Genomic DNA, 120,040 nt, shown 5'->3' with positions numbered 1-120,040 from the left:
GTTCCACGATTTTATTTTTGACTTTGTTCAGTTCCATAATGAAAAAAGTCGATCCATCCTATAAGGAACGCGAGCCACCCTATCAAAACGTTTAATCAATAACCATTAAAGCATCTCCAAGAGTTAGGCAAATTTTATTTACCAAATCTGGTGTTTAACTTGGTAAGTCTCTAAATAATATAACAAAGAAAATTGTACTCTTCAATAGTTTGCTATATTTCAGTTGGCAAAACTAAAATTGGACCCACAATTTATTATTTTCAATTTAAAGGTTAAAACTCTCGTCCACGCTGATCCATGTCCGACCCTGCCGCATGTTCGCCCCCGCCGCCTCGCCCCGGCCTCCCCGCAACGCGCGCCACCGTGCCTCCTGCCTCACGCCACCGCCACGCTCGCCGCGGAGTGACGACGCGCGGCAGCTGGGAGCGATGACCCGCAACGGCGGCTCCCGGAGGCGGCGACGCACAGCACGGCAGTGGCGCACGCAGGAGACGGAGTCGGCGTGTGCGAGTTCCGTGCGCACGCGGGAAATAAGTGTGACATACTTTTTCTGTGGATGACAAACCAAACTTGAACTCCTAAATATAGACGCAAACGAGAAGATATGATAAATTGCTAAATTTGAGAAATTCATATGGCAAACCATTGGAGGGTATTTTTCTAAATTGCCAAAAAAATAGGTATGTGGAGTAGGGATAGCAAACTATTGAAGATGCGGTTAGATCACTCAATCCAATGTCCTAGCAAGGAGCCGCCACCGTTGCTCATGAGGATATATGCCTCCTCTACCCCAACGTCGTTTCCAATGCCATAACCATTGGCTTTTGACCATTTAACTTATTTAAAAAATTAATGTGAATATAAAAAATATACAAGTCACTATTACAGTTCCTTTAAAAGTAATACAAGTTACGACAAAATAAACTTATACTTTTATAAAACCTTTTTAGTAAAACAAATAGTCAAAGGTACTCCCTCCGTATTTTCCGTATTTTAATAGACGGTGCCTTTAACTTTTGGTACACGTTTAACCATTCTTCTTATTTAAAACACAACCATTTATATTGTTCTGATTGAATTTATTGCTAAATATATTTAAACATATCTTAATTTTTACATATTTGCATAAATAAAATTATTAAATAACACATAAACAAGATCACTCCCCGACATATTGGCACAAAAAGAAAATCACAAAAACGAACGTTACTGCAACCATTTAGTATACTAGATAGATGCCCCACGTATTGCTGCGGAAGATCTATGTGACAGTATAGTAGATATAAATTCTAAAAAAAATTCTTACGTACTATATGATTTTTTTCATGTGTTTATATATTTTTATGCATTTATTAATTATTCATATATTATAAATGGTTAGGTTGTATGGTGTGTCTTTTGGAGGAAGCCGAGAAGAGATGCAATTTATACTCTTGATGAATCATCCAAAGGCTAAAAACAATTGAGATGATATAAAGATATGCAATTTACACCTTAATGTATCATTCTAAGGCTAAAAACAATTAAGGTGATGTGCTTTTATGACAGAAGAGAGAATTAACATTAACTATCCTTAGTGAGGATGGACTTTATAGATGAGATGCAATTTACACCCTTGATGTATTATCCTAAGGCTAAAAACAATTGAGGTAATGTAGCTTTATGAGAGAATAAAAAATTAGCATTAAATACTTAGTGTATATTAACTTTATAGAAGAAGGGATATGTTTGGTTTTACAGTACACAAAGCTAGTTGGGTGTAATGACAAATAACTAGGAGACTAATTGGGTGTATGTGCATTATAAGGTGTGACCTAAGAACTTGAAGTACACTAGCCAAAAATGCGTTGTTCTTCGCATGGAAGAGCACATAGTATAGGTATTCCTGCCGATAGCTTCATCCACCTGGAGGAAAAAAGTTGATAGCGTTAGTTTTCATGTGATGTAAAAATGCATGAGTACAACTTCAAAATATGTGTTGCTGCAAATATGGCTAGATGTTACTACAAAGTATGAAGCAGTTTATGCAAAACTTCGAATGTGTGTCACTACAAAATATGACTAATTGTTACTACATAGTATGAAGCAGTTACTGAAAAAAAAGTAATGTGTTACTGCACATTTAGAGTTGTGTTACTGTACATTTAGAATTGTGTTAATGCACATTTAGAGTTGTGTTACTGCACAAACAAGACATGTTGAAAATTAATATGCATGTTATTTTAAATGACAAAAAATCAAATAACAAAATCAACATCAGAAAGAGGGGAAGAAATAGAGGGAATCACCTCAAACTGTTGCCATCGCCGGCCACTGCTGCCAACAACCACAAAACCCTAGATCCCCCAGCCTCGGTGTTGAGGAAAGATGGAAGCAACGCCGCCCCTAGGCGCCCCTGTCGCCTGAAGCCGCCATGGACCGGAACCGCATGGCGCTGCCGCCGCCTGAATCCGTCGTGGACAGCAACCGCACGGTGCCACCGCAGTCCGATGCCGCCTGGCGTGGCCTTCGCCCGTCTCCACCACCGCCGCCCGACGCTGCCTGAAGTAGCCTGGCACCGCCGCACACCTCCGCCGTCGGAAGCAGCCCGGCTCCGCCACACGCCTCCCTCGATCTGAAGTCTTTTGCCACTATGCCATTAAAAAAAAAAAGATGGTTACTTGTATGAAAAAAAAAATTATAGACACATGTATGCTATTGTATGTCATTACATAATCTTTCTTTTATCTGCGTTTCATTTGCGTAAAAAGACTGTTTTGCCTTTGTTAGTAAATAAATGATAGAAATAAATTGAAAACAGTAAATAAATATGAAAAATCAGTAAAAAAAATTTAGAAAATGATAGAATTAATTTTAAATCAGGAAATAAGTAAGAAAATTCGTAATTAAATTATAAAATTTCTAGAAATTTACGAAAATTCATGAAAATTGGCTCATAAATCCAGAAAATAAAGAAAAGTAAAATTCGTAAATAAATCCAAAAAATTCATAAAGAATATGATAATTCAGGAAAAATCAGAAAAAAATATGAGATTAAATCAGAAAAGTATGGGAATACAGTAGATAAAATACATGACATTAGTACTAAATTACTTGGGTCATATCATCAACATTCAAGCAGGTGCATGACCATTGCATATCAACAAATAACTACATATCACATTGAAAAAACAAGGGGATGACCATTGCATCCATAGCAACAAGTTCATATGAGCAACATTTAAAGTAGTTCATCAGCACACTAAGTTCACACATAATAAAAAGATCATCAACATTTAAAGTAGTAGTTCACCCACACTAAATCAACACATAAAATAAAAGTAGTTGTTCACTAGTTTTCATCACACCAAACCATACATATCTTAAATTACAGTAAAAGTAGTAGTCCCTCCACATAATTTATTCAAGCTGAAGTTTCTTTTTGCTTCTGGTATTAGAAGCCAGACCGGATGGGTTGGCCACTTCAAATGAAGCCCTCCTTGGTGTACACTTCTTCATGACACCTTGCGTTCAGGTCCATCAGCACAATATCCACAGAAGCTCAAGAGGTTTTTCTGCCAAACTCTTCCCAAAATCTCAACATCTGAAGCAAATCCTGTTTCTGTCCCATTTTTTGCACACTTCAACTTCTTCACAGCAGTCTGCATTTAAAAATCATTAGCATTTGAACTAATTAAGAAACATTGTTCTAGAAGGAGAAGCATCTTTGCACAGCCAAAGTACTGCAAAATTGTGTTTGGTTGCGGTTTACAGTCATTCTTTTAAAATAGATCCGACATAGTTGCATGCATGACAGGGAATGTGGAACCTTTTTTATCTGTACAAGATGCGGATGTGCAAACTTGTAGCCAGTCCATCTTCAAAATTTTGTCTAAGTTGACCTGCCTATGACAACATATTCTACCTACCTAATGATAATGCAATCAAAGATCAATGTCCTTCTCCAATCTTGTTGTCATAATTGAAGCTATCCGTTGCTGACCGAAGCTCCCTCAATGTAAACACCCACCTAAGCGATCCGCTCCCCTCATCACTCCTGTTGAATCAAAGCCGTGAAATAGATTACGAGATATTACCAGTCTATCACGTTTTAACACCTCTTGGTTAGATAAAGAAACAATTAAAGCTATTTCCCCTTGAACTAATACCCACTCAAATTTATCTGACACGTCCCGATGGTGCATAAAAACCAAACTACCATGCCAAATTCCCAGAACATTAAATCCTACAGTACTGTTTGAGTATATTTGATTTCCATTCAGTTAGGAACTCGACATTGCACAGAAAGAAACGAAAACAACATATGTGAGCTTCAAAAAGACTGGAAAATTATCATACATTTTGACAGTCTAGAACTGGAAATTATCTCTACCCTTTGTCAGAAATTCCACCACTTCCACCACTAAAACAAATACCTTTACAGACTGGCTGCAAAACTAAACTAAGATTCATCATTTTCTCATCAAATTTAGTACTAAACAGGCAGCTTTCAGTATCCAAAAAACAATTACTTGCCCCAAACAACAAGAGCAACTACACCGCACGACATCTCTAGGTTTCATCATGTCTCATCCAACCAAACCCAAGAACCAACAAACCAACGCACAGAATCAGGAGGCCGAACCCAACAAGTCCCCCAAGAGAACCAAGCAAAAACCAGCAAAGATCCTTACAAATCCTCCCCAGAGGCCTTCCTGCCGCAGCAGAGCACCCTGTGCGCGAACCGCGAGAGCCTCGGGTGCATCGCCGCCGCCCCCTCCCCGACAAGCCGGCAAATTTGAAGGCGAGGCGGCTTGGGGGCTCACCCGTGGGCGTGGGCGCCGGCTGGCCGCACGGCCGCGCCGGCTAGCCGCACGGCCGCGCCGCCCCGCTGGCTGGCGCACGGTAGGAGGAGGGTTCGGGAGAGGTGGCCGGGCTAGGCTGCGGGTAGGCCTGGACATAAAAAGACCTAGAAAGATTGAGACCGAGACATCGAACCAAATAGACCGAGACCGAATAGACCGAGATCAAGAAATTCGGTCCCGGTCTCCGGTGGAGGAGGTGAAAGACCGATAAATTCGATCCGGTCTTCGGGTACAGAGCTCGGGTAACCGAAATGTCCTATCGAAATACCCAAAAAGGCCGCCTCCCCTCCGCCTGCCTCCTCGCCTCCTCCCCTCCACCTCCTCCCACCGCCGCCTCCCCTCTGCCTCCTCCCGCCAGAAGCCGTCTCCCTTCCGCCTTCTCCCCCTCGGATTTCATGTGATTTTTGAACTTCACATAAATTTTGGGCACTTCAGTCAGGACCGAGACTAAACAAGATCGAGACCGAATTTCTCGGTCTTGCGTTTTTTCCAAGACCGATCGGGCCCGAGTTATGAAAGACCAAATTTTCTCTGGAGACCGAAGACCGAGACCGAGACTGAACCGAAGACCGAACGCCTGCCGGGTGGCCGTACGTGCACACCGACCTAGACGCCGGGTGGCCGCGCGGGAGCGCCGGCCCGCCGAGTGGCGCATGGGAAGGAGGAGGATTCGGCAGAGGTCAGCCGGATCTTGTCGGTCCGGCGGCGGCGATCCGTCGGCGGCTAGGGTTTCAGGGGAGGCGGCGCACGGGAGGGAGTACGAATACGGACCCCGAATACGGGAGGAGAAGGAGAGGACGGAGGAGTAGCGGGCAGTGGTAGTAATTTTCCTAGGTGGGTCCCACATGTCCTCACGTGTCATAGGTTATTTTCTAATAGAAGGTGGCCGGAATGGCATGTAGGTAAAAGAAAGTTTGTGTCATGGCATAGAGGTGTCTATAAATTTTTTTATGGCACACAGGGAAACATCAACTTTCTTTAATGGCATAGAGGTAAAAGACTCCGATCTGAACGGGTGGGACGAGAGTGGGCGTTTTCTTTTTTTTGGTGTGTGTTTCTCGTTTTTTTCCTTTTTACCGAGGGTAATGGGTCGCGGGTGGTGGCCTGGTGGGATGGGCTGGGGGAGGGTTACAGAATAACTATTTGGGGGCGTAGAATAGTTTTGTTATATATATATATATATAGGGTCAAGTTCATTTTAATGTGTAAATTAAAATAAATTTTGAAAATTAGTTTGGAAAAAAATTATGCGCAACAGTAAATTATGATCAACATACAGTTGATTTGAGAAACATACATTACATCAGGAAGCTTATAATCGAGAATAATTAATTATGCTCAATATCATAAATTAATTAAATAAGATAGGTGGTTTTTTGACAACGAAGAAACACAGAGGCACACTATATCCTATTATGTCATTTTTAACCAAGTTCTTTTAAGTCATACTTCCTTTGATTTTTTTTTTAATTTTTGTTGTTAGTTATATTTCTACTTGGACTTTATATTTAAAAAAATGTGTTCTCACTTGACTGATATTACTGACCTCTATTATTCCACCACATAACCAACCAAAGGATAAGTAGTGATAAATTTGTGCTGAACCTGGTTCTGTTTCAGGTGTACACTTGGTAATCTGGTGAAGCATCTCTTCCCAGTCACATACCAACAAAGGATCAGTCTTCATCACATCTCCCAATGCATTATGTAAACCAGATGTATGTTTCAGAAGATGATGGACCTTTAGTACAGAATTGCACATCAGAGTCTGTCAATCCCAGGAAAGTGTTTCATAAAACAACAAAGAAAAAAGAAGTTCTGGTACCTTTGTTAGTTCTTTTCTGTTAGTTCCAAAATTTGGCCATATATTGGCAACAGTCTCCCCATACTTCAACTTCCTGAAAGGTAACAGCATTGCTGTCAGCCTGTCACTAATGGACTGCAAGCCCAAGGTAGCAGGGAAAAGATGCTCAATGGCCAAATATTATTGTGATACACTAGTAAGTTAATATGAAGACAAGCTTGTGCAGAAATTTGCATTTAACACAAGAAATCTACTTTCTAAGATCCAAATGTAAGCCATTTTAGCCTTTTTAAATCTTCCCAAAATGAACGTCATTTTGGAACTTTTCCATCTTTACTTCCATGCTTGCCCTTGGCAATAAATGCTACTTCTCTTGCAAATAAATGATTCATCTTTCCTGATGTAGTACAAATGAAGGGTAATATAGTCATTTTAGTTGTTTCCTTAATTAGTGTGCATAAGGCTAGTCTCAGTGAAAGTTTCATGGACAATAAATAGAGTGTCATGTGGATATTTTTTTATGGTGTGACAACGTATTAATGAAGAGAGAGATGAAACCATGTATACATAGTTACCTAAACAGTTTGTGTCTTCCATATAACCTAGGAAACAATAATAGATGAAACTATACATTGAGAGAGGGGTGTTTTATTTTAGTTTCAAACATTTTTAGATGGTATGTCACTTTAGATAATTGTGTTCATGAAACTTACATTAAGAATGGTCTAAGGCTAAACCAACTTATATTTGGAATCGGAGTATAATATACTTCAATATGGTGGCCTGAAAACATATTTACGTTAGCATGTTAAGGAGAAAAGAACTTCGTGTTGTGATTAACCACTCACCCTTTGTCAACAAGCCAATGCACCATTCCAGCAGTGATGCCCTTTGTCACTTAAGAAACGGGAAAGAGAGAATCAGGTTGAACAGGATGTGGATCGTACTTCCCTAACATACCAGCAGCAGTATCAATTATGACCTTTCCATCTCTATAAGCACAAACCTAGTATGTACTAGTTCTGTTTCTTTCGGTTTGGAATTATTATAATTCAGCTTATTGAGTTGATATTAGATTATTAAGCTAGATTATTATAACCTAGAGAAGAATAAGTTGTGAGCTGTTTCTTTCTCTAGATTATGGAAAAGCTGGACTATTGAGTTTCTAGAATATCCTCAACTATTTTTGGATGCGCGGTGGCTGGTTAGGTAATTACTTAGAAGTAATTAAGAGCAGTGGGTCTTTTGCCATCTAATAATAAAAAAAGCTCCCCTTGTGAGCTAATTGGATTATAATAATCCATCATCTGGATTATAATATGCTATAAAAATAATCCACTTATTTATTTCAGCTTACTAATAATAAGCAAGATTATAATAATCATAATAGGAAAAAAACAGAGCCATAGCCATAATAGACTTAAAACCAAATTATTATCTTATGCCGATCTTCTCGGTGGAAGAAGAGAAAGTGGAGTGGAAAGGGGATCTCGCACTGGTCTTCTCGTTGGAAGGGGAAAAGGATACAGTGCGATAAAAAAAAAGGTTAACTAAGCGGTACGCGCGGGAAGGCCAGATAATTAATTAGAAATAATCAAGGCTAGTGGGTTTTTTGCTATTTAATAATTAAAAAAAGCTCCCACCTTGGTGAGCTAATTGGATTATCATAATCCATTGTTCAGATTATAATAAGCTATAAAAATAATCTACCTGTTTATAAGCTATATTATAATAATCATAATAATAATCATAAGTTAAAAGAAACAGAGCCATAATAGTCTTAAAACCAAATTATTATCTCATGCCGATCTTCTCGGTGGAAGAAGAGGAAGTTTAGTGCAAAGGGGATCTCGCACTGGTCTTCTCGTTGGAAGGGGAAAATGATACGGTGCGATCAAAAAAAAAAAAAAGGTTAACGAAGCGGTGCCCGCTGGCAGGTTAGGTAATAATTAAAAGTAATTACGGGTAGTTGGTCTTTTGCTATCTAATAATATAAAAAAGCTATTATTGGTGAGCTTATTGGATTATAATAATTCATCATCTAGATTATAATAAGCTATAAAAATAATCTATCAGTTTTTTCAGCTTAATAATAATAAGCTAGATTATAATAATTCTAAGATAAAACAAACATGACCCAAAAACAAAAAATAAATAAAATGACTTTGCTAAATTTGAACGTAGAATCTAGGATCAATGCCTTACCCATTGAGGTACAAATATTTTCTTTAATAAGGTCGAGTGTGATTCTTGTTGAAACAATGGTTTCGAGTAGACAACCGCTAAAAAGAAAAGAAATAGAGCATTTTACTGGTAGCTATGGAAATAATTACTTTAGCTACAATTTTGGATACTCCGGCCATTTCATTAAACATAAAATATGCTCCCAGCGAGGATCAAAAGCACTACCACAATGCTATATGCTGCAACCTACTCAAAGTACCTCTTGGGTAGGCGAACGGTCCGTAATGCGCGCGACGTGGGTAATGCAATGTGAGGGTGTATATGAAATAAATAGGAATCCCACAAGCACAACTGTCTAGGATTCAGTTGCGCACAGAAAAATATATAAAAGCACAAGCTTAGCAAAGTACTTACTTAGCAGCGGAAATATGGTACGTCGACCAAGCTTTTTGAAAAGACCAACCAAACAACAAGCTATTCTCAACATTTATCAAGTCCTCATTTTAATTATAAAACATTGATCATACCATGAGAATAGGAATAACCTTATGACGTATTTTCATTAACCAGGAGTACGACGTATTTGAATACTATATGACTCTGCAGCGTCTGCCCAGCTTTACCCATACGATATCTATAGTTTGCAAGGCTATAAATAACATAACGTAATACTACCCCAATCTCATCTAAGATTCAACTAGCGGGTTAAAAGATTTTATGGCTATTGGCCCCGTCCCAAAGGTGAAGGGGATGTGTCCCAACCCCGTCACAACTTCCACCACTATTGCGCGTCTCAGAGGAACACCAGCTCCTCCTGACCGCTTTGGGCCCACACAGTGCTCTCACTCATACAGTTCTCACAACACTCAGCGGCTAGTGCACACCTAAGGCTAATATTGCCATATACACATATATACTGCAGATCATCAACTCATTGGAGCAGCATACGCTAAGTTCGAATATCTCGATCATGCAGATGGGTAAAATTACATCACTTCACATGGCATAAGAAAGTAATTTTAAAACATCATCTTTACTCAGAGGTAACCTCCATATCACTCCAAATGAGTGATTCATATCAAAGTGTATTTTATATAGCCCGATAGTGTCATCTTGCGACGACGGGCAAAACAAGTATATGTGTATAGGGATTTAGCGGTATTATCCACTACAATATTATTTTGATGAAGTATGCAACTTAACATATACCTAGGTTATCATGGAACATGATATGATGGATTATAGCACCGGCAATAATAGTAAATTAAATACAGGGCAATAACTAATATAACAGGATTATTTGAAAGTAATAATGTGCCAAAATAATTTTACTAGTAAATAATGCATAAAATAACTAAGTGGTTCTCTACTTAGGTTCTCAAGTTGATCAAGGGTGGATTAATGGTTTGCCTTGTAATATGTGGTTTTCTGAGAGCTTCAACGTAGTCGTCTGGGTCCACAGTAGCTCCTGCGGCAACTTGATAGAATTTTCTTCCATACGGTCTTGCGCGCACTCACAAGAACAAACGATAATATAAACTGTAAAACTAAAAGCTATAAATAAACAATAAAATAACAACAAAAGTTAGAGCTAGATAGAGAATAGCTGAATAGGTGATTGAAGTGATTTGGAAGGCTTTTAGACTGATAAAGATCAGAATTGTATATCTAGACGGTGATAATCTAGAGTCAGAGTAGTGTATACTAGAGACTGGAAGTAAGAGCTATCAAGAAATTGCGATATGATTTTATGTGGCTTCGCATAATGCGAGATTGATTTGTGTACCACGTAAACTAGCAATATACCCATGCTAAAACTACGGTGTCATAATATTTTCATTCATACATTATTTGATTTCGTTAGTTAAAATAATTTTACCAAAATAGGTCTAATTGCAACTTAATTCAATTCAACTCATATATCAAACATACATGTGCTAAAGACGGCAACGAGTTGGAAGATAAGCGAGAGACAGAGGCAGCAAAGTGGAAGATGACGACTTAGAGCATCTACAAGAGAATGGCTAAATTTTGACTTTCCAAATCAAAATTTAGCCATTTATTTTAGTTTTAGCAATTCAAATTCTTAGAGCATCTCCAAGAGACTATCCATCCCCACTCTCTAAATTCTGACAAGGGGAGGATGACAAGAGGGTCCCACCCACGTGAGACCCATGGATAGCAGTATTGCTAGTGGGGGAATGAGTTGCTAGATTTGGCTATTAATGACTCAAGTTTAGCCACTCAAATGGTATGGCAAGTCAAATAGCTACTTTCTTGGAGGACATTTTTTTGTGCAAAATTACTAAATTTAAGTATGGCAAGTGAGATGACCATTCTCTTAGAGATGCTCTAAATGAACTCAACTTCAAGTCGGTTCGTCGGTGGCGAGGTTACGCGTTCGACGATTCGTCGACAGCCCCCCACCCGCCATTTTCTAGAATGGTGGACTGAATTTCGAATATTACTCTATTGATATATCACTTATACGATACAAAAATATAACCACAAGAAAATAATTTTGTATACGGATATTATAATATTAATTTTGTGTCATAAATATATGTCCTAACATGGTAATATTTGGTTAAACTTTTAGCCTAACGAAATAAAATACCTCTAATATTTTTAATAGATGGATTACAATTATTTTCTAATGACTAAAGTATCCCTGGGATGAAAACTTCCAAAATTTGGACAAAATTTTTTGAAACTATGTCTTCAACATAATATTTTGAAATTATTGAAACAGATGTGTCGTCTGCTACAACAATTTTTCTTTAAAATCATACTGTAGCTAAAATAAATGAATAGAAAAAAGGGATGTGTCGTCCGCTACAACAATTTTTCTTCAGAAACATACTGTAGCAGGAAAGGAAAAAAAAGAAAAAAAGATAGATGCCTCGGCTGGGAAAAAAAGGAAAGGAAAAAAAAGGAAAGAAAAAAAAAGAAAAAAAGAAAGATGCTGGAAAAAAGAAAGGAAAAAATGAAAAAAAAACAAATGTGTCGGCTGGAAAAAAAGATAGATGCTGGAAAAAAAAGGAAAGGAATAAAAAAAATAAAAAAAGATATATTTATAATAACCTTATATATGTATGTGCCGTACGGACGTGCCCTTTCGTACCTTCCTGCATCTGCATGCAGCTTCTTCGTCCTCATGCATGCTTTCTACGGTTGTCGTTGGTTTGAGTACGTGATGAGTGTGATCACTGATCACTCGTGTTTAGCTAGTTCGAGCAGCATTGCTAGCTGATCGCGATGGCGTGCATCGAGGGAGGGAGGGAGGAGGAGGGCGGCCGGCGCAGAAGGTTGGGAGGACCGGATGGAGAGGGAGACGAATGCAGCTGCTCCCCGGTGAGCCTCTCTCTTCGTGCTGTACTGCTGTGCGGCGACCGCTTCGAGGCCGCGCGGCTGTTCCGCTCCGGCGGCCTGTCGGTGTCTCCATGGCCTCCTGCGCCGTCGGCGACCATCGCCAGGGTCGACGCCTGGCCTCGTGGCGCCCTCGTCTTTGTCTTCGAGATACCCGGCTTCTTCGAGGCCTAATTAATTGCTTCGCTTTCTTCTTCGCCTCGATGCTTCCAGGCGAAGACGAAGCCGGCCGGCGACCATAGCCTTCGTGCCGTGCCTGGGCAAGCGTTCATGCTCTGGCGCTGAAGAGCGATCTTCGAGCGATCGGGCTCGCCCCTATCCGGCCAAGAACGAGCGTCTCATTAGGCCAATTAGGCCACTTACAATGAATATCTATAAGCTATTTATAAGATGTACTGTACAATTTTTTAAATTTTTTAATAGAAGAGAGATAAAAATTATCTCTTAATCAAAAGATAGTCTCTTACATATATTTTAATGTCAAGTGAAAATAACTTGTAGGGTCATATATACTATGAGTTATTTGTTAAGAGCTAGATCATTAGAAAAATTATTTTTTTAAATGCTTCAAGATAGTATGCTATCTTTATTGTTGGAGGTGGCCTTAGTATTTGCATATCTTGACTCCTGTAAAGATCACTAGTGGTGGTGGCCGGCGGCAGAAAAGCCACCGCCACCATCTTCACTCGCTGACATATGGGCCACCATTGTTAATCGTCTCTAGCTAACATGTGGGTCTGCTATTGTCGGTCGGATCACCCCCCGGCCGCTCCCTTTCCCGCTGCCATCACTTCTCCCCCGTCGCGTGCCCCAGCCGCCTCCCAACCGCCCACCGCTCCTTCCCCGCCGGCGGCGATGGCGATGGACATGGAGTGGCGGCTGGCGGAGCTGATCGAGCAGTTCTCGGTGCAAGCGGCCGCGCTCTCCTCGTCGGCGCCTTAGCTGGCAATGATTGTGCTCGAGGCAACATCCCACCCGGCGCTCTTCGCCTTCTCCAAGCTCCTCTCCCTCCCGACCCTCTCCAAGGTAAGGCGTGCCCGCTCCTCCCCCTTCCCCCACCGGCATGCGCCCGCATGCATTTACGGTTAGGGTTTGGGTTTGGACGTTTGCCACGTCACCTTTTCGCCCTCCTAGAGGGCGGCAGGAGGTTAGTTTTGTGATTTTTTAAAATATAAAATTAAATTTGTAAATTATTTAATAAATAAAATTCAAAATTCAAAAAATTCGGAGGAAGTATAGCATTTATTGGGCTTGGGCGATGGGCCTGTTTAAGGCCCATTCCGAACCCATATAGGAGAAGGAGATGGGGCCCTGCTATATATACGAGAGGAGCGTTCCCCTCGGTCGCCGACCTCGCGATTCCCAAATCCGGTCGCCATGTTCGTCCCCAGCACCCCACCCGCCGCCGCCGGCAACCATCAGCATCACGTGATGCCGCCGCCGCCACACGGCATCTACCCTCTCCGTGATTACTGGCTGCGGCCCTCACCCGGCGATTACACTGAATACTGGGTGCTGGGGTTCCAATCGGATCACAGCGCAGGATCTTCCACCCCCACCCGCACCGTTGGTGGATCGTCCCCTGGCGACGTCTCGGCGACCCCCGTTCTCGATCTCTCGGCAATCCCTCGTACGCGGGCCGGCGCTGACGCCTCAGCTGCCCGATACGGTCGCATGCACCGCCGCCGTGCCCGTGACGAGATTGGCGGCAGGCCCCACTTCCGCTCGCCCCCGCCGCTGCAGCCGTCACCCAAGCGGTCTCGCCGGTCGGAAGATGACCCCAAGGAGTCCCCGCCGCTGCAGCCGTCACCCGACAAGTCTTGCTGCGAGAGCCCTCTTCAAAGATTTGATAGCCCAATGTAGGTAACATCCTTTTTTAGGTTTAATTAAACTCCTATGCGTTTCTAACTTGACAAATTTCGACATAGGACACTGAAGAAATGAGAATGGTTTTAAATAAAACTAAAATTTCAATTCTTAAATAAAAGAATCCGGCGAGTCTTTCGAATAATAGTGAGAACCCCCACGTGTTGTTGTGGAACTTCTCTATGAGGGATCGATGTAGTGATTCATTTTTAGGTGATTGAGCTTGGTCATTGTAAAGGAAGAAGGTTAACATTCGTCACATCCATAGTCCCATGCTAATAAACTTAGCTCGGTTATATGCAAAGCATATAAACTAAATTAGTTAGAGAATTAATGAAAAAATCATAGCCGTACGAAGACTGATTAGGTTGGATGAATATATGGCATGTTGTTAGGAGGGGGAGGGGGGTTGACTAATCAGTGATTGATTTCAATGTATAAGCACTCTTTCTACTAGTGCAATCCAGTGATAAAAACTTGTTAATGAGGTGGCTTTGCACATATATCACTCTATAGGAGTTAATTCCCCTTAGTGGGTGTCAACTACATAGAAAGAATGGATATTCATATAATAGATTACTAGATTGAAATAGTAGTAGAATTCAATTTCCTTTTTTTCACCACCATTTGCAGTAGGACATCCTAAAAAGTGTTTTATGTATGCTACTTTTATTGCGTTTGTCAATCACTTTTTAGGTTTATACTGACACAAATTCTTGAAATAGGAAATTTTATGCTTCATATGAGATCAATGACTTGCCTAATTCAAATGTGGAACTGGATCCTTCATACAAGTCATTGGTCAATGATTTCATGGATGCGATGGAAAATAATTGCCATGAAAGTGAGGACTTGGAGGATGATCCAGCAAAGCGTCAAGAAATGTATCAAGAGCAAACGAAACGTTTTGCTGAATTGGCTCTGAGGCGTTACAACAGCAACAAGAACAATAAGGTTATTACTTTTCTTCTTTTCTTCATTTCAATAAGTTTATGATTTATGCATTTTAAATGAATTTTAAAATGAAAATAATATCAAATAAAGTACTCCCTCCATTCTTTTGTAAATGATGTTGGTAATGAACTAACTAGCGTCGTTTACAAGAAAACAAAGGTTGCAATAAACTACGGTGTTGAGCAAGCATTTGCTGTTATAAACTCATTATTAATAGCTTATCTTGACAAAAGGTTTTTATCACAAAGGTTTAATTAATTGAATAGTGGCGTATAGGTGGAATCAGTCCTTTCCTGTAGAGGAATGGATTTTCTATTAGAGAACATTAAATATTTAATAAATTTTCAGAGTTTTAGGAGTTTATTCTTAGTTTTAGGCATGATTGTTAAGTTGGTAAAGCTAATCAGCCCCACCTTATATCAAAATAGCCTAGGTTTAAGGCGAGGAAACTCCTTATGACCCAAATGGGTAATACCCTCTCCGTCCCACAACAAATCAATTTTTCAGTTTTTACATATAATATTTGACTTTCGTCTTATTAAAAAAATTACAATTAATATTTTTGTTTTTATTAGAAATTTTTAAAAATTACTCGAAATTTTTTTAAATAAGACGGATGTTCAAATACTCGACACAGAAACCGAAAGGTTGCCTTTCTTTAAGGACAGGGGAGTAGCGGTTAGAGAGGGACTCTAAAAAGTTGCCATCATAACGAAGAACAACCCACGAGACCAGCGTACCTGATAGCCCACAAAGCTCAATAGCTGCTAGGCTAGCGCATAGAGTCTTCATATTGGACGGATGGCATCTGCTAGGGGATCCTCTCCTCATGCTAAACACTGCCTCAACTCCCCCACTTGTCCTAGGACTTAGAATGGGTCCGGCATAGAGGAGGGGGAACATAGCAGAGTGCATAGAGAAGAAATGCAATAAGTTCTATTAAGGTTGCACTTTCGCATATACCAACTAATATTTTCTGATTTTTTCCAATTGTCTATTGTTTCTGCTAATTTTTTTTTTCAATATGATATTAGTATATGAGATTATTCTCATTTCTTACAATGTTCAGGTTAAATACTCTCTGGTGGAGGCCATCAAGTCAAATGGAATTTTTGAGGGCACTAAAATATATGCCCATGTCAATTTATCTGTCGTAGCTAAAAATGGCCCACAAAAAAATGGCCCAAAGGTACTTGCATTTGCAGAGCTGCAACTTGTTGGAGATCGTCCCAATGCGATGGCTCTCACTTCGTTTCATTTGCTTGACGAGAAGAAGCAACTAGGTAAGTATATTGTTTTATTCTTACCTGTTAGATCTTCTAATTGATAAATTACTCAGATGGTATCTAACCATTAGTTTCATAGCTGGCCATCGTCATCTGGCTCAAAACTCTTTTGGGACTGGAGATACGGACATGAATCATTGCTATGCCTGTACTGATGTGATCAAGCATCCTGATGGAGCACGGTATAAGGCAGGCCATTTTGTTGCCATGTCATATTACTATGAAGATTAGGTAATGATATAAAAATGCAATTATACCGTATCTTTTAATTAGTAAGCATATAATTTGAATATTGTTGCTCAAAGTATCCCTGTATGCAGGAGTGTGAAAACTTGAGAGGTTGAAGGCCGATAATCGTGCGTTCCAGGATGATGAATCTGATTACAGCCACCTCTGCCGACATGTTTTATTTGTTTGTTAGTTAGGTAGACTTGACAGTCCTCCATCAGTGTATTAATGTACTCCAATAAAATTTCCTTCGGCTCATTGTGTCATTCCTTATCTAAATTCACTAAGAAAATTTACTAAATTTTAGTGTTAACTAGCACTAGCACTAGATAGCCACAATTTTGATCATCATGAGTACGACAAACAGGATCAGATCAGAAGGCCTATTATGATGTCAATTTCAAAGCCAAGAAAGGAAGTTGGACCAGTCAGCCAGCCATTTTCTTTAAAGATAGAATGAACCTGATAGAGTAACCATCTGCAATGAGTTGTAAATACCCAGGTAATATTAGAATACTTAAAGGGTGGCGGGCTGGGCGTGTCCACGTCAGCGTTTTTCCTGTTCCTAGAACAGTGCCCCGTTAGTTACTGCTGTCACCCCGTTAGTTATCAACAGAGAGTACATGTACGTATATATTGGTTTCTCTAATTGAGTACCAGTTAGACATCTATCCCTGTTCATACTATGAACAGATTGGCTTGAATCTAGCTATGTTTTGGAAACCTCTATTTGCAATATGTGTGTCCGTACATTATTACTAATGCTTGAGTATTAAGCTGATAAAGTTCCTGACCAGAGCTTGCTGCGTTTCAAAAAGTCAGTTGTGATTTTCCGCTGTAGAAAGGAGGATCGTGACCTTGTTCAATCAGTTTTGGAGTCTGTACATAACGAATATACGGACAGAGCAAATGTATATCCTCCTAAAATAGGGCCTGTTTGGTTCACAGAATTCTTTTTTCAAAAATATCACATCAAATCATCTAACTAATTACACAGCTAGAGAGAAAATCATAGACGAATTTTTTAAGACCACACACGAACTAGACTTTCATCGGCTCTACGCTATAGATTAGTTGTGCCCAGGCCACTAGTATGTATAACACATGGAGGGGCAGTTCCGTGTATCTTCAAATTTAGTTAGAAAATATCCATATTACTATTCATGGTATCAATTAAATCGTAAATTACTTTTGGCTCATTTTACTCTATAAACTATTGAAAATAGTTCACTTTACTCCTTATTGATATATTTTTCTTACTCTCCGTACAGTTATATTTTGAGCTGAATTTTATTAAAACCAACACAATTATCGAGGTTCAATAATATTTTAATTTAAGATTGTTTACTTAAACTTTAAAATATTGATGTTTAAATCAACTCATGCCTACTAAAGTGGGGTAATAATGCGTGCAATATTACTTGCTTCCTCATGTTTGAAGAAGATTCTGAATGCAGGTAAGACAGATAACTGCGCTTTCTGCACAGGAATATTCCATCCACCAGACGATTTCGTCGGCTTCATGTCTCCTGATCATCCAGTCTAGAGGTGAGCAAGGCCTACTAAGACCAAGGATTTCCATGGAGCGCAATATTAATGAATGTTAGCAAATGATTTAAAAATGCAACTATACACATCTTTTGACTGGGGCAGGCGTGTTGAGGTTGAAGACATGATATCCTGTGTGTGAATGTACTCACAAGATGCATCTGATTACATCCATCTTTGGCTACACGCTATGTTTACCTGATATTTATGTATTTATGTTAATGGCATTGTTTGTTCATATACTAATGTACTCTAATGAACTAATAATCAAGTTCAACAATTAGATGTTTGCAATTTGGGACAAGTTTAATTCTGTAAAATAGTTCAAATTTCAGCCAAAAGTTGTTTAAATTTAATTTTTTTACAGGGTGGCCCAAGGATGCAAATTGCAAATGGACGAATGGTCAAACGATCTGTCGCGAAACTATTTGGCGCCCCACTCAGCGCGTTCTGCTTTTTACTGAAATTTTGACTGATTCGGTTACCGACGGATGGGCCATGTTGGATCAGGAAAGCTAATCCCCAACAAAGATACTCATCCTCCAATTAGGATGCAACAACTCATAAAAAAAATGTTTCACAGTGCACGTGGCTTTAACCGGTCTTACTATATTTTCATGTTAGCCCCTATGCATTTTATATTTCAGTCATCATATTTTTCTATTTTATAGAAGTCCAAATCCCTACTTAATGGTATTCTCTCTTCCCTCATGATGCCACGTTATCTCAATTGTTTTTAGCCTTAGAATGATACATCAAGTGTATAAATTAGGCCACATCATCTTAATTATTTTTAGCCTTAAGATGGTACATCAAGGGTATAAATTAAACCATATCATCTTAATTATTTTTAGCCTTAGGATGGTACATTAAGGGTGTAAATTGCATCTCTTCACATTATTTTTATTGTTTTTAGCCTTTGGATAATTCATCAAGAGTGTAAATTGCATTTCTTCTCTCAAAAGACACACCATACATCCTAACCATTTATAACCTATGGATAATTGATAAAGGCACAAAAATATATAAACATATGAAAAAAATCATATAGTAGGTAAGAATTTTTCTTATTAGAATTCATATATATATATATATATATTATATTATCCCACGGTTGTCTCGCAACAACATGCGGGGTATCTATCCATATCCATATCCATCTAGTATAGTATATCTATATCTATACTATTATAAAAAGCGGTAACGATCCTGCCTGAAATTTTCGTCCGTCGCTGCCTAGGGCGCGCGTGGGCCTCCAACAGCTCACGCACCGCAGCCCTCCCCGCCCGTTGCCTCGCACTAACCCACTCCCCACCCGCCGCCGTCACGAGCTCCCCTCCCCTCCGGTCGTCTCACACCGCACCACTCCCCGACCGTCGCCTCGGCCTTCTCAGCCACCTGTGCGCCAAGCCGAGCCGGCGAGCCTGCGTGGGTCTCGCTACAGGGCCGCCTCGGCTGTGCCGGGGCTCCCTTCGGATGAGGCGGTGGCTTGGGAGTTATTCAGCCCGCTCCACCGCGTGTTCCTGGTCGTGACTGTTGCGGCTGCCTCCTCCCGTTTTCTTTCTCCTCTGTTCTGTTCTTTCTTATGTTTTTTTTTCTCTTTTCCTTATTTTATTTTATTTTATTTGGTTTAGTTTAGTAAGCTATGTGAGGAAGAACTCTGATCGAGATTAGTTTAATATGGTCCCAAGAGAGTTCTGAATCAGCTTGTGTATACATACAGTAGCATCATTTAGAGCATAACAGGCAGGGTTGGGAGCGAGCGAGTGGGTCCTGGGAAGCCAGCAACCACTTTTGTAGTGTTAAACGCATCTGGAGAATTGGTTGATGCGGGTTCTATCAGTGTTAGATCTCAAGGTGTTGCCGAGCAGCAGCGAGTTTTAAAGTTTATGACTGATCAACAGCCTCATGTCGTATCTGTAGGATCATCTGTTGATTGATTTATCGATATTTAGGAAAGGATATAACCACCGTAATCCTATCCGTAATCCATCTCTAACTCTGAAATTCGTAACCCTTATGGGCCGTAACTGCGATCGGTGGTTACGGGTCAGAATCGGATTAAGAAAAGCCCCCGAGGCCCACCAGTGCTATATAAAAGAAGAGGAGCCCACGGGGACGCTTGTGTCGCTTATTGTCTAAACCAGAAATTCGAAATCAAGCTCTCCCGATCAGAGAAGCGCTGGAAGGGTCGGAGATTCAAATCAGATCACCGGCGACCTAATCTTGCTGGAGACGAAGGAAAGAAGACGGAATTGAAGAAAAGAAAAGAAGGGAATCAGATGGCTTCATCTGCAGGTTTATTTAGTTTTCCGCATTTGAATTAATCGGTGATCATGTGCTGATTAGGGTTTAAATTCGTAATCTATTGTTTATGATTGAATTGAATTATCTAACATCATCAAACTATAATTGTAGGCAACTCAAGGTAACATTTATGAGGTATTATTTTATTCTGTTCATTTTGCAATTTCTTTTTCCAAATCAGGTTATAAGTTTCTAATTAGGGCCCAGCAGAATGTGTTGTTTTAACCTTTTTATTTTAGTTGGTTGCTATGTCACTAGGAGCAACATTCATGGCCATCTGCAGAGAATTTTGTCAGCCTATGCTATAAATAGAACACCGCTTAAGCTCGCCTTAGTATTGAATGTTATCTCTTGAGTAGGTGTGAGCAGAAAAAAGCCGAACCGATAATACTGGGACCGAGACTCTGAAATTCAGTCATCAATTCGGTCTTAGATACTGAAGGACCGAATTTTGTTCAGTCATTTCGGTCATGTCTACATCTATCTTGATGTGTATTCTTTGATGCTTATCTAGCATCACCGTATGTGTGTGTTCTTTTGTTGCTCCCAATCTTAATTTACTAATTTTAATTGTGCTAATATTTTTAGTTATGGTGGTTGATTTCCACTGTACGTTCGTGATGAACTGATTAAGTACATAAATATATTAGAACGATGGAGCTCTAATTTTCACAACCCTATCCTACGCATGCAACCCAATATGAGTCTTTATTAGGGCGTGCAACTTTTTTTTTTTGATTTTTGTTCTACAAAATCGTTGAATATTTCTATGGTTTCTTTCCATATATGAAACCTCTCGCTGATTTTAATTCATGACCAGTACCGAACTTTTTGGGTCAAATTTTCTTAACAGTTTCTAATATATATATTATATCTATGAACCTAACCTTTTACATGGTAAGTCATATTGTATATATGGTGCATTATGTTTCAACGACCTATTTATTAACATGGATGGATTTTTGCGAGTGGGGTACGAGAGTATTATGGAGGTTTTTCCCGTTGCAACTCACGGGCCTGAGACTTTCCTTAAAAGAATAAGAGATTGGTACTAAATCTACCCCTTTCCTCTCTCCATCACTTTCCCTCTTTTCTTCGGCATAACCGACCAACCATTCCTGCCCCCTTTCCCTCCCGGATCAAATTGAGGCGTTGAGGGAGGGGGCCATCATGCAGCTCATGGGGTTTGTTAGCGATCGATCGTGAGAACTTGGGAGAGGCGATCGTAAGAAGACGATACAGAATTCTCAGGCCCGACAAGACCGCCGCCCTCTGCCAAGCTAGTTCCTTCTTTATATTGGTACGCACGCATGCACACGTAGCTCGGTATCATTCTGGTCCTTGTTGCTTCCTTGCTCCCGCTTCAGCTTGATGATTCTTCCCCTCTCCTTGAAAATTGGCTTGCTTGTCCCCAAGCCAATGCATACAGAAATCTGGCTTGAAAATCCCTCATGTCCTCCCAGGTGGCCGGCATCCTCCGCTGGGCAACCTGTCCATTGCATTAACAATTGCGTAACAGGGTGGTTACCTTTCTTTGTTAGTCATTGATCAAGTATATGTTGTGGAGATTGGAGGTGTCCTGCTGCTTGAGGTAGCTGGCTTTGGACAGAAGGATGGAAACCTCGAGCTGAGACACATGTATGACAGGATGAATTAATGGATAAAGAAGGAAGATCTAACAGGTAGGCCACTGAACCCACTTTACCAATGACTTGATAGGGACAAAAATATTTGAAGACCAGCTTGTGATTTGCACATTTTGCAACTGATGTCTGAATATAGGGCTGAAGTTTGAGATAAACCTAGTCTCCAACAGCAAACTCTCTAAAACTGCGATTCTTGTCAGCATAAGCTTTCATCTGCTGCTGAGCCCGATTATGATGTTGCTGGAGTAAACCCTGCATGAATTTCCTTTCTTGGAGCCATGTGGTTAAATCTAGTACAGCACAATCAACAGAACTGATACCAAAGTGAGTACGTGTATGCCCATATAGAACTTCAAATGGTGATTTGTTCAGGGCAGAATGATAGGAACAGCTGTACCAGAATTCTGCAAGGTATAGCCAAGCTGACCATTTGGAAGGAGTTGCATGAACAAAACATCGTAAGAAAATTTCCAAACATTGGTTGTCACGTTTGGTAAGATGAGCTCAGATGCAGTTTGGTACCAGCAGCTGAAAATAAGTGCTCCCAAAATTGACTGGTGAAAACTTTATCTCGATCAGAAATGATAATCTTTGGTAATCCATGAAGTTTGGATATGTGCTTCATAAAATTCCCCAGCTACCTTACTAGCGGTCTATGTATGGATGGGAAAGAGGTATGAAGTGGGCATATTTAGAAAATTTATCAACCACCACCATTACGCAATTGAAATGGCCAGAAGTTGGAAGCCCTTCGGTAAAGTCCATGGAAATCACCTGCCAAGTACCCTCTGGAATTGGTAAAGGTTGTAGCAAACCATGATATCTGGATCTATCAGGCTTGCCTTGTATGCAAACTTGGCATTCTTGGAGTTTGTTCTTGATTGTTTGCTTCATCCTCAGCCATGCGAAAAGAGCTTTGATCCTTTTATAAGTGACAGGAAGCCTTGAGTGTCCCCCTAATAGATTATGATGCATTTCAGTAATGATAGTATCTTGTAATACGGGATTGGAACCAATCCAGATCTTGTCCTTGTATTTGAGAAGACCATTACTAAGAGAAGTGGCGGACTCCGGTGCATTTTACTGTTAGTACAATTTAATCCATACCATTGATCTATTTTTATCTAACGACTGTGATTAAATTATACTACCAACAATATTAGGTGTAGTAGAAATTTGAAGGGGTAATATCGTCCTTTTTATTGTGATCTTTATTGCAAAAAAATAAAATTACAAAATACTGCTAATCAAATAATTAATAAAATATAAAAATACCCTTTTTCTACTGGTAGTATAATAATATAAGTAAAATGCACCGGAGAGTTGCTCCTAAGAGAAAAGGGTGGTGAGCTGTTTGGATGAATGGTTAGCACTGCCACCAACTTGGAAGCTTGGGAACCAGTCTGATACCCTTTTGTTACATCCTCTAGCCACAGGGGTAGAACGTCAGATATGGCTAAAAGTGTTCCAGTGGCTTCTTGGTTGTCACTTTCTGAATGATCTCTATGAGATAGTGCATCATCTGCAGCATTGGTGGATCCCTTTCTGTAGTAGATTTTATACTGGAGACCCAATAGCTTGGTGAATGCCTCCTGTTGCCGTGGTGTGTGGAGTCTCTGGTCTGAAAGATGTACCAGACTATGGTGATCAGTCAGAATGGTGAATTGTCCATGTTGGAGATAGGATCTCCAGTGATCCACAACCAGTAGTATTGCCAAGCACTCCTTCTCATAAGTGGATAAACCCCTGGTTCTAGGACCTAGAGCTTTGCTTACATATGCTACAAGGTGTTTTTCTTGTGTCAATACAGCTCCTATGCCCATCTCACTAGCATCAGTTTCCACTATGAATTCCTTTGAAAAATCTGGCAGGGCTAATACTGGGGCTGAAACTCCTGCGCCCTGACCATGAGTTGCTGAAGGATGACCAGCGAGCACCAGGAGCTGGTGTTGTCGCGGGTGTCACCGCGGGAGGAGCACGACCGTCCCCACCCAAACCATCACCCCCACCACCACTCTTCTCACTCCGGCGACGACGCCTGGAGCGTCCGTCCTAGCCCTTGAGCGGCAGGTAGCAGGTTGAGGTTGGGATGCCTCGCCTTCCCCAGGATGTGGACCTCGTGATCGAAGTCGTCGCGGGACTGGACTGTCGATCGATCGTGAGCTTCTTGATCGATGGCGACCACCCTGCCCTCCTCGCTCGCCCACGGACACCGTCCTGAGTGCGCGTGGATGCTCAGCAGTGCGTCGGCACCCCCGATTGATGAAGTCCTCGGATTCCCTGCCCCGAACGTCACCATCTTCCCGGTGGCGAGCTTCTTGGACTTGGGCCGCGTTCGGCGTTGCCTGTAAGTTAACTAAGCCTCCCTCGTTTTCCACGTGTACGCTTCTTGAACTGCTAAACGGTGTATTTTCTACAAAAAAATTCTGTAGGAAAGTTGTTTTAAAAAATCATATTAATTTACTTTATATTTTTTTAATAATTAATAATTAATTAATTATATACTAATCTTTTACAACATTTTTCGTGCCATCTTATAAGTTAACTATCCCCGTATCCGAACGGGGCCTTGGTCGAGCTGGACACGACACTCTCTAGCTCTTTCTCCGACAACACGTCACTCGACCTCCGCTGCACCGAAAATGTTGCCCCCAGCCTGCACTCCTTTTAACATGTGGGCCCACCATGCGCCATATAAGCAAAATAGGGTTCCAAGCTGCCTTGCACATCTATTTTGCATGGTTTTTAGTATATACTAGAAAAGGTCGAGCAGCCTTTGCCGCGCGTAATTATAAATGGACCAATTTAGGTTTGTTAAGATTGTAATCATAAATATATAATTAATGTTGCTATGGATTTTTTTAATGAAACCATTTTAAATTAAGCTTTATGTATTTTTAGAGTGTATGATTGTAACTATTGGGTGCATAAATAAAAATCTATGCCATCTATTTAGCTATTTATTGGAATCTGGGAAGTTGATGCACTAAAATTTAAATATATAGTAGTCAACAATAATGTTTGCAAGATTATTTCATAATTTGGTAGAAATATAGAGGTTGTCTTACCAAATAATCACATGTTTTGGCATGTCTAACGCGTTGGCAGGGTGCTTTATGGGCCGGCCCATTTATTTGGCGTCTATGCAATCTAATCAGACGACTGCCAACTTAGTTATTTAGTCATTACAACCACATGTGCTTTTTTAGTGCTTCAATCAATATATGCAATTTAACGTTGGATGTACTTGCGTGTGCACGATTTTTTTACGTGAATTAGTTTATAAATATTAAATTGTTTTAAAATTTAGAAACTCCATTTTCTAAAAAAAAATGAAACAAATGCTACCTTTGTGGGAAGAAAGATGACCCCATCCTTTCACCTCTTAGAAGCATAAGTGAAATTGTTTATTAGCAATTTAAAATAATTTATAGTTAAAAATTTTATATACGTGTTTTTAGCGATATAAAAGTAAAGGATAAGAAATAATCTACGATGAGAAACCCTAATTCAACTGTAAATTTAAGTTTAAATTTTAGCTTGTAAGTGAAATAATTTTGGTTGGGGGTAAGCTCTATAGGTATTCAAGCGCTGATTACCATGAAATCTATCATTTTAATGGTTACTAACTTACGGTTCTTAGGCTGCGTTCGGCACCCTGGATAATTTATGTAACTCCTCTCGTTTTTCGTGTGCATGCTTTCTGAATTGCTAACCGGTGTATGTTTTGCAAAAAAATTCTATAGAAAAGTTATTTAAAAATTCATATTAATCTATGTTATATTTTTTTAATAATTAATAATTAACTAATCAGGTACTAATCTATTACTACGTTTTTCGTGTTAGATAACTAACCCAATTGCCCTCCCAACCGAACGCGACCTTAGAAAGGGACTAAAATAAAATCTTTTGACCTAACTTAACTATTTACCAAACTACTTTTATAAATATTTTTATTTTGAGACGAATGAAGAACCTTAAAATCTATATTTTTCTTTGAATTACATGAAAATTAGAAATTTATCTACTATATTTTTTCTAAACTTTTTTTTTTGAAAAACAAGGGGGGGAGGGTCCCCACCTATATTTTTTGTCAACTAAAAATTGTAATCCGAAACTTTCATGATCCTGGTGTAAAAACGTGAGCTATAATTTAGGAGTGATGCTTGCCTAATTTTCGAGCATTATGACCGCAGGAGTTTTCTTCACAAAGATGTTTAATCGTCCAGCTCATCAAATCAAGACAGAAAAGTTAGAGAGACAATTGCTGCAGTTGATACTCAGATCGTTCATGTTAGCATCTATTCGATTTGCAGTAATGTCGGATTGCTGGATGTATCTTGTGTGCAAAAACATTTTTTTTCTTTTCCCTGATACGTTTGCAGTTGCTCTGCTTGTCAATTGGGGTATAAAATTTCACCAATCTACCAAAAAGGTGACGGCGCTAATTGAAACGTCACCAATATATGCCTGAAGAAATCATCTTTACTATTCAGTATCAGAAATAATACATATCATATCACATTACCAACGTCATGTTTAATGTGATTGTGAGATAATGAGATATCTCTTTAAGAAGAACAATTTTACGGTACTTAAATAGGTACCGATAGTTACGTACCACTTTTTTTATATAAATTTTGATACCTCTTGATGCCTTAGGTACTATATGGTATCAAAATTTATATAGAAAAAAGTGACACATCCTAGTACCTACTTAATGACCGTAAAATTACTCCTTAAGAATATACTCATCCATTTAGGTCTGGCATGCTGGCTACAGTGTTGAATGCTCTGAACTCAAATCATCGCTTTACCCATGCCACAATCTCATCCTCTGAGTAAGCGATGAAATATAATATCGTTGGTGTATCTAAAGTGTAGCTAGTGGCAGATCTAGGGATATGGATGGTCCAACTGATTTTTTTCTTAAGCACAGATAATCTAATGATGTTAATACATAGAATGCAAGTATATATATATATATATATATATATATATATATATATATATATATATATTTATTTATTTATTTAGGTCTTTGAAACCATCGTCTTTTATCATGTCATCAATATAATTCTTAAGTTGCATAGTCTTCATAATTCAGAACATGAAAAATCATTTGGGTAGAACTTGGCAATTCGGTGTACCTTGTGTGCATGAAAAGGAAATAAATGAGCCTAACACTTAGCTGGTGGTGGTGAGACATCTTCCTCGACATCTCGTTCTTGAGCGTGCTTCTCTACTGTCGGGGAAGAAGACACTGTCGGACAAATAAATCTCGGATTAAAAATTCTAAAATAATTGATATTAAGGGAAGAGTAATCTATAAATATAATTTAGGACTTAAAAATAAAGAAAAAATAAAATGAGTTCATGTGTTAAATACAATTTAGAAAATTTCAAATCACGACTAATTTTTTTAAAATAACTGATATTAAGGGAAGAATTTATCTATAAATACAATTCAGAAAGATCTAAAATTTAGGTTAAACATAGGAAAAGTTAAGAAAAAAAGACAATATATAAATACAATTTAAAAATATATAAATTATGAATAATAATTTATATATTTTGTAGAGAAGAGTTCATGTACAAGTACAGTCTAGAATACAGGTAAATGAGATTCCATGTAAAAATATAATTTAGAAAAATTTAAATTCAAATTAACTATTAAAACTAATTATTATCAAGATAAGACTCCACATATAGCTATAATCTATCTATTTTATATATAAAGTAATAGTACAAGAAGCCTTCACGCTCGCTCTCATGGATTAGAAAATCCTACATTAATCAAGAGAAAATAAGAAAAATAAAAAATTAGAAATACAGTAGGACTTGGAAACGATTTTTTTTTTTGGAAAAAGAATCAAAAGAAAATCAGGACTCTCCGACCGGAGATAGTCAGGTGCATGATTCACATTCCGCGGGTGGAGCCCACTTGCAGCCACAGCAAATCCCATATTAATTGAATTGGACTATGCAGTGGTGAAGATAGAAACCGCATGAAACAATGAAGGGTAGTCAATCGGAAACGATATCCACGTTAATAGGAATCGGACTGAAAAAAGAGAAAATAACTGGGGTTATTTTAATCGGACAAGGAAAATCAAAGGAAAATAAGAGAGAAAAAAGAAAAGATATTTTTAATCAGACAGATCAATTAAAAATAAGGAAAAATAATAAAAGAGTCTAGAAAAATCCAAATCTTGAATTAAAATTTTAAAATAATTGATATTGATGGAAGAGTTACAATTTAGAAAGATCTAAAATTTTGGTTAAAAATAGGAAAAACTATGAGAAAGAGTCAACATATAAATACAGTTTAGAAGTATCTAAAATTTAAATTACAAATTAAAAATTATGCATAAAAGAGTTGATGTACAAATACACTTTAGAATACAGATAAAAAGGGTTCCATGTAAAAATATAATTTAAAAAATTAATATTCGAATTAACAATTAAAAAGTAATTATTATCAAGATAAGTGACTCTATATCTATACCTGTACTATTATAAAAAACGGTAACGATTCTGCCAATTTTTTCGTCCGTCACCCCCATGGGCTGATTCTCATGCTCTTTTTTCTAGATCGATTTGTGCTAGCCTTTATACATATGAAATTTACATATTTGACTTCAATTCGAATCGAACTAGGATTTGACTTCCAATTTTAAATTCATATGTTTATTTATCTATATTAAAAATAAGCATATGTGCAAAGTTTATACATATAAAATTTATATACTTAAAGTTTATACATATTAGTTAAAGAAGGTGTTGACGAAAAAGAACATCCACATAAATATTCTTTAGATAGAAACATTGGAGTGATGTGTTGTGCTACAACTAATTACGGGGCTAGATACGAGTACCATCACTAATGCAAGCGGCTTTCAAAAATTGTATATCACGTTTATACTTACGTGAAGTGGAGAGAAAATGAGAGGGAATGAGTGAGCATACAACTGCCAATTGCTTATCTCCTATTACCAATCGCAGCGGACTCGGTGAACCGGTAGGACTGACTTCTGCTTGTAACTCCACTAACGCAGAAGTGAAAGTGAGTAGCTTCTACTTTATTTTGTGCTTGCAAGCATTACTCCTATTGACCAGTGTTGTCTGATCGCCCAACCTTTGACAACTTCTCCACTTGGGTTTCCTAGCTGCAGTGGTCGTTATGTCAAGAGTTAGTAGGTTTATATGTTATCGCAGAATATAAAATTCATGAGATATAACTTCAAAATAATAGTAGAAATCACTACTATATAAATTTGTTGGTAATATACATAAATTTTTTTTGTTTCAAGTATTTTATTATCTAACAATATTGCACATCGCTTATTCATTACCCGTTGTAACGTACGGGTATTTTTATAGTATAGATAAAATTTAGAACAATGCTAGACCACCATACTAGTTCGTATATGTAGAGATAGAGCCTCGCGGCTCAGTTGAGGGGCGTCACGTGTACTTATTCCCATGGATAAAAGGGAGGAAGTATAGCATTTATTGGGCTTGGGCGATGGGCCTGTTTAAGGCCCATTCCGAACCCATATAGGAGAAGGAGATGGGGCCCTGCTATATATATACGAGAGGAGCGTTCCCCTCGGTCGCCGACCTCGCGATTCCCAAATCCGGTCGCCATGTTCGTCCCCAGCACCCCACCCGCCGCCGCCGGCAACCCTCAGCATCACGTGATGCCGCCGCCGCCGCCACACGGCATCTACCCTCTCCGTGATTACTGGCTGCGGCCTTCACCCGGCGATTACACTGAATACTGGGTGCTGGGGTTCCAACCGGATCACAGCGCAGGATCTTCCACCCCCACCCCCACCGTTGGTGGATCGTCCCCTGGCGACGTCTCGGCGGCCCCCGTTCTCGATCTCTCGGCAATCCCTCGTACGCGGGCCGGCGCTGACGCCTCAGCTGCCCGATACGGTCGCATGCACCGCCGCCGTGCCCGCGACGAGATTGGCCGCAGGCCCCACTTCCGCTCGCCCCCGCCGCTGCAGCCGTCACCCAAGCGGTCTCGCCGGTCGGAAGATGACCCCAAGGAGTCTCCGCCGCTGCAGTCGTCACCCGACAAGTCTTGCTGCGAGAGCCCTCTTCAAAGATTTGATAGCCCAATGTAGGTAGCATCCTTTTTTAGGTTTAATTAAACTCCTATGCGTTTCTAACTTGACAAATTTCGACATAGGACACTGAAGAAATGAGAAAGGTTTTAAATAAAACTAAAATTTAAATTCTTAAATAAAAGAATCCGGCGAGTCTTTCAAATAATAGTGAGAACCCCCACGTGTTGTTGTGGAACTTCTCTATGAGGGATCGATGTAGTGATTCATTTTTAGGTGATTGAGTTTGGTCATTGTAAAGGAAGAAGGTTAACATTCGTCACATCCATAGTCCCATGCCAAAATTGTTGGTGAGGTGTTTTGTGCATGTCTTGCATCATAGGAATTAATGCCCCTTTGTGGGTACTTCCTTCGTCCCAAAATAAGTTCAGCTAAACTTATTTTGGGACGGAGTAAGTATCAATTCTTAGAATAGATTACTAGATAGAAATAATAATCTAACTCATTTTCCTTTTTTCACTACCATTTGCAGTAGGACATCTCAAAACATGTGTTTTCTATATGATACTTTTATTGCGTTTGATTGTTGGGAGTTTTAGAGTTTTGGTACAGCTACTGTTTTATTGTCAATCACTTCTTGGCTTTATAATGAGACAATTTCTTCAAACAGTAAATATGATGCTTCGTATGAGGTCAATGACCTTCCTGCTTCAAATGGGAAAATGGATCCTTCATACGAGTCATTGGTCAATGACTTCATGGATGGTGTGGAAAAGAATTGGCATGAAACTGACTCAGATGATGAGGTTGATCCAGCTGAGCGTGGGAAAATGTATCGAGAGCAAACAAAGCGTTTTGCTGAATTGGCTCTGAGGCATTACAACAAAAATAAGAACAACAAGGTACTCCCTCCGTTTCATAATGTAAGACGTTTTAGCTATGTTTAGATTCATCTATTAACCAATGTATATTGTTTATATATATGTCTAGATTCATTGATATCTATATGAATTTAGGATACGCTAGAAAATCAACGGAGGTAGTAATTACTTGTTTTTTGTTCATTTCAACAAGTATAGGGCATAACATGCATTTGTGACCCAAGCTAATACTCCCTCCGGTTCTAGAATACCGGGTGTCCTGGTAAAATGATTGATTTCAAAACTCAGTTCGTTTTCAGATTTTTAGTCTGTTTTGGACCTTTTTACCCTCATGCATGCATGGACGTTGTGATATTTCCAATGCGCTCTCCTCTTCCCATAAGCACTTTAAAAGAAAAGAATCATGGCATGCAAAATTCGCAAAGCATTGGAATCAAACCCATGACCCCAACAATTTAGCCATGCTGCGCTAGCCAGTCAAGTGAATAGAAGTTGTTGTATGGTAGTAGCTCCAAGGTATATTTAATATGGGTAAAGATGGAAAAATATGCTTAGATTAATGACTCCTTGGTATGCTAAACCTTGTCCTAGACACCCTATATTCCAAACCGAAGGGAGTACACTCCATGAGGATGAAGTCACTAGAGCATAGCGGTCCAGGTTGAGATTAGCACCTAATCATTGATTAGACGACATCTTGAGAACCATGGTTTTAGGTTTTTGTTAAAGATAACAATCTTGATTAAATTTTCTTACATCTATAGTAAATTAGTAACCAATATTTTCTGTTTACTTAATTGTGGGTATCAAAACATGTTTTATTATGGCACTAATCTCTGAATTATTTTCCTTTTTTAAAAATTTCAGGTTAAATATTCTCTTGTTGAGGCCATTGATGGAAATATAATTTTTGAGGGAACTACTTATTATGTCCATGTAAATTTATCTGTCATGGCCAAGAATGGTCCGAAGAAGAATGATCCCAAAGCACTCGTGTTTGCTGAGTTGCATCATGTTGGTGATCGACCAAATGCAATGGCCCTCACGTCCTTTCATCTTCTGGATGGGAAGAAACAATTACGTAAGTATTGTACACCTCATTATCTGTCTTCTTTTGTTTTGAAATGACGTATGTAATACTTATTCCTTAATCATATAGGTGGGTGCTATAATCAGTCTCAGAACTCTTTTAGTGACAAGGATATGGATAGACATCATTGTTATGCCTGTGATAGTGACATCAAGCATCCTGATGGCTCACGGTACAAGGCAGGTCATTTTATTGCTACATCATACTATCGTAATGACTAGGTATGATTTTAAAACCATTTATACTGCGTCTTTAATTAATAATCGCACAATTTATTTAGTTACTGAATCCAAACCTCCATGCAGGCAGTCCTTGAAGAAGAGAAGGCCTTAAAGACAGTCCAGTAGCAAATCTACTCGTTATTGTGTTACTTCCTCTACTAGATTACATGCAATCCCTGCCCAAGTGTTGTTTCCTCTTATGGATACCAGGTAGGTTCAGTTAGATGTGATCCATAAGAAACATATAATAGTTATATGTGCTTATGAGTTAACGTCTTTCAATATAACTGCTAGACAACCGAGAATAGCATAGATAAGACAAAGATGACTACTAGGCAACCGACAAACGAGCAGAATTAAACGACGTATATCCGGGCAACTCGCATCACACATGCTCAGTTCCTCTTAAATGGTTAGACTAGCACTACTGGAAAAAACATTATCGCAAGCGGCCGAAAATGGTCTTCGCAGGCGGGGCAGATGTTCGTATGTATACAAAGGACTGTGAAGATCTCCGATCTTCGCAGGCGGGGCGGCCGTCCGCCTGTGAAGATAATTTTCATAGGCGGGCTTTAGCTAGTCCGGTCTGCAGTGTAAAAAAAGAAATCCGCTTGCGAAGATAGGTAGAAATTTTTGAAATCTAATAATAGTTTGCCCATAAATTTAATAATAATTTACTCGTTAATAGAAATTCTTGCAAGTAGATTATTATGTACATATATTGGAAGATTATCAAGTATTTGATACGGAGAAATTTACATATATTGCATAACTCAAAAGTGTTGTTTTTGTACATTGTTACTTCAAGTACACCATCTTACTTTATGGCATAGCAGTGTTCCACTCCCGAAGATTCTTGAATTTGTACCCCTTACATTATGAAACAGAGGTACTACAAACTAATCAGTACAAACTAATTTGCTAAAAAATTAATAAGGTAAACATATCCTCCGCGTGTTATAATTTTTTTTACAAATTCACCTATCCTGCAAAAATTAAACATACCATCCCAATTTTATTCACAAATCACCTACATTCCCAAGTTAACATTTACATATTACCCACCCCACATTCTCATTCACACCCACGTGCACGCACATATAAAAAACAAACGCCCACATGCACACACGTCCGTGGACGACGACCAGCCGATCACGTCTTCGCGCGTTGAAGTGTGCGCGCGTTGGAGAGGCCGGCAGAGGCGATGGTCAAGGGGCCGGTGGCGGTGGAGGGCCGGCAGTGCAGTGGAGCTAGCAGCGGCGGTGGAGGCCGGGGCCGGTGTTGGAGGTCACGCACGTGCGCTTGCAGTGGCGGAGGATGAAACAAAAATGAGGTATGGTAGAAGGTTAAGTGTAAAACTAAGTGCACAATAATATTTTTCTTAGTTACATAATAATATGAAGCTATAATTATACCAAGTCTAACATTTATATTGAAAATGCATAAGGGAGCATTGAAATTGAATTGTACCTTGAGCAAATGATAGAGATATGACCATATGAATAATTTGTTATTGCCCTCTACAAAACAAAATTCAACGAAATATTAGTAAAATAACATAATAACAATATAACAGAATAGGCTGTCAACAAATTAATCTAAATACATCAATAATCACATTTAACAAATCACAACTTAACTATTATACCTCTTTGTGCTACTATGTTTTCTTTTCCTTTCGTATCCATCTTCTATTCTTCTAAAATCTGAATTCCACTTAGTGTTATTTGCGGTTTTGGACTTGTAAAAGACATTTAAAGTTCGTGGTCATGGATGGAGGCAATATGGCCTTTGCCTTCATATATGGGCCAAGCGGGCTATTAGGCCTCAAAATCCACAACAATTCTTATAGTTTTCAATTGCTGTTTTTCTTGTGTACGTACTTCATCGTTCATGTAGTCAAAATGCATTGAATTTTGCAGTCTCAAATTTCCTATACAGTATAAATTTCCCTACAATATATTTACACTGAAAATTTCAATAGTACCTACTATAGTCGTAAACACTAGACAAGATATAAGATATTAGGATAAAAACCGTTGATTATCTACTTGAAAGAGAAGATTAGAGATGCAAGTGACTGAAATCAGGAAAAAAAATTATGCCGTCATATTAAATATTGTAAACTATGGTCTAAAGTATGTAGTTTGGGTATATGAGATGGGTATTTGAGCCTTCACTTGACTGGAGCATGGCCTTGCGTTCCAGCGACAGCATCTTGGCGAAACGCTCCAGCTCCTCGTCGTTGGTTCCCCTCTTCATGTCGGGCACGTTCTTGCCGGTCTCCAGGTCGACCTTGCACACCTGCCTCTTGAGCAGCGCCCTGCCGACGCCGACGAGCTGCCGCAGGTTCTCCGGCGTGGCGACGTCGACGGACGCCGCTGAGCTCGTCGTCCTGGACGCGGAGGTACCGCCCCTCACAGCGCAGCGCCTGGAAGAGCACGGAGGCATGGATGTCGACGAGGTCGGCGCTGGCCTGCCTGAAGCTGTCGATCAGTGGCGTCGTGCCGCCCCTGTTGCGGAGCCACCCGAGGATGCCCCACCACGCGCTCTCCACGGCGTCGAACCTCTCCTCGACGGGCGGTGCATGGGCCGGCGGCAGTGGACGGCGGGAAGGTCGGCGCACGCGGAGCACGACGGTCGGAGGGCGATGGCGTAGGCATGCAGCGGTGAAAAATTTTGACAGCCTGACGGCGCCAAAATTGCAGGGTTTTCACCTGGACTTAAAAATTTTGGCGACGCTGGCGGAGCCTTATATAGGGAAACTATATTTGCAGGTGGGCGGTCCACCTACGAAGGTCATCTTCGCAGACGGACCGCCCGCCTGCAAAGACCTTTTTCACTATCTTTTCAAGCGGTCCGTCCGCTTGCGAAGATATAATCCCTACACGGTATAAATATCTTTGCAAATGTTCCGTCCGCCTACGAAGATTGTTACAGATATTAATATATTTATTTCAAAATTTTTTTAGTTTATTTTTGTAATTTGTTAAATGTCTACGTTAGTTGTAATAAAAAATATAAATTATACGTACAAATATACAAATCTTAATATTAATACTGTAAATTTTTTTAAAAAAATTCATACAATGGTAGGTGCACATGAAAATTTGGTACTAAATTTTGAAACCTCTTTTAAAAAACCTTTAAAATATAAAAAACAGTAAATTATACCTTACAAACAGTAATTGCATATAAAAATAGTACAAACTAATATGCAAAATGTTGAGTACATTTTTTTTTGTCAATTTGCAATATGAAGCTTTTCCTTTAAAATAGTACAAACTAATATGCAAAATGTTGAGAAAGTAAATTAAGAAACATGGAGCTTTTCCATCACAATTTTGCATGGATAAATCCATCACAAATTGAGGTCTAAAATCTTACAAATTGCATACCTAGTGTGGAAATGAGTAGATCTAAGCATCGTAGAAATATCCTCCGAAGATTTGAAGTTCAAAACCTCCCCCCTATATTTAAGTCACTTTGCGAAAGGGCATGTAGCCTAGTGGTTATATAAGGCCTTAGTAGCACTTGAGGTCCTGGGTTCGACTACTCTTTGGAGCGAATTAACTTTGTGCTTTCAATGGGAGACGACGTGCCCGTCCTCAGTGAGGTGCCCATGGTGACTTCGTTATTCTATAGATCTTGCCGACGGTCTTCGAAGGTGCTCATAGGGGTAGGGTTTGCGTGCGTGCGTTCTCAGGGGGAGTGTGCGTGCGCTATGAGCATCTGTGTTGTATTGTGTTCTCAAAAAAATATTTAAGTCACTTTAGGAGAGAGAAACTTCGGGAAGAATGAACCTGGCTCGGGGAGGAAGAAGACAATATAGGGGCATCTTTGCAGGCGGGCCATATAAGCCGCGCCTGCGAAGATCGATCTTCGCAGGCGCGGCTTATATGGCCCGCCTGCAAAGATCCATCTTCGCGGGCGGACCACCCCCTCCACCCTGGGTACATTTTTTGACGGCAGAGTTTTGGCTCTGAAGGACATGCCCGCCTGCGGAAATTGAACCCCTACGACGCTAAAAATGAGTTTTCTAGTAGTGTAGAGAGAGCTAACCATCCACGTTCATCTTACCCACGTTTATCTTCTAGAAGCTCGGCATTTCGGAAGCTTGAGCAAACCCTCATATAATAGGTTGGTACATTAGGTTTATGACCGTGAGCATAACTAATCAACTAGTTATAACTTCACGTGATGTGATAAAAGTATCGAAAGACTACACGTTCTAGTTGGTTCATTACCCATTGACATCTCCACACTCTACATGTTGAGTACGGATTAGAGGTCATAACATGGCTTTTACTCAACATCTGGTCTTGTACCAACACGTAATTGTTAATCCTCCACCATCTCTCAAACGGATCAGGATCAGCTGCAATTGCATCTCTGAATGCAACTTAACTAGTCCATCGATCCATTATCCAACCATTGAATAAGCAACCAATGGTTAGATAGAGAGCTGCTCTTTTCCCTCTGTTTTTTTTCCTTATAGCTATTGAGTAAACCTAAGTCAATTATATTATGAACTTCATCAATTAATTATTTTGTATCTAGGAGGTATAAATTTAGTTTGACTTGAGCAAGTGCAAAAAAATAATTTAGTATATAATTTATTACTACCTATATTATTTTTCTATTTGATACAGTTGACTTTTAATATTAAATCTATGTTTGATTGTTCGTTTTATTTAAAAATTATATAATTTTAATTATTTTTCTATAATTTGTTTAAACACTAAAGATAATTTAAACATGAATTATCTTTTTTACAGATGTATAGTTTCTGTAGTTAGCGTCGTTTTCAATGTGGTAGGCTTCTGGCGTAAGCTTAGATGGTAAGCTAGGCTAGGTTTTAGTTAAAAAGGGCAAGAATGGCACCTGTGTGTAGTATTATCTAATGAAAGGGCAAGGTCTAAGTAGTTTTCGATATGGTAAACATCTAAAATAGTTTTCGTGGGTTGGTTAGCGGAAATTTGGAATGAGTAGCCATGTTAGGGTCGTCGTTCCATGTGACTAGGAGGTGTTTTAGGGTTTAGTCTCTCCACGGACAGCCAATAGTACTTTGATTAGAACATCTTGAGAAGGACGAAGTGAGATTAGGTTGGGTCTAAATTTGGTGGAAGCCTGAATATGTTTAAATGAAAATTTTACTCTCTGATCTTTATTAGTCATAAAATTTTAGTTGACAACTTTTAATGCAAACGATGCTAAAAGAAACCCAAAATCCCTCCCGACATTACAACAAGCAAGAAATTTAAAAACAAACACAGAGAGCACACTTGGTTCATTAGAAATGCTATTTCTTAGTGACATAGAAAGATTTTAGAGTGAGTAGCTGGCTCTTCTATTGACCTTGCTCATATTCTTATAAGACATTATTATTTGTTGCATTGATAACTACTATCTCCGTTTTATAATGTAAAATATTTGACTTTTTTTAACGTTTGACCATTCGTCTTATTAAAAAATATAGTGCAAATATAAAAAAATGATAAGTCGTGTTTAAAATTCTTTTGATAATAAAGTAAGTCACAAACGAAATAAATGATATTTCTATAATTTTTTAAATAAGACAAATGATCAAATATTGTAAGAAAGAAAATCAAACACCTTATATTATAAAACGGAGGGAGTATAAAATTTTAATCTGACCATTGGTGGCAATCATGATGAACTGGGTAGATTGAAAAGTGAAGCGACTAATTAAAGCGCAATCGGACAAAGCAAGAGAAGGCATTTAGCAGGGTTCATCGGACCGAGATAAAAAAAACTGGATTGGTTAGGAATTGAAAGCCAAATCGAATAAAGCGTTAAAGTTGAATCGGACAAGGAGGTAGGAATCCGGTTAAGAGAATGCATCGACAAATGTTCCATTCGGAGATAAGGTATACAGTCCGTTTGTGAAAACGTACATAGTGTAGATTGGATTTGGTTTGTTACGAAAGCTAGAACTGTGTTCGTATATTTTTAGTTGGTTTTATGGGTATAAATATAGAGGTCTGATCTTTTATAAGGATCAGACTTAGACTTAGATCAATAGACACACTTTTGACACATCGCCATCGACTTTGACGGAGCGAGCTATCGGATCGAGATTAATCAACTTCGTGATATAAGTTTATATCTGTCAACCCATCGAGTGGATTAAATAGCACTGTCTCGGTTTAGTTTGATCACCTATTTGATCTATTTGATGGTTTTATCGAGTCTTGTGGTTGTTTTAATCTACTTGTCTTAGTTTAGGGTGATTGCAATTCCTAATTACGTTTTATGCATATTGTTAATCTAGTCCATACCCGTAATAGTGCTAGTATTGGGCGTAGTTCTGTCTCAGCTTAGTCCAATCAACTATGTTTAATGGCGACTATGGTTATAGATTAGACTGAAGTATGTGCACGGATTGTTTTACTAGAGTTTTTGTTTAGCCAGTAAGTTACCTAGTGGCCTATCGGCTAGATTGCTAAATTTACAAATCATTGGTTAAACCCTTGATTGTGATTATCTTAACTTTATACTGTGTCTCGGTGGTTCGATCTATTAAGGTTATTTTGAACTCAGTTTAGGAATACCATTATAATTGCTAAGTTTAGTAATTCAAGCCGACAAGTCACCATAGGTTATTAATTAAGAATCAATAATGTTTAGTATTGATCTGAGCTTGTCTTTGTTTATTTCTAAAAGTTGTCGGTTCAGTCCGATTCTCTAAGTTTATGATAAGTAATTATCAGCCTACTTAATATTACATGTAATTCGCTCTTAAGTTAATAAGTTAGGCCTTTTTATGCATAATTCCACAAATGAATCTTATCGGCTTATGCTCAATAATATATTCACTGATAAATCTATCAATTAATGGCTTCAATTTTGAACTGTCTCGTTAGGTCCGATCGCCTAAGATTGTTTCCGATAATCCATATGAAATATCAATTGTTATATTCTGTTCTGGCCAATAAAATATGTTTTACATTTTATATTCCTAAATTCCTATAAAAGCCGATTTGTGTCATCGGCTGGGTCCTACAACGCTCTCGGTCGATAAGCTAATATCAGCCGATAAGCCGATAGGATATTTTAGGTTAACTCTATTTTGTTCGTATCATATCTTGTTAGTTGTGGGGTCAAACTGACTAACATGCCTATTTTTAGTTAAAAGTCTAAGAATTTAGATCCTATGCTGAAATGACGCAAAGACTTCTAGATCTTTGTACATGACACAGCAAAGTCCAGTTTTGACGTCAACATGCATATATGAAGCAAGCCGTGTTCTTCCCTCCCCTTTACTAACCCAGATACCTCGTTTTTTGCGTGCATGCTTTCCGAATTGTTAAACAGTATTTTTTACGAAAAATTTCTATAATAAATTTGCTTAAAAAATCATATTAATCTATTTTATACTTTTTATATAACTAGTAATTAATTAATCATGTGCGTTTTTTCCATTGGATAAGTTCCCTTAAGCTGAACGTGGCCGCAGTCACCTTACATATTTTGCTGAAGTATATTATAATCCTATGTTAGCCTCTTTTGGGTTTTGCCCTTTTCTGAACATTTACGTATCTGTCATGATGCTCTTTGTTGCTTGGAACTATGTAGCACTTTCAGATAGCCAACTTCTCTGCAGCTTTGGACTTTATACCATACATGATTACATTCTCCTCTATGCACACCAAAATTACTGGGTTGTATACTCGAACAGTACGTAATACTACATTATTCATCACTTAAGTATCTGCTATCCGACTGATCTCATGGAGTTGATGCATACAGTATACTATTTAAAAGTAAGGGTTGCGAATTGGAGAACTATGCCAAATTCTTGACATGATGGCACTACACTTCTAATTTAATTTCAGTAGGATATAACTCAATTATACAATCACTTCTGCAGATTCCCATGATATTATACTATAGCATCCTTCTCTGTACTAGGCCTCTGCTCCCACAGCCCATGGTTCTAAATATGATTTTATACCTCCCTCCTTGTTTTGTCCCACACATTTCTATCGTATTTTGGGGTCATCTTTTCATTTTTGTTTCGAAGAAAAAACTCCAAATTTTATGGTTAAACAAATAAAACAACCAAAGATAAACAAACAAGGGAAAAACTCCAAATTTATACTTAAAATGGGTGACCTTATGCCCTTACAACCAAACATAAACAAATAAAATAACAGAAGACTAAACAACGGCATCCATATGCACTTGATGGCAGAGTAAACTAGAAACCAAAGCCTTCACTTCCTTCTTGTCCAACTTCTAGGGATTTTTGGGAGCAATGGTGAGTACAAACCACATTACTTAACAAATCAATAGAAAAATGATATAAATGCATAGGGGAACAAAGGAAAGGTATAATATGGTTTACATTTGCGTAAAGCTAAGTTTGCAATATTTTAATATTTTAAAGCCATTTATAAAACCAGTCCTATGTCTATGCAATTTTATCACAGCTGCGCTAAACCACGCATTGCCGGCCTTAAACCTCAGGTTATCCACCATTTCTAGGATAAACCACCTTATTGCAATACCAAGAATTTCATCCATTCATGTCATTTGGAGACAGAAATCTAACTTGGGTACATTTCTAGGCTTGCCCATAACCGCGGACGCGGCTATTCGAATAGTTTTTAACTCTGGTTAGAGGTGTACATCTTTATCCACAGGACAAAACATTCAACATGCATTGCCACGCACCAAACACCACCACGGTACCTGGATAGAAGTTTTGACAAGACCTTTCAAGCATATCCCAAAACAAAAGATTCGCTAAGGTTTCGCAATCCGCCGGTTTCTAACAATTTAACCATGGCCAGATTTCTCAAGACGAGACATGCCCCCTTTTGCCCGAGTCAGAATTAGTCGACCCTGGCCCTAGACTCATTGTACCAGTGGCCTATGTTTTGAGATGATCTATCCTTCTAGTCAAGCCTTACCCATTTTACATGTGGTTGTACTGCTATACTTTGTAACAGAGGCCCAAAGATCAGTCCTTATATCGGCCAAGTTGCTTCTAACACAACCATGCACCTCGTATCCCACCCAAAAACAATTTTCAGAATTTTGAACATGGGTCCATCAAGTCCTGGCTATACCAGCCATAATTCCATTATCTAAACCATATTTTTAGTTGTTACCACAGTTTAATTATAAATGAGTGATTCTATGTTAAATCTAAGCATGAATAAGCCCAACCTAAAGCAACTAGTAAGTCCATCATATAGGGAGTCAAACTAGTTATTTTACAATTTTACTAAGGTTTACAAGGATGGATAAGAAATATCAAACTGGCTATAATGCAAAGATCATAGGAATAATAACTAAATAAATCAGTTAACACCATATAATTTTATAAGCAATGCATAAGGATTAAAACAACATATACTGGGATTAATATGTTCAAGGGATGATTGACTTGCCTTGATCGCTCCAAAGCTCTTCCGCTTCCAATATTACAAAGAGAGGGTCTTTCGGAACAGTGGAATCTACACGACTAACGTCAAAAGGAAGCAAAAACAGTTAATACAACAATAAAATTAAGAACCAAACAATAAAAAATGGGTGCTTTAATTTGGTAGAGGGGATTAGTGATTTGAATAGATCCTAATCGGAGTTCAAACATCCAAGAAAATACTATTTGAATTTTATATGTTGTTCGAGTGAGCATTTTGCGAATTCATTATTACACTTTTCTTTTGAAGAAATATTTTTTAATGAGAGAAAGGCGAATGGAAGAAAGGAGAAATATTTTTTAATGAGAGAAAGGCGAATGGAAGGAAGGGATGGTCGCTGCAATAGTGACTAGAATGTGAGGTCAATCGTCAGCTTAGCACTGAAATGATGACGGTAGGTGTGGCTTGACGGGTCCCCAGGAAAAGTCGTGGTTCCAGTTAATAGAGGATTGGCCGGTCTTCTCCTCGGTGCTACGAACTCAACGCCCTCCGAAGCTGTTGAGAGCATCGGCAAAAGTCCGCCGAAGTTCGCCATAAGGTGGAGGGAGGAAAATGGTGGGGAGGGCAGAGGAGAGTTCGGACCGGGGCTAGAAAATGGAAGAGGAGGACGAGAGGTTCCATTTTGTAGGGTCCCAAGAGGTAGAGGGTCGCCGGGGAGGGAAATGGCCGCTGGTGGGTTGCTGCTCTGCCATCAATGGCTGGAGGTAGACAAGACGGTGAAAACCGATGTTTTACTTTGCAAATGAAAGAGATTTCATGGGGGAAATGATGAGGGAGATGTGGGGATTCCATTTTTCAAATTAATTTGGAGAGAAACCATCGGGAAGGAGGTGAATCTATGGGTTTTCTTTTTATAAAATTTTTTAATGGTTTTTGTTGCATTAAAATTAGCTAGTATGCTCTGGAAATTACAGAAAAAGTTAGAGGCATGGGGAATTTATTAAAAATCCTACAAGCCAATTTGAGTTCAATCTTGGTCAATTTTACTTGCTGAAGGCTCTTTTTATCTTTTAAAATTTGTCGAAATTTGGATTAAACAAATTAGGGTGATTTTAGGGCGGTACATTGCTGTGTTTCAATCGCTGCCAAACAACTGCCATCTCCAATCTTTGCATGAGTTACCCAGTCTGTCCAGTCATTTTCAAAGGGTAAAAGGAGTTATATGCAACTTTTCTTTTGTCCTATTGTCAAACTCCCACCATGTCGAATGCTACCTTGTTATGGATGATGAAGCCAGTTGGAGATTTCAGGGATTTTCTTTGTGAATGTGATGTTTTTAGGCATTAGAGCATCAACTTGCGTGTGAAGCAGAAGAAGAAAAGGATCCAGTCAATTTTTAGAAATATTTATCCATTTCTTGCAGCCTTATAGTGTACAATTTCATTTCTCTGGGGAGTCAAATGCACCTAATGAACCATGTAAGTTTATAGAATCCTTGGTTATGTCTTTGCCAGACATCTAGGGTGACTACCTACTAGCAAAAATACTCGTGCTTTACAGCGAAAAATCAATTTTAATGATTCTCCAATTACCGTCGCATCTGACGTAGCTAATCAAATGGACAACGAGGTTAGAATGTCCTTGATACAATATGGCCTGAAGATATCTTTATTAAATTGTCCATGTTTAATTATATTATCTGAAATTTTTTTAGATTTTTCAGAGCAAAAGAAATAATTTTAATAATGAAAAAAATATTTCAGCAATTATTTTAATTAAAGGTCCTTTGAAAATCCTCTCCTAAACTTCAGGACAAATATGAACGAACATATTTCTCATACTGCTGGCCCAACTACCGTGAGGTTGGTTTCTCTATCCTATCCTCGGCTCCTTGCTGGCTGCGGCCACGTAAAGTCTACTTCCAAGCCTCCGATTCAGCCCATCAATAGGTGCAGCCTAAAATAGTTCAAAAAATCAAAAATCAAAAACATTTTGCAATCATACTAGGGTGTTAATGGGTTTAATTTTTAGGGCTGGATAAAAAGAGAACTTTTGAGTTAAAAATATATAATGATTGAGTAGGGTTGTAAAATGACTTACGAGCCTTTGCCAATTATCACTCCTCAGGTATAACCTACAAGCCAACCATAAACACCTATGGAGGAGAGAGAAAATAATAAGATCAGAAGGGTATTGACTCTCATACGTGAACTTATTTGCCAAAATAAATTTTTAATCTTAAATTTAGAATGATTTCGATGTTTTTTATTGCAGTTTACTTTTTCAGCTTTGCTTTTAGATCGGTTTGAACACGCATATAAAAGTTTTATTTGAAATTTTTTTTTATTTACAAATATCTCAATTGTATTTTTCTTTAAATATGCCAAAAGATGACCTTGATATTCTAAAACATATATATTAAATATATATGTATGAGAAAAAGATATGAGAAAAATAGTGGAATTGTAATATATTATACTCCATCCGTTTTATACCGGTTTATCTCCTAATAAATATATTATCTATATATATCTCTAGATACGTTAGTGTCCTTATGGAAAAACTTATACTGTGTTATCTCAGAGTACAGTAGTAGCGGTTGGCTACCTGTTTATTTCCCAAAAACTTTTCATAAAAACATCACATCGAATTTTTGGATATCTAAATGAAACATTAAATATACATGAATATTAAAACTAATTATATAGTTATGGAGAAAATCGTGAGACAAATTTTTTAAGCCTAATTAGGACATGATCAGCCATAAGTGCTACAGTAACCAATATGTGCTAGTGATAGATTAATTAGTCTCAAAAGATTCGTCTCGTGGTTTCCAGGCGGAATCTAAAATTTATTTTGTAATTAGACTATGTTTAATATTTCAAATATGTATTGAAAGATTTGATGTGATGTTTTTTTAAAATTTTTTTGCAATTTTACGGGAGAAGGCGGACAGCCACAGGTGTTCCTCTGCATTTTCAACAAAGGGTGGGACCCACGTACTAGTGGCACTAAATTTAAATTTTTGGCTTTAAACTTGAAATTATTTTATAATCTTTTTATCAAAATTTATTTTTTAGCATGTATATATATATAATATTTTATTTATAAATTATTTTCAGTTTACGAATATATTTTAGAAGAACCACGGTCACCCCGACTAACAGATCGTGGGCCATAGCAGGGGTGAGTCTCCCCAAGGCCCAAGAGCTTCCGATCCTGCCGAATATTCCGGAGCGGAAGAAGAAGAAGTCTCTCGGCGGCGCCCGCGCCGCCGCCGCCACCGCCCTAGGAAACTTCGGCCGCTGCTCCGGCGCGGCGGAGGCGTCACTACTCCACTTCCGGTATGTCGCCAGATTTGAACATCTAAACAACTGGGGATGCAATGCTGCATGCGCTCGATTGATTAAGAAACACGCCGTCATCTCGCAGAGATTTCGATAGAGACGTCCTCGATCAGGGCTTAGGCTGCCACCGAGGGAAGACCAGGCGTCATTCTCACCCTAGTAAGTATTCAGAATCTAGAAAGCTTGAACCCAGATTTGTGAAAACTAATGCATCATCATCGTCATGCAGATTCCAGTCTGGAAGTCGCAGGATTTCATCCTGTTTTTTAGCTTCTGATGATGTGACTCCAGTTGGTGCTTATCATGTCGTCATCATAATCCGTTCAATATGTCCGATCCATATGGTAACGCCCTTTATTCTTTAATTACCTTGGTTCGATACACTGGAAATCGAACTTCTCTGCCGTTGAATTAATTGTCCCTTGGTAATGTGCTAGCTTGTCATCTCCCATGTCATAAGTGTTTAAACCCAGTGATTCCCTCCTTTTATCTATCACAGGGAGTTGATCGATCGTTTTTCATGACCTGTGTACCAATTTTGCGTGTTCTCCACTTGCACAAAGCTATTTGCATATATGTGCTACATTCTAGTTCCAATATAAAGCAGAATATCCATGTAAAACAAGCATCCAAAAAAAAAAAAAACTCCTGTTGTCTTGTTTCTTCATCTTTCAATATAATCTGGATCATTTGTCTTTTGTTCCAAAAAGAATTAGAGACCAGAAATAGAAATGAACAACCAGGTGATAGGAAAAAAGACTACATGTAGAGATCATCAAAACTCTTCTCATGGATCTATGTTGTGTTGTTTTACATGATATTCTGTCACAAGTTTCCAGAGTGGATCTCCCTTGAGTCTTGTACTCAGAATAACCAAGAACAATTATTTTAGAATTTGTTTATCATACCTTAATTATGCATGCTAGATATCTCAGCTGGATCCTTTGCTGTTCTAGTCCATTAATCAATGGCAAGTAATGCATACTTACATTTACAAGTTTGGTACCTTTGTATTACAAATTTTTAGTTAATTGTATGCATGGTTCTTAAAGTGTCTGAACACTGTTGGGAAACAAAGGGTTGCCAACACCTATCGTTCTTGTTGAATTTTGAACTTATTTTTATATTCCAATTGAAAATATAATTAGATCTCTAGTATGCCTATTGTGCTCATGTGTGTAAGGCATCACCTTACATCCACCTTAAACGCCTAGGCGATTGGACAGGGGTGGGTTACCTTGCCTCGCCTTTTCACCTTAACAATAGTGATTGCATGGTGTTCTATACTGTTATGGCTTTCAAGAGAACACAACCCCCCTCAACTCTCAAACCGTTTAATTTACATGATTTTAGGGGTTGTTTGGATCCAGAGACTCTTTTTTAGTTCTTGTCACACCGGATGTTTGGACGTTAATTAGGAGTATTAAATATAGACCGATAACAAAACTAGTTGCATAAATAAAAGCTATTTCATTAGACAAATTTTTTAAGCCTAATTAATCAACGATTAGCAAATGTTTACTGTAGCATCACATTCGCTAATCATGGACTAATTAGGCTCAATAGATTCGTCTCACGAAATAGTTTAGAGTATAGGGTGAGTTTTATTAATAGTCTATATTTAATACTACTAATTAGTGTCCAAACATTCGATATGACAGGGACTTAAAAAAAAAGTCCCTGAAAACAAATAGGGTCTTAGTCTATGTGGCACCGGCATGGTACTCTAATAGTAAAAAGACATTGAGGGTCCTATCTGTCATCCCCTTTCTCTTGCTCTCTAGTCTCTGTCCAACAAAGCGGATGCGACAAGCTGAAGTAAAGGCGGAGCTCATGGAAAAGGCAGTGGAGCTTGTGGAGCCGTGTGTATGAGAAGGAGCTCATGCTCCGTGGTGGCCACAGGGAAGGCCCATGTCATTTCTAGGCTCCTCCCTGAGGGATGCCTCCACAGTTCTGAACTGATGTTTTACAACTATGTATGGTTAAGAATATACATTTACAAATTAAATGTCTAATTTGTGCTAACTCTTTTAAACAATAGTTGCTATCTTGCTGTAAAAAATACTAACTATTCAAGCTCATACTTCATTTTATATATGTTTTTTTCAGAAGTCAGACCAGTTCGAAGATATGACAAATCGTACCGGCGATTCACATGGCACAACGAAGTTAGGAACAATTTATCAATCTTGTCAGTACGAAGATCAGCTCCAGATGGTGAGTTATGCATTTAGATTTAACATTCTTTAATATTATTTGATGTCAAATAATTTTTTTTTGCTAACTATTAAATGTTTATTTGCAGGAAAGTGCAGTTATTATTCAATAATAGCTGCACTGGAGGCAAACTTACGGATTCATCATGGTTTTGGACATAATCTTTCTATTAAGTACCTCCAGAGGAAAGATAAAAAAGTTAAGATAGAAAAATTGCTGAAGGATTTTGACAAAAAGAAAAGGAAGATTGGTCGGAATGTTAGAATTATGGATATACTGAGAAGAACGGGTGTCCCTACGGAGGAAGGTTATGATTTATTTTGCCAGGTATAATATATTTTCCCTTTTCATTAATCCTTACGATGCTAGCTCTAGTGTGATGATTACTGGATTTTAGTCTAAGAAAATTTATAGCCAAAATGAATATTTGTTTGTATGATTTTTAGGCTGGTCTACCCTGTGAGATGAAAAGGATACAATGCTATACCATGTATGATGTTAAGAAGCCTTCTCAGATTCGGCTGGCATTAGAGAGGCATCTTATCAAGGGACCTATGGTGGCAGTATTTTATATTAGTGGTAATTACGACAAGTGTATGAAATATGGCTCAGTTTATGTTTTCAATAAAAAACAAGTCTTGCGCTTCAAAAATGAAGCAATAAGTCATTCGGTGTGCGTCGTAAGCTTTGGACTTGAAGGACAGCTTCCGTTTTTGTTATTTAGAACTGAAAAAATAGACTGGCCGGCTTATGGTAGGGTTGAGATACAGTCTGTGAAAGAACTATATGGTATTGATGTATGAACCCTGTTTATGGTACTGAGTACAGTCCTGCTACGTAATCTCAATTTTAGATACCATATGGACTTTTTTAAAGAATGTTATGGATAGACCGTAAAGAAATTAATTGGTACTGTTGCATAATTTTTGTTATAATGTATTACCTATATTTTTTTTATTTGATGTCGTTGACTTTTAGATAACTATTTATCTTATTTAAAAAAATTACACAATTAATAATTATTTGTTATGAATTGTTCTACCATGACTTACAATTATGCATATTTGCAAAAAAAAAAGAAAGATGAATAGTTAAAGATAAATCTAAGTATATTATCAAATTAAAAAAATGGAGGGATTAGTTTTTATATCGGTCACTTAAATCTCTTGTGAATTTTAATGATGAATAGAGGATTGTACTGAACTCCCTCAAGTATGTGCTATCTAGATTCGTAATTTCTTTTAACTGTCCCACCCAAATTTGTACCGTATCTGTATCTATTTCTTTTCCACCCGTGCTAAATTTAACTTCTAATGTCAACTATCTAATTTTTATTTTCTTAAGTGTCAGCCTTATTCGGCATATTATTCACTTAAATAATAGAATTATGAAAATACTATGATAGGTTTATCACCAGAAGTGAGAGTTAAAAAAAAGGTAACAAGGATCATGACATGGAAATTTGTTGACATATCTATTACCAGTGGTGTGGTGGAAAATCCTAGTGCTAACGAATATTACATATACGGTGTGCTTTTAAATAAGTTCAGTCATGCTAAGGATTTACCATTGGTGGCCTTCTTTTCGAGCTTGTGTTAGCGGTAAACTCACGAGTATGTGTGCTATGTGTCTCTTGTGCAATAAATAAATAAAAATGACTCCATGACTGACGTTTCGTTGTACGATGCATGTTAGTGAGCACGGTGTCTATATCACATCGGATATTTAGACACTTATTATAAATATTAAACGTAGACTATTAATATCTAATGCAGCGTCAATTTATCACCGTGGCAAAGTGGGAAAAAATGTTAGAGATAAGTCCATATGTACCCCTCAACTATTCAGAAACACACCCTCAACTTTAAAAAGAGCCTTACATCCTTAAATCCATATCATTATAGTTTACATAGTTTTGAAATATATAATTACAATTTGTGATATTCAAGTCATGCGATTATAATTTTGTAGATATTTGAAATATAACATTGCCCATCCCTTTGATGCATACATCAAAACTTTTGGATCAAATTATGTCTGTCTTCTACGTTGTCTCGCTTCCGTATGTCCCATGGAGCGGGAAACTCCAAATATGGGACACGGCAGTAGAAGGGGATGCAGACATCCTGCGTCGCAAGAAGAACGAGATTGGGCATGAGAAGTTATTCAATTAATGCCCTTCCACCTAGATGTTGTACAAGTCTAAACTATCAACCACAATTAATGATTGGATTTTGTTTATTTTTCTCCTTCAAATATATATATATAAAGATCTTTCTATTGTAAGTTTATATTTATAATATTTTTTATAGATCACTAAAGTTTTTGTTAACTTTTCTCCTTCAAAATCGCCATTCCCCAAATGATGCGTTTTGCCAACTTGGTTTTGACCAAAATGTATCTTGCTTTCGTTGGTTTGGATGAAATTCGTAGCTAGCGCGTACTGAATGTTTGAATCCATCGATTGGTTGGTTGCTCAATTCTGACGAGTGATGTCCTGGAGTCTTGACCACAGCATATTGTTGGAGTGTTGTGCATCCTGAGGCATGCGTTTTTGCTCTGCCGATTCTGCCTGCATTGAGGGAACACGATCGTGGCAGCCTGCCAGAGCATCCAACAGTTCATTTATCACATTCTCGATCTTAAAAATAGAGGATGAAGACTACAAATTGAGCTCCAACAGAATAGTCATCTTGTTATCTATTTTTAGATATCATTCATATTAAGAGAGAAACTTCATATTTAGATTATCTTTCTCCATCCTCCAAAGAAATATAGATAATGTCATATATTAATGATCTAGTGAAGTAAAAAAGATATAAATAATAAATCTACTTTATATGATCATCCAAATGAAGATATGGATGACCAAATTTAAATGAACCGTTGAGCATACAGTTAAGAGGTATATTCCCCCATGACGCCTCATGGCATTGGCGGATGATCGTACTAATGTTCATCTTCTCGATTGCCTCCTACTGCCACATTCATTGCTTGAAAATGAGACGACACCAATGCAACTGAGTACTCTGGCCGGTCAAAAAAAAATAATCATTTAGAACAACGGTTGATCAAATTTTGACAATGAATAATTTCTTAATTGCTTAATTTAAATACAAAACAAATGATACACATAAATTTTCCTAAGAAAATAATGTCATCAACCTATTGATTTTTATAAATTTGTTCTAACATAAAACTGGTTATTGGAATTTGAACATAAATTTATATTCAACCCAAGGAAGTATTCTCTAAGAATCCCTCCGTAACTTTTATATGAGAATGTTCACCATAGATAGAGTTTAGGGGTGATTGTTTTGGTTTTTTCATATTAAAAGCCAAACAACATATTTATAGACAAAAAATAATTTATAATTAAAATTTTTATGTGTCCTTAACAATTGAAAAGCAAAGACTAAAAAATAAACTACGATGAAAACTCCAAATCAACTCTAAATTTAAAATTTAAAGTTTAAATTTTAGGCTTATAAATATAATGAAAAGATAACTACAATGAAAACCTCATAATCAACTCTAAATTTAAAGTTCAAATTTTAAGCTTATAAATATAAGTGAAAAGATAAGTACTTATAACTCTAGATTTAAGGCTCTATAAAGTTGTTTTGGAATCTGGTTTTACTAGTGTCCAGGCAAACATCATTATCCACTGTGCCGCCGCCGATACTGCAGTCCTGCAGCCTGATCGCTGCGCTGCTAATGCTGAAACTGGAATTTTTAATATATATATATATATATATATATTATTAATTAAAAGTTAACAAAAATATATTTTTTCTAAGAAATTAACAAAAATCTACTTTTTTTCTAAGAAAAATACGAAACTAAACTCTGCACTAGTCAATAGACGATTTGGCTGGACGATATATCCGACGTGACAAATATCCGCTGGCATCCGTTGGATGGACGCCTATCAATACTTGCCACATTTGTATGCAGGTCCCTTAACACCATTAGGTGGGTGCGAAGAGGACCGCCTGTAATGTTCAATTTTTTTTATTTTTTTAAACCTTTTAATAAATAATTTTATTACTAAACCCGTATGAACCTTGTGATCATGCCACAACATTAGCGTACGCTATTGTCAGTGGCATGGCAGCATTATGTTGCCACGCCACTGACAATGGTGTGGCAATGCTACACCGACCAGCCTGCGTGGTAGCGTTGTCTTGCCACGCCACCAACACTGATGTGGCCAAAAGGTTTAGTTTTGGAAAAAAATTTGTCCGATGAATTAGTAATAAAATTACTTGCTAAAAATATTTATTTAATAAAAAAAATTCAAAATATTCCTGCTTATGAGCGGGAAGAGGGGAGACGATTCTACATGTAATCCCTTAGCATCTTACTAGTAGATGTTTTATTCGGTCTTAAGGAGCCGCCTGCAAAAGCGATTGCCCTCTCTCTTAAGCGTTTATATCTTGACATGAACAGTTAGGACATCCATGGTTATTTGCCACGTCAGATATAGCACCCAATTAGTGAGCTTTGGGCATTGGAGTTCTAGTTTTATAATTTTTTCTAACAATTTATTTTTGTTAATTTTTAATAAAAATATATAATAAAAAATTCCTGAAACTGCTGCTACATTGCTGCCCACCAATTGCTGTTGCTTGCCAAGGCCAAGGCCCAAGGCCCAAGCCCAATGCCAATATATGCAGCCCACTGGTACTTCTTTCTCTCTTTCTTTCTTTTCTTTTCCTATCCTTTCCTTTCCTTCCTCGGTCATTCCCGGGCGTCACAGCAATTACTATGATATCTTTGTGCAAGCTTTAGAAAGTACAGCTGCTTCTGGCAATTTCTGTGCCTGTAAGAGATCTTCAGAGTGTTGATGAGATTCTTGAAAAAGTATGACTTGCTCTCAAAAACCCATTTTCCCTCCGCTTTCATAATTTTCTATGTTATTGTTGTATTCTCATGATAAGATAATCTGGCATGGATCAAGTTACTGGTTGCCTGCAATAGTCTGCCTTCTAGTATGATTCATGGGCAAACACCAAGTTTTCAGCAGTTCCGCAATATTGGTTAGTTTGAAAGGTATAATTAAGATCTCAGCAGAATGAGGAAGACTTCCAGTTGCAAAAATTCAACCAAGACCTGCATCTATCCATTTGATACATCAAAGTCGTCGTTTCCTTTCATTGGGAAAGAACGAGTTATCCATGCCTGACCTGCTATATTGTCTAAGCATATGTCAAATTATTCTATTTCTTTTACTGGACTAATTAAAAGAACAACAACTGTCTGAAAAGTAAAAATTATTGTCCATAAGTTCTGTTCACTTGATATGATAACCACTTTGACTTATATTTTCATCCTTTGACATTTTCATAGGTTGTCCCAGACCCGACACCTCACATAAAACGAGTGTCTATCAACAGATCGACATGCCATTCAAGGAGATGACTAGTCAATGCGAAGCCCTGACAGTGGAAGAATAGCGGAAAATGCCCACCTTCATGAGCTTTTGACAAAGAGTTGTGCCAGTGGTTGCCTTGCCAACCAGATGGAATTGGCTCAAGAAAACTAACAGACATCTGCCTCAGGTATAATGTACAGAACAGCTTCAATTCTCAAGGCCATTCTTTAACTTGTTCATAAACTGAGAAAAACATAGTGTATTTCAGATATACATTGACGTTAACAATCTGATTCTGAGCACTCTGGGTGCTGAAGATCACAAGCAATTTTTCGTATGTATGTACAAATGTCGCATGCTGCAAATTGCAGAGTGTATCACGAAAATGATGTGTTTATGAACCAAAAGAAAAAAAAAGGAGAAGAAACCCCCTCTTTCACAAGGATCAAATCATCAGAACATCGTACGACACAGTGATTCTCCTTCACAACTTTGTAATCATTCTGTAATCAGGGAGCATTATGATCATACTGTTCATGCAAGTAAATGGCATCTTTATCTCCCTTTCACCACCCAACCTGATCGACATACACTGGCAGCCATTCTTGAAATTGTGTAGACGGTATCATCTGAACGTGACCTGACACCGAAATTTTGCTATTGACTACTCGTGTATCTGGAATGCGACAGCTACTGCCAACTGATCAGTACACATTCTTTTTGCAGCCTCGGGTTTCAAGATGGATAGCAGATCAGCCTTGCATGATGATTTCTGCTGCTCTGCTTGCAGTTCATTCTAACCAAGTTTCTGAATTTTGGTCACACTATCAGTCGACAGAGCTAATATATATGCTCTGAAACTTTGCACAATCTCTGTTTGACTACTGCTAGCTATGCCTGTCGTCTCTTGGTGGCTTGAGCTAATGACATACTGCCAAAGCTTGCTTACCTAATCTAATCATGTTACTAGAAATCATGGACCGTTTCAATCTTCAGACAAATATTTTTCTGACCAGCTTTGGCTTGTCTCGCACCATCGTACGTACGGCCACCCAAAACGCAATTTGCACCTCTCCTTTTCTACTGACTTTTGATTTTTGTCACGTCAGTTTCTGGAGGCAGAATTATATTATAGTTTGTTTACATATATTTCTGACTGCCTAGCTAACGTAACCGACGAAATGGGTAGCCTTTTGTTTTGTCGCAAATTTGCAATTAAAAGGTCAAATATTCTTTTGGTAAATTTACAATAATCCCAGACAATATATAGGATCTCATGAAGTATATGCCTTCATGAAACAAATGCATATCAGAACAACAGGAAGGAATTATTCAGCATGATATACTATTAATTTGTTACTGGAGAAACTAAATCCAAACTACTTAAATATTAATTATTAATTTAACAGCTTGAAGATTCTGAACTAGCACGAGTGATCAACAGGCCAAGCTGAAAGAGATGCAGAAAAAAGATCAATCAATCATTCATGCATGCATTCACACAAATTAAAAGGCCATGTAGGTCTACCTAATTGCCGAAGAAGAAAAAGAAATTAATTAACTAGGAAGCTAATTGATGGAGAAAGGGTCGCTAATCTCAGCTCAAAGTCACGGGTCGTGTCTGCAGCTAATTAATCATTTGCGTGGACTTAATTTTCAATATAATTCCATTCAGTTATCTCTAATCTAGTTATTTAAAATTATTATGTCTACAAATATACCCATCTATAAAGTCACATCTGCACTTCATGATCAAGCTCAACCCTTCTTGTTGTTAGCCTTTTTTTCTCAATAAATCTTGTTGTTAGCTGACTAATTAAGCAGAAATCGTGTGAAACCTCACCGGCAGCACCGACGTACTCGCTCAGTCCGTGTATGGTAATTAATTGGTGGAAATAAATTATCTGTCATCACAATTGCTTTCTTTTATAATAGCACAGTATAAGTATTTTATAAGTATATATATTGAAACAGAGAAATTTTATTTTGGACATCCATTTTTCATCCCGATGAGTATTGATTGAAGAGAACTTACGAAACTGTATGTCTGAAGAAATGTACGTACAATTAACAGCTTAAACATAAAATTGTTATTCAGGGGCCGTGTGGAAAATGATGGATACGACGTCATTGTCGGACAAACTATACGGCCCGTGTATAGACTTGTACTTGTCCAGTCGCACTTCTCCAAAGGAGTGGACCCTCTTCGAACAATGATATATCACGGCTCATTTTATTTTATTTTATTTTGTGCAATTAAATTCGAGATGAACACATCTTGGGTACCATTGTTTTGTTTTTTGAAAAAAAAAAGGTGAAACTACGTTTTTCAAGTAAAACTATATTTCCATAACGACTTAAAAGCAAAAGTTATAAATTAATCCTGATAAAAAACCACAAAATTAAGTTCTAAATTTTAAATTTAGCTTATAAACCATGTACGCACATCATACTCGTACCTATGATAGTGCCCCTTTTATAACACGCTCAAGTAGACAAAGGCCAATAGTAAACTCTTTGTAAGCGCATGTAATATTCATTGGCAATTGAATTTAAATCTTGCCAAGTAAATTAAAGTCATGCTAGCACGACTTTACTATTTTAATTCTGATGTTTCTCTTAGTTTAAATTTGAGAAAAAAATTACAATACCTGAGAAAGTATATGAATGTAGCTAATATTTAGTGCGAGTACGTGGAGCTAACAAAGGGGTGATTATTTAGGTGTTTTATAAAAAAAACCAAACGACATATTTACAAATAAAAAATAATCTGGAAATAAAAATTTTATATATGTATTCTTAAAACTTCAAAATCAACTTCAGATTTATGGTTAAAAATTCAAAATTTGGCTTATAAGTATAAGCAAAAAGATGGGGTGAAAATTTTATACTAAACCGCTAGGTACTTTTGGTAAATTTGATCTTGATTCTTGCAATATATGCATCAAGTGTGAGTTTATCTTGACCATAGAAAATAGTTAAATACTACCTTATATATATGTATATATTGAGAGGAATTTCTTCGTCTTGTTATCAATCTATGCGTGTGCGTATTTCATACTCCCTCCATTCGAAGTATATATTAACTAGCATATTTTTTATCATCAAAATATTCAACCATGTTACATGTATGTATACACGCATCTAGGTAATCCAAACGAGAAGGTAGTTATAACTATTTCTTGTCTCTGGATTAGCAGTGGTTATGCCTTATATTATGGAACGGAGGAAGTATTAATCGAATTCTTGCTCGGAATCTGAACTGTTCAAAGAAGAACGCTGCTCATCGATCCAAATCAATTAATTAGTGCTAGCTAGCTCCACTGAATCCATTCAACCAATTTGACCAGAAGAACCCTTTGCATCGATCTGGAGCCATACAGTTCCATCAGTCGTACGGCGTGCAATCAACGTTCAAATCAATATGCATGCTAATTACGAAGGACGATGATGCTAATTAATTCGATCTGAAACCGTGCTAATTGCGTTGTGATAGCTTGTTCTTCCTTCAGTCTGCAGTACAGTATATTATCCAGCCAGTTGCGTTTAGTTGCTGTCATTTCACGGAAATTCAGACAATCAGATTAGAAAATTTTGGCTGGCTGGCTGGCAATCGTGCAGTTCACGCCGCGAGAGACGGGAGAGATGAGGAGATTAGAGACGAGATTAATTACAGTAATCAAAGGAGAGCAATTGATTATATTAGTAGTGATTAAGATATTTGCATAGATTAAGGGGGTGAAAGTGGCCGGCCAACTGTTCTTAGGCCGTACTCTAGTCATCGCCAATTTCGTACTCCTTGTCCTCTCGCTGTCCCAGCTGCATCCTCGACTTCTTTCTTACGTCCAAGTCCATCTACTTAGTTGAATTTACACAATTAATTAATTAATCAGACATATCTTTCTTTTATCCGTGACCCGTAGATCGTGTTGAGAGAAGTAATATGGGTTTTAATTTAAATAATTATGAAATTTGTAATTAATAAGTATACGATACCATATATATTATTAGATTTCAATATTAATTTAAAACGTTATCGATACGAGAACTAGGGTTTCATCACTAATAGCTCACAGTATCTCAAGACTTAGGTGCATTCTATTTAAGACGTGTTGGGTTGCATCAACCCGGCCCCTCCCTAGAAGAGCAAGTGACTGTCTGCTAGCATGATGTGTCCAGTGTGTCTCGACAAGGGGACCCACCTAGAGAGCTCCGTGAGACATAGGAGCATATCGCCGACGACAGTCATTTCTTAGTTAGACGTGGAAAATAGAGGGCCCCCCTATCAGATCGCTTCAATCCTACCATCATCACCACCCTGGCTCAAGATAACCAGTTGACTACCATCTCCTATATGTCTTCGCGGACCAGTAGGGGCCACTAGACAAAGGTCTAATGGTCTAGCCAGAGGGCTGCCAACTCCATCTCTATCTCTGATACGGAACGATTGGAGAGTTGACAAGCCTCCATAGGCCTCTCACGGGCCTTCGGTGCCAAATGTCTTGTCACACGTTATTTGTAGGAGAAGAGTGTGCATATTAAATGGCTTCCTAAAAAATAGAAGACGAAGTGAATGGATTCCAATAATAACTCCTCGACACTATAAGAGAATCATTAGGGCTACTGGGATGAGGGTATTAGATCCAATCTAGACTATAAATTAAAACTTGTTCGGCATGTATCCCACCTAAAACGTACATGATAGGGTGCTATGTCTTCCCCTGGCCTGAACCTGTATAATCGTTTTATATTGCTACTTTCTCCACACCTTCACAAAATCCAATGGTGATTTCTGACGTGCTTTCTAGGCCAAACATAAAAAGAGGGGTTCCATCGAACCCTTTTTTGAGAAGTTCACACTCTAAACATAATAATATTATAATAGCCCATGTAACGTAGAAGTTGATGACAATAAAATTAATAATTGATCTAGTTGTTAAGGACCTTTCGGTTTGGAAGAATCTCACGAGAAATTTAGAAAAACTCAACTGTTTGCCTTGACATTTTTGTAAAATTCATGTGTTACAAATGAGCCCTAATTAAGTTGACACCAAAGTACATACTTCCTCCAATTAATATTACTTGACATTTTAGACAATAAACTACACAAACTTACCAAATCACTTAATAATTGTACTTCTCATACACATCAGTATAACACTATGCGGTGACACGAGGTCGACATGTGTCAGATCATACATGCACTTTAGCTTGGAAAACGTAAAATAAGTCGATATCCACAACATCAAGTACACAAATACGTGTATGCACACCTATGGTTTATACTACACACGTAACCTAGGTGATACGTGTATTCGATGAATTATTGAATAAAGAAAAAAGTGGTCGGTATGTCCGTTTGTAGTTTATGCTAATGTTCCGGCTAGCTAGTTACTTGTTGAGTCAATGGGTCATTAATGCTACTGAACTCTACTTATTATAAACTTAATTACTCGGCCGTACATCGCTAATCTCACCGACACATTTGGCCACTTTATTCGACCCCTTCATGATCAGTCAACACAGCTAGCAATATACCATTTTAAAAGATGATGTTATTGACGGTTTGTTACATGTTTAAAAATAACTTATATACTTATTATTTATTTTTTCTGTTTGGATTTCTCACCAAATATATTTAATTATAACCTAAATTTTTATATATTTACATAAAATTTTAAATAAAACGAATGTTTAAACGTCTGACCAAAAGTTAACACATCATCTATCAAACATACGAAAGGGAGCACAATTTACGTACATGATTTGGTAAGTGGATATATTCAGGCACATCAGTTTGTCAAGTACTAATAATACGTCGAACGGTGGGTTAGTGATGAAAAACAATTCGTAGTTAAAACTTTTATATTTAACTTATGAAAACTATGATAATTAAGAAAAACCTTGAAACAATTCCAAGATTAAGTTGTATATATGGAATTCAAACTCTGAAATTGGCATATGGAGTACGTTCGAGTGAAAAAGATGCGAACTCACACTTCTTGATTAATAAAGTGTGCGCTGGTTTAAATTCTTCTCTATTTTATAATAAGGTTTACATCTCCTGCATGCTCCAGGGTGAAACCTTTTTAAATTACAATGCCGTGGCGTGCCGGCTGTGGACCGTGGATCAGGTATAGGGAATTTTTTTATTGATTATGTGTATGGATCAAACTAGTTTAATTTATACAAGTTCCACAAAAAAAGAATCAAGGATGGCAAGAAAATAATAATGCTTGTGGAAAATTGCTATAAAAATACCCGAGGTAAGTATTCGTGAATATTGATGGCAAGGATTAATTCCAATGGGTAAAAATCCGTGAATGTTGATTGCAAGCAAGTAATTAATGATGCAATTTGGCTAATGAAGAACTTAAAACGATCTATAAATTTTGATAATCCATCAATCCACAAATAATCTACGCATGTCTAAAAGAAATCACAAAGGCCAAGCAAAAGAATTAATAGATATTAACTATTTAATCATTGGAAAATTGCTATAAAAATAGCGCCATCATTTACGTACTCGTTATAGCTAGCCTCTCGCAACAAATGTTTTGTGTTCTCCAACCAATTTAATTAAGAGGATTTCATTCTTGTAACAGGCTTTGTAGCAGTCATAACTCTTATCTTCACATGCAATTAAAACCAGGCTAACAATTATATATATTTTTTGGACAAAATAATAAAGCTTACAAGTACTAGATCATTTGTGGATGTGGAGAAGGTAACTTATTTTTAGACACCTTTTTCTTTTCTATATATATGGAGATAATTAACCACTCATTAATTACTGATATGTGTTAGGAGAGGATTCATATGTCAATGAACATTGAATGACAAAATGCCATAATTAATTAAGATACCAATTTGTGAACTGATCGAGTGGCCTCAAGGGCCATTGCTGATCTCACTGATAAAATAAAAGTCCATGACTCCTTGGTATTATTTTTTTTCAAAGAATCAATTGAATTCACCACGTACACGGTCGACTCCAAATTTTACATCTCTCGTTAAAGTAAATCTACTGGCTTGAGTCAGAAAGAAAACTAAGGATATATACCTTTTGGACTTCTAAATAAAAATGAAACCATTTCTCAAAAAATTTAACTAGACTTGGACAATATATATGTTAATATGTAACTGCACAAAATCTTAGTCTAAGCTCAACCCACACGTTGAGATATAAAAAAACAACAACAAAAAAGACAAATTCAATATGAATAGTAGTGGTATTATTCGCACCTGAATTTGTCTTTCTTTTTCGTCAATACGTGTGGATCAAATTTGAACTCAATGTTACTATACACTATATCATTATTATCATTAAGAATTTTTCATAACTATTTTTATTGGATTTAAAAGAAGAATGCACATGAAAGTACATCCACCTCGGTGGATCTAACAGTCGAACGTTCGTGCGCGCAGACATATTTATATATACCAGAAAATTAATATATATAAATTATGTGTATGTGTAAAATTTTATCTTTATATATGGAAAAGCCGTGTACAAAAAATTTATACAAAGATACAATTTTGTATATAAAGTATTTTTTTAAAAAAACATCTACATGAAAAATATCATCTTAAAAACATGTAACGCAATAACTAAATACTAAAAAGCTATATATAGAAATTTTATATACGAAGTGTTTGCGCATCCACCTCGAGATTAGAATCCATATTTTTTTTATTTTATTACTCGAGGGTCTGCCGTAACGTTTCGTATCAACCGACTTTTAATTCGTATTTAAAGTTTAACGAAGCTAATTAACTAGTGGTTAAACTACCCTAGTTAGTTAGTTACAGCTATAAAACACCCAGCCCTAGCTTGCTTCCATTCTTCCTAAACACCGCAGAGTCGTTGAGACTTGAGACCACGGCGTCGGCGTCGCCGCCCACTACCACTTTGTGGCTGTGCTCCTCCACCACCAAAACCCAAGCTAGGCATCCAAGGGCCATCGATCGATCAAGCACCAGCCATGGCGCCCGCCACCAACTCATGATCGACCACTGCATATGCGCCACCGTACTGGCACTGCAATCTAGCCGCGCGCCGCCGGCGACCAAGAAAGTTGGGGTACGTTACGGCGGCCGAGAGCGCTCTGTGTGTATACACGACGAGCTGTGATCTTGCTGCCGGCCGGTGGCGATGATGGTGATGGGCTACTTGAAGAAAGGCGGGAGGAGGAGGAGGAAGGACTGCAAGGCCGGCGCGGCGGCGTACGAGGAGGAGGAGGATGGACTCCGGGAGACGCTGCTGGAGCCGCAGCAGCAGCAGCAGCCGGCGTCGTCGCCGCCGACCTCCGGCGGGTGCGGGGGCGGCGGCGTGCCCAAGGGGTACTTCGCGGTGTACGTCGGCGACGAGGCGCGGCGGTTCGTGGTGCCCACGGGGTATCTCCGCGAGCCGGCGTTCCGGGACCTCATGGAGCGCGCCGCCGACGAGTTCGGCTTCGCGCAGGCCGGTGGCCTCCGCGTGCCCTGCGACGAGGACGACTTCGAGGACCTCCTCCGCCGCCTCCGCCGCAAGAACGCCGGCGCCGGCGCCAAGGGCAAGAAAGCCATCAGCTAGCCACCGTACAAACGTACGGCCGCGTACGTATACACGTATACCGTACATATACGTACGTATTTACACTAATTTGGTGGATTATTTATTAACTAGAATACTAGATTACTTCATGTGCAAGTCCAAAAATATAATGTACAGATGAGTGAAAATTCAGAAGCCACGAGCACTGTAGCAGCATACCTGCATGGCGTGTTCTTGGTCACTGTTGCTTTCACTCCATGGATTTCTGGAGAAGCAACAGCTTAGGCAGTATAGCTTTGATGTATATGCACGTTCATCTATGGAGAAGTACATTGATACAGTAATCAGACGATTAATTAATTTTAGTTTCTTTCCTAGAGCCATAGTTCTTGGACAGAGAGAGATTGATGTAGTTGAAACTAAGCTATGAAGAATCTGCATATTTCTGAACCTTTGGAGGAATTTTGGTTCAGGTTGCTGTATGTGCAGAACCCTAGAATATATAAAAATACATATAAATATTATCTTAGAGGTTTTTTAGGAACTTGTGCTTTTTGAGTTTTTCAATAACTGAAACTCCGTGCTGCATATATTTATAACTTGATCTGATTTTCTTTTGGTAGTTGGAAGCTATAGGAATACTATGGGATAACATATCTAGCTCGCCCATCAATTGAACGTCATGGATGCGGAGAGATGTAATACCTTACCTCTGTTCCATTAAAACTGAATGGGTTTTTGCAATTGGCAGCATGCCTAGTTATTGTAAAGTGGTCATTCAGAAGAGATCATGACACACCAATCTAACATTTTGCAACTTTGGATCTGGATCCGTACCATTCAAAGGATGCCAGGATGGTCAGAATCTCAGAACAAATGCACAGGAGTAGTTCTGTGCTGCATTTGAAATTCAGGGGATTTTTGTGTCTGTCAGACTGTCACTTGTCTCTGCATAAACTGTACTTTTCACAATTTGAGGATAAACATAATTCAGATAACACTGTTGAAAATAGAACAAATCTCCTAATAGATCAATCATTGTACCCTCATTAATCCTTAACATTTGGGGATCAGACAGAGTTTCACCTGATGGATTTGTCCTCCATATTCTTTAGAGAAACCTCTTTCAGTTTCAGGGACTTGCCCAAGTTCAGAGTATCATCAAGATTGGTTGTTTTCAGCTGTAACTTCAGATTTTTCAGATAGTACCTAAACGATCTGATCTTATTTTTACACTTAATGCTACCACGGCTATGTTCTACACTACAGGAGATGGTATATTCTCAAATTATGCTAGTTTAGTACTATAACTTAAGATTCACCTAAAATATGGAGAGATTTTGCTCCCGTGCATGTGTTCATTTGAGGACCAGGTGTGCTTGCCATGTGAACATGTGTACTATAATCTTAAAGATTATACAAACTCACATGATTAAGAATATGATAGTACCGTTACTCGTCAAGATTCTTCACAATGGAGCAGGCAAAGTTCAGTAAGTTTGTACAATCTTGAGCCGGAGGCTAGTTTAGTACTAAAATTCTTGGTATTTTGAGATACTTTTTAAGGATGTAAAAAAAACTCAAGTAAAAATGGCTTCTTTTTTACTTGTGTCGAAAACTAGCCTCCGACCCTGCCTGTGCAGAAGGTTAAGAACAGCTATAAATTTTCCCTGCAATCTTGTGTCCTGTTATTCCTAATCTCTTGAACTACTTGTTCTTTTACCCAGTAATTAATAATCAATATTATCTGCCTGGAGATGCACATTTCCAGTATGAACTATGAAGCTAGAACATCTGAAATGTTAAGCCATTTTTCATTCAGTTGCTTGGGTTCAGTTTCTGAACAAAGAATTCACCAAACAAAAGAAACCAACAATATACATGATGAACTGTGACACAGGTATTGATTAGCCTAAAGTTTGCATTAGATCATTGCTGTGAAGAATTAGTCCTTCGTGGCCTCCCATTTTACAAACTACAAAAGTACACATCGACCGAAATCTCATCATCAAACTGTTTTCTGTTCGTTTGCTGCAGCCAACCTCTTTCTCCTTTCTTCAGAAAAAAACCGAGAAGAAAGAAATTCAGGGAGAACGCAAGAACAAAGGAGAGAGAGAGAGGAGAACACATACAAACACACGAATGGTGAAATTAATGGTGGCCTCATCATCATCATCTGCACAAGATCTCCGTCTCCGACGAGCAGGAGCACATGGCGGCGGCGTCCTTCTTGCCGGCGACGAGGCGGAGGATGCCCTCGAAGACGTCGACGTCGCAGGGGATCCGGAGCGCGCCCTCGTGCCGGAACCCGAACTCCTCCTCGGCCTCGCGGAGGAGCTCCTCGAACGCCCAGTGGCCGAGGTACTCCGTCGGGATGACGAACCGCCGCATCTCCTCGCCGACGTACACCGCGAACGACCCCTTGGGCACGCCGCTGCCGCTCTTCCCCGGCGCCGTTGCCAGCTTCTTCCACTTCTTGAGCAGCTGCTGCAGCCTCACGATGTCCCTGATCTTGTTGCTCGCCCTGCCACCACCCTGCTGATCCTCCATTGCTGGAATGCAACCTCACAGCTAGCTGCTGCTGCTGCGTCTTGGAGTTGGAGTGACGTGTTCTTGGCAGGAGCAAGAGCAACTGCTGCTTTGTGCAAAGAAGAGATGGTGACGAGGCTGAGAATTTATAGGAGCCTCTGGCTGTGCGCCGCCTCCTCGTGACATCTTACTCTTTTTTCAGTTAGCTTAAGTGTACAAATCGATGCTTTCTTGCTAACGATTCTTAGAGCAAGCCCAATAGTATAGCCAACTACTAGCTTCAATTCTCTATAGTCAATCTAATAACCAATTCATACAATAGTTACCTACAAAACATTAATATATGGTCCCACATGTCATGCACATTTTGTTTTAGAGCCTGTGTGCAGCTGGCTATAAATTAGTAGCTCACCTCTTTTCTCTCTCTTAATCTCTTTAAAATATACTTATAGCTGACTTATAGCCTACTATTATGCCTGCTCTTAGATTTTTTGTAATGAATGCAGAAGATCTGCAGACAATGCAAAAATTGTTTCCTTTTCTTCTCTCCTTCTTACATTTTCACATCGCCACCACATGATCATTACTACTGAGTCCTGACTGAATGAACTAGAGGGTTAAGGTGATTCGTGAAGACTGGACAGAAATGGCTATCTGAAGTCTGAACTGAGGGCCCATCGTTTGTCATATAACGTATATGTCATGGCCAAAATTTGGATATAGTAAAATTTAGTTTTTGAATTGTTTTGGGTCTTTTTCAGTCGTAATTTATTTTTCAGCATTGGTGTTTAAGTAGCTAAGAACATAATATAAAAGCTTCAACGGTAATTGGCCAACATATGGGGCCTTGAATATATTGACAGAATGGCAGGTTTACTTCACCCATCTTGTTGGTACTTACTCCCTCTGACACGAAATAACCAATTCTTTGATTTCCGTGTCCAGCGTTTGATCATCCGTTTTATTTAAAAAAATTTCAAAAAATTATAAAAAAAATAGTAACACGTAAAGTACTATTCACAATTTATCATCTAATAAAAATAAAAATATTAATCATAATTTTTTTAAATAAGACAAAGTTAAAAATTATATGTAAAAAGTGAAAGATTGATTTATTTTGGGACGGAGAGAGTACTATTACTAGTTTTTTTTTTAAAGTTGAATGCTCTATGGGTGTTATACTATCATGGTCAGTCACTTTAGTCAAGATTGTGGGTATGGCAATTGATTCTATGAAGTACAAGACTCTATTGCTGGTTGTGATGTGGAAATTGCATGGGCTTTTGTTTACAGTTCAGAAAGAAATGTAGAATTGAATCTTTTTGCCTTGGTTTCTGTGGTGTATGGGTGAACGCAATTGCTGAAGAACTCCTATTATTGCTATACCGAATGCTAGATTTTTTCTGTCAATGAACCAGACAACCAGTGAACTTTTGTTTTTCATGGTGAAGAGAGCAGAGTGAAATTACTGGTTCTGCAGACATCACAGCATATTTTCCCTCAAGAAAACCTTTTCTCTGAAGTATCATTTTGAATCAATACAGTAGCATAAATCTGCAAATCTGTATGTACCTGATAACCTGATCACCATTAATTTGCTGCAAACATGGAACATAAAAGTAAGACTTGATTTCAGAGAATCATTTGCCTTACGTGTATCCAACGAATGAAACGCCAAACAAACTGCTCAAACAGAGTGAAAAACAATGGGAACCAAAAACAAAATGCTCAGTGGTTTTTAGTCAGTTAGCCTGCATAGCACAAACAAAAACAGAGTTTTTTTTTAGGCTCTCAACTTGCCATCTGGATCACATCAGTAGATTCATATAATAAAAGGTTGGTGTACTTTTCTCTGACTATCTAAGTTCTTGTTTTGATCTTGGTTCAAGACTTTTAACTTTCTTCTCCTCAGTTTCAAATTGTGTGCATGCATGAGGAGAATATGGCAGGCCTGACTTAAGTCTGGATGGAGTTGCATGCCTGCATGCATGTGAGGAGCTTCACATGGTACCATCAATATAAATATGTCCTACTTCCTAATGCATGATATGATGCCTCTAATGCAAGTACTGCTAAGATGCCTCTAATGCATGATATGATTACATTAATTCTGATCATACCTGAACTTAGTTTCTTAGTTAACATGAATGGTGTTGAATAAGATGGGTTGATGAGGTGTGAAAATAATTAATGTAAGATTCCCTAATTGTATCAACCTGTTAGACTTCTCATTCTTCTAATGTATTGTTCTAGTTTCTTGTGAATACTAAATAATTATTTTCTGAAGGCTAAGGTACAATCCAAGTTGATAAAAGATTCCTCCACCATGATAATCATGAGCAATAGGACCCAAATGAGCAATCGATCAGCACCTAAAACCCAATTAGTATATCTTGAACTACCAAATGCTTGATTTTGTTCTCTAATCATTGTGCAAGCAGATGGGTGGATCATGGACTGAAAGGGACTAGGTCAGTAGGTCCTGTGCTATAGTTAGTTTATAAACTGTGCTTGTAATAAGTTTCATGTACTACTAGTAGTTTCAGTACAATTATGTAGACACCGAATAGCTCTTTTCTGTACTTTTCTTTAATTTGTTTCCACAATCCTAAATGTAGTTCCTCACAGTCCTCATGCTTCATCTTCTGAAAAATAAACAATCTTAATTAAGATCAAGCGCTGCTCAAAAGTATTATGCAAACATCTTCAAGCGTCAACGGTTGGATTCGACCACATTAATTGTAATCTCGAGCTCTTGACTCGAGGTCAGACTAAAGAAGAACCAAATTCCAAAGGGCAGAGGCAACTGACCAAGTTCTTTTTTCCTTTCAGTTAAGGTGGTAAGAAACTGAAGATTGTATTGTACGTACTTGGTCAAGCTCGATCTGCTCGTCGAATTAATTTCCGTTTACTACAATAGATTGGTACGGGTTGGATTGTTGTCGTACGATCAAAGAAAAGATTCCCCTTTCACAGCCAATCGAGAACCGATGCAGATCAGCCAAACTGAAGGAGTAATTGTTATATCTCTGAACACAAATCTGAAACCTTAGTTTTTAACCATGGATCATGCACAATATAATACTAACAATCTAGCTTTTTTTTTTCTAGCTGGAAGACGCTATCTGCGCATGTGAAGCGATCATGGAGGTAAGTAGCAGCAAAGAGGGGTATCTATCTATGATCGATCATGTGAAGTCAAATTGCAACAAAATTTTTTGTCAGGCCTGCATTTCTGTTTTGGTATGAAGTACGGCACAGGACTGTCATGCTGAAGCAGCAGCTAGCTTATCTCCATGATCTAATGGGTTGTTTAGATGGGGCTAAACTTTTTAGCCCCATGTCACATCGAATGTTTAGACACTAATTTAGAGTATTAAATATAGACTAATCAAAAAACTAATTTTATAAATGAGAGCTAATTTGCGAGACGAATCTAATGAGCCTAATTAATCCATAATTAACAAATATTTACTGTAGCATCACATAGACTAATCATGGATTAATTAGACTCATTAAATTCGTCTCGCAAATTAGTCCAAGATTATACATAGATTTTATTTATAAACTACGTTTACTATTTTTAATAAGTGTCCAAATATCCAATGTGGGCTAAAGTTTAACCCCTATAAACAAACACCCCCTAGCTATCTCTGTGTTATCTTATAATGCACTTGCAGTTAGGGCCACCACACTCTACATCTGGCTCATCTTCCCTGAGAGATGAGCTAGCAAAGAACTGTCCTGTAGCTGGCTCTAGCTTCTTGCCTTCCCCTGACGAAACTGCAGATAAGATAGATATAGTTTTAGGGGGTGTTTGGATCCTCTAAACTTTTTTTTAAGATCCTGTCACATCGAATATTTGGACACTGATTAGAAATATTAAATATAGACTATTAATAAAACTCACCTCATACTCTGGACTATTTCGTGAGACGAATCTATCGAGCCTAATCAGTCCATGATTAGCGAATGTGATGCTACAGTAAATATTTGTTAATCGTGGCTTAATTAGGCTTTAAAAATTTGTCTACTAAAATAGTATTTATTTATGCAATTAGTTTTATTATTAGTTTGTATTTAATACTTCTAATTAACGTTCAAACATTCGATGTGACAAGGGACTACAGAAAAATCGCTGGATCCAAACACCATATTAGCTAGCTAGGACAGTGCTATGTACTATCTGTATATCTATCAATCTATCTTAACCACAATGGCCATTGCTGTAGCTCGTGAATCTAGCTAGTGACGGATAACGGCAGCACCAGCCATCATCAGGAATCACTGGTCGAGCAGATCAAAGCAGCAGAGTAGGGACCAAACTGAACATTTTGGACAGTTTCAGAGAACGGCAACCGAGGATATCTAACTGCAGATACTCTGCTGATCGATGCAGAAGTGCATGCTACCCCTGCAGCCCCCATATATGTTTTCTGAACATCTTTGAGTAAAAATCAGTAATAGCTTTTATTTTACTCTGAACTTTTTGACATACTAATGCAAAATAAGTGCAGAGCATGCTTGCAGAGATCATGCGATTTGTTGTGGCTGTCCAAGTACTGCAAGGAGAGAAATGATATTAGCCGAAGAAATTAAGCGGCAACGACGTGCATTGCATGGTATAACTGCCACAACCGTTGCTGATCATGCTCATGCCCAGCTAGCTGCTGCTTGGTGTGAGTGAGTGGCAGGGCAACGCCATTGCACATGCTGGACACACACACTTGCATTGCTAGGGAGGTGCAGGTGCAGGTACTACTGCTAACTTAGCTAAGCTAATTAATTAGCTGCTGCATGCATCACTCTCTCCATGATCCATCTTGATCTCTCTCACACACACAGAGATTAGAGAGAGAGAGAGAGTCATGAGCAGGTAGCTACTCAGTACTCCCTCCCTACGATCTTTTTTTAGTTGGCACCGCTGAGTTTTAAATCTACGTTTGACCTTTTATCTTATTTAAAGTTATGTCTAAATATGTAAAATTATAAATCATCCTTGAAGTTGCTTTAACAATAAATCAAATCATAACAAAACAAAACAATCAATAATTATACACATTTTATGAATAAAGACGAATAGTCAAACATTTAGATCCAAAAATTAACTACGTTAATTAAAAAAACAGAGGGAGTAACTTGGTGGCAATATCCATTTGTAGTGGATGAAGATGCAGAGACTTTGGTATGGCGCCTGCAAGTGCAAGGTGGTGGTGGTGGTACGTACCATGGCGCGCGGCGGAGGCACATGCATGCAGCTGCAGTGGTAAACAAACCAATCGGGAGGCCAGATCTTGACGACAACGACGCCGCCGCCGCCGCCCTAGGTAAGAGTATCCCAATAGCTTATCTAAATTTGGTTATATATATTTTTATCTGGATGATCATCTAAACTAGTTTCATCCTTCATATCTCTTTGTGCTCTACTAGATCATCCATATATGACATCTTCTATATCTCTTCAGAGAATATAGAAATCATCCAAATACGAAGGTTCTCTCCTAATATAGAGGACATCTAAATATAGATGATAGGATGACCGTTCTGTTGGAGCTCAATTTATAGTCACTATCCTCTATTTTTAGGATAGAAGATGAGATAAATGAGCTGTTGGAAATACTCTTAGCCACCTATATCTATCGATACGTGGCCATCTATCTTAAAATATAATCGTTCTAATTTATTTACCATATATTAAAATTAGAAAACGACAGCATCCTTTGGTTATGGTGGGTATAAGAATAATTAATAAGGTGAGAAAGAAATGAAATTTGAAACAGAGGTGATAGATAAAACAATTGTTACTCTTGGAATACTTATGTGAATATTATAAATACTTTTATTTTAAGACAAGATCGAAGGAGTATTTCCAGTGTAGGGATAATAATTAGATTATAACTTTCATGGTTTTAAATCATATTATTACTATCAACCTCTCTGTAGCCACATACACCATTAAAATTTCATAGTCGTTGCGATATATGTGACTACTTACTTATACCCTTTAGTACATTTTTAAAAATTAGACCAAATTAATTACCACGTCTTTCTCTTTCACCCCTTCTCTCTTTTGTTTGATGACGAATTTATGTATCGGTAGAGATAACAATGTTGATGCAGTGGAGAGCTAGATGGGGAATGTCGACAACCACGACCCTATTAATTAGCCAGCGTTAGATTTGTTTGGACTTAGGACGAGGGAGGGAGAGCCGCTGGTAAGTCATTCGTACTAATCATACTTTCATTGGTACGTACCATATAAAGTATAGAATCATAGGACTATTTATCACGTCAATAACATTTCATTCAAGTTTCTTAATGTCTTGCTATTGACTAGTCTTCCATCCCAATTGGCTCCATATATTTATTAATTAATGAACACCAAAGTCTATTCTTCTTCATCCATCCACGTTAAATAATCTACAAGAATACTATATATATATATGCGCACACACACTCAGTATTCGCTCTAGTTTAATACTAATTCATACAGTTTTAGATAATTTACGGCCAACTTTCTTTAAACGTAACTATTAGTAACTTTTAAAATATCTAGTTTGGAAAAAGCTACGACAACATATATAGACACATCTTGAAAATCTTATTGAGAATAAACAAACATTTATTATATAGAAAAGTATAATTAAGATAGGTTTTGAAGACCTTATCATACTTAAAAAAAGATAAATTATCATACGGCAGGATATATCGATCAATTAATGGAGAATTAGGAGATCGTACGTATGAGCTCCATCGATATATATTAATTAATTTCCTTGCTACTTCGACGTGCCTACCACTAGTGGCTAAATTCAGATCGCCGGCCGGTGAGCAGTACTCATCGTTAATTAGGTATACAACTAGCTAGCACGTATAGTACAATGTACATATATATACATGTGAGACGATGCGATTCGCCTGCTAGACAAGTTTTTATTATATACCCCTCTGTTTCGTAATGTAATATTTTCAACCATTGTTTAGATCATATGGATGGTAATAAATCTAGACATATATATAAATTATATATATTCATTAATAAATAAATTTAAATAAAATTAAAAAGTTTTATAATATGAAACGGATGTAGTATCTTAGGATTTAAAGTTGTGGTTTTTTTTGGACCTGTGTATGGGTGTATATTCGATAAGATCGGTGGTCCACTCTAGTGGGGCCGAGCTATACACTCTAACAAGTATTTAACAAGTATCTAGGTCGTTGATTTTTTTTTTACTTTTAGATATTTTAATAATAATTTTGTTACTAATATTGAAGGAAAATACTTTTACCTTACGAACCTTCTGGCTACACCAACAACACTGCCATGACAAGACAACGTTGTTACGTGGCAATAAAGTGTTTAGTACGGCAGACTTACCACTCTAGTGACACTAACGTGACAGGACAACGTTGCCACGTCAACTGGCTTATTACCATCGTTGTCTTGCAATACCACCAACACTGGCGTGCTTAAAAGGTTCATATATAAAAAATATTTTTTAATTTTTAGTAATAAAATTATTTATTAAAAAATATTAAAAATAAAAATGCCCCTAGGTCATATGGGTGAATGCATCATACGATACGGGAGATTGTTAGGTCTGAAAACAAATCTTTGGGGTCATGTAGGTTAATGTTACGGAGAGACTGTTCGTTACTTCGTTTAGTCCCATAATAGTAATAATTAGTTAAATGGAGGAGCAAAATTTAAAACGCAGGAAATGATACTTTCTCATTAAACTAGTTTTTTTAGGTTGCATGAATAGAACTTTTATATACGTATTTTTTAGCAATCTAAAAGATAAGGCTAAAATCTAAACTAAGATAAAAAAATCAAATCCTACTCAAAATTTAAGGTTAAAAAATTTAAATTTTATTTTATAAACATAAGCACGAGCGAAAAGACGAGCCGAGGGGCGACCCGCGACCGCCAAGGGCCCTAGCATAGAGAGGGCCTAATCAAATTTATATTTGGTATAGTTTTTTGTTTTTTTAAAATACATATTAATCAACACGGAACTATTTAGACGGTGATTATCTGTTGGTTAAGGTTAGTACTTGTCGGTTTTTTTGCCGTAGCAAAAAATTGAATTTTAAAGGTTAATATTAGAGTTGATTTTATGATATTAGTTTATTTTTCCACTATTGTCTTTTAAATCGTTAAGAATATAAATAAACTTTTTTAATTATAAATTATTTTTTTCTTGATTTGCTTCAATGTTTTCATTTATTTTAGTTTTTAATTCAGTGTCAATATTATTTATCAAAATTTAGAATTGAGACCATATTAGAAGTTAACTCGTAAGAGTTAACACTTGGTTTATCATGTTAATGATGTTTAGAGGATAAATAATTATATAATATGTATTACAAGTAAAACATATTTAATCTGAAGAGTCTGTGGCACCGAGTTCGTCCAAATAGGCACTACTAGCAGCAACTGGGCTGGCAGCTGGTTTGTCTCGTCAAGATGGGCCGGTCGTAAGTTCTAGAGGATCATATTCTATATACTATCTCGGTCACCGATTTTTTTATACACGTTTAACCATTCGTTTTATTTAAAAAATTTATATAATTATTAATTATTTTTATATCATTTCATTTATTGTTAAATATATTTTTATACGTATATATAGCTTTACATATTTCATAATTTTTTTAATAATCTAAATGATCAAACATATATAAAAAGTCAATTTCGCTAGATATTTACGAGCAGAGAGACAGTACACAGAAGGCAGTACAGAAGTAGTATGAGTTTCCTGTTTCCAATGGCGGCGTAGGTACATAGCCGGAAGGAATTGGTAGATGAGTAGAGTAGACGACGATCCAGGAACGCAACTAACCTCCATTCCTCCGACAACAAGTTGTCCAACTGCGGCGGCGGCGGCGGTGGCGGCGGCGATCGAGCTGACGGACTCCATCGCCGCCGGTGACATTTCGGCCTCGTTTCGTCAGACGAACCCACCACTTCCCGGTCAATATCTGGGCTGGGCTTTATCCTTACCATAGGGCCGGGGCGTCCTTTGATATCGTCTTCCAGGAATGAAAAAAGTCTAAAGGTTCCTAAATACATAAAGGGGAGTTTGTTCCGTAATATATAGAAATATGTATCTTTAAACTTATGGAATCCGTTTAAATAAGGTTTCTCGACAGTATTTACTTATTTTTTTTATCGGTTTTACTGATTCGCCGTCCGAGGAGTCCCACGTGTCAGTTTTTTTTTAAAAAAATTTCCTTCCCTTCCCTCCCTTCCTCATCTCTCTCTCTTCTCCGTCTCTTCTATATGCTTCGTCACAGCGCGGCCGGTGGGGGCGGGGACTGTGGCAGCTGGGCTAGCGGCGACGGCGGGCGGCTGGCGGCAGCCGACGCGGGGCCGACGTAGGCGGGGGCGGATTGCAAGCTGCTTCACCTTGGGGATCCTGGTGTTGCCATCGACAGGACGATCCCATTGATGTCGCCCTTGCTCAACCTGGCGTCCTCCGGAAGAGGTCGTTGTTGAGCTTGAGCTCCTCGAACCGCGCCCTGGACAACGGCTCCGACAGGTCGATGCCGTCGAACAGCGACTCGATCTCGACGCGCACCTGGTGCTGGCTGCTGAGCGCGCGCCGCGATGGAGCTTGCCCAGCGCGCGCGTCGCCGATGATGTCCCGGCCGTGCTTTCGCTGGATTAGCTTGATGAAGTAGCGTTGGTCGAAGTCCTCGCCGCCAAGGTGTGTGTCGCCGTTCGTGGCGAGGACTTCGAACACACCGTCGTCGATGGCCAGGATGATGACGTCGAACGTGCCATCGCCAATGCCGTCCTCGGTGGCCTGCCGCTGTGCGTCGTTGAAGTAGGCCGACACGGTGACGACGTCGCGGGTGACCTTCTCCCCAAGGTAGGCCTCCGCCGTCTCCTTCATCTTGATCTTGACGAGCACCATGGCGCTGATGGAAGGAGTTTTTTAGCACACGGGTGTGTACATCCGTTGCTTGCATGCCATCTAAATAGTTATAAAAAATATAAAAAATTTAACTTTAATATGAGTTATATCACTCCACCAACATGCAAGTTTAAATTTAACTTCTACAAGTTATAGCAAAAATAACAAAATAATTATGAATATGCATATACTTGGTTTTAGTTTTGTTTGTTTTTTTTACTATAACTTATAGAAGTTGAATTTAAACTTGCATGTTTGTGAAGTGATATAACTTATATTAATCTATCTTATCAATTTTTTATATATATTTTAATAACTATTTAGATGACATGCAAGAACGGGTGACGCTGATCTCCTCGAGGCCGAACAGCTGCACGACGCCGTCCTTCACATCGATGCGGACATGCGGGTTCCCGCCCTTGTCGACGACAGCGAACGGCAGCAACTTCATGTCGGGCTGCACCTCATCGTCGGTGAACTGGCAGCCGACGAGGCGCTTGGCGTCGGCCGCATCGGTCTTGCAATCCGCCCTCACCCGCGTCGGCGGCCGCCCGGCCGCCATAGCGCCCCGCCCCCGCCGGCCGCACTCTAGAGAAGCAGGGAGATCGAAGAGATGAAGAATGAGAAAGAAAGAAGAGCAAAGGAGAGAAGAGGAAAAAATTTTAAAAAAAACTGATGTATGGGACCCACCAGATGTTATGTCAGCAAAACTGGTAAAAAAATAGATTAATACTGTTGAGGGACCTTTTTAAAATGGATTATATGAATTTAAGGATATACATTTCTAGTATCGTGGTTAAGGAAAAAAAACAAACTCGTCTCGAAGTTCAAGGACATCTGGTGGACTTTTTTTTTCTCAAGGAATAATGATTTGCAAATGAAGCGTTGAGAACAACGAAACCCATGCAATATACATTAATTAATTCTTCTGTTTGACTTTGTTTTAGGCTATTGATGTGATATTCAATATGCTCAACAACGAGAAATTAGACATTATGCCACTTCTAAAAGTGGCGTCCGTCAAAATACCAACCCGCATATTGACACATTTAAAATGTCATTCGTAAGCCGGAGCAACATTTATTTTATTATTTTCACAGTTTCCACCTATTTTGTTGCCTTTTCCCACTTGGTCAGACGACAATACCCTCATCTGCCTTGTTCGATCGGCACCAACGTTTGCCCCCGACTCGGCCGCCGCCTCCTGGGTGCCGCCGACTCGGTGCAGAAACCACAAATCTGCATTGTTCAATTCGATAAAGCACTTCATTTCTTGAAAGATGAGAGAAAAAATGCACCAAGAACGGACGATTTAGAGATGATCCAAAGATTTTGTTTTTGTTGCTGACGAGATCCAAGAAGCACAGCAACGGCAGGAGCAACTCACGGTGGCCACTGGGGTTGAAAACGGTACGGAAAATCCCGACCGTACTGGCTGCCGTTTTCGTTTTGTACCGACCGTTTTAGCCGGTAACGGTAATCCTCGGAAATGGTAACAGTAACGGTAAAGTTATCCGGAAACGGTAGCGGAAACGGTAATGCATTTTTTCCGATCGTTTTGTCGAAATTTCATATTGGGCTGGAAATTTCCGAAAGTTTCCGAAAGCCCAGCTAGCCAAGTCAGTCCCAGGTTCACAGAAGATTTTAGAAAGCCCAGCCAAGTGTTGGCCCATTAGCTGTAAAGTCCAAATTGCCTAACACTAACTAATCACCGTGGGTCCATGGTCCAATACACGTATACGTGATAGGAGAGTAGGCACGATTGCAGGAGACAACGATGCTGCCGCACACCGCACATGCACTTGACGCACGACACCACACCACCACCGCGCCATCGCCGCTGCTCTGTCGGTCGCCACTGCTGCTAGCCTCAGATGGTGACCTGATTTGTCCCGTCGATCGTCTATTATACTAATTGCTGAATTTATTTCCAATTTGTTAAGTGGTACCATCAATCTATCGTAAACTATATATCATTATTTTCGACATGCATTTCCGCTTACCGACCATTATCAATATATTTCCGTTCCGGTTGTACCGTTTTCGGAATTCCGGCAACGCCGATATCGTTACCGTTTGCGTCTCTACCGTACCGTTTTCATTTTCGAACAAACAAATATAAAAATGAAAATGGAAGAGACAATTTTCCGACCGTTTTCAATCCCAGTGGCCGCCTTCGTGGGCCTCTCCCTGGCCACTCCCGGCGAGCTCCGCAGCCTCGCCGACGACCCGTCCCGTGACGCCGGGCCAGGGTTGGTGCGCTCGCTGCTGCTGGTGTTGGACGTGGTGGCCTTCTCCTCCTTCCTCTACGTCGCTGCTGCTGCTGGTGCTGGCACTCAACCGCGCCGCCGCCAGCCTCGTCTCCACCGCGCTCACCTTGTACGTCGGCACAATCTTCTACACCTTCACCCACTGATGAACTAATCCTTGTGATTTTCATGGATCCTCTGAATGGACGCCGATCTGATGAGGGTATTTTTGTCCGACCGGGTGGAGAAAGACATCAAAATCAGTCGAAATTGGGAGAATGGCAAAATAAATGTTGGCCCTGGCTTGCGAGTGGCATTTTAAATGTGTCAATATGCGGAGTGACATTTTAGCAGACGTCATTTTTTGAAGTAGCATAATGTCCAATTTCTCCTCAAACAACATGTATGCATAAAATTTAAAAATGTTTCGAGAAAATAAATGTTCTTTACTTATTTAATATTCTATACAAATATAAAGGACAATAGTATGTCGTAGCTGTGCATCTCAACAAATAATTAATGCTTCTCTCATTGAAGCAAAAAGTTTTGGGATCACCGCGGAGGCAGGAAGAAGCATGTGAGCGTTGCAGATCTATAGGCTAGAACTGGAGTAAGATGCATGATTAGCGTAGTTAACTGATCACCAAATGGAATCAAATTAATTAAGGATGTTCCTGCACTTGAGTTCAGGTAAGCTAGCGGTCAATCGTTTGTGAACAAGTAATGTTGGACGCTAATATACTCACAGAGTCACAGCTTGCTTGCTAGCCACCAAATGGAATCAAATTAATGATATAGTATTGATTAATTGATGCACCATGCATGTAAAACAAGTTGTCAACGCAGAAGCCAGGCTTGAGTTGAGATTAACTCTCTTAGTACAAGTAACTGCGCTCTATTTCAATTATGGATTTTGGATTTTCATGGACATATATTCCTAAATAATGTGTTTCCTTAAAAGAAACTCTAAACAAAAGTTTCTCATTAAATCTTTTAAAAACAATATATTCATTTATAGTAGTGAATTCATTCATTTATTTGTTTAAATAGCTAAAAAATTAGATAGTTTTTTAATCCTTTAATCCAACTATCTTAAATATCAAATCGTTTCAGAATAAACTTTAAGACCAAAATGAGTCTAAAAATATGGAAAGCTGATTAAAAGGAGACGTATAAATTAATGGAAGTGACACTGAGAGCTTCCCACGTGAACATTAGATATTTTAAAGGGCAGTTGGGTGCCACTTTGTCAAATATGTATTGGATACATCTTACAGCTGGCTCTAAAAATATTCCAAATTAGAAGGAAGACTTTAATCAAGTCTTTGAGTATATATACTCACTCCTATTTAAATTTTATTATTGTCGTAATTGACTTTTAATTTATATTCGACCTTTCGTCTTATTTAAAAATTTTATATGAATATATAAAATTATAAATCATACTTAAAATTACTGTATTAATTTTTTTCAAATCCAAAAGTCCTGTATAAAAATAATAATTATTATATAATTTATTGAATAAGATAAATGGCCAAACATATATGGAAAAGTCACGGATTAAAAAAAGCGTAGCTGTCCGTCTGAACAAATAATACTCTCATTGAAAGTTTACTCACACTTCGAAGTGAGTTGACATGCAAAGAGTTTGGATCGCCTGGAAGGCGGCAAGAAACATGAGCGATGCAGATCTCTAGGCTAAAAACTGGAGTTAATCACTCTGTCTTCAGGACCGACAGATACCTCTTGGGTGACTAACAGTAATTACATACTCATTTTCATGTCATAAGAGCTTATTTTTTCGCTTTTGTTTATGCTTATAAACCAAAATTTAAACTTTTAAGAGTAGATTTTGAGATATTTTCATCATATTTTATTTTTTATATTAACTTTTAAGAGATTTGCTCCGGTCCAACAAAAAGTACCTCGAGGTACCAAATCATTTTCAACCATTAGCTAGTTGAGTAGTATGTACACTGTTAGATCCAACAATTAAAAATGATTTGTACCGATAACTCGAGATACCTTTTATTACTTTTTGTTGGACCGGAGTAAATCTCAACTTTTAGATAGGTAAGAACATGTATATAAAAGTTGTATTCATGAATTATTTTTTATTTATAAACATGCTGTTTGGTTTGTAAAAAAAATACCCCAGTTAAGGATCTTTTGTTTTTCCGAAGATTTATTTATGAACCTATATATATTTATATACCCAAATTGATAATATCCATATAAAATCCTAAAAAAGAAAACATTTTTTAACCTAGAACGGTGGTAACTGCAGATACAGAATTGCTAAACTATACACAAACTTACATATAAATCAACTTAAAGTAGACGTGAAGAGGCTGTTACATTGTCAAAATGATGTTCCATCATGGTTGGATACGAATGAATTGCTCATCTTTCTTTGTCAGCCCATGCCATAGGTATTCTACAATTCACTCTACAGGTAGGAAAACGAATCTGATTATTTATTTGTGTCTAATTCAATTGATCATATTTATTTATACTACTACATGCAGAACTCTAAATCAATAGCCGATATTCTTATGACGGCGATAATATGGTAACAGAATAGTACCACCCATCTCCATCACGTACACACACATCATTTCAATTGTATATTGACAGTCAACTTGTGTTTGGAGTTCTTTATATACCACGAGCCACCGGCCGCAAGGAATTCGTTCATCATCTGAAAGCCTCTTGTTCTCTCCCCTTTGTTATCTTCTCTGCTAGCTTACTCTCAAGGCCAGCAATGGCCACCGGAGGCAACACCGTGGAGAGTAAGCTACCAGCGGAACTGCCATTAGACTTTTTGAAGAAAATTACTAATGACTTCTCCGACGAGCGGCTACTTGGTACAGGTGCATTCGGATCAGTGTATAAGGTATGATTTTCCATATTTTTTTTCTGTCTATTCAAAGATCGCAACCCCTTTTTTTTCTCTGATTATGCTTATAAGCACCAACTTTAAATTTAGAGTAGATTTCAAGATTTTTATCGTAATTTATTTGTCAGCTTTGGTTTTTAGATTGCTAACACGTATTTAAAAATTTTATTTATAATTTATTTTTTATTTATAAATATATCGTTTGGTTTTTCACTTAATAAGCCAAACAATCACCCGCAAAAGAGCTTTTGATACAAAACGATGCTAATATACATAAACTGTGAGGTTACACAGGGGATTTTGGAAGACGGCGGAGTGATTGCTGTGAAGAGACTCGGAGAAAATTCACCTGTGCCTTCTGAAAAAATATTTGCGAATGAGGTTCAAAATATGATGGTGCTGAAGAATGAAAATATTGTAAAGATGGTTGGATTCTGCCGTGAAACACACAAAAAACTTGTGACAATCGGCAACAGACATATTAATGCAAATATCACTGAAACTGTACTCTGCTATGAATATTTTCAGAAGGGAAGCCTTGACAAGCATATTTTTGGTGCGTAATAAATTTGGTACCTGACCTTTTTTTCCCATTTTTTCCATCCTGTATGCCTTAAATATTTAATTATTTTGGGTTATGATATGGTTGGGCATAAGCTCCTCTAATCTTTACACCGATGTAATTAATGCCTCGCAAGAAAAGATGACGTTGCATATTTTTGTCAACAGAAGAATATGCTTTTATTTTGCTGGAGAGTGGAGATTGTTCATCTGCCGGCATATTTTTTTGTCTTTGTTAATGAGAGAAAAAAAGTAACACAAAAAATTCATTATCTTAGGTCAATTGTATAATTCTATCATTTGTTATATCAGATGAATCGACTACCGTTGATTGGGAAGTACGCTTCAAAATAATCAAAGGGATTAGCAAGGGTTTACAGTTTCTACACAACTTGCCTAGACCCCTTCGTCATTTGGGTCTGAAGCCTCAAAATATATTGTTGGATGATAACATGGCGCCCAAAATCGCGGATTTTGGGTTCTCCAGAATCTTTGATCAAGGTCAAACCCGAATGAAGACAGGAAGCGTCGTGGGAACTGTGTAAGCTTCTCTCTGATTGTCCTTAACAAAGCATCTTAATTTACCAAATTTTATGCGGTAAAAGCTTGGTATCTAAACACCCATATATCAGATTTTATGCTAAAAGTTTTGGTATCTCTAGATATTTTGTGGAAGACAATCAATAAAATTTCTCCGGCTAGTAGCTTACTCATAAATTACGTGACAAATTAATTTAACTCTTTTATGTCAATGCCATAGTGGATACATGGCCCCAGAGTATATGTATCATGGTGAAATCTCAAACCGGTCGGACATATACAGTTTAGGCCTAATAATATTGGAGATCACAACGAGAGAGAAGAATAGTTCCAGCACTGACCAGAAGCATGCGAGGGAATATATTCAAGGAGTAAGAAAAAATATCATGTTAAGATTTGAAGATTGTAGTTTGGAAGATTCTGTTACGACTAAAATTTATATGTACTAATACAAAGGAGCATAATTTCAATTTATATGTAGGTCACAGAAAATTGGAACCTGGAGCAAATAATGGTCAAGTACCCCGAGTTAGATGCAGATGGCATCTCTCAAGTGGAAAACTGCATCAGGATTGGTCTACAATGTGTGGACATTGATCAGGAGAGCAGACCTACCATTAATGAAATTGTCAACATGCTCAATTCATGAATGGGGTGGTTCACAAGATATCATTATATTAATCATTACTCTTAAGGTGCTCCTTCTTACCTCCTTATGCCATTTTCTAAATAAAAGTTGCATTTGTATGTCTTAATTAATTTGGGGAAACCAAGAAGTGAATGGAAAACAAACGTGCTGCCTTTGGCAAATGTAGTCATGCATGGCTGAAATTAAGGCTGAAAATTTAAATTTTAACTTATAAGCAGAAGCGAAAAGATAAAGGGGTGAAAGATTGACGATGTAAAAAATAATATTAGTATGGACAACGCTTCAGTGCATATTACCTGTAGTGTAATACTTGCCAGTAGAACTAATCTCGTCCATTAATTTAAAAGGGTATTTTCGTACTTTGATTAATATTTGATTTGTATTTATTATTTTTTTATCACATTATGCACGGATAAAAAAAGCCCAGCAAGGCCCACTTACTATCCCAGTAAAAAAGACGATATTGCCCTCTCAAAATTCTACTACATCTAAAATTATTAGTAGTATAATTTAATCACAACCGTCCAACAAAATTAGATCAGCGGTCTAGATTAAATTATACTACAAGTAATATGCACCAGAGTCGGCCCCTATTAGTATATTCACGGTAAAACCAAGTATCATACCATTTAACTTTGGAGAAACCTAAATGTTACTCCCTTCGTTTCAGGTTATAAGACTTTATGAGTTCGTCTAATTTATCCATCTATCTATGTATATATTTTATATATTTATTAAGATTTATTAACATATAAATAAATCTAGATATGTCCAGAAAGTCTTATACTCCCTCCGTTTCACAATGTAAGACTTTTTAGTCTTATCTAGATTCATATAGATGCTAATGAATCTAGACATATATATAAATTATATACATTTATCAATTAATAAATTTAGACAAGACTAAAATGTCTTACAATATAAAACAAAGGTAATAATATAAAACGGAGAGAATACTACGGATTGTATGACCGACGGAGGGAGGGAGGATTCAGTGCCAGCATCACATCTTTATACTTGGACTTACGCTGAGATGCTCTGTGGAATTTCAGGTCTCATCTACGGGTATTGTCATGAAACATTGCTGCGAAGGAGACAAGTCCAAGATGAAATAAAAACAAGCTCCATTATTGTTACCGCAGCTTTGGTTATTTTTAGAATAAGCTCCTTGCCATGTGATTGTTGAAACATTGAAATTTCATTTCGTTTGGAGAGTCCTACTACGGATATTTCCTTTTTAGACATTGGTGTTTTTGCTCCTGATGTGAAGTATAATTCTGGTTTTACCTTTTTTAAAACTTAAATGATTTTGGGCTCATTTTGGATCCCGTAACACTATTTGTTCCTCTTTTTTTTATGCCGTTTACTGGATGTGAGATAAATGAATTGAAATAAAGTGTTGACCGTTAGCATTTTAATGTCAGTTAAGACTCAATCCCATCACCCTTACATATATGGAAGTTCGACCTAAAAATAATAAGGCATGTTTAATGATAGAGCGCATTGTAAGCTTTATCTCAAGTCACGTAAGTAAAAAGAGTCTATTTTATAATAATACGTACAAAGGTAGAGTCAGGTATGGTTTCTTCATTAATGCAATAAAATATTTTATTACGATATTTTTCTTTTTATACACACTCATGCAAGAAAGTTTACTTTAATAAATCCTAAGAGTCGACTCTAAACCGTTGTCATGCGTGACAACAGCTTTTCTCTCTTCTTTCCTCTCTTTCCTCCACGTCACCAAATTTACTTATGTGGTGATTGAGAGAGTCAGCTAATAAGTACTTTTGTATGTGCCCTGATTAAGGAAAGAATTCAAATGCGAGATATCCATATATTTATGGATAGAAAGAGTCCGAAAATAACTTCCTCTCTTGATGGTAAGATGGGCATGACACATTAGTTGTCCAAAATTAAGTAAAACTGTTGGTAGCATGTTAGTTCTGGGCTATGAAGTGAAGCCATCGATATAAAATGTATCAGTTGTAGCATGAGGTGAATATGAGCCATCTAATATATCACATCTAACGGTTCACATGGAGTTGATATTGCGTCTGTTAGATAGCAGTGTAGTAGTAGGATATCATTAGAAAAATTCCTATGCTATTGTTGTAAATAATTAGTTAATGAAGGGTATTCTCTGTTAACCCATCCGGCCAAAATAGACACATCAAGAATAGAGAGCACTCGCACAAAGGGGAATAGGGGATGGCTAGGGGTCTAGGGCGGCATGAGATCACCACTCGATAACGACAATTTGAATGACGTAGAAGAATACAACTGGCGCAATGATGAGATCATCACCCGGTGGCGATGAGGGATGTGGCCAACATGATGAGGACGAATGTGGCCAACGTCGATACCGAGACTCTATATAGCAGTTAATTCATCAGATAGTTTTTTAATCCCTCAATATTCTTAGCTATCTCAAACGTCAAATCGTTTTAGAACAAATTTTAAGACCAAATTGAGTCCAGAGGTATGGGAACCTCACATCATAAATGTGTTGACGCCAAATCAATCTGTTGATCTGGCGTGCTGAATACATACGAAGGTCTGGAAGTCTTTGCGTCGCTCCAGTGTAGGACCTAAATCTTAGTGAGGTGTGGGCCTGTCAGTCAGATTGATCCTGCAACTGATAAGATGAATAATAAAAGAAGATAATCTCGGCTATCGAGCCGATGGATATTTTAGAACCCGACCAATCGATGTAGCCGCGCTTAGCCCATGGGTTAAACAATCGGCTTTTGGAGACTTGGATCGGATGAAAGTTTACAAATGTACTCAAATAGTTAAATAAACAATGTATCCTTTGTTCCGATTGGCCAAAACTAACTTGCATGTAATCCTTATAAGTCGATACAACAATTAAATAACTACTGACTAAAATAAAGTCGATTGGTGTAGAATTAATGTAGTAAAGCAATTAACTATTCCATTGATATAAATACAATGAATATAAAGACTCACAAGGATCATTGTCTATAACCAATTGATGATCAACTAAAATCTATAAAATATCTAGCCTAACTTACTAGGAATAATCTTAGAAGATCGGACCGAACCGAGGCAATTCAAGATTACACTTAGCAATGTTAGACAAGATGCTGAACAGATCAAAATTGCCATCAAGCTGATGAGCGGATGACAGAATATCAGCCCAAACCAAGGAAGTCGTGATCTAGACAATACGATTGCCGAGGTCGGCGGAATGTACGACTTACCCCTTCACCGGAGATCGAAGCGATACAAGCCATGTCAGGTGGCAAGTTTTGCCGGTGATGAAACCTCGGTAGAGAGGATGATGAAGCGTCGAGAGTAATTTTTTATTGATCTAAGAGATGATTTACGAGAACCCCAGGTATACATATTTATACCTATACGTAAATACTAGTTCATATCGGACAAGACACATGTTTGCTAAATATAAAAGAAAACCTAGTCCTAATAGGACACTAGACTTAGTCTTAATCAAATACAACATATATTCCTAAATACAAAAGGGAAGATAGTCCTAACCGGATACGAGACAGAACTTTCTAAAGATTAAGGAAAATTACTAAATCTCACCTAATTAATAACTAGAATTAAACTGTTATATCACGGTCTTCACGATTCATTCTTTAACTTAGACTTTTCTAGATAAGCTTTCTATCAGTTGACTGTGCTTCTCCTTAACCGAATGTACTTAAAAAATCTTACCAAATTTACACGTTAGCACATTGGACTTAAATAGACATGTAAAAAGAAATGACACTGAAAGCTGTCCACGTGACCGTACATTAAATATTTTAAGGAGCAGTAGGGTACCACTTTGTTAAATATGTATTGGATAAATTAAGCGTACAACTGGCTCTCAAGATATTCCAAATTAGAAGGAAGACTTTGTTGAGCAAGTCTCTTTAAGTATATATTTCGTAGCTGTCCATCTCAACAAATAATGCTTTCTCATTGGAAAATTGCCCATGCTTCGAAGTTGGTTGCCTGCAAAGTATATACTCCCTCTATCACTAATATTTAACGCTATCGACTTTTTTATATGCGTTTAACTATTCGTCTTACTCATTTTTTTAAAAAATATGTAAAGCTATATATATGCACAAAAGTATATTTAACCATAAATAAAATGATATAAAAATAATTAATAATTATGTAATTTTTTAATACGACAAATAGTTAAACATGGATAAAAAAGACAACGACGTCAAGGTAAGGAGGCACGCACACTCTCCCCTCTCCCCTAAAAACGCACGCACGCAAACCCCTCTATGAGCACCTCCGAAGACTGGCCGCCGAAGTCACCATGGGCGCTTCGTTGTCGATGGGCACGTCGACTCCCACTGAAAGCACAAAGCCGTAGAAGACCTCAGATGCTACTGAGTCATTTGTAACCACTAGGCTATAGACTCTTTCGCGTGCGCATACATCATTTCAATTGTATATTGATAGTCAACTCGTGTGTGATAGGTTTGGAGTTCTTTATATACCACGAGCCATCGGGCGAAAGGAATTCATTCATCTGAAAGCCTCTACTTCTCTCCCCTTGTTATCTTCCATGGAGAGTAAGCTACCACAGGAACTACCATTAGACTTTTTGAAGAAAATTACTAATGATTTCTCCGAGGAGCGGCTAATTGGTACAGGTCCAGTCGGATCAGTGTATAAGGTATGATTTTCCATGACATTTTCTGCCTGTTCAACGATTACAGCCCCAATCATTTCGCTTCTGGTTATTCTTATAAGCATCATAAACTTAAATTTAGATTAGATTTTGAGTTTTTTATCGTAATTTATTTGTCAGCTTTGTCTTTTAAATCGCTAAGAAAAACATATGTAAAAATTTTATTCACAAATTATTTTTTATTTATAAATATTTTGTTTGGTTTTTTTCTTTGAACAAGCTAAACAATCACACCGCGAGAAGATTTTGATACAAAACGATACTAATATACATGAACTGGGAGGTTACACAGGGGATTTTGGAAGATGGCAGAGTGATTGCTGTGAAGAGACTCGGAGAAGATTCACCTGTGCCTTCTGAATAAGTATTTGCGAATGAGGTTCAAAATATTATGGTTTTGAAGAACGAAAATATTGTCAAGTTGGTGGGATTCTGCCGAGAAGAAAGAAAAGTAATGGTGAAAAGCAACAGCAGATTTATTATTCAACCTATCACTGAAACTGTACTCTGCTATGAATATTTTCAGAAGGGAAGCCTTGACAAGCATATTTTTGGTATGTATTTTATAAAGTAGCTCTTGCTTTTTCCTAATAGTCTGGAATAATCTAGATTTGGTTTAAACAAGTGATATTAATATAATTCATAAGAAATCTATGATATTTCGTAATATATTTCTATAGCACAGCAGAGGTATTTTGCTAGTATAACATAGAAACTTGGTAGTACATAACTTTACACTAAAAAGAATTGAGCATTTTTCCAATTCTTGAGTAGGTTTCACGAGATACCAATGTTTTCTATGTAAAATTAGAAACCTTTTAGTACCTTAATACTAGAAGGTATCAAATTTTATATAGAAAACAATGGTACATCTTAATACCTTGTTAAGGATGGTAAAATAAATAATGTATAAAAATATATATCTTACCAATTTGTAGAAAGCATAGACAGAGTGCTGGGCCGAGAGCTGGTTGAGATGCAACACGCGGTACGGATGCCCCACAGACAAGCATGCGACCTCGAAGTTGGGCGTGGACACGATAATGGCGCTGCCATTGTTGTCCCTATTGCTGGGGAAGAACTTGGTGATAGCATTCCACTCCTCCATGGTGGACAGGTCTGATGATTATAGTATGATATAAATAGGTGAGTGATATTTGTTATAAATCCGAGTACATTATTAATAATTCTGGTATCTTATTTAGTAGCAAATAATACTATAGCTATCATGCTTTTCATGATCACACGGTTAGTTATTTGTGTTACTCTTGCTAATAATCTCTAATGTACTGCTCTTTACGAGTTACTCATGCTAAATTATATTTCATAATTAAGCACTTTGTATTTAAAAATAATACTTTAAACGCTATTCTTTTATAATGTATTATCGAACATATTATGATACCGTAGCGTTAGGTCAGACACATTACTAGTTGTTAGTAGTTAGCATATCTTCCTATCATTTACAAATTTGTTTGATTTGGACATATATTGTTTTAGAAACAGTTCAGCATATTTTCTTATTTAAGAGCCTAATTTGCCATGTTGAGATGTTTAGAGTTGAGAGGTTTTCTTAATGTAGTTTACAGAAGGATTATATACGTGTTTTGAGCAATCTAAAATTAAATATAAAAAAATAAATTAAAATAAAAAACTCTAAATTTAAATTTTAAATTTTAAATTTTTGCTTATAGACATAAGCGAAAAGATAAGACCCTTATTGTTAAGCATTTGCTTTTAAATAAGAAATAACACAAATATGAAAAATTCACATAAGTTGGTTATATGCCATTTTACATATTATCTACTGTATACCAACAAAATATTCATTCAAGAGCTCGTGGTTCAAATATTGAGAAATTAAATATTCCACTTGAAGACTTGATACGAATTCAAAACTTACGAGACAGAGTACTATTCAAATTCATCACGAACCACCGAATCGCCTTCGAGACTTCTCTACGCTTCTTCCTCGCGTCACGCTGCCGCCGTCTCGCCATGGTAAGCTCCACCTCCTCCTCCTGCTCCTCCTCGTGCTAACCTTACCAGAGATCGTTTGTTTAGTTGGATTTTTTTCGCAGTCGGTGACGCTGCACACGAACCTGGGGGACATAAAGTGCGAGGTGTTCTGCGACCAGGCTTCCCGGACGGCGGAGAACTTCCTGGCGCTGTGCGCGAGCGGATACTACGATGGCACTATCTTCCACCGCAACATCAAGGGGTTCATGATCCAGGGCGGCGACCCGACGGGCACGGGGAAGGGCGGCGCGTCCATATGGGGGAAGAAGTTTGCCGACGAGTTCCGGGAGTCGCTCAAGCACAACGCGAGGGGGATCATGTCGATGGCGAACAGCGGGCCCAACACCAACGGCAGCCAGTTCTTCATCACCTACGCCAAGCAGCCGCACCTCAACGGCCACTACACCGTCTTCGCCAAGGTCATCCATGGCTTCGAGGTGCTCGACCTCATGGAGAAGGCGCAGACCGGCGCCGCCGACCGTCCCCTCGCTGAGATCCGCCTCAACCGCGTCACCGTCCACGCCAACCCTCTCGCCAACTAATCTAGACACTTCTTCTTCTTCTGTAATCTCAGATATGGATCATCTCAATCTTCCTGCAACAACTCTCTGTTCGGATTTGGTTTGTGGTTGTCTTATCTTTTATATATGTTCATCAATTAATCTAGCCAGCTGATAGAGTGTATGTCTCTTAGCAATCGAATTCCATTAGGAATAATCCACATTTGATCTGCTTTAGCAACCATAGGTTCTGACGATCTGTGTTAGCATATACAGATTTCGTGAATCGTGTTGGAAAATCTGAAATTACTCGATCAAAAGCAAAAAAGGGGAAAAAAAAGTTTGGTTTGGTTTAAGACGAAAATTGGTCTTACCAATAAAAAAAATGACCAATGTGGTTTGAGGCGGCATAGGAAGGAGATAGAGAGAAGAATTTGTTAAAACTCTTTAACTAGTTGAGTTCAGTCTTTAACATGCTGCATGTTCAGCAACAATGCTAGCTGTTTCATGAAAAAGACAAACGGCATATTTATAAACAAAAAATGATTTATAAATCAAAATTTTATATATGTATTCCTAGTCAATTTTAAAAATAAATTTTGATAAAAAACCTCAAAATCAATTCTAAAATTAAGATTGAAGATTTAAATTTTAGCTTATAAGGTAAGCGATAACTTGGATGCAAACGAGCAATAAAATTCTCTTACAAGTTAGCTTCGCATCCAGTATGAGTTGCCACTTGCCACCAAACGATTCAGGCAGTAGGACTGCATGCATGTCAACCAAATAGCAATACGGCTGGTCTACTAACTCCCGCAGAGCAGAACAAACAGCAGCACACATCTTGAACCACACATGGATCGGACGGCTCGCTGAATCGACTGACAGGAACGTTCCATGGCAGTCGATTGCCGAATAGGAAAAGTGAAACTTCAATTGTATATATAATTTGTATTAGAATTAAGTGTTATTGACCAAAATGATAAAAGATAACAAATAAAAGAAAACCATTGCACGACGGCCTCTCTTGGTTGTCGCGCAAATCAAATATTTGGAGTAATGTTACGGTACCTTTTAGTTATAGTGGTAGTAGTGTAGTAAATATTATATCTAACTATGTGTTTATAAGTATATTGAATTTTTATTCCAAACTTTGGTAAGATATATTTATTAATTTATCTATTTTAAAAATGATATATGATACATAATTTTATCGTAGAGTTATATATATTTTAGTTTTAATTTTACCCAAATAAAATTTTACTATACATACTAGTGATGTAGTATAACAAAATCTGATCTTTAGATCCAGAGTTACGAATGGTTCACAATTATTTAAGGGTACCTTAAGAAATCCAATATTTGTTTGTACATCACTTCCATGCTCATCTTTCTGTTTATTCCACGAATAGGTATTCTTGCAAACAAAAATTAATTTATGAATAAAAGTTTTATATATGTGTTCTTAATGATTTAGAAGCACAGACTGAAAAATAAACTACGATAAAAAAACAAAAATCAACTCTAAATTTAAATTTAGAAATTCAAATTTTGGCTTATAAGCATAAGCGAAATGATGGCTTATAAGCATAAGCATAAAAAACGAAATGACGAGGATGAACTTTTCCTCTACCATGACCTCATAGCTCTTTTCTTTGGCATTATCTTCCATAAGAAATCTTGGAGAGAAATTTAAATTCCTGGCATGCACTGTCGCAGCACCCAAGAGCAAAACAATACTTCTCCTTGTCAATGCAACTAACTCATGGAGTCATCAGAGCCTTCTCCTTGTCTTCTCCAAAATTTGATGAACTCAGGGGCATCTTAAGATTGGTAATGATCACGGGTTTAGCTCCAGTTTCAGTCCAGAAATGTTCTTTCCACAATTCCACGCATGGAGTAACAGCATGCATGCTTTGCATTTATGATGTACCATGGTCAGCAAGGAACTGAATACAACTGTGGCTACTAAGGTATGATTTCTGTCCAGTGGTGTCTGTACATGTCCTTTGAAGCATGGCACCAGAATGCTTCCTAGCCATGAATTTGGTAACAGCTAGACACTCTCCAGTGCTATCCATTGGTAGAAACTGCAATCTCTTTCAGGATCATATCAGTCCAGGACATACTCAAGGCAAGAACCAAATGCATTACAAGTTACACCAACGAGAATGAGATGGACAAACTTACCGAAATGATATCAAGCAGAGGTACTGTAATTATTCTATTAACCTTCTTGTTCCAAACACGAAATTCATATATGCTTCAACATCCATAAAATTTCTCCATATCGTTCATTCCTTCTGGAGGTAATGTAATCGTTTCACAGATGATATCAAGTAGAGGTACTGTAGCCATTCTAACAACCTTCTTATGTCGGCAATGTCATACAAATTACCAAGATCTTCAGCCAATGGTTGTGTCGATATGTCATCTTTCACGAACAGTTCTTATTCTAACCCTTTACACTTGCTTATCTGGTCATAGTTACCCTTAGCACTATGGCAAATAATAGAACGAAATTTTGGCACGCATGCAAGTTATTGCTATGCTTTTATAAGCATTCCTGTATCTATCTGCATGCTCCGCAGGCTTACCATCAAGCTCTGAAAGGCACCTCAACCATGTTACACATGTCTGCTTCCTCTCCACTAATATTTACCAATAAACTAAAGTATTATCTCAGTCCTTGCATAAATTAGTTGTTCTATAATACTCTCTACTAGTAGTAGAAATAATCTTGATTATTTACTTTTTTAATCCAATTATCAAATGTATTTATACTACCGTATCAACTACTAGTGTAGACTATTTTCTTTTTATTGTCGGTAGAACTCTAAATCAGTGGTCGAGATTCTTCTACCGGCTACCAGTAGAGAGTACAGTAGTCAAGCGCTGTATAAATTACTCTCACTGAGATCGATTGTCACCTTTAGATTTCATCATAGTTGTAGTTCCATCTTGAATCAAGCCATACATAATAAGGAGCTAGAGGCTCTGCCCTCTGCCTCCAATGCCTATTCGGCTACATATCTTTGTCAGTTCTGCAAGACATGCCATCAGTTCATCGGTGTTCATCTGCCGGTTCATCGCATTCCATCTTAGGCCGCTTTTGATTCACCTAGCATATTTTCTTATCATTGATGTGCTTGGTTTTGTTGCCTTGGTGGTGCTCAGGCCAAGCAACCACAGGTACAATCCTCGCTATGTTGACATGTTTTTCCTATCGACATCTGCAGTTACAGTGACAGGATTAGCCACAACCCAAATGGAGGATCTTTCTAGTTCTCAGATACTAGTCCTAACTCTCTTGATGTTCTTAGGCAGTGAGATGTTCCTTTCCTTTCTTGGTCTTGTCCATGAATCAGGCAAGCAAAACAGGCATGATCATGAAAACCGTAGAGTCGGTTCGGCTACCTCGTGTGAAGAGTCACAGTTAGAAGAGGCAACTGCACAAACTCCACCCACAAACTCTGATGATATCAAGAAGAGATGCCTCAGATATTTGGTATTTGTGATGTTGGCATACATGATCATTATTCTTGTCACTGGCTCTCTATTGGTGTTCATGTACATAGCTCATGTTTCAAGTGCCAGAGATGTAGTAACCAGGAAAAGTATCAACAAAGCTCTCTTCTCAGTATCTGTGACAGTCTCCTCATTCACAAATGGAGGGCTATTGCCGACAAATGAGAGTATGGCTGTATTCTCCTCAAACAATGGCCTCCTTTTGCTACTCATCAGCCAGATTCTTGCAGGCAGCACACTGTTCCCTGTGTTTCTGAGGTTGGTGATATGGGCATTGAGAGGGCTAAGATTGGCAAGAGCTGAAGAGCCTGGCTTCATCATGAGTAACACCAGAGCAGTAGGTTTCAACCACCTGCTGCCTAGCATGAAGACAGCACTCCTTGCAGCCATGGAGGTTGCTCTTGTAGCCATAGCAGTCATGCTCTTCTGCTGCTTGAACTGGGGTTCTGCAGTTTTTGCAGGGCTCACCTCCCTCCAAAAGATCATCAATGCATTGTTCATGGCAGTGAATGCAAGGCAGGCAGGAGAAAATTCCATTGACTGCTCCCTTGTGGCACCAGCAGTTTTAGTACTGTTCATGGCCATGATGTGAGTTGTTGTCGATCAAGTTCTCAAATTTTTCAGGCAAAATCAGCAGAGAGAAGCTTCACCAGTTGTCTGCATTTTTCTTTTTCAGGTACACTCCATCCTTGACAACTTTTTTCTCAGCATGCCAAGATCACAAACAAAGCAACCCGGAACAAGATAACAAAGCAAGGAAGGGAAATCCATTCCTGAAGAGGATGACATTGTCACCACTAGCCTTCAACGCTGCACTGACAATGCTGGTCTGCATCACCGAGAGGAGATCACTTTCCACTGACCCCCTCAATTTCTCCACATTTAACATCGTCTTTGAGGTGATCAGGTACTCTCCCAAATCGCACAGATGCACACCAAATTCCTCTAATAATGTTCTTGCTCCCCGACATGATTGATGAGTCTATTACTCTATTCATTTATCAATTGTTGCTTCTGCACGCAGCGCATACGGGAACATAGGGCTGTCCACTGGTTACAGCTGCTCGAGGCTGCTGCTGATGCAGCCGGAGAAGAAGGGGATTGCCTGCCATGACAAGCCATACAGCTTCTCTGGGTGGTGGAGTGATTCAGGGAAGCTTGTTCTTGTCTTTGTGATGCTATATGGGAGGCTCAGAGGATTCCACAAGCACACGAGCTAGGTCAGGTGATGATGAACCAAAGCTGTCAGATTTGGCACAGCTTGTGAACTTGATGTTTGCAAGAAGCAAGAATGCACTGTACCATCGCAAAAGAAGAAGAAGAGAGTACATTACTCTGCTCCTAAGTTCCAATTAGTTCTTTTCTTCAAAATCAGTGGATTCAAAATGGACATCTGTCCCTTACAAAAATGGTTTTGAAAAATTAAACTAAAGGCTTTGTTCAGGATGGGGAGTTTTTTCTCAAGTACTATATGTCTCCAATAGAAAGAAGGGAGAGATACAAGAAATATAAAGGATTGCAATATGTACGGTGATGTATGTATATTCCCAACGTTTCATGTTATAAAGTACTTCAGGTTTGTTACAAGTCTAACATCTTCTAATTTGACTAAAATTATAGAAAAGAAGTACTAGCATTCACATCACCAAATTAGTCCCGTTAAATTCACCATTGAATACATTTTTATAATATAATTACTTCATATTAAAATATTAATATACTTTTTATAAACTGGGGCACAACTGGTTTGGTTCATTGGTTGTGCTGTGACTTTGCAATTGGGCCGGGCCCAAAGTAGGAAGAGTTTTCTGCATGGGCCGGTAGGCTGGCCCATTACACCACCTACATAAGCTCCTGAACCCTAGCTAGGGTTTCGATCTCGCCTCTCCAACCCTCCTCCGCCGCCGCAAAGCAGACATGGGCGTGTACACCTTCGTGTGCCGGAGCTCCGGCGACGAGTGGACGGCCAAGCAGCTCAAGGGCGACCTCGAGGCCTCCGCCGCCACCCACTACGAGCTGCAGCGCCGCCTCGTCGCCGCCGCGTCCGCCGCCGACTCGGCCGCCGGGGTCCAGTCCTCCTTCGCCATGGTCACCCCCAGCTCCGCCGTCTTCCAGGTCCGCTCCCCTTCCCATCCTGACGCGTCGTTGTGTGCGTTGATTGCATCTTGTTCTAGTTGGGGATCTGAATAGAATAGCTCTTCTGATTCAGATTTGTGCGATGTTTTATGCTATGTTTTACTTGCATCGATAGGAAAGTTAATGATATCATGTTCATTTGATGTTGCTATTGTTATAACCTCAATATTTAGTCGTCAATTAGGGCAATTACATTACTTGTTTGGCTAGAGTTTTAACCTTCTGATCATGTGGCTAAGCATTGCCTTTAGCATTGTAAATGCGTTTTATTTGGGCAAAGATTATGCACTGTTTTCGTATATGTATGGATGCCACATAGGCTATGAGCTTCTGGGCTTTGGCACACAAGTCATAGCATATTAGGATGTAATGGTTCATCTAATATGGGTGGGTTGTTGTAGCAACTACTTTAGCCTAATTGATAAGCTTTGGTGTTTGAAAATTGGTGGCTATAAATTTTAGCATATTTGTTAGCATTGCAGCCTGTGTGGCTCTGTGGCCTTACATTGAAATCTTGCTAGCTCTTCTGCTGTTGGCTGACAAATATGTCACAAAGTACCAATTCCGATGTGAAGTCAGATGTAGCCATTGTTTGTGTAGTGTCAATGGCAACAGTATCAACCAAGTCTATACTCTCACATGTGGATCTTGCGTTTTTCTGTGACCGATTTTCTTACGGTGCTGATCTCAATTCTTGCACAGGTGATCATTGGTGCTGTCGGTGGCGGTGCCGCGATTGGTGGAGGTGCTTCTGCTGGCGCCGCTGCCGGTGGAGCTGCTGCCGAGGCCCCCAAGGCCGAGGAGAAGAAGGAAGAGGAGAAGGAAGAGAGTGAAGACGACCTTGGATTCTCCCTCTTCGATTAGATGTTGCTTTGCTGTATCCTTCAAATTTGTCATGGTGCTCTTGCAGTAGTTTTGTTGTTCTATGCACATGAACCAGAGGCTTATTATGAACCTGCCAAAACTTGTTAAGAAATATTGTGTTCTGGAATGTCTGGCCTGGCTATATGTGTGTTACGATGTGGTGTTTTATTTCAGATCTCTGTCTTGTTAATTTAGCATCAACAGCAGAAGTCCATTTAAGGATGTAATAATCAAATGCATCACGTAGGTGCTGCAGGCTGCATAGTATCAGCTGTGTTTTCTGGTTACACAGCATTCCTGAGAAGGGTGTTTGTTACCAAGTTCCATTATCCTTCAAAGCTCCACTAGAGATGGTTCTCCCATTTATTAACAGTAGCATGATCATTAGGAGGTGATAGATCATGCGGTTAGACACATGGTATAAGGAAAGTCCTTTTGTTACAACATGGGCCTAAACCATCAGAGCACTGAGCCACTGAGCGTAGTTTAGCTCTCTCGTCCAGGTCACTGTTTCCGTTTTCAGGCAAAAATCAGCAAGGAAAACTGACGAACTTGCTTACACTTCAGGTGCAACAAATGTGAGATGATATAGATTAAAACTGCATATTCGTTCATAACTGAAGAAGTCTACAGATCATTGTAACCACTCAACACTAGTCTGCGTAATCATTGGGACAAAGTGCCAAATGGTAAAAAATGATGTGTCTACACTTCTTTGTAATTAGACAAGGTTAGAAGGATCTAGCATAGTTGTTGCCTGGAACTCTCCCAATCTAATACATTTGGGGTGCGAAAACGGCCACGTGAAAGAGCTCTGTTTCCAAACCCATATATAGATTTTCTTTTAATAGTCAACCCTAAATGGTTAGTATCTCCATCCAAAAACACTTATTTTTGTTTTGTGTCCGGTGTTTGACCATCCATCTTATTTATTTTTTAAAAGAAACTTTAAAAAATTAGTCACGTGTAAAGTAATATTCGTGTTTTACCATCTAATAACAATAAAAATATTGATCATGTTTCTTAAAATAAGATGAAGAGTCAAACATTATATTTAAAAACTAAAAAATAAACATTATATTTAAAAACTAAAAATAAACTTATTTCCATAGGTGCTGCACAGTACCGTATCCAGTTCCGGCCCAACAATATTTTGGCCCGACAGATTGGTTCCGGTTGCAGCCCAACATATCATGGCCAGGATCGTACATGGGATCCCTTTCCGGCCCAATCCTCTTGGAATGCTCAACTTGAGACCTCTCAGTCAGTTAACGCGGCGGCCGGAACTTCCGCCGGCGGCGACGGCGAGGCTCAGCACGGCAGCATGGAGACCACACCACCGTCACAATTTGCCTAGACTCACCGGCGACTGGGAAAAAAAAAACAACAGCGGCGAGGTCATGGCTACCTGTCTGGCTGTCTGTTCTTCCCTCTGCAGCCTGTGTCTGTAAAAATGGATGCTAAAAATGCGGCAACATCAGGCGCATCTGGACACGATATGGTTGTTGAGTTGAGTGATGGCAATGTGGCATCAATGCCTTGATGAAAGACTGGTAAACAGAAACAGCATGGGTGGGTGGGTCAACCTTTACAAACCAAAAATAATTAATGAGTAAAAAATATATACACGCATTCTTACTGATCTAGAAGCAAGGCTGAAAAATAAACTTCGGTAAAAAATTCTAAAATTAATTCTAAATTTAAAGTTAAAAATTTAAATTTTAGTTTATAAGTATAAGTAGAAGCGAAAAGATGGTACTGTACTCACAGCTGCCCACCAATGATCTCTTATCAACTTTGATACCATGTGTTTATATTTATACTAACATCTTGTGCTTTCGTCCTAAGTTCAGAATATCTTGCTTTATATAATGACTTTCACAAGGAACAAGTTCTTTATAGTGACATTGGAATTGAATCAGTTGCTTTTAAATGTACTGCTTGCAGTAAAAAAATGAACGTTTAGTGCTCCTATCGTTTTGCTTTTTGGAAGAAAAATAACTAATTAGCAAATGAAGATTTGTTTATGGGTAAAAATTTTATATACGAGTTTACATTGATTCAAAAGTAAATAGTGTAAAATAAACTTATCATGAAAAAATATAATCAACTATAAAATATAGTTGACAATTCAAATTTTAGCTTATAAGTAAAGGAAGAAGCAAAACAATAGGAGGCTAAGACAAGATTTGATCCAACTTCGATTTTTTGACCATCAACAATTTTCACATGGCTTGTTTAGATAACAAAGTAAAAGATGTAAATAGATTTGCGTTGAAATGCTTTATCATGGTATCATTAGATTTTATAAACATATTCTAATATAAAATCGACTGTCCAGATTATAAATGTTTGATCAAAAATTTTCCTAAATATTAAATATTTATGAGCAGCCGGAGTAAACTACATGCAATCCAAGTACTCATTACATTACTTATTATCTGTCATTTATTATCAACCCAAATTTAGCTTTTGCTTATACTTAAAAACCAAAATTTAAATTTTCAACATTAAATTTGAAATTGATGTTAGAGTTTATCATCACAGTGACTTCGCTTTTCTATCGCTCAGAAGCAAGAACAACTTTTATATATATATATATAATATTTTTATTTATAAATATGTTATTTCGTTTTCTCCCTAAAACACCCCAAAACGACCCTGATAGAATTGGCGGCGTGCACGAGGAGGAGAGAATTCAGTGGCCGCCTTTGCAGACCGACCCACATTTTCAGTCTGACCATGATCATCTCCATCCCCATTGCAGAATTCTCACAGCCTTCCATTCCATGTCGCGTCTGCATCTTCTTCTTCCTCCTCCTCTCTTCTGTTCGAGACTTGCGAAAGGGTAAACGGCAACCGGGAAATTGCACCATGGAAGGAGACAGCAGCAGCGAGCCCATAGGCCACCGGACTGACGGCGACAGAAGCCGACAGCAACCTACCTGAAGAAATTGCCCAAGAAATTTCGGTTTTGGAGCAGGCGACTTGTAGATTCCGTGGATTCTCCACCTGTTTTTTTTTTCTTTTTCATTTTCTTTTGTTGCCCCTGGATTTATTTGCCCCCGCTGCCATCAGTTTACTGCTGCTAAAGCCTTCAAAATCATGATGTTTTGGTGTTTTGGATATTTTCCAAGATAACGGATTAAAACTGGTCTCTCTTCTTCATTGCCATACAGGAAGAGAGAGGGGACGAATAGATGCATAGTAGCTGCGTGTCACAATTGCTCAGAGTTGACTCTTAGTTTCTCGTATGAGGCGGATAAAAATGAAAGAAGGATCATAATCAATTTTTTGGTGTACTAATAGTAGGTATATTGATTATTATATATGCCTTGACTTTGCATGAAATATATTGATATAGATATCATACCTATCTCTAAACACGTACATGCTCTACCATTGATATAGGCCGTGTTCAGCCAAGGGGTCTAAGTTAACTGATGTGTGACACGGAAAATATAGTAATAGATTAGTACATGATTAATTAATTAATTATAAATTATTAAAAAAAATATAAAATAGATCAATATGATTTTTTAAAACAACTTTTCTATAGAAAATATTTGCAAAAATATACCGTTTAGAAGTTCGGGAAGTATTGTTGTTATTGTCAAGAACAAGTTCTCCCTCTGGATTCTCCCATCTCATTCAAGGAAAAAAATCCATCTCTTTATAGCCGAATAGTACAAAGAAAAGGATAAACTCAGCTTCTTTTATACAAACATGACATTATATTACAAGCTTATGATTTCACTCAAAAGAGAGCCTATAATCCTCCTCGCAAAACAAAAGTTCTTAAAATACCACTATAATTAGTCCTCTTATCAAACAAATCATACTGATTTTTATGATACCTTATTTTATTAGCATAGACATTTATCCCAAACTAGCTAATATATGGTGCTATTTTGTAAAACATTTCTATACTCATGTTCCTACAATATTTTTAAAAACAAAAAGTTAACTTTATAACCGCTAGTTCATTTGTTTGTACCCTCAAATATTATCACAAATCAAATAATCCATCAGTCATTCATCTACTAGGCCGGTTCTTTTTATGATTCTAGATTCCAGATTTTCGTTTTTCATTTACACATTTTGTGTAATAATGATATATATATAATTCCAATAAAATAAACAATATCATAAAAAACTGAGAAAACAAAGGGGAAGTAAAGGAAAAGGTTTCCTGCCCTCTCTCTATCGATCTTATTCCTCTTCCCACCTCTGTCTGAACAAATTCTGCCTTTACTGCCTTTATTCCAATAAAATAAATAAGATTCTCCCGTCTCACTCAAGAAAAATGAACTCCGTCTCTTTATGACAAACAGTACAAAGGGAATGGTAAATCCTGCTTCTTTTATGGAGTACATACATGACATTAGAGGCTTACTATATAATTTCACCAAGAAAAGAAAAAAGAAAGCCTATCCTCCTTAAAAAAAAGAAAAAAGTACAAGGATGCCATTATAATTTTGCAAAATTAGAAATATGTCATCTTGACCCACATGTCATTGACTCATGCGGGTCCCACATGACATCTCTAACTTTGCAAAATTATAATGACATATTTACAAATTTTCATAAAATAAATACCACTCAAAACGACCCCCCTCTCATAAAAAACAATATTAGTTCGTAGCCTTTATTCTTTTCCTCTGACAGATTACGGATTACCGTGCTCTTTTTACAAAATCTTTATTTGCATATGTTTCTTAGGAGTATAATATATATTCAACTAGTAGGTTGTTTTTCTTTCTGATTCATTTATGCAAAATAAAAAAAAAATCCAATAACTTATGCATCACAAAGTCACGTAATCCAATAACCCATCATATATTTATACAAAACCTTTCCGTATATAAGTTTCTTGTAACATTTTCTGAAAACAATTTTTCGCTTTTCTAAAGTTAATTATTCGTTTGTGCTATCAATGATTTATCGCAAAATTAGGTAATCGAATAACTCATCGTTCATTTCTATCACGTTATCGTTGATCGTGTATTTTCGTTTGTACGTTTACCAAGCTTCCGAGCAGTGCGTCCGCGCAAAACTTTTCTACGTCAAATTTTCTTGGAATACTTTTCTAAACCAAACCCTTTAACTTTGTAGCAACTAATTCATTCCTTTATACTCCCAAATAGCCATCACAAAGAGATTACAAAATCCACCGTGCTACTGTATTTGCCATCTGATTGGACGAAAAGTATTTTTTTCACACGTGCTAAAATTTTAATTAGTATCAAATAAATAAATAAATAAAATAATAAAATAGACTGAGAAAAAATAATGCCAAAATTGCCCCTGCCCTCTCTCCATCGTATCTTCTTCTTCCCCCTTCTTCCGCACCCTGTGTCTGAACCCTCCTTCTTCCCTCGTCTCCTCTCCTCTTCTCTTCCCGGCGAAGCCACGGCCGGCTTTCTCCCCCACCTCGCCTCCCCTCCCCGTCCCCGCGGTACGGACGGATTCACTCTCCCCGCCTCGTGGAGCAGGTCTCATTCCACCGGCCGGCCTCCATACGCATCTCGGTTTCGGAAATCGAATCGAAGGTATGCTTCATGATTTTTTCGTACCGCCCCCTCCTCGTCCTCGGCCGCTTCATGGTCTTCGTCCTCCCCCCATTATGGCGTCCAGCTTCTTCCGGATTTCTTTTGATCCGTGGTGCTGTACTGGTAGAGGATTGTTTGCAAGACTTGTTTTTTTTTCTTCTTCTTTTAGTTCAGCTGAACTCGCACGCTCCCCCCACGTTAGGTATTCTCCTGTTTTAGATTCGATTCTGAGGTAAAGTTGTGGAATTGTGGATGCCCGGAGGATATCCGAGGGTTTTATCCGCCCAATTTGATGTGATCGGGCGAACAAAAAAATCTGTTGCTTTCAAGTTAACACGTTGGTATAAGCATAAGCTAGCTGTGTTATTCTGCTCTACTATAAAAGTACTGGTTTGCACTTTGTTGCAAGTTCCTAGCATCTGATGTATGTAGTAGGGTTGTTTCCTTGGAAACTGCTTGTTCATCCCTTTGTCATGACACCAAGCATGTGGTGTAAGAAACCCGAGTTCTTTATAGCCATACATTTTATTGCTTTCTTTAAGATTTGTCTTTGTCTGACTTATTGCAAATACATGCTGTAGCGCGAATTCGTTACTTTGTCATGACTCATGACTTGTCAAGAGCAGATGAACAGTCCTTTCTATGAAGTATTCTGAGAAGTTTTGAACCATTTTAACCAATTATGTGATCTATAATAACTAAGGAATGCTGATTTGGATTTGCCTTCTTGTACCTGTGACATTGCAGAAGATCAACCGTGTTGCTGGGGCCTAGTGTCAACTACGGTTTTTAAGAGCCTTTTGTTATCTGTTCTCCTGACTTTCTGACCTCTAATGGGATGGGGAAACGTCTTAACCAGGCGCCTCAAAGTTTTTTCCATGGCCTTGTTTATATACTTCGACTACAAGGTGTGTTTATGCCACTTTTTCTATGCTATTCTTTCCATAAACAAGTCTCATCCGTTCTAGTAGAGACAGATTAACATCTTCTTGAGGTACAAGCAGGCAGTTCAGAAGAGAGTTAAATGGGTTACTACCAGTAAAAAGGATGCTATATGGACAAAAACACATGAGCGAAATGCTCGTCGTGTTCTCAGCCTGATGATAGAGTTAGAGGGTTTATGGGTGAAGCTAGGACAATATTTGTCCACAAGAGCAGATGTTCTTCCTGAACCCTACATAAATGTCCTCAAGCAACTGCAGGACTCACTTCCTCCTCGCCCTATTGAAGAGGTTCATCCTTAGAACTATTTTGCTTCATCTATAGTCAACCCAATTATCACATAGCTATTATAGTAATCTATCATTAACTCACCTTTTGTGTTTCATGTACAGGTTCGTGGAACCATAGAGAAAGAACTTGCAAAACCCATGAATGATCTGTTTTCTAATTTTGTGCTGGATCCACTAGCAACTGCATCAGTAAGTTCTGTTGTATTGGAATGAGCTTCTGTTCATGTGATGGAAAATCGTAGTATGTTCATACCAGTCTTCATGTACATTTTTATCAGATAGCACAGGTACATCGTGCAACTCTTGTAGATGGCAGAGAAGTGGTTGTGAAAATCCAACACGATGGTATCAAAGAGATCATATTAGAGGTTTGTCTCTTTTCTGAAAAAAAAAAGACTTATATTGAATGCGCAGGATTGCTATTTCATTTTTATATTGTTGTCAGGATTTGAAGAATGCAAAATCCTTAATTGAATGGATTGCATGGGCAGAACCTCAGTATGATTTCAATCCAATGATCGATGAATGGTGCAAGGAGGCACCAAAGGAACTTGATTTCAACCATGAAGCAGGTAATATTGCTGCCCCTTTCAATTCTTTTATTCTTCTCTGCATATAAAGGAATGCATGGTCTTATCGCTCATTCATATTTTCTAAATGAAAAAGGTCTAGTCACTTACAAAGAGATTGCCATAATAATGCATGTTATAAATCTTTACTTTTAGAAAACACAAGAGCTGTCTCCAGGAATCTTAGTCGGAAAACTGGATGTGAGAATGGTGGTGTTTCTGATGCTGTGGACGTACTTATTCCAGAAGTTATTCAGGTCTACCCGAGTTGTATTTTTTTTATCGTGTTTGTTATTGTTAGTTTTAAGTTTTTGCATGTCTATTGACAAATCATCTGATCCGTTGTTCTTGTGTATCAGTCAACCGACAAGGTTCTAATTTTGCAATATATGGATGGGATTCGTTTGAATGACAATGATTCATTAGAGGCATATGGTGTTGATAAGCAAAGACTTGTGGAGGAGATAACCCGTGCATATGCTCATCAAATATATATTGATGGCTTCTTCAATGGCGATCCTCACCCTGGTATTTAATTTTATGCATCTTAAAGAGATCTTCTGCCACCTCAATTGTACTCCCCCCTTTTATTCTTGGCACACTCATTATACTGACATGCTTTTTTTGTAGGCAATTTTCTTGTTAGCAAAGAACCTCCATACAAACCAATTCTCCTTGACTTTGGGCTCACTAAACGCATATCTCCATCAATGAGGCAGGCATTAGCAAAGATGTTTTTGTCATGTGCTGAGGTAGGTTTGATACTTTGTCATGCGCTGAGGTAGGTTTGATACTTTGATCTTCTAAATAATACACATAGGACCAAAGAATGGATTAATCAAAACATGATTATCTCTTTTGCATCTAGAGCTTGCAGCCATTTCCATTGAAGTAGTGCAGCCTTTTTTTTTTATAACAAGCATGTATTCCTATTACTTTCCAATTGTCTGTATCCTAGCTTAACACTTTAGACTTTATGTTTCTGTCTTTACTCACTAGCGAATTTCAGAGTGGCTGATAAATACCACACATTCAATAAGTTATAAGAAAACCATAACGTAATCTGGGACCAGTTTTTATTTTCATCTTTACTATGCTTTGACGTTCCTAGAATCAGTTATGATTTATGAGACTTAGAAAGTGCACTGGATCATTAGGAGACCAAATGCGCTAGTATTTTGAAGTATCAACATTTGGCAAGTAAAGTTTGTGAGATAGGGTTCTTTGATTTAGACTACCTTTTCTGTTCCTGAAACCAGTTTCTCATGCTTTTGTATGTAAAATACATTTCTGATATCTTACATGCCAATGTGTAGGGTGACCATGTGGCACTGCTGTCAGCCTTTGCAGAGATGGGGCTTAAGCTGCGGGTCGACATGCCTGAGCAGGCTATGGAGATCGCCACGATATTTTTTCGGCAGTCTACTACAGCAAATGAAGCAAAGGTAGGTGGCTACCCCAATTGTAGATTTTTGTCCCTTTTTTCATCACTTCAGATTCTTGGATTAAATGTTTGATTATGATATTTCTTTAGGAGAACATAAAGACATTGAATGACCAAAGAGAACGTAATGTCAAGGCCCTTCAAAAAAAGATGAAATTGAATAAAAAGGAGGTTCAACGTTTCAACCCTGTGAGTAGACATGCCCAGCAAACTGCTTTGCTTTATCTATGTTTAGTTTGCCAACCATGAATGGGTGTTACATGAACATTTTCTTGCCTTCAGGTTGATGCCTTCCCTGGTGATGCGATTATATTCATGAGGGTCTTGAATCTTCTTAGAGGTATGCTTTTTTTTTTTTTTCATTCCTCTGCAATATCCAGTATCATGGTAACATTCTTTCTACCTGGACTTTTGCAGGGCTGTCAGCATCACTAAATGTTAGGATAGTTTATCTAGATATCATGAGGCCATTTGCTGAATCAACTTTGCTAGGGTGAGATGCCTGTGTATCTACAAGTTGCAGCAGCCTTAGTGTAAAGCATTCCTTTCTTTCTTTTTTTCTTTTTTGCTTATTTATGCTTTCGTTGATGGTAGGAGTATGGCGCGTGGGCCTACAACTAACAGTCAGTGGATTCATGACTCACCTGTTAACTCTGAGGTGGAGTCTAAACTGCGAAACCTTTTGGTTGAGTTGGGAAGTAACAAAATTTTAGGAATACAAGTAGGTGGACAATCTCAGGCATTTCTATGACTGCTACATTAGCAGTGATATTTTCATCTGTGTTAGCTTCATTTGGTGCCTTACAAATCTTCCTTTTACTAGGTTTGTGCTTATAAAGATGGAAAGGTCATAATTGATACTGCTGCTGGTATGTTAGGGAAGTACGATCCACGTCCTGTTCAACCTGATTCTCTCTTTCCCGTTTTCTCAGTGACAAAGGGTATCACTGCTGGAATGGTGCATTGGCTTGTTGACAAAGGGTGAGTGGTTAATCACAACACGAAGTTCTTTTCTCCTTAACATGCTAATGTAAATATGTTTTCAGGCCACCATATTGAAGTATATTATACTCCGATTCCAAATATAAGTTGTTTTAGGCTTATGCACACTAATTAAGGAAACAACTAAAATGACTATATTGCCCTTCATTTGTACTACATCAGGAAAGATGAATCATTTATTTGCAAGAGAAGTAGCATTTATTGCCAAGGGCAAGCATGCAAGTAAAGATGGAAAAGTTCCAAAATGACTTGCATTTTGGAAGATTTAAAAAGGCTAAAATGGCTTACATTTGGAGCTGAGAAAGTAGATTTCTTATGTTAAATCCAAATTTCTGCACAAGCTTGTCCTCATATCAACTTACTAGTGTATCGCAATAATATTTGGCCATTGAGCATCTTTTCCCTGCTACCTTAGGCTTGCAGTCCATTAGTGACAGGCTGACAGCAATGCTGTTACCTTTCAGGAAGTTGAAGTATGATGAGACTGTTGCCAATATATGGCCAAATTTTGGAACTAACAGAAAAGAACTAATAAAGGTACCAGAACTTCTTTTGTCTTTGTTGTTTTATGAAACTCTTTCTTGGGATTAACAGACTCTGATGTGCAATTCTGTACTAAAGGTCCATCATCTTCTGAATCATACATCTGGTTTACATAATGCATTGGGAGATGTGATGAAGACTGATCCTTTGTTGGTATGTGACTGGGAAGAGATGCTTCACCAGATTACCAAGTGTACACCTGAAACAGAACCAGGTTCAGCACAAATTTATCACTACTTATCCTTTGGTTGGCTATGTGGTGGAATCATAGAGGTATGCCTCTCCCTAGCTTCACATAAACAAAGCCCTTCTTATTTCAACTAGTGTACTGAACCTTTTTAACTGGATCAGTGGATCGTTATGGGATCACATAGTTGTACGAAATAGTAATCTGGATAAGGGTTGTGTTAATTAAATGCAGCCCACCAAGTTATCTTTTTTTTGGTTATGGGCTATTGGAAATTAAGTAGAGGTAAATAACCTAAGACAACACGCTTGTATGTCACTGATGTGTGTTGAACTTAATTTCATGAATGCTAACACTGATATTTGGCGATAATAGCATGCGTCAGGGAAGAAGCTTCAAGAGGTCCTAGAAGAGGCTATTGTTCATCCTCTTCACATTGAGGGGGAGCTATATATCGGCATTCCTCCAGGTATGTAGCATAACTTACAAAAATCGGTGTTCAGATTGTTTACACTCTTTCTTACTTTCCAGTTCAGCTTTTGACAAATTGGAGCGCTCATTGATATAATGATGGATGCTTATTTTGATAAGCCCTACATACACAATCTTTTGTTTTTAGTTTACTGAACTCCTAGATAATTTTACCTTACACACCCTTTTCTGATATGTGTTCATGTTCTATAAGTTTGATGAGTGAAAATTACTGCTGTATTCGTGCTACTACAATTGTTCTAAATATATCCTACCTGGCAATGATCATCTTCATCCAATTCTGTCCCTTGCCAGGCGTCGAATCTCGATTGGCGGCACTGACAGTCGACATGGAGGAGCTTGAGAAGCTATCAGGATTCAGGGCAGGACCAGAAGTCCCACAGGAGTTGCTGAGCAATGTCGCCCAGATGGCCACCGGCCTGCCTGTCCTCTTCAACACGCTCAACATTCGCCGTGCCATCCTCCCTGCTGCCAATGGCCACTGCTCAGCGCGCGCCCTCGCGCGGTACTACGCGGCGCTCGGTGCAAGCGGCCATGTTCCTCCGCCGCACTCCGGCAGCTCCAAGCCACCGCTGGGCAGCCATGTCCACACGCCCAAGTTCCCTACCATGCAGTCCAAGAAGAAGAAGAAGAAGGGAGCTTCAAAGAAATGCAGCAGCGACTCCGAGCAGAACGGCCATGACGCGAGCCTTACTGACAAGGACGGGTACACCCAGCTCCGCACCAGCGACGGCGACGAGGGATCGATGGCGTCGGCGATGTCCGGCAGCGGCAGCAGGATGTTCAGCGACGGCGCCAAGATGCTCGACGCCTTCATGGGCGTCGGCGACTTCTCCGGCATGATCCACCCGAACGGCAAGTTCGGGCTCGGGTTCAGGAGGTACGGCGACGGCGGCAAGGCGAAGGCGACGTCGTCGACGTTCGGGCACTCCGGGATGGGCGGGTCGACGGGGTTCTGCGACGTGGAGCACGGCCTCGCCATGGCCGTGACGGTGAACAAGATGTCACTCGGCGGCGTCACGCGGCGCGTGGTCCGGCTGGTGTGCGAGGAGCTGGGCGTGCCCGTGCCCGACGAGTTCTCCGTCGCCGGCGACAAGGGCCCCGACATGGTGCTCAACCTCGCGCCGCCGGAGTAATTAACCTACCATGATAGTGCACGTTTGCACGTACTGACATACACACACATGTAGCAGCTAGCTAAAGACCAAGAGTAAATTGATGATCACATACGTACTTGTGATGTCAAACGAGCTGAAAAAAAATGTTCTTTTCGTGGATAAGTATACTATATACAGTATGTTACTGATATATATACATATATATACTCCAGATTATATACATACAATACAAACAAGTTCCTTTTTTCTTCTGACAAATTGTATTAAAAAGTTACTAGTTTTCTTCCTGTTACATTGGAACTGTGAAGTGATTTGAGTTTGTTTTTTTTCTCTCACAAACACAATACTTGTACATATGAAAAAAAACGTATACGGTATACAGTCTGGTACAGATGCTTGCCATTTCCATGTGGCAAATGGCAATCATCATATGCTCCAGTCCAAATTATGCCCATATACAAGTTATTTTTTCTGACAATAAATTAAACATATATATATATATATATAAATTTTTTTTTGACAGTTTGTATTAAAAGGAGTCGATTTTCTTTTCTTCCCATGCTAGTGGTGACATGTTGGAAACGGAATATGCGAATTCGATATGATTTCAGATTCCCGTGTCCAAACTAGTGAGTCCGTGACAGATGGTAGTACTAGCTGTAGCTGTGGTATTCATCGATCTGCGGTGGCGCACCTCCACGACGGACAAATCCCGGCGGCGTTCACGTGAAAGCCAAACGTCACCACCCTACTACTCTTTCTTGTACAGGTCCAGTAGGCGATAGGGAGAAGAAATCCTACTGCTCACCGCGCCGTCACCTCGCCGAAACCCTCTCTCTGCTCACGACGCCGACGCCGCTCCGGCCTCCCCTCCGGTCACTCCTCCCCGACGCATCAGGTCGAGATCCATGTGATGTCTATTCATACATCACTTTGGTTTCTAGCGCCAGCCGATATCTCCATCATCATGCTTGAGTTGCTTCTTTTTTATTCTTTCTTCATTGACCTAACATGCTACACGTATTCTTGCCACAGCCGTGTTGGCGCGAGTTAGCGGCCACCTGGCGCCAAGGGTGGAGGTAGGCCCACCGCCACGGATGGCGATGGGGATGAGTCGCGATGCGATGCGTTGCGTCGAGGCGGTTATTCATTGATTGATTTCGGAGAGGGGATAGGGGATTGATTCCGGAATTATTTATACTCCTAATAACTGCGACTTTGCGCCGACGAGCGCGGAGACGGTTTTGCATCGCCCTTGCCCTTGCTCCCCCTCCCCTCCTCTTCGATGGCTTCCGATGGCGGCTGGGCGGAGGCTTGCGCCCCGCTGCGGCGGAATCTCCGGCTGCTCGCCTCCGACGAGGTAAAAGACGCCCCTTCTTGGCGAGCCTCTCTGTTTTGCATCGTCTTCCGCTGCAAATTTCATCTTTTTTTCTTTTAGTTTGCTCGACGCGCCGCTGAAAGTTTGAACTTTTTTTTTTGGTTCGGTGATTACGATTTTAGGGGTGTTAAGTTGATGAAATGAAAATTTTTACGTGTCACATCACACGTTTGACCGGATGTCGAAAGAGGTTTTCGAACAAAAATGAAAAAACGAATTTTACGGCTGGCATAGAAACCGCGCGACGAATCTTTTGAGCCTAATTAACCCCACATTAGCGCATGTGGGTTACCGTATCACTTATAGCTAATCATGTACTAATTAGGCTCAAAAGATTCGTCTCACGATTTTTCACATAGATGTGCAATTAGTTTTTCGATTTATCTATGTTTAATACTCTATTTAGATGTCCAAAGATTTGATGTGATGTTTTTGGGTAAAAATTTTTGGAACTAAAAGGGGCCTTAGTTTGCTCAACGCGCGGCTGGAGAAAAAAAATTGTTTCTTGTTCGGCGAGTACGAGTTTAGGTGCAGTGCTAGATGATTTGACGCTGGTACGGATAACTGCCTCAGGTCGTTGCGATTTGCTGATAACGCCGTCTTACCTTCTCCTGCAATTTTCATGTCAATTCAGTTCCTACCCTGCTATAAGTAGTGGATTGTAACAACTTGCCATGTTTGAGTTGTGTTTGCCCATAATGCTTCTTCCTGCCTGCTGGTGATTCTAGGTTGAACTTGCAAAATTGCTGCTGGATGAAAGACAGTCCCACTTGTTTGAACACTGGCCGGAGCCAGGCGTTGATGATGACAAGAAAAGAGGCTTTTTTGACCAGGTTTGTCACTCTATTCATGATACAACATTTCATCGTGGTTACATGAGAGTATGAGACTATTTTATAGAATGTTGTACTGACACAAAAGGTCATCTGAGTAGCTTGTTCTCGTTTACATCATATCTTTTTCCCTGTTGGGGATTGATTATCAGAGGCACATTTGAGCTTTCTTTTGTTGACCTACTCCTGGAACTCCTGCATAATCTTGGCCAAGAAGGCTGCAGAAGCGCTTCAATAACCAACATTTTTTTTTGAATTTCTGCTAAAGTTGTTATTATTCAGGTCCGTCGACTTAATTCAAGCTATCCTGGTGGACTGGCATCGTACATCCAGAATGCAAGAAAGCTTTTAGCAGATTCAAAGGCAGGAAAAAATCCATATGATGGCTTCACACCTTCTGTAAGTCTTCATATGCACTGTTCTTTTACAACGGATTGGGTCAGTAGTGTCATAACTCAAGAGTGAATTTTTTCTAGTATATGATCTTCTCATAATTGTCAACCCTGGATGATGTTATTGCTTCCCTTTTCTAGTGTGAATCTGTGTGCACTTTTATGCCTTTCTTTTTACTCTCTGAATTAGGAAATGACTAAGTGGTGTTAACAGAGGTAACATATATTTACAGGTTCCTTCAGGGGAAGTATTGACCTTTGGTGATGAAAACTTTGTTTCACTGGAAGAAGCTGGGGTAAAAGAAGCATGTCATGCAGCATTTGTTCTTGTGGCTGGCGGGCTTGGTGAAAGACTCGGCTACAAAGGTATTAAGGTAATGTGATCCCAGTTTTACATAACATTCTTACAACCAAGCATGAAAATGACCATGACTCGAATAATTTATTACAACTATCAAGTAGATACTCTGGTAGATCTAAGTGTTTTGAGGTCATGTACATGTAGTATATATCACGTTCAGTTTGAATACTTCCTTCCACCTTCATGCATCACATTTTTTTAAAAAAAATTCACATCAATTGCTGAATAGTCCTATCATGCATTATGCATCGTGATTTATAGATGACAACCAAAGAATTTAATGAAGACAGGAATTAGAGATTCTACCGTTCAAGAAATTTTAGCTAGTCTGTAAATTGAATAAGAACAGTAAATATTTGAGCAAGTCAAATTGTATGAGTAGGCCAGCTCATAGTCTTGTGATCTTAAAACCTAAGATTCATTTATAAGACTGTCCATCAGGTATTTTGGTTCGATATCATTGTGTCCAACAAATCCAGGAACAGGATCATGTAACTTCCATCAGGAAATTATATTGTTTTAGTGAATTCAATTTGATATCAAGAAACTTTTCCTAAATTACCTTTGTCACTTGATTCATGAGTCATAACATTGTGCAGGTAGCACTTCCCAGGGAAACAACTACTGGAAAATGCTTTCTGCAACATTACATACAATCTATTCTAGCTTTGGAAGAGGCGAGCTGCATATTAGAGGGTACGTGGACCTACATTACATGTGTGCAATGAACTCGTGATTAACAGCATGGATGATGCTTCTCACTGTTGATTGATTTGTCTTATGGATGCTTTTTTTTCCTTAGTATTGCTGTAGTATCCAGTAGGCATTGCCTGTGTTTAGCTTTTAGCTATTTCCCTTTGGACTGCTTTTGGTTGAACTGATGTAAGCTTGTAATACTAGCTACCTAATTTAACTTGTATGGATCAAACAAATATGAACTTAGACCAAGGTAGAAAAAGTAAATTAGAAGGTTAATTTAATTTACCTTTATTTGGTTTCATTTCTTAAAAAACTTTCTTTGTATTGATGTGATTGAATTGAAGTTTTTCACAGCAGTAGTACCCCATAGAAAATATGATATTTGTTTTCTTAAATGATTGGTTCCTTATATAGACACTCTTTAGATCGAAAGACTCAAAAATGGTTCAGGTGCTAATTTTGCTCTGATTGATTTTGTTCCTTGAGCTTGCAGGCAACTGCCAAAGAAAGATCCCATTTGTTATTATGACTTCTGATGACACAAATGCGCTAACCATTAAACTTTTGGAATCAAACTCCTATTTTGGAATGGAACCATCACAAGTGATCATACTTAAGCAGGTGGCCTTCAATCTTGCTATCTCTTCCTTGCATTTCTTAGTTAAAAAATATTCTTCAGTAGGCACAAGTGTTAGTTTGGCACTTAATGCTTGTGCTTATTTTCTCCTCAGGAAAAAGTGGCGTGTTTAGCTGATAATGATGCAAGGCTTGCATTAGACCCAAATGACAAGTACAAAATCCAGGTTACTAATTTTGATATGAGGATATTTAGAATTAATATTTATATATGTCGCCTATTGTTGGTTGTTAATCCTCTTTTGTTTCCTGGACCTTTCTTACTTTTCAGTTTTGTGATTTGACAGACAAAGCCACATGGTCACGGAGATGTGCACTCTCTTCTTTACTCAAGTGGCTTGCTTGAGCAATGGTATGCTAATTAATTCAACAGACATTCTCAGCTAGTCTCTTTTTGTCAGCTTGAAGAAGATTAGAAATAATCTATATGAATTAAATTGATAAAACAATCACGCTAAGTTCAAATTTACACGTCAATGTTGTTGTTTTACCATATTAATTCTTATTTTATAGGAAGACTACAGGACGGAAATGGGTTCTCTTTTTCCAAGACACAAATGGATTGCTCTTCAATGTTTGTATTCTGGCTTTCCCCTGCTGTTTTATAAAACTTTTTTGTTTAGAGAAATACTGGGATGGGTTGACATATGGTATCAGATGAACTGATCTAGATCTCCTCACTGTGTTGTAGGCAATACCATCGGCACTAGGTGTCAGCGCCACCAAAGGCTATAATGTTAATTCTCTTGCAGTTCCACGGAAGGCAAAAGAAGCCATTGGAGGAATAACAAAACTTACTCATGTTGATGGTAAATTTGATTACTTTACCTTACTCATGGGTTAAACTGTGGATTAACTATTATGGAATTACCCTTGTAGATAAGAAAATATAAGTGATTGATCCTTGTTTAAACTCTGGATTAACTCATGTTGATTAATCACATTGAATTTTACAAAACCTTGTTTGCTTTTTCACTTCCTTTTTCCACTTATATATAGCAGTTCTGTATCTGTCAAAAATTCACTTAGAATTATTCTTATGCATAGGTAGAACAATGGTCATCAATGTTGAGTACAATCAGCTTGATCCACTTCTCCGTGCAACCGGACATCCTGATGGCGATGCAAATTGTGAAACAGGGTACTCTCCATACCCTGGAAACATAAATCAGGTAACTTGTGCAAAACCTGTCCCCATCCAAACCCCAACTTGCAATTTCAAGGCATATTTTGCTTTATTGGGTCATCTTAAAAAAATGGTGGTTAACATGAGATGCCTATCAAGTATTATTATTTTTTTGGTAATTTTACTTACCTGTTGATATGCATATTGATTAAAATAAACAACACTCTTCTGTCAGTCATTCATAATTTGTTGGGACCACTGATTTTTGTTGCACTGACTCGGTGTATTACACTTATGCAGTTGATACTGGAGCTTGGACCATATATTGAGGAGCTCAAGAAGACTCATGGTGCCATTTCTGAATTTGTAAACCCCAAGTAATTTCTCCCTACCTACTCTAGTGAAACTTTTGTACATTGCTTCTTACTCCCATTTAATTCCAATAGTGGGGTTTTAGGGTATGCAAATTTTTAGTGAACTATTTAAATATAGTAAATTTTGTTGTATCTAGAAGATTTTGTGATTATGTTCCTAATATGCCATTTTGATAAGTTTAACCCCGATCTATATCATTTTTTCAATTTAGGTATACTGATTCTACCAAGACAGCATTTAAATCATCCACTCGTCTTGAGTGCATGATGCAGGACTATCCAAAAACACTACCTACCTCTGCAAAAGTTGGATTTACGGTAGGGAACTGCCAAACCTTCTATATATGTATTGTTACTACAAACATATTGCTGTTTATCCTTTACTCCTATTCAGGCGTTTTCCTCGGTGTGGCATGTGGTGAATCTGTTATTTTATTAGTCATGCTGTAGTGTATATATTCTTAATAATTGTACGTGCTGTATGCCAGATAGTTTAGCTGCAATTGAAATCGTCGTATGTCCTCTGCCAGATAGCACATGCTGTATACCAGCAATTACTGTTAGAACATATGATTAAAATTTGCAAAAGAATAAAGTTCATATCGAGCGAGAGCTTTCTGATAATATATGTCTGTTCTCATTCTGCTCTTCTTTTTGCCTTGAATTTAGGTGATGGATACGTGGCTTGCTTATGCTCCTGTAAAGAATAACCCTGAAGATGCTGCTAAAGTATGATTTCACACCCTTTCCAAGACTGAAAAATTATATTATATATCCCTAAATATTTATTCTTATATATGAAGTTATGCTTGGTTAGAACTGGCCTTGCTCTGAATTTATGATGGTGTCAATGATTTATGGTTCAGTCTAAAAATTCTTTCTATTAATCAATAGGTCTGTTGCCATATTCAACTTTCACTTGTTTGTGATACATTGGAAACTACTTTTCCTATGTACTTCTGAAAAGACTAGATATATGCTTGATAATGTTTGATGTTTACATATAAGAGGTTATGCATCAGTTTCAACCAACTGCTGTGGTCCAATTACTTTCTGTCAGCTGCCATTTTCGGTTCTATCGTAGTACTGTGCATTTGGTGTTCTATCTTCTAATATGCCTTCCTATAGGTTCCAAAAGGTAATCCTTACCATAGTGCAACTTCGGGAGAGATGGCAATTTACAGGGCAAACAGCCTTATTTTAAGAAAGGTGAACACTTTAGCAATATTCTTTTCGGATAGGAAATTGTGTGTGCTCCAGCTTAACAAGCCCCACTTTCCACCCTTTCCCAGGCTGGTGCACAGATAGCTGACCCTGTAATTGATACTTTCAATGGCCAAGAGGTAGAGGTCTGGCCACGCATAACCTGGAGCCCTAGGTGGGGTCTTGTATTCAAGGATGTCAAAGCCAAAGTCCATGGCAACTCTTCAGTTTCTCAGAGGTCAGCCTTGGTCATCAATGGCAAGAACATCAGTATAGAAGGCCTCTCCTTGGATGGCACTCTTATCATAAATGCTGTAGATGAAGCGGAGGTAACACAGATACAGACACATTCGACTTGCCGACTTGTAAATGAAATGATGCAACCCTACAATTTTAGTCATCTTTTTCTGATGGGTTATTCGTACGACACCCGTTTTCAGGTAAAAGTTGCAGGTCATGTAGAGAACAAAGGCTGGACTGTCCAGCATGTTGATCACAAGGACTCCTCGGAGAAGGAAGAGATCAGAATCCGTGGGTTCAAGTTCAACAAGGTCGAACAGCTCGAGTTGAACTACACAGAGCCGGGGAAGCATTCCATGAAGCCATGAACAACCATGCCTGCAAGCCAGAATGTTTCAGTTGGAAGTAATCCACATTAGGTGGCCGTATACGATTAGCTGATACTATTCTTTTGTATCCCAGGTGATAAATAAGGAGCCAACTGCTTCACCAATTAAGCAATTACCATTCCAAATGTAAATTATACTCATTAGTAGTAACTGTTATTTATAGCCAAGTCATTTTTTTTCTGTAAAATAACTGAAGCTGATGCTATCTATCAATCTATGGGTTTCTGAGGTTGATGTAGGATGCCTAAACTTAACACTTAGTATTGAAGAAATCAAGATGCCTTGAAATGTCCTCTTCAGTTGACGTCATAGATAACAAGAACAAAAGCAAAACTGGACCTTTTCTTTCTATAAAGCTATATGAACTTTATATTATCTCCAAATCGAGACCCATCTTGTCTACGCAAAAAAGTTGACAAATTTGTGTTTCTTTAAGAACAGAGTGTTTGGAACATTTTTCCTGGTATAAAGTTGTAAGCTGTAATCATACGAAGTATGATAAAATACCAATAAATTGCACTGTTTTGATTGACGCAGATCTTTACATAATGGAAAGGAGCGAATCGGATTTGTCCTTATTGAGAGGTTGGATTTCAACTTGTATTTGCTGCCGTATCATCCACAAATTGTTGTAAACTATACTAAAACCAAATAGTGGAATACAACCACACCTTTTTATTCGAAATTTTGTCTTGCTACACAGCTATGGAATAATGGAATTGAAAATGTAGCAAAGTACAAACAAAAATATGCCTTGATAGTTGGATTACAACTCGAATTCCTTTATGTAACTGTATAACACACCTATTTCTATATCCAAATAGTTCCGAACATGATAAACCAAACATATATAAGAAATTATACCATGTAGTTGTATCGCTACAACGTCTCTTCTCGTACTAGTCTCACAATTCTTATTATAGTAGCACTTTCTTCGTTTATATTATAAGATTTTCAGTTGTTGCCTATATCATATGAAACCTACTAAACTTGAACATATATAATATGTATACATTGATCCATAACGAATATAGGTAAACTAGAAAGTCTTATAATATTAAACTGATGGAATAGTATAAACAACAGTACAATAAACATATTTTTCTTTTCAAATACACCCTTTTCCTCAGGAATTTTAGGAACATACCCTTTAAAAAATTCAAAAATATACCAGTGGTCCCTAGTGGTTATATGCTGCCGGCCCTGCGTAGTGCCGTAGTGGAAGCACAGGTATACTTTTAGAATATTTTTAAAAAATTATATTCCTGAACAACCATGAGAGAAAAAAAGAGTATATAATGTCTTGAAATTTAGTTCCAAGAAACAAAGTACATACAGAGAAATAAGAAGGAAAAAAAGGAAAAGTTTACTCCTTTTGTACAGGTGGTAGGGAGGCACGGCCCAGTAGGAGGGAGGCAGGCCCAGGAAAGCCCACGGAGAAGAAACCCTACCGCGTCCGCGTCGCCTCCGCCTCCGCCTCCCCCTTAAAAGGCGCCTCTCGCCGCCGTCGCCGAAACCCTCTCGTTTCTCTCTCCTGCTCACGCCGCCGCCGCCGCCGCCCGAATCCGAGACCCCCATCTCGGATTCCACCGCGCCCGCCTCAGCTCCGGCCTCCCGTCACCGTCCGTCTCCTCCCCGACGCATCAGGTCGAGATCTCCCCCCTCCCCCCCCCCCCTCTCTCTCTTACGCGCCGTCTCGCCCCGATCTGTGGGTTTTGCATCGCGGTGGATCTGGGGTTGGATCTGGTGGGATGGGTTAGGCCTCCTCCTCGTGGTGGTGGTGGTACCGTTAGCGATGGAGGTCGCAGGTTTGGACGTAGTTTCTGCGGTGGAGCTGCTCTAGGTTTTTGCTTTGGTTTGCCGGAGGAAAGTGAAAGGTCGGCGCTTTATGTTTTCTACTATACTGTTTGCTTTGCTTTGGTGGTAGATTGATTGCTCGGCTTGCTGGATGGGTGACTGGGTGTTCGTCATGCTCTGTGCTTTGTGAAGCTAGATATTTTCATTGTGTTTTTGTTTTCAAATGTTATGAAGGTAGCTGTTTTGCACTTGTTTCAAGTTCTATATATTAGTGTGTATTAGTGGTATGATGTGGTTCATGCCGATGAACTGTTTTTGCGATGAGGTTTATGAGTTGCGATCTATTGGCCTTGCTGGGACTAAGCATTTGTTATGTGATGACATCCGAGCACATCATCTCTGGCTTACTGATGAGATGCTGCTTGCAACTAAAGCCTAAGATGATGTGTGCAGATGTTAACAGTTTAAAAGCTTGTAATTGATTGCTTATATTGAACGTCAATTGATTGACACCCAAATTAGTTTCATGTAGTAACATAATATTAGTTTCTTTCCTGTCGGTGGTAAAATCTAAAGTCCCTTGTTGATTTGTTGTTAACCTATTGCATGAAAGTGCATGGTTATAGTTGACATTCAGCTCTGATGTATGTTTGTTTAATATGTGGAACATTTCAGTGTTTAGGATGTGCAGCTCTGTCAAACATTACCCCTTTGCCACGTTTATTCATGTATTGCTTTATTTTTACATATCATGTGCCAAGTTACTTTTTTCTTTAGCACTAGCTGATATCTCATGGTTGTTATCCAACATTTTTTTTTGTTCTTTGAGCTAACATACTATCTTATTACCAGTCATGGCGGGAATGGCACCAGAGGGGTCCCAGTTTGATGCTAAGCACTATGATTCTAAAATGCAGGAGCTTCTGTAAGAAATCTTGCACTAATATGCTTTATCTCTACCATCATTATGTGTAGAAATGTGCTGTCTATTCCCTGTACAGGATATTATCTACCGCTTACTGGTAGTCTTTTAATGCAGGAACCAAGGTGAAACTGAGGAGTTCTTCACGTCTTATGATGAAGTTCATGAGAGTTTTGATGACATGGGTCTCCAAGAGAACCTTCTCAGAGGCATTTATGCCTATGGTAAGTGCAGGATCATTTTTACTTTAATGATGTTTGCCATTTGAACTCGTATATTTCTGACTGCCATGTTTTGTTTTGTAGGTTTTGAGAAACCTTCAGCCATTCAGCAAAGGGGAATCGTCCCTTTCTGCAAGGGTCTTGATGTGATTCAGCAAGCTCAGTCAGGAACTGGAAAGACTGCCACCTTCTGTTCTGGAATTTTGCAGCAGCTTGACTATGGTGTGGTTGAGTGCCAAGCCTTGGTCCTTGCTCCTACTCGTGAGCTTGCGCAGCAAATTGAGAAAGTCATGCGCGCCCTTGGTGACTACTTGGGTGTGAAGGTTCATGCATGTGTTGGAGGAACTTCTGTTCGTGAGGACCAAAGAATTCTTGCAAGTGGAGTACATGTTGTTGTTGGGACACCTGGGCGTGTGTTTGACATGCTGCGCAGGCAGTCTCTCCGTCCTGATTACATCAAGATGTTTGTCCTTGATGAAGCTGATGAAATGCTTTCTCGTGGTTTCAAGGATCAGGTAAGCACCCGCTTCTCTTGTAATCTCTTCCTATTCTACCTGATATTTTTTCTCTTTATTATTTGTATTTTGAATTGCTGTCATGCATTTTATCATTATTTTGATTTCCTGTGAGCATGATTCATTAATGGTATACAAAGCTTACTATGGTTCTTGATTGGAACTTGGCTATTCCTGAGAAGTTACGAATTTCAAAGTTCTTGATTGGAACTTGGCTATTCCTTTGCTTTCTGTACAATGATCACTGTCTTTAGATGTTCTAAGAAGCAGGAATTTTTGAAAGTAATTACGCCAGCTGCATATGTTTCATTCCTTCTGTTATTTTATTTAATTCCTCTATTCAGCAAATCTACTTTTGACGTGTTTCTGTTATTCCTTTCATATCATTGTGTTAGCCTGTTAGGTTGTAAATTGCATTATTGATTTCCTTTTTGTTATTTGCAGATTTATGATATCTTCCAGCTTCTCCCCTCAAAGATCCAAGTTGGTGTGTTCTCTGCTACAATGCCCCCAGAGGCCCTTGAGATCACCCGTAAATTCATGAACAAGCCTGTGCGGATCCTTGTGAAGAGGGACGAGCTCACTCTTGAGGGTATCAAACAGTTCTATGTCAATGTGGAAAAGGAAGAATGGAAGCTCGACACACTCTGTGACCTGTACGAGACACTGGCCATCACCCAGAGTGTCATCTTTGTGAACACCCGCCGCAAGGTGGACTGGCTTACTGACAAGATGAGGGGCAGGGACCACACCGTTTCTGCTACTCATGGTGACATGGACCAGAACACTAGGGACATCATCATGAGGGAATTCCGATCCGGTTCTTCCCGTGTGCTCATTACCACTGACCTTCTTGCCCGTGGTATTGATGTCCAGCAGGTTTCCCTTGTCATCAACTACGATCTGCCGACCCAACCGGAGAACTACCTTCATCGCATCGGTCGTAGTGGTCGTTTTGGTAGGAAGGGTGTTGCCATTAACTTTGTTACCCGTGATGATGAGAGGATGCTGTTCGACATCCAGAGGTTCTACAATGTGGTGATTGAGGAGCTGCCGGCCAATGTCGCTGACCTTCTGTAATCAAGTTCAGATCAGAAGAGTTATGGTAAGGATTGATTTTGCTGAAATGTCACCAAATCTGGGGAGGAGTGATAAAGGTGGTGGGGGGGTTCTGTTTTAAAGTCTGGTCGTAGACAATTTCCAAATTTTTATGCCATGTTATGGGAATTTTTGTAGTTGCTAGGGTGGCTGTGCTATGTGCTGGTGAGGAGGGTGGCGCTACTGGAGTCTTTTACTTTTAATTATATCTATTGTTAAAAACTATGTATGACCGAATGATGTTTATTTATTTGTGTCATGGTTGACTATTTACCGTATGTGGTCCTTAGTGCTACCGTTATTATCCCCAGTGAAAACTGTTTACTCCTGTGCTCTCTTGTCGCCGATCGGAATGCCGATGATGTAGTTGATTAATAATGCTGTGTTTTGTTGGATAATCTCCAGAATAATTGTAATAGTTTTATAGTGGTTGCTCAGATGTTGGATGTTGTGTTTGGATTTGGCAACCTCTTCACATTATCTTCAGACTGACAACCAAAACATAGTAAATCAAGGCATGTAAATAGGCGATAAAAAATTAAACTAAAATGCAGAAACAGTGTCTTTTGGAAGTTGACATCATTAGATCTAGAACAATAAATACAAACATCTACAATCCAAAACACAAAACAAGTTTCTAAGCGCTAAGGTTTACACAACTAGCAACTGCCCTTGTCACATTATTATTGAAGAACGGTATTTTTTTCATATCCGGAATAATACCGTTTACTGACGGTTAGTAAATAATAAAACTATTTCCAATATCATTTCCATCAAATCATAAACCTTTATGTTTATGTTTCCTTCGGTCGATAATTTTTGAAAACGATGTACATTATTAGATCAGGGATTTCCGTAACCACTTTCACCCATGGCTAAAGTATCTATCGGGCAGGTCACTTGGGTTTAGGACGTGTGCACAGTGATAGCAGAATTAACACCATCTCATCATCTATGTGAATGTAGAATAAGACAATAATTAATTAAGAGAGAGAAGGGGTTGGGCCTTCTTGCCCTTCGGTTGGGGGCCCAGGATCGGCGGTTTTGTGGGCTGGGCCGGCCGGTCCTGATCAGGGTGTGCTGATAAACCCAGTAGAGGCCTATTAGCGCATTAAATTTGCACTCAAGATCATCACCCAAGTAAACAATCAAGTAGCACAGCCGTGGAGGGAAACTCTCTCTTTCTTTTATTTTATATATACATCTGTTCTCGAAATAGTCAATCATAGACACATTATCCATCTGCTGTGTTTTTAGTGGAATATTATCTGATTTTTCTATAGCTATTTAGTAGTATAAATGATAAAATTTAAATTTTACTCTAATAAATGAGACGACGAACTTATATGTAGAAACTTTTTATAAAAAAAATATTGTTTAACCGTTCGAGAAGCGCATGCGCAAAAGCCGAGGAATAATCCTGGGCAAAAGAACTCAACCGCAATATTGAAAATATAA

At 38.5% G+C, this 120,040-nt stretch overlaps 12 protein-coding genes and 2 long non-coding RNA genes across 17 annotated transcripts; 12 read left to right on the top strand and 2 right to left on the bottom strand.

Annotated features, from left to right (window-relative positions):
- Positions 1 to 3,164: 3,164 nt before the first annotated feature.
- Positions 3,165 to 5,163, bottom strand: LOC107304444. The gene is made up of 3 exons (XR_001550535.2): positions 4,674 to 5,163; positions 3,909 to 4,036; positions 3,165 to 3,641 (listed from the first exon to the last, which is right to left on the bottom strand). It is a non-coding gene; the product is annotated as an uncharacterized LOC107304444 (long non-coding RNA).
- Positions 5,164 to 13,561: 8,398 nt separating this feature from the next.
- Positions 13,562 to 17,321, top strand: LOC102706018. Its single transcript, XM_006657245.3, has 5 exons — positions 13,562 to 14,060; positions 14,793 to 15,021; positions 16,091 to 16,304; positions 16,387 to 16,538; positions 16,628 to 17,321. The coding sequence occupies exons 1-4, from the start codon at positions 13,579 to 13,581 to the stop codon at positions 16,536 to 16,538; spliced, it is 1,077 nt and encodes a 358-aa protein (XP_006657308.3). The 5' UTR covers positions 13,562 to 13,578; the 3' UTR covers positions 16,628 to 17,321.
- Positions 17,322 to 29,667: 12,346 nt separating this feature from the next.
- On the top strand, positions 29,668 to 33,052 carry LOC107304407. Its single transcript, XM_015838424.2, has 5 exons — positions 29,668 to 30,170; positions 30,785 to 31,016; positions 31,863 to 32,076; positions 32,155 to 32,306; positions 32,391 to 33,052. Exons 1-4 carry the CDS (start codon positions 29,686 to 29,688, stop codon positions 32,304 to 32,306), a joined length of 1,083 nt encoding a protein of 360 aa, XP_015693910.2. The 5' UTR covers positions 29,668 to 29,685; the 3' UTR covers positions 32,391 to 33,052.
- Positions 33,053 to 44,887: 11,835 nt separating this feature from the next.
- On the top strand, positions 44,888 to 48,194 carry LOC102705172. Of its 2 annotated transcripts, XM_015838479.2 has the most exons (6): positions 45,005 to 45,045; positions 45,134 to 45,207; positions 45,278 to 45,392; positions 47,158 to 47,265; positions 47,354 to 47,592; positions 47,712 to 48,194. In XM_015838479.2, the coding sequence occupies exons 3-6, from the start codon at positions 45,377 to 45,379 to the stop codon at positions 48,066 to 48,068; spliced, it is 720 nt and encodes a 239-aa protein (XP_015693965.1). In that variant the 5' UTR covers positions 45,005 to 45,045; positions 45,134 to 45,207; positions 45,278 to 45,376; the 3' UTR covers positions 48,069 to 48,194. The 2 variants fall into 2 exon arrangements, with proteins under 2 accessions (XP_040381398.1, XP_015693965.1); XM_040525464.1 differs by having other exon boundaries at positions 44,888 to 45,207.
- A 12,319-nt stretch (positions 48,195 to 60,513) lies between these two features.
- LOC107304439 lies at positions 60,514 to 61,704 on the top strand. Its single transcript, XM_015838519.2, has one exon. The coding sequence runs from the start codon at positions 60,798 to 60,800 to the stop codon at positions 61,215 to 61,217; it is 420 nt and encodes a 139-aa protein (XP_015694005.2). The 5' UTR covers positions 60,514 to 60,797; the 3' UTR covers positions 61,218 to 61,704.
- A 1,646-nt stretch (positions 61,705 to 63,350) lies between these two features.
- Positions 63,351 to 63,728, bottom strand: LOC102708161 (indole-3-acetic acid-induced protein ARG7-like). Its single transcript, XM_040525559.1, has one exon. The coding sequence runs from the start codon at positions 63,726 to 63,728 to the stop codon at positions 63,351 to 63,353; it is 378 nt and encodes a 125-aa protein (XP_040381493.1).
- Positions 63,729 to 78,594: 14,866 nt separating this feature from the next.
- LOC102707686 (putative receptor-like protein kinase At4g00960) lies at positions 78,595 to 81,791 on the top strand. 2 transcript variants are annotated; one of them, XM_006656385.1, is made up of 6 exons: positions 78,595 to 78,775; positions 79,073 to 79,334; positions 79,652 to 79,880; positions 80,163 to 80,250; positions 80,361 to 80,574; positions 81,581 to 81,791. In XM_006656385.1, exons 1-5 carry the CDS (start codon positions 78,644 to 78,646, stop codon positions 80,526 to 80,528), a joined length of 879 nt encoding a protein of 292 aa, XP_006656448.1. In that variant the 5' UTR covers positions 78,595 to 78,643; the 3' UTR covers positions 80,529 to 80,574; positions 81,581 to 81,791. The 2 variants fall into 2 exon arrangements, with proteins under 2 accessions (XP_006656448.1, XP_006656447.1); XM_006656384.1 differs by having other exon boundaries at positions 80,100 to 80,250.
- Positions 81,792 to 85,069: 3,278 nt separating this feature from the next.
- LOC102707500 lies at positions 85,070 to 86,379 on the top strand. The gene is made up of 3 exons (XR_423632.1): positions 85,070 to 85,197; positions 85,505 to 85,766; positions 86,151 to 86,379. It is a non-coding gene; the product is annotated as an uncharacterized LOC102707500 (long non-coding RNA).
- A 657-nt stretch (positions 86,380 to 87,036) lies between these two features.
- Positions 87,037 to 87,804, top strand: LOC102704901 (peptidyl-prolyl cis-trans isomerase CYP18-1-like). The gene is made up of 2 exons (XM_015838530.2): positions 87,037 to 87,213; positions 87,294 to 87,804. The coding sequence occupies exons 1-2, from the start codon at positions 87,211 to 87,213 to the stop codon at positions 87,771 to 87,773; spliced, it is 483 nt and encodes a 160-aa protein (XP_015694016.1). The 5' UTR covers positions 87,037 to 87,210; the 3' UTR covers positions 87,774 to 87,804.
- Positions 87,805 to 90,744: 2,940 nt separating this feature from the next.
- On the top strand, positions 90,745 to 92,834 carry LOC102704626 (probable cation transporter HKT9). The gene is given in 4 exon segments (XM_006657241.2): positions 90,745 to 91,847; positions 91,936 to 92,166; positions 92,284 to 92,448; positions 92,450 to 92,834. Coding segments are annotated over 4 exon segments (1,665 nt in total). The 3' UTR covers positions 92,616 to 92,834.
- Positions 92,835 to 93,124: 290 nt separating this feature from the next.
- On the top strand, positions 93,125 to 94,432 carry LOC102707222 (60S acidic ribosomal protein P3). Its single transcript, XM_006656383.3, has 2 exons — positions 93,125 to 93,374; positions 94,098 to 94,432. Exons 1-2 carry the CDS (start codon positions 93,177 to 93,179, stop codon positions 94,257 to 94,259), a joined length of 360 nt encoding a protein of 119 aa, XP_006656446.1. The 5' UTR covers positions 93,125 to 93,176; the 3' UTR covers positions 94,260 to 94,432.
- Positions 94,433 to 99,634: 5,202 nt separating this feature from the next.
- LOC102706948 lies at positions 99,635 to 106,634 on the top strand. The gene is made up of 19 exons (XM_006656382.3): positions 99,635 to 99,811; positions 100,559 to 100,719; positions 100,816 to 101,043; positions 101,146 to 101,232; positions 101,322 to 101,411; positions 101,489 to 101,615; positions 101,769 to 101,869; positions 101,972 to 102,140; positions 102,243 to 102,364; positions 102,929 to 103,057; positions 103,147 to 103,245; positions 103,339 to 103,396; positions 103,474 to 103,549; positions 103,651 to 103,777; positions 103,880 to 104,037; positions 104,523 to 104,595; positions 104,680 to 104,874; positions 105,164 to 105,257; positions 105,575 to 106,634. The coding sequence occupies exons 2-19, from the start codon at positions 100,645 to 100,647 to the stop codon at positions 106,414 to 106,416; spliced, it is 2,850 nt and encodes a 949-aa protein (XP_006656445.1). The 5' UTR covers positions 99,635 to 99,811; positions 100,559 to 100,644; the 3' UTR covers positions 106,417 to 106,634.
- Positions 106,635 to 107,440: 806 nt separating this feature from the next.
- On the top strand, positions 107,441 to 114,278 carry LOC102704348 (UDP-sugar pyrophosphorylase). The gene is made up of 17 exons (XM_006657240.3): positions 107,441 to 107,758; positions 108,505 to 108,609; positions 108,892 to 109,008; positions 109,235 to 109,375; positions 109,962 to 110,058; positions 110,555 to 110,682; positions 110,793 to 110,864; positions 110,985 to 111,049; positions 111,211 to 111,271; positions 111,389 to 111,506; positions 111,745 to 111,869; positions 112,124 to 112,200; positions 112,410 to 112,515; positions 112,867 to 112,926; positions 113,326 to 113,406; positions 113,490 to 113,729; positions 113,841 to 114,278. Exons 1-17 carry the CDS (start codon positions 107,684 to 107,686, stop codon positions 114,006 to 114,008), a joined length of 1,836 nt encoding a protein of 611 aa, XP_006657303.1. The 5' UTR covers positions 107,441 to 107,683; the 3' UTR covers positions 114,009 to 114,278.
- A 1,275-nt stretch (positions 114,279 to 115,553) lies between these two features.
- On the top strand, positions 115,554 to 118,860 carry LOC102706484 (eukaryotic initiation factor 4A-1). 2 transcript variants are annotated; one of them, XM_006656380.3, is made up of 5 exons: positions 115,554 to 115,676; positions 116,679 to 116,751; positions 116,866 to 116,972; positions 117,054 to 117,484; positions 117,929 to 118,860. In XM_006656380.3, exons 2-5 carry the CDS (start codon positions 116,681 to 116,683, stop codon positions 118,562 to 118,564), a joined length of 1,245 nt encoding a protein of 414 aa, XP_006656443.1. In that variant the 5' UTR covers positions 115,554 to 115,676; positions 116,679 to 116,680; the 3' UTR covers positions 118,565 to 118,860. The 2 variants fall into 2 exon arrangements, with proteins under 2 accessions (XP_006656443.1, XP_006656444.1); XM_006656381.1 differs by lacking the exon at positions 115,554 to 115,676 and having other exon boundaries at positions 116,676 to 116,751.
- Positions 118,861 to 120,040: the final 1,180 nt, after the last annotated feature.

The sequence above is a fragment of the Oryza brachyantha genome, chromosome 6 (genome assembly GCF_000231095.2).
Source record: "Oryza brachyantha chromosome 6, ObraRS2, whole genome shotgun sequence".
Taxonomy (NCBI): domain Eukaryota; kingdom Viridiplantae; phylum Streptophyta; class Magnoliopsida; order Poales; family Poaceae; genus Oryza; species Oryza brachyantha.
This window is presented reverse-complemented; position numbering and strand designations above follow the sequence as displayed.

Excerpts from the sequence above, each read along its gene's own strand:
- LOC102706018 (XM_006657245.3), top strand. The coding sequence starts at position 13,579 with ATGTTCGTCCCCAGCACCCCACCCGCCGCCGCCGGCAACCATCAGCAT. Across the intron at positions 14,061-14,792 it reads CAAAGATTTGATAGCCCAAT|GAAATTTTATGCTTCATATG; the intron begins GTAGGTAACATC and ends TTCTTGAAATAG. Across the intron at positions 16,305-16,386 it reads TGACGAGAAGAAGCAACTAG|CTGGCCATCGTCATCTGGCT; the intron begins GTAAGTATATTG and ends TTAGTTTCATAG.
- LOC102706948 (XM_006656382.3), top strand. The coding sequence starts at position 100,645 with ATGGGATGGGGAAACGTCTTAACCAGGCGCCTCAAAGTTTTTTCCATG. Across the intron at positions 101,412-101,488 it reads TCAAAGAGATCATATTAGAG|GATTTGAAGAATGCAAAATC; the intron begins GTTTGTCTCTTT and ends TATTGTTGTCAG. Across the intron at positions 102,141-102,242 it reads CAATGGCGATCCTCACCCTG|GCAATTTTCTTGTTAGCAAA; the intron begins GTATTTAATTTT and ends CTTTTTTTGTAG.
- LOC107304407 (XM_015838424.2), top strand. The coding sequence starts at position 29,686 with ATGTTCGTCCCCAGCACCCCACCCGCCGCCGCCGGCAACCCTCAGCAT. Across the intron at positions 31,017-31,862 it reads ACAAAAATAAGAACAACAAG|GTTAAATATTCTCTTGTTGA; the intron begins GTACTCCCTCCG and ends TAAAAATTTCAG. Across the intron at positions 32,077-32,154 it reads GGATGGGAAGAAACAATTAC|GTGGGTGCTATAATCAGTCT; the intron begins GTAAGTATTGTA and ends TTAATCATATAG.
- LOC107304439 (XM_015838519.2), top strand. The coding sequence starts at position 60,798 with ATGATGGTGATGGGCTACTTGAAGAAAGGCGGGAGGAGGAGGAGGAAG.
- LOC102707686 (XM_006656384.1), top strand. The coding sequence starts at position 78,644 with ATGGCCACCGGAGGCAACACCGTGGAGAGTAAGCTACCAGCGGAACTG. Across the intron at positions 79,335-79,651 it reads CCTTGACAAGCATATTTTTG|ATGAATCGACTACCGTTGAT; the intron begins GTGCGTAATAAA and ends TTGTTATATCAG. Across the intron at positions 79,881-80,099 it reads GGAAGCGTCGTGGGAACTGT|TGGATACATGGCCCCAGAGT; the intron begins GTAAGCTTCTCT and ends TCAATGCCATAG.
- LOC102705172 (XM_040525464.1), top strand. Across the intron at positions 47,266-47,353 it reads ACGAAGATCAGCTCCAGATG|GAAAGTGCAGTTATTATTCA; the intron begins GTGAGTTATGCA and ends GTTTATTTGCAG. Across the intron at positions 47,593-47,711 it reads GTTATGATTTATTTTGCCAG|GCTGGTCTACCCTGTGAGAT; the intron begins GTATAATATATT and ends TATGATTTTTAG.
- LOC102704348 (XM_006657240.3), top strand. The coding sequence starts at position 107,684 with ATGGCTTCCGATGGCGGCTGGGCGGAGGCTTGCGCCCCGCTGCGGCGG. Across the intron at positions 109,376-109,961 it reads TCGGCTACAAAGGTATTAAG|GTAGCACTTCCCAGGGAAAC; the intron begins GTAATGTGATCC and ends AACATTGTGCAG. Across the intron at positions 110,865-110,984 it reads ATGACAAGTACAAAATCCAG|ACAAAGCCACATGGTCACGG; the intron begins GTTACTAATTTT and ends GTGATTTGACAG.
- LOC102707222 (XM_006656383.3), top strand. The coding sequence starts at position 93,177 with ATGGGCGTGTACACCTTCGTGTGCCGGAGCTCCGGCGACGAGTGGACG. Across the intron at positions 93,375-94,097 it reads CCAGCTCCGCCGTCTTCCAG|GTGATCATTGGTGCTGTCGG; the intron begins GTCCGCTCCCCT and ends ATTCTTGCACAG.
- LOC102708161 (XM_040525559.1), bottom strand. The coding sequence starts at position 63,728 with ATGGAGGATCAGCAGGGTGGTGGCAGGGCGAGCAACAAGATCAGGGAC.
- LOC102706484 (XM_006656380.3), top strand. The coding sequence starts at position 116,681 with ATGGCGGGAATGGCACCAGAGGGGTCCCAGTTTGATGCTAAGCACTAT. Across the intron at positions 116,973-117,053 it reads CAGAGGCATTTATGCCTATG|GTTTTGAGAAACCTTCAGCC; the intron begins GTAAGTGCAGGA and ends TTTGTTTTGTAG. Across the intron at positions 117,485-117,928 it reads CTCGTGGTTTCAAGGATCAG|ATTTATGATATCTTCCAGCT; the intron begins GTAAGCACCCGC and ends TGTTATTTGCAG.